At 40.7% G+C, this 144,179-nt stretch overlaps 1 protein-coding gene and 1 pseudogene across 5 annotated transcripts; one reads left to right on the top strand and one right to left on the bottom strand.

Annotated features, from left to right (window-relative positions):
- The first annotated feature begins 43,052 nt into the window (after positions 1-43,052).
- Positions 43,053-130,170, top strand: LOC148033668 (protein ARV 2-like). 5 transcript variants are annotated; one of them, XM_087681590.1, is made up of 11 exons: positions 43,053-43,204; positions 43,304-43,457; positions 87,173-87,220; positions 87,682-87,738; positions 87,868-87,957; positions 109,454-109,499; positions 109,590-109,672; positions 127,936-128,033; positions 129,354-129,420; positions 129,516-129,591; positions 129,687-130,170. In XM_087681590.1, the coding sequence occupies exons 2-11, from the start codon at positions 43,344-43,346 to the stop codon at positions 129,782-129,784; spliced, it is 777 nt and encodes a 258-aa protein (XP_087537716.1). In that variant the 5' UTR covers positions 43,053-43,204; positions 43,304-43,343; the 3' UTR covers positions 129,785-130,170. The 5 variants fall into 5 exon arrangements, with proteins under 5 accessions (XP_087537716.1, XP_087537718.1, XP_087537719.1 ...); XM_087681592.1 differs by lacking the exon at positions 87,682-87,738; XM_087681591.1 differs by lacking the exon at positions 43,053-43,204 and having other exon boundaries at positions 43,211-43,457.
- LOC148033669 (uncharacterized) lies at positions 112,413-122,671 on the bottom strand (annotated as a pseudogene).
- Positions 130,171-144,179: the final 14,009 nt, after the last annotated feature.

Raw genomic sequence — 144,179 nt, 5'->3', positions numbered from 1 at the left:
AAATAAGGACTAAACCATAGACTCTAACCATCACAATAAATATAGACAGATAAGATATTTGTCTCTGACCAAGAGAAATCCCAATCCCCATAAATCGTAAGGCATATGCCTATGGTGCGGTAAAGTAGGTGAGTGAAAACTACTTGACTCATTTTTATTAGATTAGATGATCAATTACTCACATGCCATTATTAAAATAATCAATTAATGCATGGTGAGTTGTATTTGGAACCCAACCCCTACTTATACTGACTTGATTGGAGCGGACTAGGGGTCTCTACATATGTAATTCATTTAAAAAAAATTATATGATATGTGGCACAAAGCACATGTATGTGCGACTTTGGGGGGTTCATTATTAATTACAAATTAAATGTGTGTATAGCGCATGTACGCGTGCACTTGTCAATGGATTTTTAATTACCAAATTAAGTGGATTATGGTGCTATGTGCTCGTGCAATGGCGGGGATCCTTTTATAAATCAACAGTTGGTTCTATTTAATTAAAAATTTAGAATATGCATTCCGTTTATTTTGTGGATGCAATGGTTGGTTGATTTTTAATTATAATTGCATGTATGTTACGGTGTATGTGAAGGAGCGAAAGAGAAAAACCTAGCGGCATGTGGACATCCACAAGGTCTGATGCGCAAAATCTGTCACTAAATTGATTGCTTATTACGCATTCTCTATTTAATAAATTCATGTCAATAAATTAATGACTCACTTTTCTCTAAGTGTTGATGATGATCTAGCATGGTCATGAGACCATTTAAAGACCAATATTCCTAGTACATCACTTAATGAGGTGATCAAAGCACTGTGACGAGGATATCTGGTACAGGTAGTACAAGTTATGAAGGGGGAAAGAAGTGACTGCCAAGTGTAAGAGTGTACACAAGAACCAAGGAGTTATACATAAATGAAGATGGATTGAGTTCTAAGAGGAGGAAGTGCATTAGCATTGTGTAAATGTATTTATGTGTGCATCCAGGGACGCCCAGAAATGTTTAATTGTGTGTAATGAGCATTGCATTCATTTGGGGTCATCCTCTCCCCTACAAGTCAAGGTTTAAGGTTTTTTCTTTCATTAAGAAAGACAAGAGATGTGATCCTCTGGAAGTGAGGAGAGAAGTGATTTTCTCTTTCTAAGGTCTAAAATGACACAAGCTTTTGTGTGGAATTCAATCTTAAGGTTGAGGCCCAAGGCAATCTAATGAACTCTCCTTATCTATGACTTAAGGTGGTTGCATGGACCACAAGTTAAGAGTACAGTTTAAAAAGTTTTTTTTTGAAAAATCCATTTTTAAAATATCTCGCAATAGAAAAACGATCTCTAAAACGGGCTATGTGGGTTACGAAAACAACGAGATCTAGAACTTTCATGTTGGACGTTTTTCCATCCAAACAACACACAAAGAGATATCTTGAAATTAGTGCTGCAAAATGGAACAACCACATCTTGCATAAAGATCAACTCAACTCTCTCTCAAAGAAGAGAATCTCTTGAAAGCCTATAAAAGAGGAGGCTCTCCTTGGGTGTAAGAGAAAGGTGAAGGAAGCATCACTTTGCATGTATCCAAGAGGAGAAGAGAAGGCGCAAGTGCTGCGAAAGCCCTGGTGAAATCAAGTGCTCCGGGAGCTCTGCTGAAATCAAGTGCTGCGAAAGCTTTGCTGAAATCAAGCTCCAAGAGGAGAGCCCTACACATATTGTGTAGGGGAGAAGGAGACTCAAGAAGGATCGAAAGGTGCCAACTTCCAAGTAAGAACTGGCTTATGTGTAACGGAGGAGCTTGCTCCTTGTCAATAATATAACTCCACAACGGGGGGGGGGGGGGGGACTGGCCCATCTTCCAATCCCTAGTGTATTGCCAATTTCTCTATCTTTCTCTCTACATCTTTCTTTTCTCTCATCTATTCTTCCTCTGTGCCAACATAATATTTGCCATATATATTTTAAGTATATAAGAAAATTGAGCATGTATCTTGGATTCTATAACAAAATCCCACTTCCAAACAATCCAAAAAAAGGGAAAATCCTGGTACGCAAAACAAAAAGACGACTAAGCAATAGTCGGCCTCCTATACGATACAAAAAACCAAATACTAATGTAAAAATCACGAGGACAAAGAAGGCTTTGCCACTTAGGTAATTATGTGTTGGGGTTTTTTTTGTTATTTAAAAAAATTAAAAGATTTATGGGTATATGTTTTAAGTTGGGTTTGGTTTTGTTTTCTTCTTTTTCTTTCTTTTTTTAGTTTGGTGTTTCTTTTTTTCTTGTGAATAAATAAATGAATGAATACATAAATGTGAGTATACACATGGCAACAAATATTAAGAATATGAAAAGATTTTTTTTGGAATTTTTAAGGCATTTGAACAACCATTTTTGCAAATTTTTACAATATCTCATTGGTGAAGTTGTTTTTTCTTCAAATATATCATTTCCAATATGTTTTCTAATTTTTACGTCATTTGAACTAGTCATAATCATGATGGAAATTTATTTGATTGTTTTTCAAAATTTTATTGAATTTTTATGACATATGAAATTTTTGTAAATTTTTGCTTTTTTTTATACTTGCAATATTTTTTGATGATATATTGGCATTTTTTCATTAAAAGAAAATACTCTAATTTTTCAAAAAATTGTAATTTTTTTGTAATTTTCATCATTTTATTTGAATTTTTACGGTTTATAGACACATTTTAAACATATTTATGTTTTTTTTTCAAAATTTAAAAAAGAGGGAAATATTGTACCCGGTCATGGACTATGTGGACCATGTGTGAACAACTGCAAGGTCTCCGCTAGGCAGACAAAACCACATGTGTGTCCTTGCGTGTGAACGACGACAATCACAAATGCACTCACGAGGTCCAAAACCCCGCACGCAAACAAGATCTTAGGAAATATCAACACGCATCGGAACAGTGGGTGGTCACGCGCAAAAAGAGGAAAGATGAAATAGGGGAAGGCGGGAAAAAAAGGAGGGGGTAAAGGTGATTGGTTTTGTGTTTTCCTTTTTTCTTTTGGTTTTCTTGCGTTAAATTTAAAAAAAAAAGGTGTGGGTGAGTTACACTTTGAAAAAAAACACACACGCATATGTGTGTGTGTGTGTGTGTGTATGTGGGTATGTGTGTTTTTTTTTCGTGTGGTTAACAATGTATATATTTATTTATTTATATATGGATATACAAGGATGGGGTGTTTTTTGTTTTTTTTTTAAAAAATAATTAAAATTTTAATTTTTGGAAAAAAAAGAGGGGGTTACCTTTTAGGGGGGGTGGGGTGGGCGAGGCACTCTGTGGGTGGGTTAGGAGAGAGTGGACGTGTTAGTAGGGAATAGGTGGTGGCCTTTGGGGGGGGGTAGGGCGCAAGGGTGGCGACTAGAGGAGGGCCACAGAAGGAGAATGGGACCGGAGGGAGTCGATGGTGGCCGCTGTGAGGGTCGTGTGTAGGAGGGGGTATAGACTATATCGGCTGTGGCGAGCACCTCCCAACGGTGAGTGTGGCGGTCGTTTGATGGGCGGGCGCCATCGCAGGGTAGGTGGGAGTTGGCATGGAGAGGAGGGTTGTAGGCGGTGACGGCCATTGGTGGGAGGAGGGCCACCAAAAGAGGAAGGGTAAGGGAGGAGGAAGGCAGAGAGAGGAGGAAGCAAAAGAAGAGGAGGGGGTGGAAGGAGGGAGGCGGGAGGAGATGTGGAGGAGAGAAAGGTAGGAGGACGCAGGTGGAGGGGAAGGGAGAGGGAGAGGGAGAAGGGCTGTCGGGGGGAAGGGAATTTTGGATTTGTTTACATTTAAATTTTTTGTTTAATATATTATTTCATTTTGTAAAAAACAGGATGGCTCCCCCCTGGTCTTGTGCACAAACAAGGCATACGTGTGAGGGAAGAACGTCGTCATTGACGCATCAACGCGTGAGCAATCATGAAAACATGATCGTTTGCGCGAAAACACGCAAAATGTCAAAACACAAATTGACAGGAAAATTTTCCTTGTGAGGAAAGCTCTCGACTTACCGAGTCCACCCAACCATAGGTCTAGATCCGTTGGGGATCCATCCTCATGCTTCCCTCGATATAGTATTTTTAATTACCTAATTAGCTGCCACCTTAGATTCAACATATAAAAATAGCTTCTTTGATTATCTCCTGATACAAATTCGTTACACGCCTTTATTTCATGACACAAAGACAGTGTAAAGCAATTCCTTCGCAATAGTTCCTTTAAGAGTAATATTTTTTACAATGTTTTCTATTCTAGCTAGATGTGATGTCAACTCAAAGCTATTATTCTCTCCAAGTTCAATTCCTAGACTAGTATTTGAACTTCCAGGATAATATCTGGAATTTGAAGGGTAATTGATAGTTTATAAGAGTCTAAGGAGTTTGTGACCAAAGCCCCCTATTATTCTCTCCTCCTCTTGCCAACTAGAGTTCCCTATGATAAGACTTTTCACACCTTGATTGGTATATACTCGCTAACATGAAAACAAAAGAAAAACGGTTGGAGTAGGTTTTATCCATGCTAGCATTGTCACATCCGTCATGATATTGTGACTAATGGACCTCCATCAATCAATGTGTCTGCTATAAAGCATCCTTCAATCCACATACCAATCTCTGGGGTACCAAGATCCAAGAAGGCATTAGCCACATCCACTTCTTTCACAGGCTCTGGGACTTTGTTGGACTTAATTGTTGTTGAAGGAGCAATCCTTAGGCCTCTTCTTCTTGTTAATATGCTTTTGAATTTCTTTTAATAGCTAGGAGACAACATCAACAACTGTCGAAATGTTAAGTTTGGTTTGAAGGTGTCTAGGTCTTTGACCAAGTCTTTAATAGGATCCACGGGCTTTTCCAACTAGTTAGAGAATGGGGCAACGCTCACTTTGAATACTTGCAGTTACTGTTCATTTAAAGCATTTAAGAGGTGCCCTACAAATATGGCTACACCTTAAAAATATTCCTATGAAGAGGGTTCCTTTGGAGGTGTAGATGCAGACCTTGGATCCAAACAAGTCCATGGTCATGAAGGATTGTATCAACGAACTTGAGTGACTCTATAGATGGAGATTCTCAATGTTAGATCAACAATCTCCTAAGAGGACATGATGATGACTTTGTTGCCACATCTTCCACCCCACTACAGTGATTTCTACTCTTCTTTGATCATTTCAAGGTGTGACAATACCATCAAGTGGAAATAGTTGGTTTCCATAATCTTGGACTACGAAGACATGCTTAAGGTTCAAAATCCTCCAAAAGAGGATTTGAAGGCTCTTATAGGTCAAAACTCAAATGACAAAGGATACCACTTGTCACAAATGTAGCAAGACTAGTCATTGGAAGAAGGATTGTCTAGAGAATGACAAGAAGGAAGACTAAGAAAAATCCAAGCCATCTAGATCATGTGTTTCTCCATTTGGAGGTGTTGGAGACACCTTCCTCATTAGACGTCATGTTGATGGCCCGTCATGCTTGTGAGTGGATTGTGGATAATGACACTTCCTACCACATGGCTCCCTCCAAAGATTTGTGTTTGATCCAAGGTCATGTCAACATTGGAGATAGCCCTTCCATCCATGTTCACAACATTGGTGAGATTCAGATTATCCCCAATGGTAGAGGTGGACCCTCTACTATTGAGGATCAAAGGCCTTGTATGTTCTAGGTCTTGACTACCATAGTTTCTACTCTCAATGAGAGAAATATATTTAAACTAGGCCTCATTGTTGAGTTTGATGATGAGTCCAGCATTTGAGATGGCCAAATATAGAAGGTGGTGTACCATGGAAGACGGAAACATGGTGTTCAAGTTTTGGGACATATTTTCTCTTACCTTCTATCTTCTTCCTTCTCAACCTTAAAACAAGCTATGGCATGCTTGGTTCAGTCACCTCACCCACAAGTACCTTCGAAAAGTCACTCATCATAGATGGTTCATGGCTTACCAAATGTTGGGGTGAGCCATCCTCCTTGTATGTCCCACATCAAAGGTAAACAACAATATGATGCATCCCAAACAACCCTTCCTAATGAGCCAAGGTCCCCTTGGAGCTTGTTTCACAAACTTATGTAGAATGATGCATCAAGGTTTGCTTAAGGAGAGCAAATACTTCATATTAAGCGCGGATGACTACATTAGGATGGCTTGGGCTGATATTTTGCATGTTAAGTCGTAGGCCTTCTTAAACTTTTGAGACTAGATAATCTTCGAGGAAAATAAGTTTGGGTGAAAGCTATCATGAAACTTTTTGACAATGAATGCATGCCATTTTGTGCTCTATATCGTACAAGCTGATAGATCCCTTGAATCCCTCCCTTACCAACCAAGTTGCATACATTGGCTCTGCTAGGTTTGTGGTTGGCATGCTAGTAATGTCCTCCACCACCTGGAAAAAAATACAATACGAGAGGGTATTGTGTGAAAAACAATTGCATCACACATCACATCTTAATATTATGAATTAATATTACCCCACAAAGGATCGCCACATGGATATCTGATATGCCACCAACTAAGCCAACAATCCATTGTTGGTATATTGCAATTTGCAACTTTATCTGAGGCCCACCAAGCTAGAATGAATCGATATTGCATTGTTGCATCATCTTCTATGGCTGCACACATTCACATGTGGCACAAGCGCTTATGCTCATCCTGGAAACTCTTGTGCACATATTGTGATGTGTGTATTTGGATACTTTGTTCCCAATGAAATAAGAAAGATCTCTCCCTTCCTTGCATTACGTTGTCTAGAATACCATTGAACACTGTGTAGATGGCCCTCCAGTTAGTGACTGCCTCGTCTGCCATGAATCCTCGAAAAGCAGTGCTTGAGTGGCCACACTTCTCTATCACTTCATTCATATTTGTCCAAAAAAGAGCTTGTGTATCTGTATCCTTTTCCTTCATCTAACATATTGCTAGAGTCATCAACTCTTGTACACTACAGAAACACAAGACAAGAATGGAAGAGTAAGGAGAACTATGTTCGTTAAGTTCGTGTTGTGATGGTAGAATCATGTAAGAGAAACTACCTTGGGTCATACACATGTGCTGCCATGGTGGTCCAATCATTAATGTGATGCACGTGGTCGAAGTATATCCAACTATTGCATAGGTCCCCAGTGCCATTTCTTTGCATGCGATTCACTAAGTCAACCCTTGAGGCAGGCACAATCATTGACATTTTGAATATGAAGCACCTGATATCATTGTCAACGGTTGCCCAGGAAATAGGCTACCATGGAAAAATCCGTATGCACAACATTGCTTTAACTTTAGAAGACAAGATTCCATCCCTTGATTGCTCTCAACATGTGTTGCACGAACCATGTGTTTGAACCTACATGCATGGAATATTGATCTTCATATGCATGGCTTTTAAATGATATTTTGGGATGTGTTGTGAATGGAATAATATGTTACCTATTCCTCTGAATGAGTGGTTGGATTTCCTCGAGCACCATCGAAAGTTCAGTGTCAAACGTGGGAACACCTTGCTTACGAACCAGGGCACTTGCCACTAGCCTTCTAGCCACATACATTTTCCAGGTGTCGAGGTCTGCACTAAAGTCTCTTACAATTTCCTCTACGTTCTTTTGCACCTCTTTCACATTAGCTTTGCATGTGTCTCTTTACACCTCATGGTTATGTGTATCTTGATGGATGAATAGTCTTGACATTGTACTTGCTAACATCACATAATACACTACACACTCGTACTTGGAGAGCAAGATGGGGGGGTTCTTACAACAGAAGCATCCAAGGCTTCCCAGATCATCAGCTGACATTCCAACAACTGATATGCTGGTATTAAGTTTACTTGCATGGCATGTATTGGGACTTGATTAGTATGATTTACTTGTAACAGGGTACTAGATACGAGTCACACTACTTTGCAATCGTTTTAATGATAGTGGAGTGAATGAAGAGTCTTGTACTTGTCCATGCCACCTAGTTTGGGGAGCCAAAAATTGATCGGCTAGCACAATTTCTATTTGGACACTCTAGTTCTCCGATTCATTTTCTTTGGCAAACAGTATCAGGGAATGCCATCGATGTTGATATGGGCTTTGTCGAGCAATGGCCATCATATTTTTCCTATGTACCCTCCATTGGATGCATATTGTCTGCTATTAGTGGAAGCTCATATACCACATTGCCATCATAGAAAACCGAGATCTCCTCTACTCTCTCTAATATAACACTCATATTTTTTTGAAACAAATCATGTAACGCCGCTCAGCCCCTCTGTTGAGGCAAACGCACCAACAGTCGGGACTTTGGACGGACTTCTATTCTTTCAGAAGCTGCAACTCACGTTGGCGACAATCTCTCACCTTGTCTCTCACGCTCCGCTCTAACTAACCAAGCATTCTCCTCTCCAACCCAAGGAAGCAAGAACACAAGATTAGCTCGAGTTGTAGTGAACTCACCTAACTTACCTTTCAAACTCGAAGATAGTTCCACGACCACGATCAACACGATCCGATGCCGTCGCTCCTTCGCATCCACCACCAAGCACACCAACGAGTCGAAGCGCTAGTAGAGACGACGAGAAAAGCAAGAAGACGACGAAGAGCTTCACCTTCCCTCAGTCCCTCGCTCAACACACCTCTCACTCTCTCCCTCTCAGTCACTCTCAACACAATGGAAGCAAGATGATAGAATAGAAAGATTGAATGGTTGCACTAACAGAGCTTCCGCAGCATGAATGTGCCAAAGGGGGTGCATACAACTGAGACCTCCCACCCTTATATAGACATAGAATTAGGGTTAGGGTTAGGGTTTGCGCCCCTTTTGCGTTTAGGGTTAGGGTTAGGGTTTGTGCCTCTTTTACGTTTAGGGTTTCCACAACTGTGAATTAGGGTTTGCACCCTCTTTGGGCATCCTACCCACATAGTGGACTTTAGGCCGGTCAATCCTTGAAACATTACAATGAAGCTCCACAAAATAGTAATCCACCAAAAAATAGTATCCAGCACTTGCGCTTTCTGCAGCCTTCTCAAAATACTGTTAACATTATTTCCCCCCTAGACGAGTGCCAGTCCCAGGGCACTCACGTCGTAGGTAGCATACTGTAGCTTGCACCGAAGACGCGGAATGCTGGGAACAGTCCTGATCAAGTAGTAGTCCTGATGGAGAAGAAATGGATGTGGCTGATGAAGAACGGTGGTTGTTGAATATGAGGATGTTGCCTGCTGCGGGTGGTACAAATGATGTTGCTCAAATTGTGGTAGATGGTGAGACTGATGGTGTTGCTGGTGACAAATCCTGTAAAAGTTGGCTATGTTGAAGATACACTTGACTGTTGATCCTTCTGATGAATAGAACTTGAATGGTCATTGGAAAATGGAATAGAGGTCGTAGAAGATGGGAGATGCAATGTTGATGTAGAAGTATGCCCATGATTCTCCACAACTCAAATACCTGCAAAGTAAAACCTCACGTGCAGTCACTCCCTAGGGGAAAAGTGCTAGTCTTCTGATCGTGCACAGGACATATGATGATGTTGGTTTGAGAGATGGGTCGAACTCCAGGCAAGCCTGAAGTGTTGTCCCACACTTGAGGACCCAAAACCGTGAATAGGTTATGGTGCAAATACTATAGTGTGTGCACGTGCATACATAGTCTAATACATAGGTAGAAGACTTCTTCATGGATGCTTCTGTTGATGATGATGCTCGATGATGAGGAAGCAAGGGAGCTTGATCTGATGAAGATGGAAAGAATGGTAGGTAGTGAGAGAAAAAAAAAGGTTGTTGTTGAAGATGCAAGGGAGACACCTAAGTGGGATAGATAAAGGAATTCTTGAAGCGCATGGTTCCCCACTGGATCAACCACATGTGGTAGGTGACCTGAGGTGATGTGGTGTTACTGAGATAAATGAAGTAGAAATGAAAAGTGCACGTGACTCAGGGTGATAGGTCTAACCTAGGCGAGCCGAGACTCCCTAGGTATGTCCTGACCTTGAAGTGCCCTAAGCAAATGTGTGGGGAAATGGAAAAAGGGCTAGGGGGTTAGAGACGGAGCCAGCCGACCAAAGCCACTGGACGCATCCAACTTGAGGACCCCTAGGTGCAGTGCAGTGCATGTGAGTGCATATATATATATTTTTTTTTTCTTTTTTGCTTTTTCTTTTTATTTTTTCTTTTTTTCCTTCTTCTTTTTTTCCATCATGTGATGCACAAGGGAGTCACTCCTTAGGAAGTGGCTGCAAGGTAAGTGAAAGACACCCTTTGCACAAAAGATATGGCTTAAGAAAGGTTCGGAGATAAATGGGTGATTCTGGATAAAAAGGATGGGTACACCGAGCAAATCTGCTATCCACCATATCCTCAAGCAAGGCTACGCAGTAAGAGGGGAATAATACAGCTCGAAGAAGAAGTCTTGCCATGGCAATGCGGTCAATCCCTGTGTTGATGTCGAAGAATAAGGGTGGCAGGCCATCCTCATAGGGAGTCGGTGGCTGCTGTAAGAGCTTGACTATGAGGCGGAGATAATTGCAAGTGACTATGAAGGTAGGATCGGGGCAATTTGAGTAGAGTTTAAGGAAACTGTCAAAAGAGGGTAGCAGATCACGCAACTAGAAGTGATAGATATCACTCTCATGCAGAGCATTGATATTGGGAATTTTGGGAAAGTTATGCCTGCCATGCTTCTCAGCATCATAGTTTCTGCCATACCTTCTCAGATAGGGGCAATGGAGTACATCTGTCTTCCGATTTGAGTAGCAAAAGGCGGAATGGGCCATTTCATCTGCTTCAAGGATAGGATATCGCCATTCTGGTTGAAGCTTCCACACCTCTCGTGGCTTCTCGGTGAGATACTCCCTCTTGTTCTTCTCCTTGGGAATCTTACAAGCTCCTTTCAAAGCCGACCTATCCTATTTCTTCAACCACTTCTTAGCAATCTTCTCTCCCACTTTAATAAGCTTTTGCACTGTACTGACTGGTAAGGGTGTTCTGAATTTGGCATCTCCATAGACATTGAAATAAAAAATGATGGTCTCTTCCCTCGTCTGCTTCTCATGATAGGTCTTAATGGGCTCATCTAGATCCTCTCTCTGTGCCTCGATGCCTTGCATGTCAATGGAATACTCTGGCACATCCTGAGGGGTAGCCCTAAGAACTTGAACCATCCTATCAAAGCGCTCTTGGACCTCAAGTTCCTTGTCCGACACTGTTGGGGGTACCTGTATTTCCTCAGTAGCTCCATCTTCCTGCTCAGCAAAATCTTGAGGATCCATATAATCCTCACAAGGAACCATATCTTCAAAAGGCTCTACTGCAATAGGGTCTTCAACAAGTGTCTCATATTGTAAGTCACATGGCTCAGTAGATGTTGGCTGCATCATTTCTACATCCCTCAATTCTTGATCATTATAGCCCATGTCATGCAAATGATCAATCATCTGGCTGCTAGTTGGGTCTGAGGTCAACAACATGAGTTCCTTACCCTGGTCAAAAGCGGCTAAGGCATCGGTAGCAATTCCCAACTGAGCTTTGAGTTCCTCCACATCATCGGTGCTTTTGGATGATAAAGTGCAAATGGCCTGAGGATAAAGCCCTTGCTGTAATGATAGTGCATGTTGATAGGCAGTTGCATGAAGCTTAAACTGGCGTTCCTTGTGAAGGGAATGAGCCAAGCCTGTGAGTAGCTATTCTAACATCTCCTCGTAAGCTCTGTTAGCTTTTTCCTCAACTTGATTGACAGCAGTAGTCAGACTCATTGCAATTGTATCTTGCAACCCTGTAAAGGCTATCTTCATCTGCATCTGAGTCCGATGTGCTTCTGACAACTCTCTGGTGAGAGTTGATGTCCTTGCCTTTTCCTCCTTTAACTGAACCACAAGATCTGCAACCTGAGCACAGAGAATTTCTTCCCTTTTCCTCAGGACCTCAACTTCTTGCAACTGTTCCCTTAGCCCCTCCATCTCCTTATTGTTCTCCACAATCTGAGTCTGTAAGTCATGTAACTGCTGGGCTGAGTGTTTCAAAAATTCTTGATGAGATGATCTCTCTGCCTCATACTTCTTTTGTAATTCCAATTTTTCCAGAATTGCTTGATCCTTGTCCTGTTTCAACTCTTCACATAAGAGCTCTAATGTGGTAAGGCCATCCAAATTCGCTGATGTCCTTCTTGTGCAAACTTTTGAACTAGTGGTAGTCTCATCCGGTCGCAATTTCTCTACACTAGAAGTGACTGTAATTTCTTCATTCTGTCTACCATGTTCCAACATGTTTATCTGGGCTTGCATGGTTTGTAAAGTGGTCATGACCATCTGAAAATCTCCTGGACCAATCACCGATTGTTTTCCTTGAGTCTTTCCCTTTCCTTTGTCAGAATCTCCAGGTTTCCTAGCAACGTCTTCTTCAACTTCCTGTGGAGCGGAGGCTTCCTTCCCTCTCATGTCCTTAATGGATGATTCCTGTATGGTTGTGGCTTGATTCTCCTTTTCCTTGTGGAGAGCTTCCCCTAAGTGTTGTGCATTCTCTAGCGACTCCTCGATCGCTACGTGGTGCTCTGTCTTAAATTTTCCTTTCTTACTCTTTTTTTGACCCATCTTCTTTAGTGAACTCTCAACACTTGGCTCTTGTTCCCCCCTTGGTCGTCTGTCCTTCAGTTGACCCATCTCAGCAATTGCGGGTGTCACCTGAAAGGGCTCGGAGAGTCCCAAGGCTGTGGTGATGACCTTACTGAGTGCACCACCGTAATTTATCATGCATATCTTGGCCTCAGTAGTGGTGAGTCTCCCTTCAGGAGTTTTAGGAAGAGTCTCATGTGCCTTGGCAAGGGATTCACAAATCTGATCCATCCAAAACTTATTTAAATCCTCATCAAGTATCCTGTCTGATAAGATATCTTCCATGAAGCCCTTGGGTATTCTCCCTGCACGAGTGCTGGTTTTGTTGTAGGTAAACAAATGGTGAAACACCTGTGCAGTGGCTCTAAGATCCAACTCCTCAATAGCAGAGAACAATAGACCACCAGTAGTAACATTAGGCTTACCCTCCCACCTTTGATCCACTAGATGAGTGTTACTAGCTTTACCATGCCCTCTTGACCCTTGACAAAGACCTAAGGCTTGTTCTATCAGCTTAGAAGTAAGTACTACCTCCCCAACTTTTTGTTCTTTTTCATCCCAGTAGCTCATCCTACTTGTTTTAGTCTTAGGATCATAGTTTTGAACAAAGTTGTAGCAATTGGCAAAGTGAATAGGCCCATTGGTTGCTCTAATATAGTCGGTTAGCCCACATTTAGCCACCAACTCCCCAATTTTAGGATACCTGTTGACAATATTCTCCAAGTTGGTAAGTTGACGAAACTTCAAGGCCCCAAAACTCCATATGCTGGTCTCTAGACCAAACTCCTTGCATTGCTCCATAGTGAATACTCCCCTGTCCTCATAATGATGATCCTTGACAGCCACCAATGTCGACATTGTAGACATTTCAAACTGTGAACCTGTCATCTGCTTAATCAAAAGATAAGACCACATGTTGAAAAATTTCTAGCTAACCATCACACAAAATATAAAAGTCAAACTATACCTTTGCCTTTTTATAAAAATAATGCCAAAATGGATTGCCAATTGCCCTCCTGCAACAAAAATACCTAGCAAGCTTCCTAGCGTGCAGGGGTAAGCGACAAAGGACGGAAAAGATGACAGGGCAACACAAAAAGGAAAAAGAAAAAGAAGATGAAGTATGGACAAAGAAAATGGAAAGACAACTAGGTGGACGGGGAAAATGAAGGAAGGATGGACATCCACCAAGCGTAAAAGTTGGGGTTATACTCCAATTCCGCAAATGTATCAAGGTCAAATGGGCGCATAGCCAAACCACACAAATAAGTGGTAATATCTGTGAGGAGACATGGACCAGCAAAGCGACTAGCCACATGGAGTTCTTCCACCGTTAGAATTTTATTAAACAGGGGATGGTGTTGCAAATTGGAAGGCACGTCTAGGTCACGAGCCAGAATGATGGCATGGAGTGAAACAGGAGAATGATATGTAGGATCAGACCGAAGGTTACTAATGGCGCGCCGTTGCTCGGCAGTGGTCATCAGACGACTGCCAGCCTGAGCAATCTCAAGCCGATGGTTATACCAGAGGCGTAAGAAAAGACTAGAAGTGGTTTGCTTGGTGGTAAGAGCTGCAAGCTCGGCAGAATCAACACATTTGGTCACTGGAGCATAAGAAGAGATTAATCGAGAGGACTGGAGATGCTTCTGAGGAAGAGTCTTGACGTACTCAGCGTGCACCAAGAGACTTTTGCGGAAGAGATGTTCATGCTCCTCCCACGTGGGATTCCATCAAGTAGCAAGTTCAAGTGCCTCATTGTCGGCAAGGCCGAGGTCAATCATAGCAAACAGTTTCGCAAAGGTGGTAAACATAGAATCGAATTGGAGTAACCAACTAGCGTCGGAGGAGTTGTCCTTCGTGGCCAAGTCCACAGCCATGCCACTAAGAGAGCGGCAAATGAGCAGAGGTTTTAGACCAGAAGGGGGATCAGGAGCGGTGGAACTAATCTGAAGATGAGGTGGAACCGGGTCCCCGCGTTCATGTTGGAGTTTAGCTTGGGTTGCCTGATCCAACTGGTGGACTGGCCGAGAGAGATTGGAAGAGGAGGATGCCTCAGAGGAAGCTGAGGGCCCAAGGGAAGGTGTGAGAAGAGGGTCAGGAGGGGGTTCCAAAGCGAAAGATGGAGATGAGGAGACAGAGGAAGGCAGTGGAAATGACTTCTTATTAGGAGGTGGTTGGTTAAGGGAAGTGAAATGGGGCGTAGACTCTGACTCATCATGAGACGGGGTGACTGGAGGTAGGAAGGAATGAGAAACCCACGGATAAGACATTCGGCGCTTCGAGCAGCCTGGAGGAACGGTGGACGAAGCCCAAGAAAAAGGGATAGATGAGAAGTTAGATCGTTTGGGAATCCAAATGTAGGTGTTACCCTAGTAATAGCCCTGAGCCTCCAAGAGAGCACGTGCCACCCAACACAAGGAAATTGTGGGCTTTGGAGGAGTTCGACGACGTTGACTCAGTTGCCAATGCAATGGCTTTGAGGGTGATGAAGGTGGAAATGGAGGTGGTGAGGGGAGGCGAGGTCGCCACTGGAAGTGAGGAAACTTCATAGGCGTGGGTTTTGAGGCGCGACTAACAGGAGTAGCATGGTGATGTTGGGCTTGCAGCAACTGATGAAATAAGGAACTACTGGACTGAGAAGGGGTGGGAAGAGGAAATGGCATTGGCCCCGCAGAAAGATCCCCTTTACTGAAAGCAGAAACTACATGGGCACCTGGAAATTGCAATGTAATGCGTTGATCAACATAGTTGATAGTGCATGGAACCTGATACTTGAAAGGTCGGCCCAAGAGAAGTTCCTTGCCCACATCTTCGCGGTTCGGAAGAACATAAAAAAGAAGAGGGATGCTCTCAGTTGCAATAGTAAGCAAAAGCTTACATTTACCCAAGAGCGAGTAAGGTTGGCCACCATAGGGGTTAAGCTTAGTGTGAGTGGGTGTCAAGGTGGGTTGGCCCAAATCCATCCAGAGGTTATATGGAAGGGTGTTGAAGTCAGAACCTTCATCAATGAGAGCGTCAGTAGTGACCTGCTTGGCAGCAGTCAACTGGATTCGAAGGAAAGCCGGGGGAATGACAAGGTCATCCTCAGGGTCAAGTAAAGAAATGGAAACAGCTCGTACATTAAAAAATGAAGAGGAATTCTGTGTGGTGCTAGATGAAGCCAACTTATGAGCATCTGCCTTCTACTCAAGTTGCTCATACCAGGTTTGTTCAACCACCATGACCGCACTAACAGGAACATCATCAGAGTCATAGTCTACATCAGAATCGGTATCACTTGCATACTCAGTCGGGTCATCTTCAAAGTCACCATCCTCTTCTGTGTCCGAGTCATCCAGAGGCATCATGGAGACAAAAAGGTTATTATGATAATTGAACAAAACTTGATGAAGTTCAGTCCAATGCCATACGAGACACGTTAAAAGCTCTTCAAAGATCAGTAGGTTAGCCTCAGCCACATTCTTGAAGGCTGGTCTCCATGAGAAGAGGAGTTTACAGAGCTCAAGGCGATCAGTAGGTACACGGAAACCTTTTGGCTTAAATGTGCATGATGGTCCAGCATGCATCATCAACAACGGCATAGAAGGAAGTTCATTAGGAATATCGAGCTTGTTTACAGGGGCTTCCTTAAGTCTATGTCGACTCAAACGTTTGTTAGCTTCTTTGTACTCTCCTTCTTCCCTGAAGGGCAACTCCAAGGTAGCAAGAATATGAAGCCAGTCCTGCTCATCTTCCAGACATGGAATATATTTGTTTAAGGGCTTCTGGGTTGGGGGACAGATGGTGTCACCATGCAATAGGCTGGAGATAGCATCTAGGTCGACTGAGGTAATCTTCCAGCTATCCATTTCAATGCGTACAGCCTCAGTACGATTTTCTAAAAAGACTAGACCATTGCCCCAATCTTCAATGAGTCGTGCATTACGCATCCAGGGTCGGCCAAGCAATAGGTCATAGTCAACGCCTTTCATGACTACAAATGTGACACAGAACTTAACACCAGCGATCTTCACCGGCCAATCCTTCAAAACGCCCAAGGGTCGGACCTTAGAACCATCGTCGACGGTGAGATTAAAGTGGACAGGCTCAATTGGAGGGTTGCCCCACATCTTAAGTACTGCTTGATTCACGATGCTGACACCAGCTCCAGTATCGATAATGCCTCTTCTCGTGGAATCACCAAGTGCTTCCACAGGGAGTATTGCATGTTGTTCAGCACCCTCCCAGAACGTAGCAACTCCAAGAGCTCCGAGGACAGGGGTAGGAGGGGAGCAAGGCAATGGATGTTGGGGATCGTCCTCAATAGGCTGGGTCTCGGTGCTTCCATCAATCCAAGTCTTGAATGTTGTCCAAATGGTAGGATTGTTCTTGAAGAGCATGCCCAATGGGATGGAAACACTGGTAGAGGCTAAGGCAGCTAGCAACCCAGGGCCTACTTCCTGATACTGTAACTTCCTTGGCTGACCTTGGGCAAGTGGTTGTGCACTAAGGTCGGTAGCAGGTCGTCCAAAGGTGTTAGGGCCAATTGTTGAGGCCAAGGGAAGTATGCTATTGATGCCATGTGGTTGCAAATTATCCTTGGCTTCTTCAGCCCTAATCTCAGCTTGAGCCTCTTCCACCCAATTCTTTACTTTGCTAATCAACTTAAGTTGATGCTCAGGATCGGGGTATTCACCTACTTTGGCTGAAGCAACCATTTCTGTGTGTGGAGCAAACGTGGCTTGCTCAGCACTCGAGGCAACTGCGGGAACTGAAGTCACCCCGTCACTCTTGAGTTTGAGAGTAGCACGCTTAGTTTTCTTCTTTGCATTCTTCTTTCCAATGATAGAGCCAATAGCTAGAGATGGGCCAGGGATACTGACGCCACCCTACTTAGCTTGTGCTCGGCTAATGGCATTAATCGGAATGGGAATCACATCCTCATCTTTCAGCATTTCTACTGCAAAGAGAGTCAAGGGAACGGTGGGAGCAAAAGCTTTGCTAGAGCTAGCTTTCCGCTTCGGGCAATCGGAATACATGTGAGTGATTCCACACTCAGGACACCTTTGATCAGATTCGTTCTCCTTTGATTGTTCTTGTTTTTGCGGGCAACGTGTGGAGATGTGACCAGGTTGGCCACAAGTCCAGCAGGCAAGAGTCTCGCGGGGTTGTATCAAGCCACGCCCTCGACCCCGTCCCAACATCATGATCGGGATTGGTCTATAGTCCATGAGCATCACATTTCCTTCTTCGTCATAAGAGACAAATGGGTTGGTATAATCATCGTCCTCAACGGGCTCTTCAACATAGTGGACAGGGGGATCACTAGGTGGGTGAGTTATGATAGGGGCAAGTGGTTGTGGGATGCCGGATGGGTTAATATCAGCTCGAGGAGCTACAGGTCTATGGTCAGGAGGAGCAGGAAGAGCCATCTGCTGAGGTCTGGGGTATGGAAACCCACGATTTGCGTAGGGTGCAGCATAGGGAAGCCGCCTAGGTGCTCTACAAGTAGAAGCTTCGTGACCAAACCGCCCACAATTTGTGCAGGTCCTACTCTGTCGAGAGCATTCGGATGGCAAGTGATCACCGCCGCAATGTATGCACTGCACGTTTTGTCGGTACGGTCAAGGCTGCCTGAATGAGTCGATCATTTTTAAGAGCTCTTGCTGTTATTTCATCACATCAGCCATGAGATGCTGAGTCTGGGTGTTTCCTATCTCAAGTTTGCCTCTACTAGATTGGGATTCAGATTCTAGGCTTTTTCCTTTCTTGTCGCGAGTTCTCTCCTTGTGTAGGTCTTCTATGCGGATTGCTTCATCTAAGACTCCATTGAGATTTGCTCGATCTAGCACAGAATTGCTAGCCAGTGCCTCATAGATCTTTTCATCACGGATACCCTTGATGAAAGCCTTCGTGACTGCTTTAGTAGTTGGTTTTTCAGCTAGTGGGATTCTCTTGTAGAGGCCTTGTAATCGAGACACATAGTCTCTCATGCTCTCTTCGTCGTGTTGTTCAATATTCATGAGTCAGACAATTAAATTGTCCCCGTAGCCTGCCTGCCCAGTCTGCATTTGAGTATCCAAACAATGTAGGCTTGATTCCTTTTTCATAAAACAAGCCAAATCCAGTTGTCTTCTTCACATACCTAAGAACTCTTCTCACTACATCCAAATGTGATTTGCATGGTTTCTGCATAAACTGACTTATCAATCCAATAGCATAACTCAAGTCTGGTCTTGTAATGGTCAAGTAGATAAGACTACCAACCATCTTTCTGAACATAATGACATCCTCAACATAAGATCCATCATCCATCAACTTAACATTTTGATCCAATTGTGTATCAACCGGTTTGTATCCTGTCATGCCATATTTTTCCAACATCTCCAATGCATATTGCCTTTGTATCAACCACATACCATGAGGTGTGTCAATAACCTCAATACCCAAGAAGTATCTCAACAAACCAAGGTCCTTTATATCAAACTCTTTATGTAACCCATGCTTGACTTCAGTAATCTCCTTCTCAAGTGTACCTGTAATAATGAGATCATCAACATAGATGACAACAACAACCATATCATCTTCTATATGCCTCACATAAAGTGAATAATCAGCTTTGCTCTGTTGAAATCCCATACTGCATAAGAATTTGTTGATTCTATCACATCATGCTCTTGGTGCTTGCTTCAGTCCATATAAAGCCTTCTTCAACTTGCATACATAATCTGGGTATTTTGAATCCACATAGCCCTCTGGTTGATCCATGTACACTTCCTCTTCTAAGTTGCCATCCAAAAATGCATTTTTCACATCCATTTGATAAAGCTTTCGACCATAGATAGAAGCCAAAGCAACTACCGATCTCACTGTCGTCATTTTAGCTATTGGATTGAATGTTTCTTCATAGTCCAAACCATAAGTTTGTGCATATCCTTTTGCAGCCAACTTTGCTTTATACCTCTCAAGAGAACCATCCAACTTACATTTGACCTTATAAACCCATTTACATCCAATGGATTTCTTGCCATGAGGTAATTTCACCAAATCCCAAGTCTTGTTTTTCCTTAGTGCATCCATCTCTTCATCCATTGCTTGTCTCCACTCTTTGCTCTCTACTGCTTCTTCAAAGCAAGTAGGCTCCACATGTTGTACATAAGAAACCATGTATGCATAATGCATCTTCATGAACCCATTATAAGTCAATCTATCAACAACTGGATACCTTACCCATTCTGACCTTCTCAATTGAGGTCCACTCCCATATGTCTCATCTGATCTAGCATGTGGTGGAACATACTTTCCTGCACTTCTAGTGCCAGGTGTTTTAACATGCAGAATGCCATACTTGTCATCTATAGATTCATCTTCTGAACTTTCAGCCATAGGTATCTTTCCTTTTGCAACTTCTACACTCCTTTGTGCATTTCTCAATCTACCACTCCATGGACTGTAGCTGCCACTGCTTTCCACATTCTGTTGAGGTCCTGAAGCATCTTCCACATGCTGATTTTCAGCCTTGTTGTTTGCTGAAATTTTCCTTCCATAGCCATCATCATCATTGCTTTCATAGGAATCAACATCCACTATAATTTTGGGCTTGTACCATGATTCATATTCATTGAATCTGACATCCCTGCTTATGTATACTTCCTTACTCACTGGATCATAGCATTTGTATCCCTTCTTCTCATCAGGATACCCAAGGAAAATGCATTTTGCAGCCTTTGGTTCCATCTTCTTTGTCAAATCATCCGGCATTGGAACATAACAAACACATCCAAAGACTCTAAGGTATGCAACAGTGGGTGTCCTGCCATACATTCTCTCATATGGTGACATATTATGAGTCAAGACTGTAGGTGTTCTATTCATAATGTGAACTGCAGTATGCACTGCTTCTGCCCAATATGACAATGGCATGTTCATTTGGTTCATCATTGCCATTGCAACCTCTGCAATAATCCGATTCTTCCTTTCAGCCACACCATTTTGCTGAGGTGTGTACCTGCATGTCAATTGCCTTTTGATACCATGATCTCTCAAGAAGTCAAAAAACTCATATGACATGTACTCTCCACCATTATCTGACCTCAAACATTTTATGTAGCATCCAAACTGATTTTCAACCATATATTTAAATTCCAAGAACTTTTTAAATGCTTCACTTTTATGCTGCATAAAGTACACCCAAGTCATTTTGCTAAAATCATCAATGAAAGTGATATAGAATCTACATCTTCCGCTCATGGAAACATTCTAACATGAGCCCCAAATATCTGAGTGTATTATTTCCAAAGGATAGCTGCTTATTCTCCCCCTCTTTGGAAATGGCAATCTGGACTGCTTGCCAAATTGACAAGCCTCACATACATGATCAAAATTCACATATCCAAAATGCAGTAGACCACGGACTATCTGTTTCGATTGCATTTGCTTCAATCTTTGCAAATTGATATGACCAATCCTTCTATGCCATAATTCCACATCCTTGTCTTGCCCATGTCCTCTTTGAACATGCATAGAGTTTTGAATCATTGGAGTACCTGCATCCAAAGCAAATAATCTCCCTTTCTTTCTACCATGAGCAATCACCCTGCCAGTTCTCCCATTATGGAACTCTTCAATGAAACATCCAAACTTATTGAATCTCACCTGCAATCCTTGATCTATCATTTGACCAACCGATGCTAAGTTCTTAGTTATTGTGGGCACATAAAGTACATCACCAAGGTTGTTCTCAATCCCATCTTTAGTAACAACTGGCACACTACCAATATGAGTAATTTTATGTAAAGTATCATCACCAATGGCAACATATTCCTCATTCTGCATTTGCTCCTTGCTATCAAACCACTCAACATGATGAGTCATGTCATTTGTAGCTCTTGAATCCAAAAAACCAGTCATTCTCACGAAGAGGGTGAGTCATGCTCCCAAGCGCATGCTCCATAGCAAATAGGTGACCTCTAGGCAATCCACCTCTAGGTCCATAACCTGTACCACCATAAGCGCCTGCATAGTGGCCATATTGGGTCCTTCCACGACCCCTAAACATGGCATTCTATTTCTAATAACAATCCCTCTCAAAGTGACCAAACTGCCCACAATAATGACAAGTGCCATCTCTCTGTGAAGAAGGACTAGACCATCCTCTACCTCTAGGGAAAGATTTTCCCCTGCCTCTATGCATGAAGTTACCACGACCAAAGTTACCTCTTCCATGAGCAAAAACATAATTACTATGACCAAGTGAAGAGCCTCTAGCTCTAGATGAGCTGCCACGACCTCTCTAGTGATAGAAAACACTGTCTCCACTTGCATTTTTGCCACTGCTAGATGCATTCAATCCCAACTTGATTTCTTCTATAAGTAGCAATCCAATAAGCTCCTCAAAGTCAGGCATAGAGCCTTCTCTAACTGAAATAGAGGTATCCAAATATTTGAAAGCTGGTCCAAGTCCATTTAGTGTCACTGACACTAAATCATCATCATCAACATGTGCATTAATGGATGCAAGGTCTTGTGCAATTTGCTTGATTTCTGCCACATAGTCAAACTGATACTGTGATTGCCTCTCCATGCACCATGTAATCTCTGCTTGAGTTGTATTTTACGAGCCTCTATACATGTTCCATACATTTTTTCTATGATTTCCCATGCCTCCTTACAAGTACTTGCCTTTTTTATATGAGGAATCAATGTTTCTGAAATACATATGGAGATCCAATGCAAAACTTTCATGTTCTTCCCTGTCCAATCCTTGTATGATTTCTTTTGCTCTTCGATTGGATATTCAGGAACTTCTGGACATTCATCATCACCTGTTATGAGGTCCCATAGACCTCTACCCATCAAAAAATTCTCCATCCTGTAAGACCAAACACTATAATTGTCTTTGGTCAATTTGTCTCCCACAATCTGAGTGTTCTGTGCCATGTCAGACATTATGGCTGCTGCAAATTTAGAAAAAAATAGCAATACAAACTATCCACAAATGATATTCAGTAGTATGCCCCAATCCAGAACATCAATGGTCCAATCTGAGACCAAAAAGCATAAAAAATAGTCCAAAAATGAATGTAAAAATAGCTTCCAGCAATATGATTGTCATACGTGTATCCAAAATCTGTCATATACATCCGTCCATGATGCCAACATGTCATACATTCAGTTCCCAATAAGAAACATCCAATTCGGATCCCAAACGATGTCCATATGACCCAAAATGCATCATGGCATCAGCAATGAGACAGTAGTCCCAAAGACTCAAGAAGGACAGCATTTTGCTACACCCACAATGAATGATTTACTTGTAATTGGACCCGGGGTCTTAGGAAGGCTAGTTGTAGGATTGTGGATGAAAGACTATCCCAGTTATTCTGTTGTTGGTGAAACAATTATCACAGCACATCATCATGAGCTACAGTCACTAGGAATATCCCCAGTTGTTAAAGGCAGCTTGTCTAGGGACCGGTTTTCTTATATAATATTTTATACACCTCCATCTGGAAGTTCAAACTATGCTTCAGAGCTCAAGCTAGCTGGAGAGCGATGGAATCAAGAGGGTGTATTTCTGTTCACCTCCAGTAGTGCTATGTATGACTGCAATGACTGTATTTGTGATGAGGACCAACCAACTGTTCCAATATGCCCCTTCTTATTCAGTTGAGAAAATGCATTCTTCTCAATTTTGGTACTGAGCGGCGCATGGAACTAATTTCTCAACACCATCATCTTCCAGGAAAATCCTTAACGTCAATAACTGATTGGAGATCTCTAGCATACAAAATGGAACATACAGGTCTTGACAAAGACAAATTCGTTTGTCAAATTCCACCCCAGTGCCCAGCTTCTTTGCTCAAGCAGTGTGTTCAATACTTTGAATATATACAAGAGCACCCATGTTTCCAAGTCGTCAACGAAAATTGCCTTGATTCTGCTAACAAGTAACAGAGGGCAAAATGTCTTCCCATGCCAGCTTGGTTTCAGCAAATTATTTCTTAGGCTAACGAGCAAGGGGAAGAATGTTGCGCAACGTTTTCTTCATCAAACACGCCGCTTTCTTTTTCATTTGCACTTCCTCCCAAAGAAGGCATGTGGGTTCTTCTGTTGGGGTGAATCAACCACTCAGAAATTATATCAACCCATGACTGCACAATCGCTCGTCGCTGTGCAGATCTCTTCCTCTTCATAGGTTGAATTCTCTCTCTCTCTCTCTCTCTCTCTCTCTATGTCATTCGGTAAAAATTCGACCAATCATGATAATGAGTCCTCTTCAATCCTCAAATTTTACTCTGATACCAAATGATAAACTGAAGTGGAGGGAGTCCATGAGATAGATCAGATCAGAGGTTAGGAGCTCCATGTTATCTTCTCCTCCATTATTCTTCTTCCATTCTCAGAGTCAACTACAACAAGTGGTATCCTCAAAAGATAGATACCCCCAACTTAAGGACACTTTACATATGCTTCTATTTTAGATACATACATCCATAGGGTATGGCTTAGGATATGTCATATTTATCAACAGGCTTGAGGAGAAATATCTCGAAGGTTTGACCAAGGAGATGTCGCATTTGACCAATGAACTAGAGATGAAGTGCCTGATGAAGCTTGATCACAAGCTGACAGCCATCACGCCTGCATACGTCCATGTGGACATTGGAAGGCCAACTTCAAAGCATACAAATCTCATAGCTCTGACTTGGGATGAGCAACAACATGTTTGCTCCCGCTATGTAGCTATCGTTGAAGAAGTCATAAAGGGCATCCCAAAGGCCACATCTAGAGAATTGCGCTTGATATCCTCACTCTATATTGTTCAATGTGAGACAAACAAGGAAAATCTCAAAGCAATCAAACGAAAAGGGAAAGGACAAGGCAACTTTGTGTAAAAATGGTACTCCAACCAGAGTTTGGCAGTCAAAATTGACCACTAACTAATGACACTCGCGCTGAACAGAGGAAAGCCCTTTGGACATCAATACAATATCCCAGGTACGTTGCCCCGACCTCATTAAGAGTGTTGGCAATGGTCCATGAGGTCCAGCTTTCTACCACTGTCCAAAAACATCCCCTGTACGATAAACTACTTCTAGAAGAAGATCTACACATGGCTAGCAAGCTAGGAGTAGGGAGCATGGTTCTTTATGTTAGTGCATATGTCTTTTGCCTCACTCAAGACTGTGCAATCCTAGATCTCTAAGCTTCTCCATCAATACAACCCTGATTTCTTCAGAGCTGGTTTTGTCCAAGCCCACATGACAAGAACCCTAAATTGTAGATCTAGAATCACTCAAACCTCCAGAGTAAGAGAAAAAAATCTCTAAACACAACACATGCTCTGATAAGAACCAATGGAGACATGTTCCAATGGGTAAGGACAAGAGTCTAGAGCAAATGTTTAACCAAGAGAAACTGCCAATGCAATCAGATGAGGAGCTAAATGCAAGGGAATTAATTGAAGAGCTAGACTCTCCAAAAAGAGAGGGAGTTGTACCCTCACAACCTAGTGCGACTGTCCAGCAAGCCGCGGCTATGTCCCACGAGGATACATCAGAAACAGATAATATTGAGGCCCGACCAAGCACATCAATAGCTAACCTAGTTCAAGGTCCCAAGTCTTCAAGAGATACACCTCAATTGCCCAAGAAAAAGAGGAAAAAACAACAAAAACAACAACGGCAGTCGCAAGTGGTGGTAGATGCCAAGAAGATTGAGACCAAGGGTGCCCAAGAATTGAGAAATGAAGCATCGAGTCCACCCACAAATGAACCCATTGCCATCTCTCCTAATAGCGGTGATGTTGTTCGGGGTATGGACTTAACCGGAACTAGCCAAGAAAACTCTATGATTGATAAAATTCTCACTGAGGAGGAGCTACGTGTTGCGAGTAGACTCGGACAAGGTACCATGCTACTCAATGTTGCAAAATATATGTTCTTATTGAGTAGGTTGCTACGAGTACAAGATGTGTGTGCCACACTCCAGTCCCGAGTTCTACAATTGGTTTTTATCCTTGTGAAGTGACATGGATTTATAAATGTGTATATAAATAAACAATGTGTTTTGTCACTGTGTATAGATAATACAAAAAAAAACAAGCAAAGCCAGCACACACACAAGCAATGATAATCAAGTGTAGGTGATATGCATAGAAGTCAACACTATGGGATTCAGATATGTGATGTATTTTTGAGTTGCACCTACTCATTATGATTGAAGCATACTTACATGTACTCTCATGAGTTGTCAAGTGAATGCAGGATGACATAGGTCTTTGTACGAAAGCATTCAATATCCAAGTCACCACAAGACCACCAACTCCACAAAGAGCCATTACAAAAAAAGCAACAAGACTACCAAGAACAAAGAGCCATGACAGAAGCCCTGTTGCTAAACGAGAAAATCACCCGTGCAAATAAAGCACATTTTGCATTTGAGCATGGCCCAAAGCATAGTCATTGGCTACTCTCTCTTTCTTGGCCAAACTCTACATCTGGCTCACTACAGTTGCCATCTCAATTGTACCGATGTCTCACACATTACAAAGAGGTTTGCGAAATCTCAAGTGTATCTCTCCATCTCAACAATTGTTCCTCTAGCAGTGAGGCTAGTAACACAATCATCCTTGTAATATCCATTTTTCACATCCTTTGGATCTCGACATTTCTCAGTCCAAATGAAAGGATGATCGCCTCAACGCATTGCATTGGTTGTATTCTTTTTTTTTTTTAAAGGAGAGCGAGGAAAAAAAGGGAAAAAAAAGAGAAAACAAAAAGAAAAGAAAAGAAAAAAGCACTCACGGTCACAGCACCTAGGGGTTCTCAAATTAGGTACATCTAGTGACCTTGGTCAGCTAGCTTTGTCCCTAATCCCTTGGCCCTTTACACATCCCTCACAATTGTTCAGGGCACATCAAGGAGGGCAGGACAACATACCTAGGGAGTTCTTCTCGGCTATGGTTAGCCATGTCACCCTCAACCATTTGCACAATTCTTTTTCACACTCCATCTCAGTGCCATTGCAATCAACAATGGTAAGTGAGGCATGGAAGACCATGGAAAGTACATTGTACTCTTCAACCACTACACATAGCCACTACCTACCAAAGCTAACTCATCAATGAGCTCAATTATGCTGCATCATATTGTCAAAATCACAAATGATGTCTCAAGAAGCATTCAAGTGTACTTCTCCTCAACATTGACAATTTTTCCCACCCCAATGAACCCTTGCTTCATCCACCCATTGCTATGAGGAACCACACCAGCAATCTTCTAACTATGTGATATCTAAGTATGCATGTGTACTTACATAATATCTACACCACAATCTATACACAGTTTGGATCCTCAAGTGTAGGACAATACTTTTGGCTTGCTTAGAGTTTGACCTATCTCCCAAACTAATCCAACTACATCTTGTGCACGATAAGAAGACTAGTACTAATCCCTAGGGAGAGACCATATGAGATGTTTTCAATTACAGGTATTGAAGACTCCAACAAAAGTACTGTCAGCTCTTCATCAATGCTCAACTCTAAAATCTTGTCCTTTATCATCAAGCAAGCCCCCAAAGAATCGTCATGCACAAAATTCCCAGAACACCAACACCTGTGCCAGCAAAGATTGCAACTCCTAACAAAGAACAACCCTATCACCAGCCAATCAGGCCAACGAATTGCCACTAGTGACCTTCATCTGCACCACCACCAAAACTCCTCCAAGGCAAACCACAGATGTCCCTTCCACCCACATCTTCGGTGCATGCCAAAGCATGCTACCTATGACAATGAGTGCCATGGGATTGGCACTCGTCTAGGAGGGAGTAATGTTAACCCTCAGATGAGCAAGGTGAAAAATCTAGAAAATCTAAAGTGAAAGACAGGGCCAAAGCAAAGTGAAACGAAAGACAAAGATACGCCAAGAAAAATATGGAAACACAAGAAGTGCTAAAAAGTCCTAAATCAAGGAGAAAGGCACACAAGAAAAAGCACAAGTCAATACTATTGTAAAAGAGCGCAAGATGCACCATGATTTATTTTAAGAGCGTCGGGCTCTCACCAATGCAAATTGTAAAAGTAGATGGGCAGTAGGAAGGAAGCTAAGAACATAAGAGAACAATGGGAAAAAGAGCCTAGGCCACAATCGGCCATGTAAAAAAGGGGATAAGGGGATGCCCGCCCAAAAGGGATTTAGGGCATTATATATAAAGTTGAAAAGTGAATGAGAAGCTTATTCTTATGAGTGGCCAAAAGTGGCTATCTTCTTCTTCTTCTTCTTCTTCTTCTTCTTCTTCTTGCTTGCTTGAGCTTGTGCTTGAGAGAGGGAGTGTGAGAGTGTGAGGGAGTGAGTGTGTGAGGGTGAGGGACTGTGGTGGAGAAGCTCTCCATCTTCTCCTCTCTTCTTCTCTTCTCTTCTCGTCTCTTGTCTTGCTCACAGCAATGGAGCTTGGAGCGTGGAGCTTGCTTGAAACTTGCACTTGGATCGTGGAGCTACCAGAGTGCTTGGGAGAGGAGGCAACTCGATCGGGCATGGAGGTAAGCTTACTACACTCAGAGATAGATAGTGCATCGGCTATGTGAGAGGTAGCCATTAGTGCTCAGCTTAGAACCCTTGAAACAATAAGCAGTCCGTGGGTCTTGGCGATTGATCGCCTCTACACTTGAGATGTCTGCATCTCGAAAGAACCTAGGATAAAGTTAAAAGGAGTAGAATATAGGATCAAGCATTGGTTGTGTGGCCCCTTTCACATCTACCATTTCCTCTTCCTCCTCTATTGATTAGAGTTCCTCTTCCATGAATTATAGGAGCATTCTAATATGAATGTCTAACATGGTTTAGACATTTGAATCCAAAGTGACACATCTCATTGCAATTGTAATACCTTGTATACATAATTCCTTCATGCCTAAGAGACTATCTTTACGTGGCACAAATCATTGCAATTATAGCATCATTGGTTGTCATGATTCTCTTGGGATAATGCTACCATGTAAGCACAACTATTTGGTGGGTCATGCCTTACATTGCAATAATTTCCTTAGGCTTTTCTTATAGCATAAGCATTCACACTAGCTTGGTGAATTTCTCTCTCTAAGGGCTTAGCGAGGACGAGGGCATCTCCTAGAGAGACTAGCCTAATTAATTCAAGGTGAGTATCAAGAAGAGAATAATTAAATCCTTGGTAAAACCTTGCAATCTATTGGGTAGAGGATATCTATAGGTGGTGCTTTCAAATAGTGATAAATTTCAAACAATACTCCTCAAAATTTAGGTAAACTTGTCAAAGATTAAACAACTCATTTGACAAAATGTGTCTTCCTCTTATAGTACCTTTTATCTCATCCGAAGTCCCCGACTTTTCTAACATTGTGACAAAACCATTATTTTCACCATAGTTTGACTTTACTAATGAGTTCTAGATGTGCTATAGTGGGCCTATTTGTTGCACAAGTCCTTACTACTAAGAAATAATCATCTATAGTCTTAATCCAAACTTTTATATCTACGTCAACTTGATTTCCCTCACTAATGAAATTTAGTGGTTTAGCATTATCTTGTTGCTTTAGAGGTACGAAACATGTCTCAACTTCATGAGACAATTATCAACAAAGTTATATCAAGATCAATAGTTTGTCTAGCTATCATGCTAGATGGATTCAAAATAATCACTAATCTCTCCCAAGCCCTATGTGCACCATGAACTTATGGCATGTTTGATGCCAGGAGGCATATTCCACGGTGGATTCCGTGAGCTTTTACGGTGGATTCCGTAAACTTAGATGACCGGGGCTCATACACAAAGAGGATTCTTTGTGCGAGAAGTTGATGGGGACGCCTGTCCTTTTCGGGCGTTTCATTAATTTAGTGTGTACATGGGTGATTCCATAGCGGGTGATTCCGCAAAATGCATATTAAATTAATAAACGTTTATGAGTTTAGAGTGCGCACTCGTAATAAATTAAGGTTAGGATTTATTTCTAACCAGTTGATTTATTTATGTAGCTGAAGACTGCTAGGTATTCACTTTTGTCGGTTTAATTGTGTTATTTTACTAACAATTGTGAATGCTTCAGTTGATGTGTAGAGATAGCAGCAGTTGCGGAGGAAAGCATTGGAGTCTAGCGGGTTTTCGACTCTTGGACTATATTTTGATAGGCGCCACGCCTATATTTTGTTATGTCTATTGAGACATCGATTATTTATTATTATTTTGTATGCGCTTATGCGCCTGGATATGTTATTTCTATTTGAACATTGAGATTGGGCATGCCAGACACTATGGGCACCGTCCATTAGCTTTATTTTACTATTTTTGTAGAAAGCAAACTCAAAAGCTAAAAGCTTGTCATATTTTTGTAATTGGGCTATTATTGAGCATGAAGATTGGAAATATACATAAAATACATGCTTTGTGAAGCGCTCACACAAGGCATGGGGGAGATTGAACCCAATTTGTCTCTTGCCTCTTGTCGTGCTTGCTTTTACATGGGTTTTTGTGCTAAAAAGTAGAGTACTTTGTTCTTGGGGACCTTCCGGGATTCACCACGTGAGCTATCTGCGACCGATCTGCGCACCAGTGGTATCAGAGCGGAGCAGAGATCAAGAGCTTCCAATCGCTACCAATCTCGGGCGAAGGCGGAGCTCCAGGAACAAACGGCCTCTACAGTCAACCTCGTCGCGAACCGTCGATACAGGCAGACTTCTGGCGATCAAGAACCCCTGTTTCCACTGTCAGATCGCGAAGGACCAAGCTCTGCAGGCGGAGGACCATGCATACATCTCCTTCATGAAGTCGTGGATATACAGTAAGAAGTACACCAAGTCAATCTCACCTACTAGTACCTTCTCTCTCACAAAGTGGTAGTGTACCTCAATATGTTTTGTCATGGCATGGAACACAGGGTTCCTAGCCAAGTGTATACTGCTCATGTTGTCACAATAAATGACAATTGGACCTTCCACCTGCACATCTAAATCAACCAATAACTTTTGTAGAGATACTACCTCACATGCTGCAACAGCAGCACCTCTATACTCAGCCTCTGTACTCGACAAAGCAACTGTAGATTGCTTTTTGCTGCTCCAAGCAACTGCTACACTACCAAGAGAGAACATGTATCCGCTAGTAGATCTTCTATCAGACATACTACCAGCCCAATCTGCATCTGTGTATCCAAACACTTGTACATCTGTACCTGCCTCATAGAAAAGTCCATAATGTAATGTGGACTTCACATATCTCAATATATGTCTGACTACATCCAAATGTGGCTTTCTAGGTACTTGCATAAACTGAGTCACAAGACCAACAACGTAGCTCAAGTCTGGCCTTATAATGGTCATGTAGATCAAACTCCCCACTATCCTCCTGAACATAGTAGGGTCTTCTATCTCATCCCCAACATCAGCACTCAACTTTACATTTTGATCCAACGGGACTGAAAGTGGTTTTCATGCTGTCATACCATACTTGGACAACATATCCAAGCCATACTGTCTTTGGGACAACCATATACTATCATCACATCATCTGATCACCTCAATGCCAAGGAAGTACCTTAGCTCACCTAAATACTTCATCTCAAACTTCTTCTTCAAAAAGTCCTTGACTTTAGCAATCCCACTATCACTATCACCTATAATAATCCAGTCATCCACATAGATGACTATGATGGCCAAACCTGCATCTCCCTTTCTCACATAAAGTGAGTGATCAACATCAGAAACATAAAAACCAATATTGACAAGATACTCTCTTATCTTGTCAGACCATGCTCTAGGTGCTTGCTTGAGCCCATAGAGCACCTTCTTCAACCTACACACATACGTGGGATGTTCTAAATCTTCATAACCTGCTGGTTGATCCATATACACTTCTTCTTGCAACTCACCATGCAAGAAGGCATTCTTCACATCCATTTGTTGTAACCTCCAACCTTTGGCTGCTGCCAAAGCAATCACACATCTGACAATTGTCATCCTAGCAACTGAACTGAAGGTTTCATCATAAACTATGCCATATGTTTGGGCATAGCCTTTTGTAACCAGCCTAGATTTGTACCTACTTATAGAACCATCTGCATTGTGCTTAATCTTATAAACCCACTTACATCCAATAGCTTTCTTGCCCTTCGGCAATGATACTAGATCCCAAGTCTTATTGGCCTCTAATGCAACCATCTCCTCATCCATTGTTGCATCCCAATGAGTATGACCAACAACATCCTCAAAATAAGTGGGCTCAATATCCTCAACTAGTTTCATCATATAAGCATAATGGTGAGCTGCATAACCTTCAAAACCAAATCTTTTAACAGGGTATCTGACCCTACTAGATCTGCGTACCACCGGATCACTCAATGGAGCCTTTACATTACTATGAGCTCTCTGTACACCTGGTGTCCTGGCAGAAGGAATGCTAAGCTCATCATCCAAGCTCTCTGAGCCACTGGAGTCTCTATCAAGAACTGCATCAATGCCATCTGACACTTTATTCTTTCCTTTGTCTTTACATGTAGTGCTACTAGATGCACCTGAAGATGTAGAGCTACTCCTTAGTCTCCCAGACCAAGGACTACCAAATGATGTCTCTGGTCCACTAAGAGTCCGTGATTCTTGCTTTTCAGCCTACACATGAGTGTCATGATCATCATCATTATCCAATGCATCACCACTAGATGCATACCAACTGCTCATTTCATCAAAGATGACATCCCTACTCACTCTGAACTTACATGTGGCACAACAATACACTTTTTGCTCTAAATAATATCCAATAAAGACACATTTTTCTGCCTTTGGATCAAGCTTCTTCCATAGCTCATCTGGCACATGAACATATTTAACACAACCAAATACCTTCAAGTGCGATACATCAGGCTTCTTGCCAGTAAAGCATTCTTCAGGAGTTATCCCATGAACTGCAGCTGTGGGAGTTCTTTTCATAATATAAACAGCAGTATGAACAGCCTCAGACCAAAAATGCTTAGGCATATTCTTTTCAGCCATCAAGGTGTGTGCAACTTCTGCAATATGCCTGTTTTTCCTTTCTGCAACCCCATTTTGCTATGGGGTATACCTGCATGTGAACTATCTCTTTATCCCATGAGACCTCAGAAAATCACTGAACTCATTCGAGAGGTACTCTCCCCCTCCATCTGACCTCAAGCACTTTACTTTCAAGCTTGTTTCTCTTTCAACTGCAGCCTTGAAAGTTCTAAAGTGCTCAAACGCTTCACTCTTTTCCTTCATAAAATATACCCACAGCTTTCTAGAACAATCATCAATGAATGTGACAAAGTATGAACTGCATCCAAGAGATACATTTTGTGTAGACCCCCAAATGTATTATGCACAACATCAAGGATATTTCTGCTTACATCTCTATCATGTGAAAAGGGTTGTCTTGCTTGCTTACCAAACTGACATGCTTCGCATACCTTATGAAATTTTATAACTCTAAATGTAGGCACACCTGTAACCAACCCTTTGGACTGCATTAATTTCAGCCTTTGTACATTTGCATGTTCACTGCATTTGTGTCAAATTTCAATATCTGCAACAATACCTTTTCCTTTAGCATACATAGCAGCATTCATAGTAGGAATTCTAGCATCCAAAGTAAACATACGTCCAACTCTACTTCCCTTTGCAACGAACCTGCACTTGTCATTGAAGTCTTCTACAAAACAACCCTTTGCATTAAATTTGACTTGCAGCCCTTGTTCTACCACCTGACTGACTGACACCAAGTTCTTTGTAATAGATGGCACATATAATACATCTGAAAGACTCTTTGTCTTACCATCATGCAAGGATAATGGAACTTTTTCAATGTGTGAAATTAGGTGGCATGAATCATCACCCGTCTACACATAACTTGCATTTTGCAAATCCTGCATCTCTCTAAACCATTCTGCATGGCTGGTCATATGATTGGATGCACTTGAATCAACATACCAAACATCATCATGTGTTCCCTTTCCTGTAACAGCATTCAGCATATGCTGCATAACAAACAGATGTTCATTTTTGTCTTCATTCTGTCGTGAAGACGATGCATAGTTTCCTTGCTACAACTTACCACTACGAATACCATCTTTCTTAGCATAACATTGGGCTGCAATACGACTTGTTTTACCACAGTAGTGACACATAATGCCAGAGTTGTTAAAACCTCTGTTCTGCCATCCACCTCTTCCTCTAAGGCTCCCTCTGCCTCTAAAGTTACCACGACCTCCTGAAACCTGCATATCGCCAAATTGCTGATTCAATCTGTTTTGTTGGTTGTCACTACCACGTCCTGTACCACGGCCTCTTGAAGAGAACTTGCCACATCCCCTTCTTGAAGTGAAGTAGAAAGCTTGGACCTGTTCACCACTTCTTTCAGATGTCTCACTCTGCATATTGATCTCTTTAGTGATCATAAGGGAGACCAACTCATCGAAATCTGAAAATGGCTTTCTGACATATATGAAAGTTACAAAAGACTTCCAAGCCTTTTCATTGTTAAGTCCACCCAAGGTAGACGACACCAAATCATCAACATCGGGCATTGCATCAATCGCTGCCAAGGCATCTGCAATGCTCCTTACCTTCAGTGCATACTCATTAATAGACATCTTCCCTTTCTTCCATGTATTCAACTCTTGCTTGAGTTGAATCTTTCATGCCTTTGTATTTACGGAAAATATACTTTCAAGTATGGTCCAAGCTGCATATGAATTCTCTGCATTTCTGATATGTCCCAGCATATTATTGTTAATTACTGCAGACAGCCAATACATGACCTTTTTGTCTTTTGCATTCCATTCCTTCCATGCCTTTGTCTCTTTTGTAGTTGGAGGATCACTCACCTCTGGCTCCTTTTCTTCACCTGACACAAACTTATAGAGACCTTTTCCAATAAGGAAGTTCGTGACACGGAACTTCCATGAAGGGTAGTTATTCTTGTCGAGCTTCTCAATGATGGGGTTTCCACTGTTCTCTACCATTATCACAAAACTAATACCAAACAGTAAGCAATACACCAGACAGCCTTTTTCACTGTCTGCTCAACAATACATGCAATCTGCAACCGGTTTGTAAATAAACCTTGTGTTTATTCGTTGGTAAACACCTTTGCAAGGTATCTCGAACTGCTGTCCGCAACCTTGCAGCTCTAAAACGGGGCTTGAAATGACCTCGGATGGCGAAAATAGCAGTGGGGCTTATCTGCAGAATACATAGCACTCTTTGCGCACACCAAATCTCACTGCAATCTGAGATTTTTGCTCTGCCCTACTTCTGGTGCCTCCACAGGCACTGTCCAAGAGAAAGAGTGGAAGAATGGGAGAGCTTCTTACCCATGGCTTGCTTGCTCAAACCTTGCTTTTTCTCCTTCACTTCAGCCTTCGAAATTAGCCTCTCTCAGTGGCACGGCTCTGATACCATGTCAAGAATCGCGTGGTGGGGGGACTTGCTCAAGATGCTACGCCGAACACACACAGAATGCAAAAGGAGAAGCTCACTCAAGAGACAAGAAGAGAGATGGAGGCCAAAACGTTTTCTTGTTGGTTTCTTATTCTTCTTCCACACACTTTACAATGTACACAAAGTATAGATAAGATACAACATAAAGGAAAGTGGCCTACTAAGTCAAACAATGCATAACCGATTACACTAGTCGAATGGCGCTATAACTATGCCAGCTGTAAATAGGTGTAACAACCTGAATATAATAAGTAATGAGTCAGTGGCCATGTGAGAGTCATAATGGCCACCGACGTGCTAAGTGTAGACGTGTGGACCCATCTAAATAGGCGGTCCATCATTAATGTCCGCATGTGTTGAGCTTGTCATCTCAACAACCTAGTCCCATCTATCCCTTCAGTAAAGTGTTGAGTATATTACAACATAAAATGGTACACTAACTAACAATAAGGGTGCCTATCCTATGCTATAATTATACCATGAAATTAAGGTCTAGGCTTACACTTTTGCACCATGGCATCTTGACAATGATAGCTTTGCGTTTTCTTCTTCATCAACATAGCAATTACTATTGTTGCAACTTGCATCTTGGAGTGCTTCACCTCCTCCACCAAGTTGGACATATTATAGACCCTAATCTTGCTCCTCTCTCTCTCTCTCTCTCTCTCTCTCATGAATGGAGAAATCAAATAAGAAAAATTCTTTTCCTCTCATTGGAGCTTCTGACCCTCCTCTCTCTAAAGAATTTTCTTCATCTTCTCATTCTCTACATGGTCTTGTTTGTTAATGTTTGGGAAGAGCTCTCATGCATCCAGAAATCAAATGCCCTCTTATTCTTATTAGGTTAAAGGCTAATGGCCAATAGTAGGGTGGGCACCCCTTGTATATGTACACATTGTATAGTCATATATGAGTGAAGATAATAAATAATAAGGGTACTATTCATTTTGTACTGACATAACTCTCTTATGTTCTTCTCTCTCTCAACCCTCTTACACCCCATAGCTTCTACCTCCCTTCCCAGCATTTCTTCCCTCTCAATTGGTAACAAAGAACCATTTAGTGATTGTGGGAGCTTGTGCTTGTAGCAAGGAGTAAAGCTTTGTTGCCAAGGTCAAGGATTCAAGCTTCTTCTTCAACATTGATGCTACTTCCCACACATTGATAAAGGTACTATTCTAATCATTAAGATCTAATCTAAGTAAAGTAGGTGTTTGATCAATTGAGGCTCAATTTGGGGATGTAGTAGCCTAGTTTGGCATTGACTTGGTAGCCATTTGTGGCTAGGTTTGGGGCAAACCAACTTGGCTTGGAATACACAAGAAGATATCTTATTAATGTTTTTAATGCATGCAAGCATGAGGGCTACTTAAGCACAATAGCAACTTGTTTTTCAGAAGCAAGGGATTAGCTTGGATATAGTAGGGATCTTGCTTAAGCATATGCTCTACTTGTTTTGAAGAAAAATATCTACTTGTGTTTGTAAAATGAAGAAATAGAGAGAGAGAGAGAGAGAGAGAGAGAGAGAGAGAGAGAGAGAGAGAGAGAGAGAGAGAGAGAGAGAGAGAGAGAGAGAGAGAGAGAGAGAGAGAGAGAGACTTAATGATTGCTAAGATAGTGATGTCTATGGACTATATTGTTGATCTAAATACTCCTAGAGATTATTTATGTTAAAAATGATATGTGTTGAAAGCTACATCTTTTCATTATCTAAAAGCTACAAGGCATCCATCTTATCATAGAAACCTTTTTGTAAGATTTAAATATTAGTTGATAGTGACTAGTTCACATTGAGAGGCTCTTAGATAACTCCTAGCTTTGGACTACACACAAATTTTGATGAATTTGTTATTTTGGAGGCTTTTCCATATGTTTATTACACACATTTTGCAAAGATTATGTGGGATCAATTTGATTTATGAAGGTAGTTTGTATGTACTTGGTCTTCAATGAAATTGTTTTAAGAAGATAGCCAAAATACTTGGGACAACTTGCAAAATATTCATATACCTTTGGAAGTGCTAAAATATTATTTTTACATGAAATCTATGCTAGTTTGATTTTGGATACTAGTTGCTTGGCTAGCACTCTCCTCACAATCCATTGGTATATTTTGAAGCTTGCAGTTGGGTACACCTTGCTATTTTTGGTGTGCAAACATGCTTTTGTCATTGTGGCTTCTTCATCAAGTTTCGAGAATGCATTGTTCAACATTGAAAAGCTTCATGGCCCAAACTTTTTCAAATTGAAAAGAGCAAATGTACAATGTATTGGTCCAAAAGAAGCTGATAAAGCTAATCAAATGTAGTGGGATTAAGCATGAGGTCATAGATACAAATGTATAGCATTCATAAGTGAAATAGGACTATGCAATCAAAGATTGTTTATTTGGAAAAGAATGCTACCTAGAAGTTAGTTCCTTGGCCTAAGGGCAAACATGCATTGCCATGTAAGTGGGTCTACAAGTTGAAGGTATCTCCATCAAATGCATTGCCTAAGTACAAGGCAAGATTAATGGGCAAAGGATTTAAGTAAGAGAAGGGGATTGACTTTGATGAGATCTTTTCACCAATAGTCAAGATGACCACCCTTCGGTTGTTAAGGATGATATGGAGTTGGTTTGGATGGATATAAAGACTACTTATATTATTTGGAATAGGCTCTTGAGGAATGGTATCATAAGTTTGAAGTCTTTATGTGATCTTAGGGGTACACTAGGAGTGACACCAAATATTGGTGAGTTTCAATATGGAGAGGGGAAAGGCTATTAATGTTCCATTACTGCCATATTTGAAGCTTAGCTAAGAGAACAGCCCCAAATCAAATGAGTAGAAAGCTGAAATGGCCACAATTCCATACGCATCCATCGTTGGTAGCTTAATGTACACCATGGTTACTACATGTCTAGACATTGCCTATGTAATGGGAATAGTTAGCAAATATATGGCAAACCCTAGTAAGAAGCATTGGGAGGCAATAAAGAGTATCATGAGATACTTGAATGGCATAGGTCTATGTGCATATGTTTTGAAAGAAAGGATGCATCTATTCTTGGAAATGTAGATGTTGATTTTGTATAGACTCTAAGAGGTCTACTATAGGTTTTGTCTTCACTTTCACAAGTGGTGCAATCTCTTCGATCTCTCGATTGCAACCATGTACAACTTTATCCACCATTGAGGTAGAGTATGTTGTAGCCACTAAGTCTTGCAAGGAAGCTATATGGCTTACTCATCTAGTGGGAGACTTGGGCATTGCAAAAGAGGTACCTACATTGCATTTTCATTGTTAGGAGTACCATTCAATTGGCATAAAACCCTATCTTTCATGCAAAGACAAAGCACATTGAGGTGAAATATCACTTCATTAGGGAGGTGCTTGAAGACAAGCACATTGAGCTTATCAAGATCCATATAGATGATAACCTTGCAAATCTTCTCACAAAGTTTACCTTCTGAGCACTTTGCACATTGTAAAGTCCTAAGGCGCATTGGATAGTATCTTCACTTTCTTCTTATACTCCCGTAAAGGTACACTAGCCTTTAAGTGGGAGGTTGTTAGGGTAAAGGCCAATGAGAAATAGCTGGGTAGGAACCCCTTATATATGTACACATTATACAATCATATACGAGTAAAGATAATAAAGAACAAGGGTACCATTCATTTTGTACTCATATGATTATCTTATGTTCTACGATCTCTCAACCCTCTTGGGCTCTATGACTTCTACCTCACATCCCACGATTACTTCTATCTCATTCCTCTTATTGAAGCTCTTAACCCTCCTATCTCTACACACTTCACCCCATCCTCTCATTCTCTACATTTCCCTCTTTGTTATTGTTTAACACAAATAAGGAGAAATTAATGATTCAATTGGATTTAAAGAAAGCTTTTGAAAATCTTGAATGGTCTTTTGTAGCCCTGAAGATGTGTTTTGGGACTAGAATATCTCATTTGATCTACACAATCAACGATGACTTTTCTTTGAGAATTATGCTCAATGGAGGTTTTACAAAGCTATTCCTCCTCTTTAGGTCTATTAGATAGGGATGCCCTCTAAGTCCTTTGTTAGCATTGTCCTTTAGGGCCTATGCTTATACATTGGTGTGATGGCAAGGTGGTGCTTTTCTTCAAAATTTACCTCTAGTTTACTTGAGTTGTGTGGCTCACCTTTAGAAATCTTGAGTTACAAAATGGATATTTATCATGTAAAATTAAAAGAAAATTTAAAAATGGTAAATTTTTCTAAAACAATGAAATTTTAGAAAATAGACATTTTCTTTTGCAAACGATGAGTTGGATCATTGCGATTCCTTCGTCTCTCTTTCTTGTGTATGCAACAACTTTTTTCCTCCTCCTCCTCCTCCCCCTCTTCCTCATTCCCCAAACCCTCTCCCCTCTCCCTTGCCCCCCTTCCTAGCCTTTAATCTCCTCTCTTGCAGGTATTGACATGCACATTCCTCTCCTTTGCCTCCTAATTCATAGTCACCTGCATGATTGGTGCCCCTCCTCCTATTGGCACATGACTTGTGTCCCTCCTCACATTGCATGTCATTATTTGGACAAGAACCCCATTGCAAGTTACAAATCGAAGTCCATATCTTCATCAAAGAAGGGATAGATTGATTTTTTCATTAGTCTTCCTTATTAGGAGGATTTTGAAGATTATGCATTCATGGGTGTTCCATGCTTGCACTTGGTTCTAAGGATATGGTGCTCGTGAGATGAGTTGAGGATTTGAGCATACAATTTCAGGACTAATGATTCGACACCCTCCTACCTCTATAAATAAGTTATTTCTAATTGTAACTAGAATTTATGTCCTATTAGCATAAGTAAGAACTATTGATTAATTTGAGTAACACTATCGTTACAAACATAGTTGAAGTATGTGATGACTGCTTTGATATGCCCTCCTTTGATTTGCACCAATCTCTATGACACATTGCTAGTGTTTTGTGCTCTATTTTTCAAGCAATCCTAAAATAGTTGGTGTATACTTTATCCTCTACTTCAACTAATGGGTTAGGCAGATCAATGACTTTTGATAGTGGGAATATATAAGATGAAAGTATAGAAAGCGTGATTGGTTATTATATGCATGAGAGAAATCTAGGCCTCCTAAAGGTAACATTTGACCTCCTAGACCTCCATTCAATATATAGCCTATAATGTCTCTGCATATTGATGAATATAGACATAAATCAAGCACTCTCCTTGCATCATGCTCCAACCTTGTAATTGGTTTCAATAATGATGTTTTCCTCATGAAAAATTTGTGAGATAATGCCCCATGGTTTCTGTATCACTTGTAGTGTCAACTACACCCATTAATAAGTATGTTTTGTGTTACAAATAAATTGACTTCTCATCATTTGTGTTGCATTGTATGCCTTTAATTGTAAGAAATTCAGGTTTTGCTTAAGTATGTGGTTGATGTGAAATGGCCTCCATTGGTAGGGATAATAATTATTTTGGTAGATCTAGATGTGTTTTTAATGTTCTACAAATTTTCTTAGACCTCATAACTTTGGCTTTGTGGTCAAGCTTCTAGTATGATTCAAGCAATGGTTACCATGGTTTTAATATTTAGATTAGTTGGCATCATTGGTGCTAGGTAGATGCTTATGAGATAACCATAAGTCAAAGATGCCATTTTTTTCTTTTGGAATGTCAACTTAATTAAATGTGGAATTATTTTGATCCATGGTTTCACATGTACTTAGATTGTATGGCTTTGAATGATTAACATAGTTTAATATATTGCTCTAAATTATTAACATAGTAAATTTTATATACAAAGAAAAATTTATGGACAAAGTAGCATTGGGAACAATTTTTATTGTTAAAATTTTTTCATAACCATGGCTAACTTTCTATATCTCCATGTAGTTGGCATTGGTCAAAACATTCTCATATCATTTTTCCATGAGGTGTCTCCCATCTTCCAAGTTGCACATGGGGAAGAATTAGCATGTTTGAGAGTGAGAGTTGATGGGACTTCCACCTTCCTATAGCTTCAAGAAGGATATGGCAATAACTTGGTTGGCTTGATGCCATGACATCCTATTTGTGCTTGGCTTGCTTGATGCCATGCCATCCTATTTGTGGTCTTACTAGACAAGTAGGCTAAGAGCTACACATTTGCATCCATGTCCAATCCCATTGCAAGGCCCAAGAGTTATCACCTTGCAATGCCATCCTATTTGTGCACTTACTAGCCAAGTAGGCTAAGAGTTACACATTTGCATCCATGTCCAATCCCATTGTAAGGCCCATATATGTATTGCTTTCCATGGGTCATTCTAGTATACCTCCCAGAGACACATTATATCTATTTCTAAATTAGGCCTACATCATATAGTATAGATGAGGGGATTTGACTTGACTTAGAGATCGTGTTCTTATAACAAACAACCAAGGGCCTCAAAAACATCTTCTTTTTGTTTGTTATGCTTTTGCATTTGTTGTACACATGTAGTTTAACATGGGATGTCATGCAAACCGAGTGGGAAAAACAATTATGGTTGTTCAGACAAATCTTGGACATATAGAATGTTTGGGTCGCACTTCAAGTGTATATTGATGTTCCAAAAGGATAAGATGTTACAAAAGGGAGGCCACTATTTGTCCATTGCAAACTTGTTGCATGCTAATGTAAAGATTAGGAGGGCATTTGTTTGAGTTGTGCTAATGAAAAGATTAGGATGGCATTTGTACAAGACATCAAAGCCCTATCTTATCAAAGACTATTTACTTGATTTACATTTTAATTAATTATGAAGACTTGCTTTCGATAATACTTACAATGAGTTGTCCTTTTTTATTGCACTCTCTCACATGAGTGAGCTATTGAGGATGGGAGAGTTCAAGGCCCATCAAAGCTTCACATGTATCTTGTGATGCTACTAGACCTCCATGAAACATGCAATGTGGCTACTAGATTCCCCAATATCCAACAAAGTCGTGTCATTTGACTTGTGTTGTTAATAGAGGAAGTACTTTTTTCCTTGAAAGAGAGCACCAAGACCACTCCATGTCCAATATGGCCAAACAAATCAAATCTTCACCAATATATATCCAACTTAACTTTTTGCCGTTGAATCTCGTTTAGAGAAGATTGTGAAACCAAATTCATCACGTGTATTAACATGAAATGCATTGCACCAATTCTTAATTTTGGCAATCAAAGTCATCACATGCATAATCATGAAATTGTATGCATTATATCCTAATTTTCTGCTTCATTAATAGCCTTGGAAAGGATTTATTTGTAATTATCAGCACGTACTTCACATGGCAAGACAAACACCCTGAAATCCCTTATTATTAGGGCATATTGTGGGCATTTTGCATCCTCCCCACCATTCAATTTTCATCAACACTCTCCACTGCTATTCGCACCCCTACATGGAAGACATCATGCAATGCTCTTGCAACACATATTGTCTGCATGGGCGATAGTGCACCCTTGTTCTTTGCTCTTGCAACACATATTGTCTTGAGATATTGATCTCATTTGGGTCAACGAATGGCGATGTGAAAGACTTCTCTCTGCCTTCTCAACAACAACTAGTCATCAAGCCTTGGCAAATGATATGTCTTAAAAGATGATAAGGACAACATTTGCAAAGCCATCATGGACTTATTGGACTTGTTTGCATATTTACACCACCAAATTAGATCTCATAAGCTGCATAAAATGGGACTTGCCTTAGGCTCATAATCTAGAGGTTTTGGGTTCAAGTCTTGCTAGTTAGATTACTCAAAGACTTGGTTTCTTCTTGGTAGGGTCACTTATGGGGGTAAGCAATGTGACATCTAGAGTATCACTTAGACACTCTCTCAGGAAGTTCTCCTCCTTGGTAGGGTCACTAGCGCCTCGGTATTCTATATCAAGAAACTTAAAAAAATTCAAAAATTGTGCATGCATAATTTTTTGAGGGGAAAAATGCTATTGGAAAAAAAAGAAGTGACGGGACTCTACTTGCCTCAAAATCCTTAACCCGAGAGGACTCCCTTAATTCCCCTCTGGGAGTCCCTTCATCGCCTCCAAATCCTCCAAAGCGAATAAATAACCCGCGTCCACGAATGACTTCGCAACACAGAGACGTACTTCCTCGTGTTCGTAGATCGGGGTGAGGATGACACAAGAAAATGTCCTCAAGATCACTAATGCTAACTTGAATTTGTTGCTGTTGTGTTCAGTACCGTACGCCTTCGTCTGTGCTGCGCAGGTGGGCAGCAGTTTGATTCACTCGGAGCCCATACAAGAAAATGGAAAGAAACAATACCTGCGCGAAGAGCCCGATGTGCTGCGTCCATTGTGGCACTGCCATCAATGAAGTGTATGTGCAGTACTCTCCTGGCAACATCCGACTCACCAAATGTGTAAGCTCTTCCCTGGCACCTCACTCGTTGACATCAGAATATTGATGACATCAGTAGAAACCAACAGACAGTAATATGATGGCATCAGAATAATTGATTTTACTTTCAATAGTACGGCGCCATCAAACAAACACTATCAATCCTCATATCTTATGCCATTATACTGGCACCTACATCCAGTTTGGGAGCAGAAGACGGTCAGTTGTCAAAGTTTGTGACTCGAGAACATTGGTATAAGAATTAGAAGTCCCAACTGAGCGCTAATGATTATCTTCACGACCATGTGCATGATTGGAACGTTAACACGATTACTTCCACGACTACATGTGTGATTGGAATGCCAAACGTAGGGATTGTTATGTGCATGACCATATGCATCATTGCAATGCCAACATGACTTTTGATACGCTTAGGAATGTCGACATAAGGATTGTTATGTACATGACTGTATGCATCATGGCAGATGTAAAGATGACGGAGTGTCAGAACAGGCAGCCTACTCCTATGCCATCTTTTCTCCCTCTCTTTCTGAGAAAATCCCCCATCTTTCTCTCATGGAATCATTCCTACAGGTGGCCATTCACAAGTTTACCTTTCACTGATTGAGATGGAATTGGATTGAAAAATGATACGTATTTAGTGTGTCCTCCTCTAATTGGGGGATCCAGCCCAATATGTGGCTTTGATGGTCCTGCAAGTCATATTTGGCCCAAGTAATTTGATATGCCCTGTATTGTCCATGGTTATCTGTCGAATCTCCTTTTGTTAAATGTTCTGTTGAAGATAGTTGAGACTTGAGAATACCACTCTTGTTTGGCTCTCAACATGGATTGTGAAGGAGATTGCTTTTGTGATGCAGTGGATGAAGACATCTTCCACTCTCTGTTCTTACTTCTCTTCGATATCAAGCTTTCAAATCAAGGCTTAGGTATCTTTAGAGTGTATCTAGTTCTAATACCATGCGAAGAAATCCTCAAACAACTAAGATAAACTCGAAGTGTATGGAAATAACACAATGAAAACAATAGAATACTCAAAGGTGAAGAGTAAGTGTGAGAGAGTGTAAATGAATGAACAAACACACTATGCTATGTGAAAATAGTGACCTCAAATCTCTATGTCTCAGCTGGCATGGGGCAGAGATGAGTTAAAGGGTGTGTTGTACTTTGAACAAATCTTGAAACATAGCAGGTAGCATTTGGAAGTGATCAGCCACTGTAAATGTAGAGAGAGAAGTTTGGATAGGTTGAAATTGGTAGTAGCAGCAGGGCAGCTTGTATAGTGCAGAAAACGTAGGGCTGAAGCTAGAGAACTTTGATCTGCTGCACGTAGCTGTCCTAGGCTGGACAACAACTCCTAAAAGGTGGCAGATGGCTGAGTGACAACTGGTGACTGAAAATGCCCCTTAAGTAGAACGTGTTATGTGTATTTTGGGGATTTTTCTTTCTTGTATTAGGGACCGGTAGTCAAGGCATGAAGTCCCAGGATCAGGCTAGGTACATTTGGGAAGGTTTGAGCAATTGTTCGTCTCTTGCGAAGACATTGATGGGCATATAGAGTTTTATCTTTGAGGGTAGCCCGAGTGACCTTGTCCTACTAGCTTGCTAGAGAGATGGATCTAGGAATACCTATTAGTTGTGAGGTAGCTAGGGAAGCTTGTTAAATAAATGAGAAAAATGATAACTATGTTTGAAATATATATAATATGGAGATGTATAAAAAGGGGTTCTAACCCTTGAAATAAGAAAATAAAGAGAATGAAAATAAAATAAAATCAAAAGAGCGGATGTTCATCGCCTTGCGAAGGTCTCGTAGGTTCCTAGAGCCAAACTCCTCATGGAATTGTAGGATTGGAAGCACCATTGTTGATGAGGCAAGGTCTCTCTGTAGAGGAGACAACTAAAGAAGAAGAATCTCCAACTCATGAATGCGAAGAAACCCAAACTCATAATAAGTAACAAGTGGGGAAAGGTTAGAGGAAGGCTCAAATGATGTAGCTCTATCCTTCACTCCTAGATTAAGGTGAGGCCCTTTTTTTCCAACATTTTTCTTGGGGATGGGTGGCTTTTCCATAGTGTGGGCATATCGACTTTCCTTTGAAGTTGTATCATAGTCTAGAGTCTCTAAGTTCTTAACCTACTTCTCTTTCTTATTCTTGGCCTTATTGTCCTTTTTGTTGCCTCCTCTGAACTTGCAATAAAAGCTTTCATGGATACAAACCCATTAGTCTATCAAAATACATGAAATGATTGATAGAGAACATATTAGAGCTCCTAATTGAAGGGAGTGAGCCCACAGTGGAAGCACGCGAGCGAAAGCAAGAGCTATGGTGAGAGAGAGAGAGAGAGAGAGAGAGAGAGAGAGAGAGAGAGAGGGGGGTGGGAACTCCAAAAGTCACAATGTGTGACCGGCCTTTCCTTTATTCAAATGTAACTGAAAGAATAAAGAATGAAGTGACAGTGATGGGCTTCCGCCACCTGCAGTGTATAGGTGTGCGGGTATTGTCAGTGTAGTAATACCTGAATGGCTAGGACATGGCAGGCTGCTGGATGCTACAGATAGGCTAGGTGGCAATTGTATAGATTGAAGCAGCTGTTGGTGAAGGGTAGAAGCTCTGAAACTCAATCAGATATTAGGGCGATAGCAGCAAACAGGATATGCCTCGGCCGATGAAAGTTGGACAATACTTCATGAATTGTGATGATCTCCATACGACATGTGGACAATAGTTAAAATAGGGGGCTAGCTCATGGAGAGGGTATGAAGATATGTTAGGGTTTATACAGAGAAAACATAGAATGTATGAACACGACTAAAATACAATAACTCGGAAGATATGTTAGGGTTTATATAGAGAAAACACAGAATGTATGAACATGACTAAAACACAATAACTCAGACAATAACACAATAAACTCAAACCCTAAATACAAAACGCAAAACACAAAACACAAAAACACAAACACAACTAGAGAAGAAAGAGAACTCTGAAGTGAATGAATCTATATTGTAAATGAATGAGAGAATGTGAGTGCTTATTAAGGGCAGAGTTATCCAACAATGGGTGGCTCTCATGGAATTGGGATGAGGGAGGTTTCGATGTGTGCCATCCATCAGAGATGGATCCGGAGTGCAGTAACCACTAGTTGGAGCAGAGACTAATGAAGAAAAGTGCTGAATACCCAAAAATGACATGTTGTAGATGCAAATGTAAATCAAGCCAATGTTAGAAATAGAAAGGCAATAGGCTAGAAACTAGAAAGTTAGAAACAACCATCTCTAGGGGTTGTGGAAGTGGTAAATGCAACAATATAACCACTTGAAGATGATGGCAGCTAATCACTGGCAATAGTAGGAGATTGAATGATAGCTGTAGACCATGTAGCAGTAGTTGTTGGGGACTGGACAGCTAGTGGGAGAGGGCTGATGGTCGAAACTTGTAAGACAAGGATTGGTTGAATGGTGGGTAGCCTGTGTAGCTTATTGGAACTTTTGGTAATTTACATGTTTGGGGGTTGTTTTAAAGAGCTAATTAGTTTGTAATGCATTTTTAGCTCAACTCCCCTTCTCAAGTCCAAAAGTGGAACTAAGAAGGGAGTGGAAAAAAAGCTCAAGCCCATTTCTACCCTAAGGCATCCCACCCTAGAGGAACGAGGGCGTTGGACAAAGGGTGCATGTTGACTACTCAATGGCCTGCCAAGATTACAGAGGCGATGGTTATCTTACCAAGGAAGTGCAAGTTATTACCCTAGAGAGGCCAAGGCAGTAGACAAAGGGTGCTCATCGGCTACCTAGGGCCTACCAGGACTTGCAAAGATGCAGATAATTTGTGCTCTTCCATGAATGAAGATTCTCTTGCTGCTGCTCCTTTTTTTTGCAATGATTGTTGTTGTTGTTGTTGTTGCCTTGCTACCAATTCTTGTAATTTTGTGGAATCCATTGCCTCAAGATTTACATGATATTTGAATATTTACATGAAACAAGGTCGTTTTTGCTGGAAATGTAAATAAAAAATATAGGAAAGCATGATTCTATTATCCACTTGATAGAAATGCATCTTCTTGCTTCAGGAAAGGTTTCATTGCTTCAGGTTTTATAGAAAATTTAGATATTTGTCCAAAACTAGGGTTGTTTTTAATGGAGCTTTTAAAAGAGAGATACAAGAAAGGATAATTGCATCATTCTGCTTCAACTAATATACCATTGCTTCAGGTTTTGCAAGAAAATTCAGATTTCTGCCATAAAAGAGAGTCTTTTTTGGTTATGTTTTAAACCAGAGGCTCAGGAAAGCAATGGTAGGGTATAGACACAAAAAACCCTTTGAATTGGTTACTGCATATAGGAAACTTGGTTTTCTTCCATAAAACAAAGTTGTTCTTAACAAAGCTTTAAACTAGAGGTTCAGGATGACAATGGCAAGATCACCAAAGTGTTATAGCTCCTAATCTATGTGGAATGCATAATAGGACTGCAATGCCTCATACAGAAATATAGCACACTGCTGTAGGCATTGCGAAAAATACCTCATACCATATCAAACAATCAACCAGAAACTAAAAGATTGATACAGCACTATGAGGATACATTCTACAACACTCGTAACAGCAAAAGAAAGAGAGAAATCAGAGAATATGTTGAGAATATATTAGAAGCACAGATATGGAACATGGCGCTAACTATCAGATCTCATAGATAATTAGAAACTTCCATCATACATCAAATTGTGATCATAAACAATGACACATGAAAGATACCTCTTTAGGTCATACCTGAAATGGCATACATAACCATACTTTATTAGGCATCTAAAGTCTACTCACATATGAAAATACTAAAGACTAAGGTAATGAACCATGCTAAGGGTAAATATCATGTGTCAAGCCATGGTTAACAGTGGGCACAAACGGAAAATTGGGAGTGTGGAGCTCAGCCAATTGGTGCTGCATTTCTTTAATTTGAGCTTGGAGAATCGTTACGATGGACAAATCTCCTTCAGATTTGAAAGAAGAAGAGGCTTTGGGATGCCGCCTATGCATGTGTTTAGGAGAAGCCGGATGGGTATCCTCCATGTGTTGAAGTTCAGTAGAAGTAGACGCATCAAAGGGAGATACATCGTGAGAAGACATGGTATTGACAAGAGGAGAGTTTTTGGGAGAGAGAGAGAGAGGTGACGATTTGGAGCTCGAGTGTGAGAGAGAAGGGCGGAAGAAGTAGAAACAATCTGCATTTGATGAGAACTAGATCCATTTAAAAAAAAAAGACTCTCTCTCTCTCTCTCTCTCTCTCTCTCCCTCTCTCTCCCTCTCTTAAACAAAAAAATTCTCCCTCTTTTCTCACTCCACGACTATTTCCTAGTCGTTCCCTCTCGTCATAATTACAATTATCTTCTTACTCCATGATCAGTCATTCTCTCTCCCTGCCCATCAATCGTTCATAATTATTCTCTCCATCTGCCATTAATCACTCTCTGTCACGGGGCCGTGAAATTCGAGATGCTTTAGTCTTGCTAATAACATTTGATTTAATTATTAATCAAATATGAAACGCTGTTTAAGCACATGTGATGTGCATGGCAGATATTCCACAGTAACAGGCAAAGGACCCCAAGGATGCAGTGGGTGTTAAAGGCAAAAGTTGTGATAAGTTATGCCAGCTGGGCATTGGGGGTCAGTTATTGGTGTCGGTTTTGACCCTAGGACAATTATTTGGCGAATAAGTATTGGTGGTCACTTTAGGGACTAACATTAATTAATTAATTAATACCAGTCTAAGGGTCAACAGAGGTTGGGCACCACTCCAGATTGCAAATGGCCTAGTCAATTTAAATATGGATGGACATATTTATTTCTGGGCAAAGTTTGAAGGGTTGAAATTAATTTTCAAGATTATTTAATTTTGAAAATTTATTAAATGGCTTGATAATGCTGAAAAATGGATTTAGAAGATTGCTACTTAGCAAAAATGCCCATGCAGATTGAGAAAACATTTTCCGAGGTTGGGTCTTAGCCATTCAGTTAGTTTACAGCTTGGGTTTTCTGATTAGGGAACAACAATTTTTTATTGTAGAAGATAGCCGTCTGGGCGGCTTAGCAGACAGGGGACAAGGAGGAGTCACCTTACCGGGGTTGGCAACAGCATTGTTGATCGGGTGACAACATGTTGGAGGTACTTGGCAGTAGAGGTGACTGCATTAGATGCAGACTAGAGCAGGCAACAAGTAAAATTTAGGGTTTTCTTGTGAAGAAAATCAGATTTCTCTCTTATCTTGGCTTTCTCTCACTTTCTCTAACCCATTCTTAGGAGATCTTAGCATTTCTTAGTCATTTTGACCAGATCTCAGCCAAATTTGGTTGAAAGCAGAGAGATCTCTAATGTAAACCCTAATTTTTTTGCAAAAATTAGGGTTTGGTAGTCACTTCAGGACCCTTGCCAATTGGTGAAGGCATTGTATATTGAATTTGACACCTGAAATTTGTATAGTTGTTAGGGAATTCAGATTCCAATCCATTCATTGTAATTTGGGCAGCATTTGGCCAGTTGGTGGTTCCATTTGTGTAAGTCTTGGGTGAAAAATCAAGGGGCAATTGGCTTGAATTGATTGTTGATTGTTGTTGTAGCAAAGAGGCTTTTGGAACAACAAAGGAGATTGTAAATCTTAGCTTGTACTCATTCCATTAGCAATCAAGTTTAAAGAAATACCGAAAGAGGCGTCAATTTTGGGAACCAACAAGGTGTCCAATGTCTGAGATTATTAAGGTAATTTGTACATTTTAAGCTATGTTCATTTGTTGATTGTTGTAATTAAGTGTTTAATCAGGAAATTACCACTCTTTCCAAAAAGGAAGGTTTGTTTCATGATTCCATTGTTGGGATACCACTCAATCTCTTGATTTGGTGGGTCCGAGGCACCTGATTGCAAGCCCAAGCTTTGTGCTAGTGTTGATTTTTTCTCTCATGTGAGAAATTACAGCAGTATATCTTCATACAGTGAGATGCAATTAAGTAGTGATGATGCCTTTTAGTATGAATATTCACATGGGAATGATGGAAATGCAATGCCTAATCTTGGAGAAGGCTCAAACCATGGATAACAAGCTGAAAATGTTGCTGTTGGAAAAGATGCAGGGCCTTCAAGGCATAATGAGGTTGATGACCAGCAAAGTGAAGAGGAATTTGATGACGAGTTTAAGAATCAGCTGAGGACAACAGCTAAACTGTCTATGCAATTGGTAAATGATCCTCAGTTCATGTGCTTTTTGAACCCTTTAAAGGAGGGCAACAAAGGCATGAAGAGGAGATCGTCTTTAAGAACTTCGGGACAGCAAGATGCACCGAAGGAAGAGTCAATACAACAGCATGATGTTCCAAATGTGGGTAGTGAGTATAAGCAAATGATGATAGTGGGGCAATTGATGCATATGCAAGGCCAACTTGGAAATGCCAATCCAATGGTTTTTGGACAACAGAGGGCTTGCACGCAATCATGGGTAGCCATGATACTTTGGTGGTGGTACTAGTTTCCATGCTATGGTGGGCTTGGGACCGCATGTGGGGATGTATGACACAACTCCTTATGGCATGCAACAATCAATGCGTGGTGTGTAAGGCCCAATGTATCTGGGTATGGTTGGTTATATACATAAACCCATGTATAGAAACGTTGGCATGATGTTGGGGTACAAAGTGGCAAGTTTGGCAATGCATATATGCAGCCCATTATGTTTGGGACTCATGGTATTAATGCTGGTTATGTAAATGCTCCGTATAGTGTTGGTCATGAGGAAAAATGTTGCTAGTAATGCATGCAATGTATGGGAAAATATATCTTGGTATGGTGGTGGTCGGCAAATTCACATGCACAATCACATTGCAATGGTCCAAAGTAAGTAAAAAAAAAAGTTTCCCATGGCAATGCTTAAGGAGAAGAAAGGCTTACAACCTAGTGGAGGTTTTGAGGCAAGTGAAGTTATAGGTAAAGTTTCCATATACTTCTTGGTGAAGTTTAGTCATTCTTTCACCAATAGATGCAAAGTGGATGGAAGAGGATGACTTGGCAGATCCTCCTCAGTTGTTGCAGCTTTATCTAGTTCCATTTCAATTAGATCCAACTTTAGTTCTCGGATTCAATCAAGTTTTGTAGAGGAGGGGTCCAAAGTATTGCTTGATGCTCAAGGGGGAGGTAGCACTTCCACTCCGCCAGTTGTATGCAACTCTCGTATGTGGTGGATCTTGGATGTATTTACCATACATCCAAGGTATTGTGCTAACAGTATGTTTGCTATGAGGTCACTACTGAGTATACTAGTCACTGTGAGGTGTATGCAGGTGAGTATGAGTTTTACTTGGGCATTGAAACTATAATTTTGAATCAGCTTACGATCAGTTTGACATGAATTTAGCCTCAATTTTGAGACAAAAATTATGATCAGTTTGAGCATTAGTTTTCGATCAGTTTTTGTAATGAGTTTGTGATTAGTTTGGGATGACATTTGCAATCAGTTAGTGATAAGATCTCAGATCAAAAAGTGATTAGTTTATGATCATTTGATACTTAGTTTTCAATGGTTTACAACTAGTTCCATGGATAACAGCATGTTAGTAAATGACATTGATAGTTTTAGCCATGGTGTATGTTGAGAATATGGTATGCTTTACTGTGGTTTTGAAGTTAGAATAGTTGAGAAACATGAGTTATGGATGCATCCGATCGGCTTCTAACAACATTTCTAGGCTAATTCTTAGTACTATTTGATGTTTATGCAGGCTGGGAATTTTTAGTAAGCTTTGGGGCATATAGCATCATTAGACAACAATGGCCAATGTTGTGATTGTGATGCCTTATTGAAATTCCAGTGCAGTATGCTTTTTCTTCGGCACAATGCAGTGCAATCGGGGACGATTGTAGGGATTTTAAGGGTGAGGTCTGTCACAGCCCAAGGGGATGTGAAATTTTGAGATGCTTGAATCTTGCTGTAATGAGGACATGTATTTTTGAAACCTCACTTAACATGTGGATTAATTTTTAATCACATGATTAAGTAAATGTTGCACATGTGAGGTGCAACTAGGGTTAGGGTAAATTTACGAGCTCGGGACTCGAAAAAATCATGGGATGTCAAAGGCAAAAGTTGCTATAAGCTATGTTGCATAGGTACTTGGTGGTATCTGGTGTCAATTGTTGGCCTAGGTCATTTATTTGGCCATAAGTGTCAGTTGGTGACACTAGAGATATGGCGTTTAATGCTACCTAACACCGATCTAGTAGTCAAAGATGGCACAGAGAGACTCTAGAGTGGAAGATGCCTAGCCAATTTAATTATTGGCCAGTCAGATTATTTTTATGGACACGGAAATAATTTTAGATTATTTTTCAGTAATTAAAGGTTGAAAATTAATATTTAATGATGGATAATGTTGGAAAAACCATTTGGGAAGGCTGCCACTTGGCAAACTTGCCCATACAGGCCGGTAAAAGGCTGAAGAAGAGGAAAAACGAGATCGAGTGAGTTTTGAGGAGGCGATTGCAGTTTCAGACTCTCCACAGCTCGCCAATTGCATCTAGGTACAAGGTGACAGCTAATTTGGATGTCTCAGCTATAGGCGATAGCATTTAATGCTGTTGTGGTAGAGCAGTAGCTGTATTTTACTAAATTTTCAGTCATTCTTCACGACAAAACTCTGAATTTCTCTCTTTACAACTTTCTCTCCCATCTCTTAGCCATTTGACAACCTTGCTCTAAAGATCTCAGCATTTGGAGAAATTGCAAATTTCTATGCTATAAACCCTAATTTACAACAAAAATTAGGGTTTAGCAGCAACCTCGGGAAACGTGCTAGAAATTTAAAGTTCCAATACTTGGATTTTTCAAGGCTGAAGGTGAATTTCAGCTAAATTCAGGTGGAGGACTAGCTAGCCATGAATTTAGGGCATTTCCATCGTCTATGAAGTGGGTGAAGGCCATTAAAGACTTGCTGGTCATTTTTGATAGCAAGGGCAGTTGGAATACTGTAACCGGGATATGACTCACATAAAGTGGTAGTTCTTCAATTAATACCTGGTCTTTTCTCTCACACATACAAATAGAGACCTCACTCCCTTGCTCAACACCAGATTGGCCTGGAAGACTGGCGCCCCTCTCGGTATTTCTTTATCAATTAAAAGATGGAAAGTTACAAAAATGAAATGTTCCAAAATACATAACTTGTGAATAGTTGGTTTTCATCTTTTCTGAGTAAATCCCAGTTGCATAAGGACAGTATAACATGATCAGAACAACATCCTTTTAGGAAAGCATTTTTTGTGACCATAACTCAATGGTTCATGTGCAGAACTGCAGTCTGTAGAACTCTGTATTCGCTGTTCTTATTGTCTAGCATATCCAGAACAACATCCCTTTTAGGAAAGCGATCATAACTCAATGATTCATGTGCAGAATTGCAGTCTGCAGAACTCTGTATTTACTGTTCTTACTGTTCAACGTATCCAGGGCAGCATCCCTTTTACCTTGGCATCATTTTAGCAGTAAAACAGTCCCATAAACAGCTCTAAATCAGAGCTGAAAAACTGAAACCAGCCTTCTTTCTTGGATAGGGTGGTTTAACCTGATTAAGCACTTAATTACAGCAATTAGCAAATGAACATAAACTGAAATGCTCACTTTACCTTCATAAACTTGGACAGTGGACACCTTGTTGGCCCCAAAACTGGCGTCCCTTTTGGTATTTCTTTAATTTCAATTGTTGATGGATAAATTACAAGCTGAGATTTCACAATCTCCTTGGCTGATTCAAAAGCCCCTTGCTGTTCCAATAATCAGCAAAGCATTCGGGGAAATTGCCCCTTGATTTTCATCCAGGACTTGCTCTAATGGAACCCCAACTGGTCAAATGCTGCCCCAAATTCACAATAGATGGCTTGGCATCCGAAATCCTCACAATTCCATGAATTTCCAGTGCTGATTTCAGTGTACGCCTTTGACTGATGGCATGGGTCCCAAGGTGACTGCTAAACCCTAATTATTGCTGTAATTTAGGGTTTACAGCAGTAAACTCTCTGCTGTCCATTGAATTTGGTTGTACTCTGCTACCCATGGCTGAGAATTGCTGAGAATACTTGAGCATAGACTGGAGGAGATGAGAGAACGCTGTAGAAAGAGAGAAAATCAGCTGAAATGTATCGTTTGATTCGTAGCTCTGGTGACAAATCTGATGGTACCAAACAGCTTCAAAGGGGGGGGGGGGTAAAACACTTGTACATTGCTTCAAAAAGCATTCTAAGTCATTGTAGATTCCATTAAGAAAGCTTCTCGGTAAAGTTGCAATAACTGAGGCGAATCTGCCAATTCAGCCTCTTCCATCCATTTGGCATCCATTGGTGAATAGTTCTTGAACTTCACAAAAAATATTCTTATAACTCTACCTTTTACTTTCCATTATGTGCCAGGATTTGCTCAGGAACTAGAATCTCATCTAATTCCTCTACTTCAGGTTGTTCCTCTTGAACCATATCTTCTGGCACTTCACCGATAAAAGGCCTCAATAGGCTCACATGGAATGCATTATGAATTTTCCAATTCTCGGGCAATTTCAACCTATATGCCACGTCATTGATCTTCTTTGAGACCTGAAAAGGGCCATAGTAATGCATACTCAGCTTTGGAAACAAATGTTCCTTGCCCTTTTGTTTTCTCAAATGTGCCTTTTCAAAATGCAATAAGACCCAATCATCCTTTTTGAACAAGAGTTCCCGACGATGACTATCAGCAGCTCTTTTCTGTTTAGCTTGTGACTTTTCTAAGGTATACTTGACCTTTTTATATGCTTCTTCCCAATCTTTTACATAACGATTTGCTTCAAAAATGTTATCTTTTGTTTGCAAAATTGGAGGTAGTTTCTTTCCACCTTTCACAATCTCAAAAGGTGCTTTGCCAGTAGATGAGTGCACTGTATTACTATATGCATACTCAACCAATGGCAAGTAGTGTTCCCAAAAAGTATTATGATTTGAAACATAACACTTTAGTAGATCTAAAACAATCGAATTTTCTTCTTCAGACTGTCCATCAGTTTGTGGATGGAAAGAAGATGAAATTTCAGCGTTGTGCCCATGTTTTCAAACAATGCTTTCCAAAACAAACTAGTCATTCTTGGGTCTCTATCATTGACAATTGACCGTGGCATTCCATGGTACTTGAAGATATTATGCATAAATATCTTTACCATGTGTTATGACTTAACCTTTTTTCTTTCAGGAATGAAATGTGCCTGTTTGTTGAATCTGCAAATGATAGTCCAGATTCCATCATTCCTTGAAGAAGTTCTTGGAAGATAAAAAATGAAATCCATGGCAATACTTTCCCATGACCTTTCTGGAATAGGCAGTGGTTGCAATAACTGTGGTGCCTTTTGTCTATCAAACTTGACCTTTTGGCATACAAGGCAAGATCTGACATATGCATTAACATTAGATCTCAAGGCTGGCCAATAGAAGAAAGTCTCTACTGTTTTGATTGTAGCATCTATACCACGATGTCCTGCATACGGTGGAGCATGACTTTCTAATAAAACTTTTGGCCTTAGCTGTTTTGTAACGCATAGTCTTCCATGCATCATGATAAAGCCTTCTTTGAACACATAATGATCATGATGTTGGCCATTGATCAACTGTTCATAGATTTCAGAGGAATCTTTGTCATGAGCATACCGCTCTTTCATATCATCCAATTCATGGTGATAAGAAATTGGAATAGCTGACACCTGTGGTTTGCGAGATAAAGCATCTGCAACTACATTATTCTTGCCTTCCACATGCACTATCTGAAAATGAAACATAGATAGGAAATTGTCCAATGCATGTGTTTCTCTGACAATTTAGCTTGTGTGAGAAAGTATCTAAGTGTTTGATGATCCGTTTGCACTACAAAATCAGCACTAAGCAAATAGTGCTTCCAACTAGAGAGTGCATGGATCACAGTCAATAATTCTTTCTCATAAATTTGGTAAGTCCTTTCAATGACAAAAAGTACTCTACTCTCGTATGCCACAACTCGGCCATTCTGCATTAATACAGCACCAATGCTATTTCCACATGCATCACACTGCACTACGAATGGCTTAGACAGATCTGGCAAAATAAGTACTGGATTTGTAGTCATTTTCCCCTTCAAACATCTAAATGCTGATTTCTCTTTGTGAGTCCATTGCCATTTGACATCCTTATTTTCAAGCGTATGTAAAGGAGAAGCAATCTCTGCAAGGTGTCTTACAAATCTTCTGTAGTAAGAGAGCATAGGCCAAGGAAATTGCGGATATCATGAACGGTTTTGAAGTCTGGCCAAGAGACAATTGCTTCTATCTTTGCAGGATCCATCTTCACACCATCTTTAGAAACTATGTGCCCAAGGAAGTGAATCTCTTCCAAAAAGAATTCACTCTTTTTGCCATTAATGAGCAATGTGTTATGCTTAAGCTCATTAAAGACTGTAACTAAGTGTTTTCTATGCTCCTCTTTATTCTTTGAAAAGATAATCATATCATCAAGGAATGTGCCAACGAAACTTCAATAAGGGCGAAAAATTCTATCCATCATCCTGTTAAATGTAGTAGGAGCATTAGTCAGTCCAAACGGCATGACTAAAAATTTATAGAGACCAAATGTCATTCTAAAAGTAGTCTTATGGATATCCTCTCGCTTGATTCTGATCTGGTGGTACCCACTTTTCAAATCTATCCTGCTAAACATTCCTGCTCTCTGTAATCGATCAAGAATGTCATCTGTTCTTGAAATTGGAAACCTATTCTTGATCGTGTTCTTATTCATGGCTCTGTAGTCAATACACATTCGCCCAGAGCCGTCCTTTTTTTGAACTAGCAACACAGGTGAACAAAACGGAGAACTACTGGGTTGAATTAGTCCCTTCTCTAAAAGCTCATTAACCTGTGTCATAATCTCTTTTTGCACTGACCCTATACGGTGGCCTATTGGCCGGACTAGTCCCTGGAATAAGATCTATGGTATGATCTTCAGGCCTCTCAGGGGGTAACTCTCCTGGTAATGAATCTGAGAAACAATCACTGAATTTATCCAAGAAAGCCCTTCTACTTTTATCTAGTACAGACACATTATTGTCAACTTCATTAACTTGCTTTTCAATAACCAAGTATGTAGAAATATGATTTTTCATTATAGAAGTAATTGTAGAAGCAGAAACAACTAGGACAGACTCTCCTTTAAGCTTCACGTCTAATACATGAGTCTTGCCCCTATGTACAAGAGTAATTGTTCTATTGTAAGTATCCAAGATAGCATGCTTCCAGTGCACCATGGAATACCCAACAGAACATCACAGCCCTCTAAAGGCATAATATGGAACTCCTCTGTGTCCACATAGCTTTGAATGTGCATACAGAGTGGGCATGCCAAATCATCCTGTCCAACTGGTCCCATTTCCTTGGGACATATACCCAGCTTAGCTACCAATGCCGGTGAGATAAAGTTTGCACGAGCTCCAGGATCAAAGAAAATAAGCACAGTGGAATCTCTGATCTTTCCCCAAGCTCTGCACAATTATGTAGCATCATCAGTTGATTGATCTCCTACCATATCAGGCACTAAGCCAATGCTGGGCTTCTTTTTACTTTGCGTATCTTTATCCTCGGCATCTTTACAAGATTGCTGTGGGCACTTAGAAGCAATATGGCCTTTTTATTCACATATAAAGCATTTCCTAGCCATCATTAAAGCCTTTCTTTCTTCAAATGATTTGCCAAAAAGCGGCCTCTTTTGTCCTTTGCCCCATTTAAAAGAACTCTGAGGTTGCTATTGAAATCTTTTCTTCCAAAAAGACTTCTTTGTAAAGCTGGTCCTTTTTGGAAATTGCTTCTTTTTGTGGCTAGGATCCAGCTTAAATTGAGAATCCTTCTTTTCAGTACCTATAAAGTTGTTAGCTTTTCCTTTCAACAATGCATTCGCCACACCAACATTTTCAATTAACTGTACCATATTTGTAACCTTGGTCTTGGTACAATAATCCCTGATGGCTTTGGGCAAACCGCAACAGTACTTTTCAATTTGTTCTGACAAGGGCACTGTCCTGTAAGAACTCACAGGTAAAAGTGCTTCCCAAAATTTCTTATTGTACTCTTCTATATTTGCACAATTTTCCGCGTCCAATTTATGCCATGCAGTCATGACATCTACTTCAAACGTGTTAGTTAACCATGAGGCTGCAAACAACTGTTTGAAATGGACCCAAGTGGTAGGTGCATATCCTTGCATCAACAATATGTTCCACCACTGCAAAGCATTACCTTTCAAAAAAGGTTCAGCCTTCCGCACCTTAGAAGTCTCAGTAAAATTCTCTCCAGTGTAAGCTGCATCAAATTGCTGTATAAATGTCAAAGCTTTCAGCTTATCTTGCATACTACTGAAGGTTTCAAACTTTTATGCTTGACCACCCTCTTTATAGTCTTTAGGCTTTGCACTTTTTGATGCCAGGTTGTCATAGATAGGTGGCTGTAAAAAGGGGAGTCCCTTAGGCGCATTATCAACATTCATTTCACCTGTCTTAGCTGCCATATGCCCACTAGGCTGAAAAAAACCAGCCGCTGCATTTTGTACTCCAGGTATCAAATAAGGACTCTGCAAAGTTTGATAACCGGGCTGTAGACCAATATTAGCATAAAGTGGGCTCATTGCCTCAATAGGCATCATTCCTGGTGGCCCTCTAGGCAAGTATCCCTGATAACCGGTGGATAATCCAGCCATTGCTTTGAAAAACTGACCCACCACCAAAGTAACCAGGATAAGTAGCAAATGAAGGAGGAATAGCCTGCTATGCCACTTGTGCATAACTGCCTTGGCCATTCACTCCCTGATCCTGTGCTTGTGCTTCTTGTTGCACTGGACTTGTCTCTATGTTTGGTGTCTTTTTCACATGCTCATGCACATTAGAGGTTTGCCTTTTTGAGCGCTCCATGGTATGATGTGATGACTTAGCTTGAGAATCCTCATTATGTGACTTCAAAACTTTTTGCATTCGAGGATTCTTTACCAGCTGTTCGAAAGAGCCAACCATACTGAGGAGTTGTGCCATAAACAAGTCCTCCTTTTCTTGCTCCTCATCCTGTGGTTCAATGTCGGTTCTAGAAGGTGCTGACACCTGTGCACCAATGCTCTTTCTTCGGTGTCTATTTGCCTTTGTCCATGTTTGCCATCTCTCTAGTCCTATAATCTCTGTAAAACCTGTGTGTATGGCCTTTTTACCCAAAACTGTCCGAGCTTAAATTCTTACAGAAAATAATCAAAATCCCAAGGATGGAACCATGTAACCGGTCTATGACTCACATAAAGCGGTAGTTCCTTCAATTAATACTTGGTCTTTTCTCACACACACACACACAAATGGAGACCTCACTCCCTCGCTCAACATCAGATTGGCCCCGAAGACTGGCGCCCCTCTCGGTATTTCTTTATCAATTAAAAGATGGAAAGTTACAAAAATGAAATGTTCCAAAATACATAACTTGTGAACAGTTGGTTTTCATCTCTTCTGAGTAAATCCCAGTTGCATAAGGACAGTACAACATGACCAGAACAACATCCCTTTTAGGAAAGCATTTTCTGTGACCATAACTCAATGATTCATGTGCAGAATTGCAGTCTGTAAAACTTTGTATTCACTGTTCTTACTGTCTAGCATATCCAGAACAACATTCCTTTTAGGAAAGCATTTTCTGTGACTATAGCTCAATGATTCATGTGCAGAATTGCAGTCTGCAGAACTCTGTATTTACTGTTCTTACTGTTCAGCATATCCAGAGCAACATCCCTTTTACCTTGGCATCATTCCAGTAGTAAAACAATCCCACAAACAGCACTAGATCAAAGCTAATAAACCCTGTTCCTGTGTAGCATGGTTATCACTTTCTTTAGTTCCTACATTGGAGAAGCCAACAACTGCTCTTGAACCTGGACAGTGAGGCCCTTGCCTCAGCAGAAGTGCAAAGAAAACACAAAACTGTACCTTCGATGGAATTAGCCCATCATGCAGAGCATTTCCTCTGAGAATAGAGAGAGAGTTGACCAGAGGGAGCAAGCTCTACCTCCGTACATGAGTCAGAGACGAAGAAGTACTCTCCATAGTTGATGTACTTGCTGCAATCTGCCCTCAGCTCCTCAAAACTTTACTCTCAGATCTGCCCCTCCTGTCTATTACGTTTTTAAAAAAAATGCTATCTCTCTCTCTTTTGGAAATTTGTGCCACATGGCATATATGTAACAATTTTTCCATTTAAGCCTTTCTGTCTAAAATTCTCCATGATCGGTGCAAAATTTGACCTCTGCACAAACTCGAGAATTAATCCTTGTGCAAAAACAAAGATAATGACGCGAACTGATTCTGGAGTTCAAAAATAGTAAATCTCTAAATTTTAGGGATGGTGACCCTTGCATTCCTCAAGTTGTTCTGAGCAACTTTTATCATTGCAACCACATCAAAAAGTGTAATGTGGCTCAGTTATGATGACTTTTATTCCTTGAGCATTATCACATGTGCATCTTCTATCTTGGCTAGGCTCATTGTCCTACACCATCTCCAGTGGCTAAGCACGCAGTCCCAAACCATTGGCATTCTATTCTTCAGTGCCCATTCAATATGAAACTGGTCTTAAGGCTCAAACAAACCATTAGTCCAATTTGTCCCAATGGTTGCCTCTTCTGGCCATGCAAAGATTCCGGCTTAATCCAAGAGAACTCTGGGGGTAAAAAGCAACAACTAAAAAAAAAGAAAAAAGTATTTATATAAGTAAATAAGGAAAGCAACTGCAAAAAGTATCACCCCCTGGTGACAAATTCTGAAAGGGATTGGGAGAATCCCATTGTACATCAACTTCTTTTTCAATTAAGTTAAATAAATACCGAAAGGGGCGCCAATTTTGGGGCCAATAGGATGTCCAATGTCCAAGATTATACGGTAAAGTGTACTTTTCAGTTTTGTGAATTGTTAATTGTTGTCAATAGTGTTTAATCAGGTTATGAAACCAGGCTTTCTTCCGTGGATGGGTAGTAAATCCTTGATTACAACTTAATTACAGCAGCAAACAATAAATGCAAATCTGAAAATACAAATTTACCTACTGATCTTGGACAATGCACACCTTGTTGGCTCCAAAACTGGCACATCTTTTGGTATTTATTTAACTTAATTGAAGAAGAAGTTGATGTACAATGGGATTCTCCCAATCCCTTTCGGTATTCCAACTACCCTTGCTATAAAAAATGACCAGCAAGTCTTCAATCTAATTTGCTCCTTGATTCAGGCACTTAATTGACATTCACCCACTTCATAGACGATATAAATGCCCTAAATTCAATGGCTAGCTAGTCCTCCACCTGAATTTAGCTGAAATTCACCTTCAGCCCTGAAAAATCCAAGTCTTGGAGCTTTTAATTTTTGGCATGCTTCTCGAGGCTGTTGCTAAACCCTAATTTCTGCTGTAAATTAGGGTTTATAGCAAAGAAATTTGCAATTTCTCAGCCTCCAAGGGTCCAAATGGTGAGATCTTTAGAGCAAGGTTGTCAAATGGTTGGGAGATGAGAGAGAAAGCTGTAAAGAGAGAAAATTCAAAGTTTTGTCGTAAAGAATGATTGAAAAATCAGTAAAATACAGCTGTTTCCGTGCCACAATAGCATTAAATGCTGTCGCCTACAGTTGAGACATCAAATCAGTTGTCACCTTGTACCTGGATACAATTGGCCAGTTGTGGAGTGGCCAAAACTGCAATTGCCTCCTCAAAACTCACTTGTGGCACTGGTTGCAATGGCTGAAAATAGGCTGGCCATGGCTGCTCATAGCTCTCCCACATTTGCTATAGCACGAATGATCTCGTTTTTCCTCTTCTTCATCCTTTTACCAACCTGTATGGTCAAGTTTGCCAAGTGGCAGTCTTTCCAAATGGTTTTTCCAACATTATCCATCATTAAATATTAATTTTCAGCCTTTAATTACTGAAATTTAATCTAATAATTATTTCGGTGCCGAGAAAAATAATCTGACAAGCCAATAATTAAATTGGCTAGGCATCTTCCACTCTTGAGTCTTTGACCATTAGATTGGCGTTAGGTAGCATTAAACGCCACATCTCTAGTGTTAGCAATTGACACTTATGGCCAAATGAATGACCTAGGCCAACAATGGATACCAGATACCACTAAGTACTTGTGCAACATAACTTATAGCAACTTTTACCTTTGACATTCCATGATTTTCTTAGGTCTCAAGCTCGTAAATTTACTCTAACCCAGTTGCATCTCACATGTGCAACATTTACTTAATCATGTGATTAAAAATTAATCCACATGTTAAGTGAGGTTTCAAAAATACATGTCCTCATGACCACCCTCCCCCTTCGAATCCGTGCAATCATCCTCGATTGCATTGCCAAATGCATGAAAAGCAAAGTACTACATTGGAATTTCCATAGGGATCATAGTCAACACAACATTGCGCATTGCTATTCAACCCTTCCATATGCCCAACATATGCTGAAAATTACTAGCCAACATAACATAACATAAGACTCACAAAGAATCTCAAAAACATTGCCAGATTATCATGTGACATGTCCATTTCTCATGAGCTCAACTCATCTGGGAAAACCAAACCATAGCATAGCAACTAAGAAATGCGTTTCTTTGAATTTGAAACTTACGAAATGTTTTTTAAAGTACGAAACGTTTTTGAGAGTTAAAAACGTGGGCATTTTTATTTTATTTTATTTTTTTGGTGAGTTGGAACCCAAAATATGGGTTTTTTGGACAAAAACTATTGGGCAATGTTAAACATGATGATGATGATGTGTAATGACTCATGAGGGCTTAAGATTTTGGATGAGAGATTGATTTTTTTGTGATTTTGTTTAGTTATTAGACTTTGTCAATCTAGTATCTATTATTGTCTTGAGATTTGAATATTATATGACTTTAGTCTCATTTATGAGTTATTTATGATATATTACGATTCATTCTCGATTTTGACATTTTGCCAATTTGTTTTGAAATGAGAATCACGATGGTGCAACTTGACTCAGTCCATATTATAGATAGGCTATTTACATTCTAATTTCAATTTTCTTTGTATGATATGTATAAATCATAATGTTTGAGTTCTAAACCATAGGATAGCTTGTCCAAAGACTAACTTTGACATAAGTGACAGGTCAATAATGGATCATGGATATGTAACGTATAATGTGTTATTCTCAATTGACTCTATTATCACTCAATCTCAATTAGCCATTCTTTGTTTAAGATAGAGTCCCATAGAGGTTTAGAACCTCTTTTCCCAATCAAAACTATTAAAAATCCCTATATAAAAAAACCCATGTTTCTTATTTTACCCCCTCTTGAAAGAAACGTACGAAACATGTTTATGATGTTTTGTTTCTAAAGGTTTCTAACGTTTCTGGTTGCTATGAACCATAGTATAGCGAAAACCAAGCATAAACCATGGTTGAAACATCAATGGCATCATAAGACATGTTGCTGTTCACAAAACTAGCTGAATACCATTGAATATTAATGATCATATGCCGAAAACCGACATTCGATAATCAGCCCCTGATGATTATTAATTGATGCTACACCAAGCATAACGAATGCCATACCAAGCATAATTGATTACACATGGTTGCATACCAAACATAGTGAGTAGTACACTGAATAGTGATCTCGTGGCAAACATACTGTTCAGCTACAGTACCCTGAATGTATGCTAAATACATTCGAGATCCACTACTTCTAGAGCTATCCATTACTGAGAGGCGGAGATGCTAGCTCCCTCACAAGCATCAGGCAATACTCTGGACCTTTGCTCTGCTAAACTTGATTGAGCCCGAACTAAAGTCGGCTCTAACTGAAAAGCATCAAGGTAAAGTTGCAACAATTGAGGATGGTCTGCCAAGTCATCCTCCTCCATCCATTTGGCATCCATTAGTGAATAATTCTGAAACTTCACCAAGTACCTTTTGGAACCCTTACCCTTGATCTTCCTCTCTTTGTGTGCCAAAATCTGCTCTGGTACCAGTATTTCATTGAGCTCTTCAACCTCCGATTGAATTTCTGCAGATACATTCTCCGGCACATCTCCATGAAAAGGTCTAAGCAAGCTCACATGAAAGGCATTGTGTATCCGCTAGTGTGGAGGAAATTTCAGCCTATAGCATGCATCATTGGTCCTCTCCAATAGTTGAAATGGCCCATAGTATTTCATAGACAGCTTTGGATACAATCGCTCTTTGCCCTTCATCTTTTTCAGATGTGCCTTTTTGAAATCGTAGGAATACATAATCGCCCTTTGCAAAGTGCAAAGTACGCCTATGAGGATTAGCCGCTCTCTTTTGCTTATCCTGTGATCCTTGAAGTGCATACTTAACCTTTTGATAAGCTGCATCCATGCTTTCCACATAGCGATCAGCCTCAAAGATCTTATCTTTTGTGCGCAATATTTTCTTACCACCCTTTACCACCTCAAAAGGAGCCTTAGCAGTGGAACTATACACTGTGTTGTTGTATGCAAATTCAACCAACGGCAAATACTGTTCCCACTGTACTTTGTGGTCTGATACATAGCACTCCAAAAGATCTAACACTGTGGAATTTGCCTCCTCAAATTGACCATCAATTTGTGGATGGAAGGATGAAGAGAATTTCAGCATTGTGCCCATGCTCTCAAACAATCCTTTCCAAAACAAACTTGTCATCCGTGGGTCACGATCACTAATGATCGACTTTGGCAAACCATGATACTTAAACACATGCTGCATAAAAAGTCATGCCATATGATCAGCATGTTCACAAATATAGCATTTATTTGTAGTCATCAGCTCCTTACATTTGTGCATCTTTTTTCCCACTCTTTCTCTACGATCTGTTCCTCTTTCTAGCCCTATTTTCAGATCTGCCCTGATTTTCAGCTTTATTTTCAGATTTACCGTTTTTCTCAGCCTTGGCCTCTTTGACATGTGACTTGGCATCACCATCGTGGAATCCTGCATCCTTTCCCCGCAGCAATGTGTCGGCTGTAGTAGCAGTTTCTATAAGTTGAGACATGCTGGAAAGAGTGGACTTAATGCTAAAATCTCGAACACCCTTTGGCAAACCACAAATATACTTCTCCACTTGCTCATGGAGGGGTACTGTGGGATAAGAAGTAACTGGCAGCAATGCATCCCAAAACTTCTTATTATACTGATCCACTTGCAGCCTTTGGAATTCAATTGATTCCAAGCTGTCATAATGTCTACTTCAAAGGTACTTGTCAACCAATTTGAAGCAAACATTTGCTTGAACTGGATCCAAGTGGTAGGTGACTTCCCTTGAATAAGAAGTGTAGACCACCACTGCAATGCATTTTCCTTTAGAAATGTGGCTGCCTTGCATATCTTAGATGCCTTTGTGAAGTTGCCTCCAGAATAGGTTGCATCAAACTGTTGAATAAAAACAAGTGCTTTCAGCCTATCTTGTTCACCACTGAAAGGCTCAAACTTCATGTTTTTGCCACCTTCATCATAGTCCTTCGGTGGACCTATGGGAGTCAAGTTATCATAAATGGGTTGCTGCAAGAAGGGTGCATTGGCTGTATTTGCATAAAAACCAGCACTATCTGAAGCACCTACATGACTAGCACCAAATCCTTGTGCTCTAAAAGTCCCTGGGGGTGCCGATATATATCCATATGGCCCGCTTTGTGCCCCAAGCATCATGACTATGTTGCCATACATGGGATTAGGCATTCCACTTGCATTACCCGGATACAATGTGTGTTGCGAGCCATGCATTGGTTGCTGCATACCATAGGGATTTGTGCCATACATTCCCTTATGTGGTGCTTGTCCAATCATAGCATGAAAAATGGTACCACTACCAAAGTATCCTTGCTGCCCATGTTTCCATGGATTGGCACTACCAAGTTGGCCAGGCATTTGCACTTGCTGCCCCACGGATACCAACTGCTTGTGCTGATTAGGCTTTTTGGGCTATTCTAAAGAAGGCTTAGGCGTTTCCTTCGGTTCTTGTGGCTGCCCCGAAGCTGTAGAAGGTGTCTTCTTCTCTTTGCCTTTGCTATCCTTCTTTGGGGCATTCAAGAATCGAGTAAATTGGGGATCCTTTGCCAATTCAGCAAAAAGATTTGCTGCTGTACGAATTCGATCCTTGAAGCTATCATCAAATCCTCTGAATTGGTGGGCCCGTGGTACTTGATTGCAACTTGGGACTATTGCATTATTACTGAAATTGTTCTCAGTAGTGAATTACAACAAGCATGTCTTCACATGGTGATATGGGATCAAGTGGAGAGGATGCATCATTCCTTGGTCAATCATGTGGTGAAGGGAGAAATGCAATGATTGACATTGGGCATGGTTCTTAGCATGGACAGCATGCTGAAAATGTGGGAAATGACCCAAATGTTGGCACTTCAATGCATAAAGAGGCTGATGACCAGCAAGGGGCTAAAGAATTTGGATGCATGACGTAAGGAGCTGATGGCTGTAAATAAATGCTATATTTGTGAATAGGAAGGGCATATGGCACGTAGCTGTCCTAATAAACAGCAAGCTGAAAAGGATGATAATAAGGGAAAGAAAGGAAAAACCAGTGCTGGTTTAGTGCTTGATGTAGTGGTAGATCAGCCTAATCAAGATAGTATTGAACTTTGTAGGACGTGGGGCAAAATTAAAGATCAACATGCATTGATTTTTCTTGATCGAGGTGCATGGTCAAATTTAATCTCTCTTGATATGGCAGCCCATGTAAGTATCAGAGAGGATGAGATGGGGCCCATGGGTGAGATTGATATGGCATGGAAGGGACATGTAGAGCTGGTCACTCCTATCATTGGAAAGCTTCGTTTGCACATTCAAAGTCATGTGGACAGCGAAGAGTTCTTTATTGCTCCATTGGAAGGATGTGATGTCTTGCTTGGTATGCCTTGGTGTCATCGTGTGCATGTAGTGATTGATACTCATGATAAGATTGTGACCCTCTTCCATAGAGGCAAAGTTCATACTTTGGATGTAAAATTGAAAGGGGAATCTGTCCGTGTTGTATTTGCTTCTGCTATTTCCAAAGTAATGAAAAATCATCTTTTAGTTTACTTAGTTTTCACTGAGGATAAAGGTGATAATGGAAATGTCTATGATCAGCTTTGCAATGGCTAGAGGCTTTTTCATTTCGTTCTTCTAGAGGGCTTTCTGATGATGCATGGACGATTGTGTGTCACAAAGCAGTTGAGTTCCAAGGTGATGACTGAGAGTCATGCTTCTCCTTATGCAGGTCATAGGGGTATTATTGCCACAGTTAAGGGAGTTGAGCACTTCTTTTATTGGCCAGCTTTGAGGCATTATGTTGAGCAATTTGTCAAGACATGCATAGTATGCCAGGAAGTTAAGTATGATAGGCAAAAGATGCCGGGTTTATTGCAGCCCTTGCCTATTCTCGATAGGCCTTGGTAGAGCATTGCTATGGATTTTATCTTTGAGCTTCCACGCACATCTACAGGGAATGATGGGATATGGACTATCATATGCAGGTTCAGTAAGCAGATTATTTTTCTGGGCACTGAAATAATTATTAGATTAATTTTCAGTAATTAAAGGCTGAAAATTAATATTTAATGATGGATAATGTTGGAAAAACCATTTGGGAAGGCTTCCACTTGGCAAACTTGCCCATACAGGCTGGTAAACGGCTAAAGAAGAGGAAAAACGAGATCATTCTTGCTATGACAAAGGTGGGAGAGCTGTGAGTAGCCATGGCCAGCCTATTTTCAGCCATTGCAGCCAGCCACGAGTGAGTTTTGAGGAGGCGATTGCAATTTCGAACCCTCCATACTTGGGCGATTGCATCCAGGTACAAGGTGACAGCTGATTTGGATGTCTCAGTTGTAGGCAACAACATTTAATGCTGTTGTGGCAGGGCAGCAGCTGCATTTGATTGATTTTCAGTCATTCTTCGCAACAAAACTCTGAACTCTCTCTTTACAGCTTTCTCTCTTATCTCCCAGCCATTTTACAGCCTTTCTCCGAAGATCTCGGCATTTGGACCCTTGGAGATTGAGAAATTGCAAATTTCTTTGTTGTAAACCCTAATTTACAGCAAAACTTAGGGTTTAGCAACAGCCTCGAGAAGCGCGCAAGAAATGGGAAGCTTCGAGACTTGGATTTTTTAGGGCAGGTGAATTTTAGCTAAATTTAGGTGGAGGACTAGCCGGCCATTGAATTTGGGGCATTTCATTGTCTATGATGTGGGTGAATGCCAATTAAGTGTCTGAATCAAGGGGCAAATTAGATTGAAGACTTGTTGGTCACTTTGGAGAGCAAGGGGAGTTTGGATTGCGAAGGGGATTGGGAGAATCCCATTGTAAATCAACTTCTTTTTCAATAAAGCTAAAGAAATATCGAAAGGGGCGCTAATTTTGGGGCCAATCGGGTGTGCATTGCCCAAGATCAGTAGGTAAATTGTATTTTCAGATTTGCATTTATTGTTTGCTGTTATAATTAAGTTGTAATCATGGATTTATCATCTATCCACGAAAGGAAGATTGGTTTCACTTGTTGATAACATTTGATTAAATTATTAATCAAATGTGCAAGATTATTTAAGCATATGTGATGCACATGGCAAATATTTCATCATAATAGGCAAAGGACCTTGAGGATGCAGTAGGTGTCAAAGGCAAAAGTTGTGATAAGTTATACCAGTTGGGCTTTGGGGGTTAGTTGTTGGTGTTAGTTTTGACCCTAGGACAATTATTTGGCCAATAAGTATTGGTGGTGACACTAGGGACTAGCATTGGTTAATTAATTAATGCCAGTCTAAGGTCAATTGAGGTTGGGGATTACTCCAAGTTGCAAATGGCCTAGTCAATTTAATTATGGATGGGCACATTTAATTTTGGGTAAGGTCGGAAGGATTGAAATTAATTTTCAAGACTATTTAATTCTGAAAATGAATCAAATGATTGGATAATGCTGAAAAATGGATTTAGAAGATTGCCACTTGGCAAAAATGCCCATGCAAACTGAGAAAACGTTTTTGGGGTTGAGTCTCAGCCATCAGTTAGTTTACAGCTTGAGAGAGAGAGAGAGAGAGAGAGAGAGAGAGAGAGAGAGAGAGAGAGCTGCTGGTCCATTTTTTGATTAGAGAATAGCAATTTGCTGCAGAAGATGGCCATCTGGGGGCCTTAGCAGGTAGGGGATAGCAAGGAGTTACCTTCCAAGGGTTATTAACAGCATTGTTGATTAGGTGACAGCATTTTGGAGGTGCTTGGTAGTAGGTGACTGCAGGTTGGAGCAAGTAGTAGGCAGAATTTAGGGTTTTCTTGCGAAAAAAATCAGATTTCTCTCTCATCTTGGCTTTCTCTCACCTTCTCCAACCCATTCTCAGGAGATCTTAACATTTCTTAGCCATTTTGACCAGATCTCAGCCAAATTTGATGGAAAGCAAAGAGGTCTTTGTTGTAAACCCTAAATTTTTTGCAAAAATCAGGGTTTAATAGCCACTTCAGGACCTGGGTCAATTGGTGAAGGCATTGTAGACTGAATTCCACACCTGAAAGTTGTGTAATTGTTGAGGAATCCAAATGCCAGCCCATTCATTGCAATTTGGGATAATATTTGGCCAGTTGGTGGTTCCATTTGTGCAAGTCCTAGGTGAAAAATCAAGGGGCAATTGGCTTGAATTGATTGTTGTTGATTGTTGCTACAGCAAAGAGGCTTTTTAAACAGCAAAGGAGATTGTAAATCTTAGCTTGTACTCATGCCATTAGCAATCAAGTTTAAAGAGATACCGAAAGGGGTGCCAATTTCGAGGCCAATAGAATGTCCAATGTTCGAGATTATTAAGGTAATTTGTGCATTTTCAGTTATGTTCATGTGCTGATTGCTGTAATTAAGTGCTTAATTAGGGAATTACCACCCTTTCCAAGTAGGAAGGTTGCTTTCACTCTCTCTCAAGCATAAAGTCATTCTCTCTCCTTGATTGCCACATTCATTACAATACTAGCGTAACATTTAATCTTAGTGTTAAAATTAAATGCAATGCTAACGTTACATGTTAAAACAACATCAACATTTAATGTTACACCAACAGTAACATTATTAATGTTATTAACATTAAATGCTATATCATTAACATTAAATATTAAATCAATAGAAATTAATTTCAATTAAAACTTTGATGCCTATTTGGGCTATAAGATTCGGCCTTTGATAACAATCTGCCATAGCCTTGGAGTGATAGCCCCTTGAACTCTAGTCATCAAAACCATTGAAAAATCTTGTGCATATACATTCCCTCAACATGAAATGTGAGCATGGGTATGAAAGAAAAAATATACCTTGCTCTTGTATCCACCACCCACAACATGTGTCCCCCATGCTTGCCGCTTTCGACAAGTGTCCCATAGTACTGTTAACGAGATAAAGGTGTGCGTGCCAGGTGAACCATCGTGGTTTTGTGAGCAAAAGTGGTTTTGTGCATGTCACTGGATCTCGTGTCTAATTGCAGGTTGATACTTTGATACCAATGAAAGGTTCCACTAAGATCCAACTTGTACACGAGACACGTGAGGCACGACACAAGCCAAGCCTACCATAGAAGGGATTGGACATTAGACTCACCTCCCCGCCGTAGAGCAAACGGGTGTTGGGCTAAAAGTGCATTAGCTTCACTTAAATAGCCCCAAAACATACTTAATTAAGGAAGAAACCTTGTTTATTTAAAAAGAAATGCGTTTCTAGAGAGTGTCTGTATCCCATAAGAACAAACCCACTTGGGAGGGTCCAAACTTTCTATAAATAGGTATGCTATTCTCCATTCAGCCTTAATCTCGTTTTTGTAGATTTTAGGCATTTCAGCTTGCTGTCTACACCTCGGACGTGGAGAACATTGTAGTCCAAGCTGGCCATTGCTGTCTATAACAGTTTGGTGCTTGTTTCCAACCTACCACACACTATTTGGAGTTGATTTCAGCATGTTGACTGTTGTTGCTGGTTTTCCCTACGTTTTTAGTCTCTCTCTCCTGCAGCGTGCGTTTGCTTTTTTCTCTCTCTTGCAGCCTGTGTTTTTAGTATTTTTCTCTCCTCACCTGCATTTTTAGTTTCTCTCCTTACGTGTGTTTTTAGTCTCTCTCTCTCTCTCTCTCTCTCTCTCTCTCTCTCTCCTGCATTGCTATTTGCATTAGATTCAACTTTCCTTGGCTACATTTGCTGGTGTTCGGCTTCCGAAGGTTGCGTTGTTGCGATTTGGGATCCGTTCAGAGTATGACACACTCTCTAGCTCATTACCCTTGCCTCGATCCTTGAGATACAAGAGTTCGAGGTAGTGAGGCTGGAACTTCCGCGAACCAAACATCACGGCTTATGTAGACATCTCGCTTAACAGGATCATACAATCAGTAACCTTGAGACTGCGAGTTGTAGCCGACAAACACAAACACATGTCTTTTGGAAGCTGCGTGAAATTCATCAATGATGTGAATATAGGCATTACACCCAAAAACCTTGAAATAAAAAACATCTAACTTAGACCCAAAGTACGCCTCATAAGGGTTCATACCAATAACAACGGAAGTAGGGGATCAATTAAGAATGTGAATTGTACTAGCCACAGCCTCAGCCCATAGACGCTGAGGTGTTTGTCGATGCTCCATCATGGTACGGCCCATCTCGATCACACTGTGAGTCTTCCGCTCCAAGATGCCATTCTCCGGAGGGGTGTTTGTGTTGGCAAACTCCTGGTGGATACCATGGTGTACAAAAGTGAGCAAGCTCATTAGAAACAAATTTTTCGCCCTTATCCGATCATAAGGTCTTTACTTTTCAGCCAAATTGGTTCTCCTCAAAGAGCAACCAATCCGTAAAGTGGGAGAAAGCCTCTGACTTCAGCTTCAAGAAATAAGCCCATGTCATCCTGCTGTAATCATCCACAGGTAGCATGAAATACAGGCTCGCTCTAAGGACTACGTCCTCATAAAAAACAAGCTTCAAGGGTGTTGAAGTTTGCCTTGAAGCCCTGCTGGAAATAGCATCACGAGTTTGCTTCCTATGAATACACGATACCCAAGGTTGTTGGCTCACCACAATATCTGGCAAACCTTGAACAAGTTGTCCCTTAAAAGCATTCCGAAGGTACTCATAGTTGAGGTTGCTTAACCAAGTATGCCAAAGCTTGGATTGAGTTTGAGAGGTAAGAAGAAGAGAAGTCAAGGCAGAAGAAGACTGCAATTTATAGACTCCATTCTCCTCATAACTTAAAGCAAGGACTTGTCTCAATCCACGATCAAGAATCTGAAAAGAATTCACATCAAACTTGACCAAGAGGAATCTTGTGCATCGAAAGTAGATGGTATCCCAAGGTTGGCACATAAAGCACCTTAGATGTATAGGCACCATCTCGCTCATCTGGAATAAGACGCATGTCCCCCATCCTTGAATAGGAATAGATTTTGGCCATGCGAAGGCCACAAATGAGCAACACTGATTGAAGGAGTCATGTGCCGTGAGACACCATTGTCAACAATCCACTTCCTAGTGTATGGGGCCATCAACGTAGCATCAGAGGCCTTTAGGGTCGATGCCTCAACCACCTCTAAGTGGAGGAAAGCAGCTGATGAGGGAGCAGCCACTGCTCTGGAATCCTTTGAAAATTTATCCTTCTTCTTTTCCTTCTTCTCCTTGTTGGGCAATCCTTCTTCCGGTGACCTTTCTTGCCACAAATGTGATAAATAGACTCCTTTTCCTTGTCCTTCTTTGATTTATCCTCCTTCTTCTTCTTTTGGTCCTTCCGCTTCTTTTGAGAGGATTAACCAACCAAGGCCTCAAATTTAGAAGCATTGGTCCCTTTCAACTGCCCTCTTGGTCCAAGACCATAGGAACCAACTCCTCCCACCAAAGAGTCTCAGATCGCCCTGAAGCAATCAAGGCGGAATAAAACCCATTGAAATGGGGCGGTAACTGCGAAAGAAGAGTTATCGCCATGTCTTTAGAAGTGATCACCTTCCTTACATTTTGTACTTACATTTGAAGTTGCCACAACTTGTTAATATGCTTCCGCATAGAAGATGACTTGTTGACACTCATAGTCTGCATCTGCACTTCCAAAGAAACTCGTTTTATGACTGTCATATGATTATACATCTGATCAAGCTCTAGCCATATCTCCAAGGCAATTGTCAAATGCTCTATATGAGAGATCATAGTTGTAGTGTATGAGAGAGATAAAAACGAGCGGATGCGAGCATTGAGTTTGTTCCAATGTGCCCGAGTCTTTGCCAACTCTATCTTATTACTTGAAGAGAGTTTGGACTCGTCTCGCAAAGAAGGATAATGAATAGCCTCCATATTAGTTTCGCCAAATCATAGGACTAAAAAATGGCAAGCATCTTAACCCGCCAGATGCGGTAGTTCTCACCATCGAGCTTTTGATCAGATGGAAGAGCTAGTAATACGGGCACCTTCCAGTCCATAATTGCGTGAAGCTCTGTCTTGGCCTTAGAAGACATCTTCACCTACAATGCGTGCACAAAACACAAAAAGCAGCCCCCTCTGACTGTGTGAAAGCAGCCTGCTAGGGCTCTTCGCCGCTTATCCCACTCCTCCTTCACTCGCCGCCAGAGGCGATAAAAATGTAAAATCTTCAATTGAAGACCCAAAATGTAGCCTTCTTCCTTCTCTAACAGCGAAAATCTGCATCAACAGCAAATCTGCTCCTTTCTTGCATGCCCAGGCTCGCAACCTTGTTCTGATGCATAGCCCTCTTGCTCGCCCTTGAACGCTGAAAATGCAGCCTTGTGTCACGCTAAAATCTCCTTTTCAGGTAAGTCCACCACCCTTGGTTAGTCCTTCAATGCTCTGATATCGTGTCAGAGTGGAGCAGTGCGGAAGCGTATGACCAAGATAAAGAGTGAATAGAGAGAGAAGAGAGAGAGAGAGAGAGAGTGAAACCCCACACCGGCTCAGTTGCATATGAAGGTCTTGTTTCACTTTCTTAGATAGTGGGGCTGTTGGCACAATTGGACCATTCGGAATGCTTTTCTTTTTGACTCAGCCTATAATGTTCAGGGACATATTGCTAGGCTTAAAGGCCTTTTGCATTGGCAGATAGATCTCATTCGGCACTTTGGCTTACTCCCTCGGGAGGACTTACTTCCCTGGCATATGGCAATTTCCTCTGCGTCTTTGCCATGACTTTTTGTAACCCTTTTGTCGTTTACTACTTTAGAGAGAGAGAGAGATTTTACACATGATGGCTTAGAGCCATTGTGTATCTTGTAATCATGTAAACTTGTAATACAATTACCTTTTACGAAAAAAAAGAGAGAGAGAGTGAAACCAACCTTCCGTGGATGGGTGGTAAATCCTTGATTACAACTTAATTAAAACAGCAAACAATAAATGCAAATCTGAAAATACAAATTTACCTATTGATCTTGGACAATGCACACCCCTTTCTATATTTCTTTAGCTTTATTGAAGAAGTTGATTTATAATGCGATTCTCCCGATCCCCTTCGCAATCCAAACTCCCCTTGCTGTCCAAAGTGACTAACAAATCTTCAATTTGATTAGCCCCTTGATTCGGGCACTTAATTGGCCTTCACCCACTTCATAGACGATGGAAATGCCCCAAATTCAATGGCTGGCTAGTCCTCCACCTAAATTTAGGTGAAATTCACCTTCAGCCCTGAAAAATCCAATTCTTGGAGCTTCCAATTTTTGGCACGCTTCTTGAGGCTACTGCTAAACCCTAATTTCTGTTGTAAATTAGGGTTTATAATAAGGAAATTTGCAATTTCTCAGCCTCCAAGGGTCTAAATGCTGAGATCTTCAGAGCAAGGCTGTGAAATGGCTGGGAGATGAGAGAGAAAGCTGTAGAGAGAGAAAATTCAGAGTTTTGTCGCGAAGAATGACTGAAAATCAGTCAAATGCAGTTGCTGCCCTGCCACAACAGCATTAAATACTGTCGCCTACAGCTAAGACATCCAAATCAGCTGTCATCTTGTATCTGAATGCAATTGCCCAGGTGTGGAGGGTCCAAAACTACAATCGCCTCCTCAAAACTCACTCGTGGCTGGCTGTGAGGGCTGAAAATAGGGTCTTGGCCATGGCTGCTCACAGCTCTCCCACCTTTGCTGTAGCAAGAATGATCTCGTTTTTCCTCTTCTTTAGCCTTTTACCAGCATGTATGGGCAAGTTTGCTAAGTGGCAGCCTTCCCAAATGGTTTTTCTAACATTATCCACCATTAAAAATTAATTTTCAGCCTTTAATCACTGAAAATTAATCTAATAATTATTTTGGTTCCCAGAAAAATAATATGATAGGCCAATAATTAAATTGGCTAGGCATCTTCCACTCCCGAGTCTCTGGCCATTAGATCGGCGTTAGGTAGCATTAAACGCCATATCTCTAGTGTCAGCAATTGATACTTATGGCCAAATGAATGACCTAGGCGAACAATTGACACCAGATACCACCAAGTACTTGTGCAACATAACTTATAGCAACTTTTGCCTTTGACATCCCGTGATTTTCTCGGGTCCCAAGCTCGTAAATTTACTCTAAACCCAGCTGCACCTCACATGTGTAACATTTACTTAATCATGTAATTAAAAACTAATCCACATGTTAAGTGAGATTTGAGAAGTATATGTCCTTATGACACACACACACACACACACACACACACACACACACACACACACACAGATGGTTGGCGGGTGATGATTGGGGGTCTCCCTCTTGCCTCGGCCCTTTCTAAGCGTCGAATCTCGAACGACAATTGTTTCTTCTGTACCACTACTGTGGAATCGGCCCGACATAGATTTATTTCTTGCCCGCTCGCCAAGAATATCTGGTCACTCTTGTCACAGGTTTGGCGCGCAGTGGTGGGATCCTCACTAACCCCTTTCGATTGGGTTTTTGTGCGCCCAAAATACCCCACACCGCCACAATTGCATATGAAGATCTTATTTCACTTCTTCAAATACTGGGGATGCTAGCACATTTGGACCACTCGGAATCCCTTTCTTTTTGATTCGGCATCTAATGTACCGAGACACATTGCCCGGCTTAAAGGTCTCTTGCATTGGCAGATAGATCTCATTCGGCACTCGGACTTGCTCCCTCGGGAGGACTTGCTTCCTTGGCATATGGCAATTTCCTCTGGGTCTTTGCCATGACTTGTGTAACTTTTTCGTGGCCTAGTACTGGGATTTTACACACTTTGGCTTAGGGCCCTCGTGTATCTTGTAATCATGTAAACTTGTACCCCTTTTTTCGTAATTAATACAATTACCTTTTACGGAAAAAAAGAGAGAGAGAGAGAGATGGTGAGCGTGAGAGAGAGAGGGTTGCGCCTTCCTGCCGGTGGACAGACGTGATGCCCTGTGTTACGACGTTTTGTTCCTGCCTTGCGCGCCGCCTGTTTCCCTGGCTCTGACTAGCGCAGGGTCTCGTTATGACCTGCTTGTCACTTCGTCTCGTGAAACCGGTCTATGACTCACCTAAAAAGGTAGTTCCTTCAATTAACACCTGGTCTTTTCACACACACACAAAAACAGAGATCTCACTCCCTCGGTCAATACCAGATTGGCCCCGAAGACCGGCGCCCCTCTCAGTATTTCTTTATCAATTAAAAGATGGAAAGTTACAAAAATGAAATGTTGCGAAATACGTAACTTGAGAATCGTTGGTTTTCATCTTTTCTGAGTAAATCCCAGCTGCATAAGGACAATACAACATGACCAGGACAACATCCCTTTTAGAAAAGCATTTTCTGTAACCAAAACTCAATGATTCATGTGCAGAATTACAGTCTGTAGATCTCTGAATTCACTATTCTTATTGTCCAGTATGTCCAACATTTTCTTTGACCAATACTCAATGATTCATGTGCAGAATTGGAGTCTGCAGATCTCTAAATTCACTGTTTCTATTGTCCAGCATGTCTAGCATGTCCAGCATTAAAACAGTCCCACAAACAACACTAAAATTAGAGCTGAAAAACCTTGTTCTTTCGATGGAATCAGCCCATCATGCAAAGCATTTCCTTTGAGAATAGAGAGAGAGTTGATCAGAGGGAGCAAGCTCTACCTCCGTACATGAGTCAGAGACGAAGAAGTACTCTCCATGGCTGATGAAACTGTAGCAATTTGCCCTAAGCTCCTCCAAAACTTCATTCTCCAATCTGCCCCTTATGCCTATTACGTTTTTCTAATGCTCTCTCTCTCTCTCTCTTTTGGGGAATTTGTGCCACATGGCATACATGTAACAATTTTCCCGTTTAAACCTTCCGGTCTAAACTTCTCTATGATTGGTGCAAAATTTGACCTCGGCACACAAGAGAATTAATCCTCGTGCAAAAACGAAGATACTGACGCGAAGAGATTCTGGGGTCTAAAAATAGTAACTCTCTAAATTTTAGGGATAGTGACCCCTTCATTCCCCGAGTTGTTCTGAGCAACTTTTATCATTGCAACCACATTAAAAAGTATAATGTGGCTGAGTTACAGTGACTTTTATTCCATGAGCATTCTCATATGTGCATCTTCTGTCTTAGCCAGGATCATTGTCCTGCACCATCTCCAGTGGGTAAGCACACAGTCCCAAACCACTGGCATTCTATTCTTCAGTGTCCATTCAATTTGGTCCAAGGCTCAGACAAACCATTAGTCGAATTTGTCCCAATGGTTGCCTCTTCTGACCATGCAAAGATCCCGGCTTAATCCAAGAGAACTCTGGGGGTAAAAAGCAACACCAACTAAAGAAAAAAAAATAAAATATTTATATAAGTAAATAGAGAAAGCAACTGCAATAAGTATCACCACCTGGTGACATCTCCTGCCCTTGACTTCCAGACACCCGTCTTCTGCCTGCTTGAGCTAAGTCCGTCTTGTGCCTGCTCATCGAGCTAAGTCTTCTACCCAGCACGCGCTTTGTTTCAGCATGACTGTTAATCATCGTTGACCTAATTTGACACTCGTGTGGCGCCCTGCTCTATGTTTGATAGCGAGGGTGTGACGACCTGCTCTAATCCTGGGTAAGACATACTGTGAGTGACAGAGATTGTAAAAGGTCTGTCTAAACTGAACAGCAGAGTATAGATTGGCGCAGAGGTCTTGAGGTACATCGGCCTATAGAAAGAGACAGATTTAGTTTTGTTTTGTGAGATAGACAGCCGGGGTTGGAATAATTTGTGTAATCAGCATAAACCTTCGAAATGGTGAAGTTGCAGGAATCTAATGGTATTGATATGGCCTTTCTAGACTAGCATATTGGAAATGGGGACGATAAAGACTCGGCGGAATCAAATGGCGATTCGTCAGCTAAAGATTCTGGGCAGTTAACGGAAGGGGATGAGATGGGTAAATGCCACAAGATGTTGGTCAAAGAACCGGACTTGTGTGCCCTGAATTTGCCTCAGCAAAATGTTCATGCTTTGTGTTCTCAAACTAATGAGTTTTTTTAGTTTATGCTGGCCTTTGCCAATCATTTGATGTCGGAATATGCTCAAGCTAATGAGGGTAAAGCGAGTTCTTTACCACAAGGGGAACATGTAGTCGTTGCTATGGGTGCTGATCTGGTTCTACAGCAGATTGCTGCCTTCCATGAGAGGGCAGCCATCTTTTACTTTACGGGATGGACTCCATTGATCACTAGAATCCGTGCATGGTTGCTAGCCATGCTTGCCAATGTGGAGATGTGTCAGGATGATGCTTTAGGCCAAGGGCAGGCTTCCCTTGTGGAAGAGATTTATGATGGCCTGAGGGGTTTTTTTGAGGTCCTCTTCCGCTCCCCGGAAGTGCGTGCTCATATTATGCAATGTATCCCATTGTTCATGGATGGTCAGTTAGTTCATATGGTTCCTTGGAGGCCTATGGCGGAGTTTTAGGAGGTACTTAGGCAGGCATGTTCAATTTGGGTCGAGGTGGTTGATTTTCTTGCCCATCTTTGGTGACTTCTTCCCTTGGTTTTGAGATCTCTTGGTGAGGTGTTGGTGGAGCCTCGGTTGGCCTCCCGTAACAGGAATAGGGCATGTATGCTTTGGGATACAGGGAAATCTCGCCCGACCAAAGTTTGTTTTGAGGTTCCGGGGTTGCAAACTTTGGTTTATAAGCTGAAATGGGGCACATTTGCTGGACACTGTTTCAGATGTGGACAATTGGGACATTTCATTTTAGAATGTGATAGAAGCCAGGAGGTAATGCAGCCGTCTATGGATTGTGATTTGGATATGCATGATCATCTTCTCCAGCAGATGGTTCAGTAGCTTGAAGCTGTTCTTGAGCAGATTGTCTAGCAGGGACAAGTAGATGGAAAGAAGGTTGCTTCTCAAGCTGGTATTCAGCATGCATTGCTTTCGATGGGCCACAACTTGTCTCCTCAGGATAATTCCTGGGTTACAATGGTTTGCTGTAATGCTAGACAAGAGCTTTGGTCTACTCTTGTTCACTGAGCTCCCCAGACTATCACTTAGGACGTTTCAATGCCGAGGTAGGGGATTCTATATGAAACCTCAATTTGCAGTTGGTGCGAATGAAAAAAGGGTTTTTGATACTGCTCTGCACTTTGATTCGTGAGGGAGGATGGTGCCTCCTCGGGAAGTTTTCCGTGCCCACCAACAACAATTTTCTTCTCGTACATTGATTGCTAGTTTGCAAAGGGCAGATCTGGTTGATGTGATTCAAAGTGAGATGGAAAGATTTCAGGTAGCCAAAGCAGTTGATGTAAAAGGGAAAGGGAAAGTGGGGACTTAGTAGCTTCCTTTTTTGTGATCCATCATGAGAATTGCTTTATGGAATGTTAAAGGTATCTCTTCGGGCAATAAGTAGTATCGGTTGTGGAAAGTTGTGTTAGCTGGCAATTGGGATGTTCTTTGTGTTGTGGAGCATAAACAGTATGCTTTGGTAGGATTATCTTATGTATATAAGGACTATTCTGTCTTCTTTAGTGGTCGTGTTCCACATAAATTTGGAGTAATGTTGGCCGTCAGATCTTCATTCCAACTATCCTTGATGTCTCAGGACCATCGAGGCAGATTTATGATTTTGGAAATCCAATATGAGGGAGAGGTTTTATGGGTGGTGGGTGTGTTACATTACTAAATGTAACTTATGGGAGACAGGCGCGAGGGATGACCGTCCGGGGGGGGCCTTGGGCACCCGAACGGGGTCAAGGGGAGTCTAGAGAGTGAGTCTAAGATTAGTAGGACTCACCTGAAGTGGACGGCTGGCAGACAGAACTAGGGAGAGGAGCCATCACTCTTCTAAGCGAGGTTGGGAGGTGAAAAATAACGTCACTCTTACCATTTGAATTCATGAACAGATGGGCCATCGTCAGAAGTTTGGCTACTAGCTGCGCCCTTGATGGGCCATCGTTAGAAGTTTGGCTACTAGCTGCGCCATTGATGGGCTGTAGCCAGAAGTTTGGCTACAGAAAGGGATAAAAATAAGCTAGAAACCTCGGATATTCCATCTTCACCGAAAGATTTAGATGTGACTATACGAGATCCTAGGGAACCCCACCAAAAGCTGAGGGATAACCCAGTGTTAAAAGATATGAAACCCCCTCAGTTTCACGGGGAGGAAAAAGACAGAAATAAAGACACTATCTTTAATTTTCTCCAAAAATGGGAGGATTTGCACAAACTTAAAAATACTCCACCACATCTCCAAGCGCTGGAGGTCAGTTTAACTTTGGGACCAAAGGCATATAAAAGGAGGTAAATAAAATACCTGAAACTTAGGCTCAATTTGAATCGGTCTTTTTGAAAGAATTCCTTCCTGAAAATGAAATGGAAAGAAATTGGGAAGATTGGGATTATGTCAGACAAAAGGGAACACCCTTGCTGACATATCTGGAGGAATATCGTGAGATAATCCTCAAATTGGAAAGAATAGATGAATTTCAAAAGATAAGAGGATTCATTAGGGGACTCGATAAGGCCTGTAAAAAGGAAGTGAAAAGGAGTTCACCTAAGGCGTTTGAAGAGGCAATTAAATTTGCATTAATCAATGAAGATAGTACGCGCCCAGGTATACTCACTAGTCTCACTGATACGGAGCCCAAGACTAAGGAATTTGAAACCTCAAAATTTGTAGGCAAATTTAAAAGGAAAATGCCATTTCTTAAGGGCAAGAAACAACCCTTTGAAAAGAAACAATATGTAAGGCCAAAGTTAAGTCAAGGTGATTTTGATAAGGCCAAAAAAGAAAGGCTGCGTTTCAATTGCCTATCCCCTAACCATGCTGCTTGGAATTGCCCTCAAAGGAAAAAGGGGGAAGATAAAGGAAAGGATAAGGACAAAGGCAAGGGAAAAGAAAAACAAATCCATGTAGTGCAGACCCTGTAATTAAAGGGGCATGAAAAGTATAAATCTTTAGAGGTCTTGCACAAGGATGTACAACACAGGTGTTATATGTCAACTTCTATGTGACAGCCTACCTTTGGGCCACATGATTTAGTTAGAGTGCATGGATTGATAGCTGGAAAGAGGGTTAAAGTCACGATTGATGACTCTGCTACCCACAATTTCATAAACTATGCACTTGTCAAAAAATTGAAACTTTCCCAACAAAAGAGTGGGCATCAATATGTTGTTCGTATGATGCAAGGTCAGGATAATAAAATATGGGATACAATGGTATCCAATTTGGAAGTTGAGATCCAAGGATATAAAGATAAACTTGATTTCCAAATTATGAATATGGAAAGAGCTGATATTGCTTTAGGGAGGGAGTGGCTATGGGGATTGGAACCATCCTTAAAACGTAGTTATCATCATAATACATTGGAATTTGAAAGGGATAGTAAGACTTTTGTGATTCAAGGTGAACATGAAGTATCTGATAACCCTTTGTTGTGTTCCACTAAAGTTCAGAAGCTGATAAAGAAGAAAGCTTGTGAGGTATATATGTTATGGTCTCTTCCTCTACAAAACACTTTTACTTTCTGTAATATAAAGCAACAATTTTCTTATGTTTGTTAGTTGAATGTAAGTAATGAATTAAGTGGTTTGTTAGATGAATTTAAAGATGTGTTTCCTTTTGATTTACCAAGTGGCCTTCCACCAAATAGGGGTGATGTAAATCACCCAATTAACACAGATAGAGATACACACCCTATTTCTAAACCACCTTATAAGTTAAGTGAAACACAGTACCAAGAAATTGAAAGACAAATTAAGGATTACCTTGATAAAGGGTTTATACAACCCAGCAATTCACCTTGGGCTTCGCTAATTTTATTGGTAAAGAAAAAAGACGGTTCTATACGACTTTGTGTTGATTATAGAGCACTTAATAAGATAACAATGAAGAATAAATTTCCTATGCCCAGAATGGAAGATCTTTTTGATCAATTACAAGGGGCAAAATTCTTCACAAAAATAGGCTTAAGATCAGGCTATCACCAAGTAAGAATTAAGGCACAGGATGTTCCTAAGACAGCATTTCGTACTAGATATGGGCATTATGATTTTTTGGTGATGCCTTTTGGCCTCACTAATGTACCAGCTACTTTTATGAAGCTGATGAATAGTGTGTTACGGCCCTATCTAGGACATTTTGTAGTAGTCTTCTTGGATGATATCTTGATAAAGTAAATCAAAAGAAGAACATTTGGAACACTTACGATTAGTATTCCAATTGTTAAGAACACATTTCCTTTATGCGAAGAAAACTAAATGTGAATTCTTCGCACAAGAGGTCAAATATTATTATCTCGAAAGAGGGAATCAAGATGGATCCAGAAAAAGTAAGGGCAATTATTGAATGGCTATCTCCAAGGAACCTGGAAGAGCTGCAGATCTTCCTAAGTTTATTTGGATTTTATCGTAGATTCATTCGAGATTATGCCAAAATAGCTGTTCCAATGACAGACCAACTTAAAGGGAAAGGGAAGAGCTTTAATTGGGGAACAGACCAAAATGAAAGTTTTCAAAAACTTAAGGTTGCCAGTGATAAAGCGATAGGCGCGGTCTTATTACAAGAAGGTCGACCAGTTGCTTTTGAAAGCAAGAAATTAGACTACATGAAAAGCCCTAAATGTCGGAGATAAAATGCCACAAATCCTTGCAATTTTTGAGACAAATATCAGTGTTGTGTCTTACTCGCATCAAATTTGGACAAATCCCCAAATTTCTGGCACAAATTTGCCCAAAATCTTGAACTGTGCTTACACGCACGAACGTCTGCCAAGAGTAAGTGATGGCTGAAAGGATTTAGAGGGAGATTTGATTTTTTATCAAAGGAAAAAAAAATCTTTGCGTGACTTGACGTGGGTCTGTTGACCTGTCAGGTTCATGATGACCCGTTGAAGCCTGTCCGGTCTGTCTCGCGCTGTCTCATCTAGTCGCAGCCCGTCAAATCCAGTTTGCCGTGTTGCCTGGAGCGTGTTGTCTGCAGCCCGTTAGTCGCGTGGCCTCCGTATCTTGTCGGCCACCACCTGGCCTTCGTTAGTCCTGTCGTTTGTCGCGCTAGGTGCAGGTCTCGTCCAGCTAACCACCGTCTAATGCCTGCCTGTGCTACCTGTTAGCCACTTGGGCCTGACTACTATCGCTGCCCATAACTAGTGCTTGTGCACCGACTGTGACTGTCGACTGCAGTTGATGACTACTACCTATGACTGTCAATGTTGCGGCTACCTGCGTGGACCATCAGCTCTGATACCAGTTTGTTATGACAGAGAGCGCGAGGATTGAGACACGCAATGCTTTCTCACGAGAGAGAGAGAGAGAGAGAGAGAGAGAGAGAGAGAGAGAGAGAGAGAGAGCACGACATATTTTTGGGTACAACGACGAGTGTACCTCTTTAGGTTTATATATATATATATAGAGAGAGAGAGAGAGAGAGAGCACGACATATTTTTGGGTACAACGACGAGTGTACCTCTTTAGGTTTATATATATATATATATATGAAAGTACAGATGTGCTAGGGTTGTGTTTACACCCGTGCACATATAAAAGGCACCATGGCCCTTTATTCCCAACAGCTTCTAGAGCCTATGGAGACTCAGGTGAACAGGTACATTGCGTAGAAGGATTGAAGTTGCTGTTTTTTGTAGGTCCTTGCTGTTGGTGGAGGAGGAAAGGCTCCATTTTCAGCCTTGTTGTAGATTTTGAGTTTTCATCACCTCCGGGGGGTGAAACTCTTTGACGACGAGCAGAAGAAGCCCTACTAGGCATCAGCACCGTGAACGGAGTCAAAGGGGGATGTCCTTGTTTTTGTGCAGGTCATTCCATTTACTATGTTGATTGAAATTGACGCGGAGTCTCAGGCTATTATGGACCACAAGGTCCTTGTGTTGCCGGCTCTTCCTTCAAATCAAAAGCTTGATGGGGAGAATTACCGAATTTGGCGCTCGTAATGATGCTTGCCATCTTGGGATCTTATGATTTGGCAGAGCTTGTGATTGAGGCAATAGATTGTCCTACAGTCCGTGATGCCTCCAAGCTTTCTGTAAATGACAAAGCTGAGTTGATGAAGGTATATGCACATTGGACAAATTGAATGCCCGCATTTGTTCTTTCCTCTTTCTCTCTTGCACTCCAATCATCATTGCTCATATCGAGCAATGACGATTGGACAAATTGAATGCCCGCATTTGTTCTTTCCTCTTTTTCTCTTGCACTCCAATTGTCATTGCTCATATCGAGCACTTGATCGTGGATTGTGAGATATAGGTGGAGCTAGATCAAATGTAAGATTGGATGACCATGATGAAGTGGGTGTCACTGGAGGTTTAGATGAGAAATTTGAGTCCTACTAAGTCTGTTCTCCCTGTTCTCTGGCCATGTGGATAGCTCCATTTACAAATCTCATCAGTTGTCTAGTTGTTGTACTGCTCTTGGAGGTCATAGTTTGTCGGAGGCACTCCTACAACGTGTGTTATTGCGGTATGCCCACTCCTACAGCTTTGACTGGTGGTTACAATACATTGGGACCATCTCCAATGGACATCACGCTCCAACACCTCCCTCAGCCTGCTCATGAGAGTGATTGGTTGTTAGACAGCTTTGCCTTTCAGCATTTTGTAGAGCACATTCATTCATTCAGTTCCTTTCAGAGTTCCTTCTTCTCTGTTTTGTGTTCTTGCATTTTTGTATTTTTGTTTGGGTTATTATTTTTTAGTGGTGTTTATATATTTTGTGTTTTCTCAGTGCAAATGCTAGCATGTCTTCACATTGAGCATTGTGTTTTGCTCCCATATTTCTGTCCATCATGATTGGGTGTCTTCTTTCACACCCTCCTTGCTCGTAGGATTGCATTTTACTCTCTCCATAGAGCATTCTCCTTCTAGGTATAGTGGTCTACTTAGTTTGGACAGTGCAGTCATCTCCAAGCCTTGATTGGTCTCATTGAATGGACTCTCCTCTCCTTAGTACCAGTTCTAGAGACAAGGAAACTTGAGGCTCCATTGTATCATCGTTGTACATGATTCATCATTTCTTCGCATCCACAACCATCCAACAACACTGATGCATGCATGCAAACCCTAATCCTTGTTTGGTTGCTGACTTGGGATCAACAACACATTAGGTCCAAATTTTGAGGCTTGGACTTTGGGAGCTCTGCCATTGTTACAGTTTGCCAGTCATTCTTGCGTTCCAATCTTTTTCGTTTCAGCCTCATTAGGTGGAGATTAGAGTTTCTTCTCCATTTCATCCACCAACTCACTTAAGCTGTTTACGGTGCACATTGATCTTAGTGGAGTGTATTTGCCACTTATGCCATGTGGGCAGGTGGGCATTTTTCTGTAGCCTAAAGTCAGCCCATTTTGAGCTGGTTGGACGTCCTCATTTGGTATTGCAGCAGGTTGGAGTGTTCTTGGTCATTTTCCTACCCCACTCTATGCACCCACATATCCTTGATTCCAGCCATCATCGTTCTCACTCATCTTCCCTAGTCAGATCTTTTGCCATCAGCCTTGTGTTCTCACTGATGCACTCTGCAGGGTGCAGGGGCTGATTGTGTGTAGCCTTGTATTAGTGTTCAGGGCAGTTTCACATTAGTGTTCCTTCTTTTCTCTTTTGCAAATTTGTATGGTTTTCTCTTCTTTGCTTTCGTTATGCACTCTCACATAGTAAGGGATTGGAGTGGCAATGATAGCGATTCCTTTTCGTAGAACTTTTTGAGCCAGTTGTCCTGACAAAATTCTAGAATATGTGGTCACAGTCGGCTGTCCAGCCTTTAGAACCTTATGGAGTGTGAACCTCATCACCCCTTGCTTCAGATTACAGCTAGATCTGTGTTTTTGCTGTCATCATCAGCTATCATTATCTTCAGACATTGTGGACTGCTGCAGCTTTGTTTTGGGATCCATTTGAGTACGATACACTCTTGACACCTCCTCCAAACACCTCTGCCCCAGTCCTAGAGACAGGTTTGAGGCCCCCTGTTGTATCATCTACATTATCATTCAGCATTTACAGATTGTGTTTTCTGCATTGTCATACACTTTGTTTTCTATGTTTACCATACCATTTCTTGCAAAACATAGTTGATTATGTTTGTGGTTGTTTTGCGTCTTTCAGTTATTTCTATGATATAGTTTAGTGTTTCAATCTTCCAAAACCACAACATCATGCTAAGCCCAGAAGCAATATTTTTATGTAAGGCGGCAGTTAACAGAAAATTGGTTTTTCATTGGATTTGCAGGCAAAATGCAAGTGTGTAGCTGATGAATACGTGGAGTGTGAAATGATGGTATTGAAGTCTGTTTTGGAAAATCTGTGGATGATTATCATTAATTCTGTTACTGTATGCTTTCACCAAACTTACAGCAAGCTGATCTAAACTTGAAATTGTGATTAATGATGCCCAAGAATATTAACAATGTTGACAAGAGAACATAAGTTGCTGCTCAATTGGCCTTAGTATTTTACTGCTGTATATTGAGTACCAAAACATAAAAGAAACCGGCAAGTACTTTTTTCCCCTGAAAGAAAAGAAGGTAGTTTAATGACACCTCGTCAAGATCAGACAAAAGGATGTACGAACACAATCAAAAGCAAGTATCCTTGATATGTTACGAATGTAGAAGATAACAAATTTGGCATTGAATTCCTTAAATGTTCTTGGAGGCTAAAATTCTCACATGGTTATAAGTAATACACTAGATCTTATTACTGTCACATTACATCTAATATTGATTTATATGTACATAGCCTTACTCCAAAATAGAAAGGATGCTTATAGCAACTATTGAGAAGCCAATATTAGAGGCAAGAAGTCACTGCCAGTCATTTGCATGTCTTTCCTTCAATCTCACTTGGTCCTTTTAAAAGCAGCAACTAGTGTGATATGCAACCACTTTTGGAATTGTTTTGTTGATGGCTTGTTTTTTTATGTAGATTGTTCTGATTGACTTGATACTCCACAAATCAGAAGCCTATCGGCACTTGTTTTTTAATTATCCTAACTTACAACAGCTGAACATGAAGGTTTGTACATTTGTTAATTTAGTATGAATGCTTACAACTGTTGCTTCCTTGAAATACTAAGTTTGCCATATTTTGCATACAAATTGTAGGACTTAACAAGTTGAAGTAAGTAACCTAAGCATTATGCATCTTTACCTTAGAAGGATTAGTGACTTCAAATGTAATACAGACGATTTAGCATTGTTATTAGATATTATGGAATGACAAGTGCAAGTCTGTTATATGTATATCTGTGATACCACCTTAGGCTTGAAAAGTACCCATACTTCAGATATATCATTTTATGCAAGTTGCATAATTGCATAGCTGTTTTGAAACTGAGCGTTCTCATGTTTGAATGGATTGGAAAAGAACCTTTACTGCAAGCACTAGATGTGGGCAAACTTACCAGTCTCTTTGAACACAAAACTGCATGGATCTAAGTGACCATCCTAGAGTTCTAAGAAAATGTTCATGTTCATACTTCATTGAGAACCAAATCATATGAAACCCAGTGTCTATGCACATAGCAAGGCCTGAAACAAGATGAGGGGTGACAAACTTCTCATGATGTGATATAGAGACACTCTGGTTCAGTTTTGTTTGAACAAGGCATGGAAATCATGGTATGCCTTTCATCAACTTAAGCATTTGTTTGAACAAGGCATGGAAATCATTGTATGCCTTTCATCAACTTAAGCAGCCAATCATTGTGGTATCTTTCCTCATTGATACTGAAATATGGTCTTAGATGCAGCATAAGAGCTGAAGTGATTAAAGAGATAATACACACATAAGGACCTCGCTTAAGGAAAATATAACAAAGTACTAGACCTCATTATTTGTTTATTATCACCGTTGATTGATTGAATGAATTGAGCAGAGGTGCAGACTATAATCCTTGGGTCAGTTTCCCTGGATGTAGACTTATTATGCATTTATAACCCAAAATTTGATTACCCTTTGGAAAAGGTAAAGCATGACCATCAAACGATTGGCCTTCTATTGAGCAAGTGAAAGGACCTGCTCCAACGAATGCTTCTGAGCACATGCATTTCCTTGTGGTTTTTTTGCCAGACAATGTGACAACAGCCAATACTTTATCCCAGTTTTTGACAAGTCTCACAGCATATGGGCATCCCCTAATGTTTCTCCACCAGTTACCATGTTGTAGTTTCGATAATCTACTAACCTTGTGTCACAAGCTGGAGAGTATTTATTGCTGACTTCACAGCTTAACAGAATCAGACGCATAACTGGAAATCAGACTGAAACAGAGACAAGGTGGCCCAGAAGGCTTGAATGGAATCAGACTAATATATGAGCATGGAGATTAGTTTCAGCAGGACTTCACTAGATTGACCCAGCCGCAGTTGAAGAGAAGTGGATGCAGCCACTTCTCTTCAACCAGGTACTTAAGACAGAGAGGCTGCACCATTGGAGAGAGGTGTCAATATATACCAGGGTTGCATGGAGAGAACACAGAATATATGAACACCACTAAAACACAATAACTCATGCAAAAACGCTAAAACGCAAACAGGCAAGAAAGATAACTCGGAAGTAAATGAATGAATGCTGTAAATGAATGAATGAGCGTACAAGATGCTCAAAGGCAGAGCTGTCTAACAGCTGATGACTCTCATGGGAGTAGGCTGAAGGAGCAGTTGGAGGGTGATGTCCACTGGAGATGGATCCTCAGGGCTGTAACTGTTGGTTAGAGCTGAGATGGGCTGACGGAGACCTCCAAGAACTATAGGCGGCAGCAGAAGAAGCTTATCTAAATCAAAATGCAGCCATGTTTGCCCCAAATCTGGTTAGGGTGGCTGCTGGAAAGGCCAAATTAGTTGTTGCAGCAGTTGTGAAGTCTGTCTGAGTCGAAGGAGGTGTGCAGCAACCTGTCACCTAGCAGTAGGAGGTGTAAACACAGGAATAAGTGGTAGAGGCAGTCAGCAGTTAGAGGGGTGGTGATGACGTGGCAGCAGTTGGGAAGGGCTGGACATCCACTAGATGGAGAGGGCTGATACACTTAGTCTGGCAATCAGATTATCACACACACATGCATTGCACCTACAAGCTACATGCAAGGATGTGCCTTTGGTTCACCATTGCCCAACATAGCACTTGCATATATGTAGGAAAATTGAATAGCTGCTGGACTCTCCATCACTTTTCTTGTAGTTGCCCCATGGAACATGCGTTTGCATTATCAGGAGATCTAAAAATAGAGGATCGTTTGTATTCTAATCCAATGCAATTCACTCTTTAGACGTATCCTGTTTCACTAGCCAAGTGCTGATATTTAAAAGAAACAAGAGCAATGTTGCATTCAACTCAGCTCCTTAGGGATAAGGAAATTTGTCATTCTGCAAAATCTGTTTAATGTTTTACTACACACCTAAAGTATTAGAATACTTACCATGTGTGCATGATGCAGACTTGTTATATGAATGCACAAGCTGCTCTTTAGAGCAGCCATCTCTAAGGCTTACGAGTCAGCCAAAATACATTTAAAAGAAAATGTAACAAGCACACACAATTCAAAAAGTAAAATCAACATAATTATATGAGTGTAGGCTTGATGATGCTTTGTTGGGATTGTGTTTCTTTGGGCAGTTTTTGCCAACTTTCAACAACACATTCTATCATAGCCACATGTGTGGAGATATGCTAGGGTTTGCAATGAGAAAACACAAAATGTATGAACATGACTAAAACACAATAACTTAGGCAATAAGGCAATAAACGCAAAAAAAACACACACACACACACACAAAACGCAAAAATACAAGCACTACAACGGAGAAGAAAGAGAATAGTCAAGAGAACAAGTCAATGTTGTAAATGACAAAAAGAGTATACAAGATGCTCAAAGGCAAAGCAATGAGAGTAGTCAGAGTGTGACGTCCACGAGAGGAGAATGGAAGGGCAGTAGGCGGATAACCAAAAGGGAATAGTTTGGAGATTGGATTTGGTAAAATGTAGGAGTGCACCTTCCGAATGTGCTGAAAATTGATCATTGGTTGTTGGAAACAATTAGGACACAAGTGACAACTGGGAAAGGGTGTGGTGATGTAGGGTGGCTTGCATAGGCTGTAAATACAGGCTGTTGATGAGGGAACAGGGTGGCAACTTGCAAGACAAGGATAGGTTGAATGGTGGGTAGCTTCTCTATTTTTAGATGTAGAAGGATCCTTCCAAGTTAGGGTTTTGCTTATGGGACACAAAAACTCTTTAGGAACACACTTCTTTTTTAATGAAAGTTTTGGTAATAACTTGTTTTGGGGTTGTCTAAAAGAGAGCTAATCACTTTGTAATAATGCATTTTAAGCTCAACACCCCCTCATAGGTTTAAAATTGCAACAAGAAAGGGACTAAAAGAAAAGCTGAAGCCTATTTTTACCCCAAGGCATCCCACTCCAAAATAGTCAGAGCATTGGACGAAGAGTGCATGTTGGCTGCCTAATGGCCTACCAAGACTATAGAGTCGATGGTTATCTTACAAGGGAGTTCAAATAATCACCCCAGAGAGGCCAATGCATTGGATAAAGGGTGTTTGTTGGTTGCCTAGTGGCCTGCTAGGATTTGCAAAGGCGGATGGAACCACATTGAACTTTTTTGTTTTTGTTTTTGTTTTTTTTTTTTGGTTGATTGTTTTAAATAGAGTTTTCGTTCTATTAGGTAACCATGCATGAGAGGGAGAATAAAAGGGTTGTTAGATCCACATCACAAAAGAGACAAGCTATCTTGATCATTTGTGTGTGTTTGGATGAAGGAATAGGGAGAAGAGGTAAAGAAGTATGGAGGTGTGGTGGGAAGGTGGTAAAATAATTGCTAGTGGAAACAACTCAGGATTTGCTCAGAGATGCTTTGCCCAAGGAGATGCATAGAGTAATGCTACACGATAAGAATACACATACATCAAGGTGCCACTTGGACGATCTCATGGGAACATTGTTTACTTGTCCAAGTGTCATTTTACAAAGATGATGATGATCATGCAATGCCAAGGTAGGTGCAATAGGGAAGGGAGATTGATGTTAAGGACAAATGTTGAAACATGTAGAATACTAAGAAAGGATAGGAACCCTCTCTCAAGCATGGATATCGATGTTGAAGGAGGAAGAAGAATCAGATGTCAGGCTTTGTGTCGTGCCGAGAACCATGAGGAAGATGTGGATGAAGCACCCTAGCTAGAGGAGTTAGGGAGAAGCTACTATAAAGAAATACCCTAATACAGAAACACAAATACGAGTGTATAACAAACTGAACAAAACACAGTTAGGGTTAGGGTAACTCAGAGAAAATGAACATAGTCAAGATCATAAATGAACGAATTTGTATAATGCAATGCTCATGTAGCAAACACACTATGCAGTGAAGGATACTATACCTTGAACTCATGTCTCTAGGATTGAGATAGAGGTAATGAGCTAGAGAGCGCGTTGTACTCTTGATGGATTTGTGAAACGCAGCAAGGCAGGCTCTAAGATGTTAGATAGCAGCAAACATAGCGAAGGTGATGCTGGATTAGTGTCAGATGTGTAGAGAAGAGAGAAAAGTGCAAAATGCAGCTTGAGGAAGGAGTTGACAGCCTGGGTGGCAGTTGGGAGTAGAAAACACAACTTTTTGGTTGACATGGGCAGCAAAGTGGCAGTTGTAGATGCAAACACAACAGAGGAAGATGGTTGCCTGGCAGTTTAGATAACAAATGCAGTAGTGGATGATGTGGACTATGTGGTGGAGGTTAGAAATAGGTAGGCCAGATTGAGATGTCCTCCACGAATGGGGTGTGGGCAATGAAGCTATATCACTTGAAATTTGCAAAAACGAGATTGGCTAAGTGGGAGGGAAGGTTGTCTATTTATAGAAAGTTTAGGGCCTCCTAAATTAGGGTTTACATTTGGGACACTGAAACTCTCTCGAACCGCTCCCGGCTTAAAAGAATAATTAATATTGTGAAACTAGAAAGGGATCACAAACAAGCCTAAATTCTTTTTCTTTTTTGTTCCCCAAGGTGTCCCACCCCAAAGCAGCCAGGGCAATCTGGCAAAGGGTGCATGTTGACTGTTGTCTAGTGACCTACCAAGACTACATAGGTAATCATTAATGGTTATCTTACCAAGGGAGCCCACATGTTCATCCAAGAGAGGATAGAGTATTGGTTACAGGGTGCTTGTCGATTGCCGAGTAGCCTACTAAGTTCTACAAAGGCAGATGGAAAAACAACGGACCTTTTTTTTGGGAGGGCTTTTTGTTTTGGTTTTCAAAAGATTTCTCATTAAGTGAGGGTTTCAAATAAATTTTTGGCCGATTAAGTAAGAACGCCCCGAGGGGAGATAGGGATGGTCAGCCCCAAGTCCTTCACAAAATAAACAAACCTATTCCAACCACTATTGGGTATCAATGATGAACGAAAGAGGCTAAGTGTGGAGATTATCTATTGGGGGATATGTGGAGGGGTAAAAAAGAAGTATGGAAAGGAAGCTAGGCAAGCTAAACAAGCGAGGGAGATTACTTGAAACTGCCATGTGTAATATGGTGGATCTAAAGTCTACCAATCCAAAGATTGAAGTGGGATAAATATGCACATATGTATGTTTACAAAATAGAATGCCAATGCACTGGAGTTATGCAAAGGGCAATCTAAGTATGATAATGTTTATGCAAAATGCTTTGCAACAGTGCTACTTGGATAGTGCCCTTACAAGGAAATTGTTCACTTGCCAAAGCACCCCTTGCCTATGGTTGGTCCAAGAGATGGGAGCCATGCCCAAGGTAAAGAGGTAGCCACCATGGAAACACTGGGTGTTAGAATCTCTTGCTCCATCAGAATCTATGTATCCCTACAAACATAAACGAGAATCATAAGTCAAGCTATAAGAATAGGTACATCTCAAATATCTCAAAACACGAAGATATGCAATCTAATGTAACATCCTAGGTGTAGTTAAATACTAATTGAGCAAACTAACTGAGTAGGCTAAATCTGGCCTAGTATGAATTAACCAAAGCAATTTCCATACTACAGATCTATACGTGTGCTCATCGAAGGCTTGACTCAGGGTATCCTTAAACAAGTGGATAATGGGATCATTTGGTATGGCTACAGGCCTTGTCTGATCCTGGCAATATTGTTCCACCAACTGAAGAGCATACTTTTGCTGTGACACAAAAAGACTTTCCCCATATTGAACTACCTTCATCCCTAGAAAATAAGACAATAAACCATAAAGTAAATTTAACCTAGGCTTAGGAGCTAGACACATTAATTAAGGTTAGCTATAAATAGTGGAGTATGGCTAAATGTGGGGACCTTTTGATCATTTTGAAATACAACTCCTTGTGGAGCTCTTGAGGTCATATCCTCCCACCATTCATGGAGGTGCATATCTATGTCAACCCTACTTGGAGGTGAGTATCCTTGTCCACCATTGTAGAAGGTGAGTATTCTACAGTAGCTTATCATCACTTGATTCTCAGCATACCATCTATTTCCCCATTTGTACATCTCATATGGAACATGGATCTTGGCTATGGCAGTAGCATTTCTTGTTATTGTCAGCATTAGATGTTAGATCTTGTGTATTTTCTTGTATGAGATGTCAGCTTTATTACATTGGTATCAGGGCATGGATTTTGATCCATAGGAAGGGTCATTTTCATGGTGAATTTTAGTTACAGACTTGGTACAGGATAACTGGGAGGACAAGATTTGGTCATAGGCTTAGTTACAGCTCAAACTGTGACTAGCCATGGCTATCTGTATCAAGTCATCACTATTTTGGAGGTTCTATGGTGAAAATAACAGCTCGTGGTCAATTCATAGGTCATTTTGGAGGGAGATTGGACTAATTGGAATTAAACAGGGATTAGGGAGGAGTAAACATGGTTACTTTTTGTTAACCAAGGGTTTTTTCTTCTCTTTCCTCTTTCTCTCAAGCTTCCCTACAAACTGCCATGGAGATCTTTGTTCATATCTTCCTCCCATGGCTTCTATCCATCAAATGGCTTGGTAGGAATTTTCTTTGGGTTATAAGCTTGCCATAGAGTACCTATATGATACACTTCTCATCAATTTGCTCATGATGGTAAAGGAGTATGTGATCAGCAATTTTGTGCTAATTTTCAGCATGTCTACTTACCACATGATCAAAACGATTTGATGCTTCAAGTCTTGAGCACTATGGCATGGCTATTTGGAGCATTATCTTGAAGATCTTGGCCTCAAACATCTTCTTCTTCACTAATATTGGAGTTCTTGAAGCTCACATGAAACCCTAGCTATGGAGTTTGTGGACAACCTGAAGACTTTCTCCATTTCTTGAAGATTTGGCTTCTTCTTGGTGCCTTTTAGCTTCCAAAGGTCAAACGCAAGCATCTACAACTGACATTGAAGCATCCTTGGACTTGAAGCGTCAAAGAGAGTTGGCTATGGAGTCAAAACAGGGCAGCAAGCTATAGGCTTCAAATTTTTGGTCTATTCTCTTCTATTTCATGGGGCTTTGGTCTTAAATGACTTCAGGGACCTTCCTACTACTCCAAATACTCAAGATTTTGAAGGCTTTAAGCAATGGATTCAAGATTGAAGGCCAATCTTCTCTTGGACTTCAAGCATGACAGGGATTGAAGAATTTCTTGGAAAGCTCAGTCAAAGAGGCTCCAATTACAAAGGATCTTCCATTCATTTGGCTTCTTGGAGTTGAAGACTCACTCAAGGCATCATCCTTGGATCATACTTGGAGCTATTGTATGGAATTATGGAGTATTACTTTCTCTTGATCAATTGGAGGACTTATGAAGATGGGCTATCACTCTTTATGGCTGAGGTTTGAGACAAGCAACATCTTCTTCTCCAAGCATTGAAAGAGGTACTTCTAATACTCTTTTTAATCTCTCCAATCATTAATCCACTTGTTGACTGCATCTCCTATTGTTGAAGGAGAGATTAAGAGAGTAATCTAAGCAATGACTTGCTTCATAGACTTTACCTTCAGCATTGATTGATAATAAATCATCAAATTTCATACAATGAGCCTTCAATTTGGATTGTCAAGCATTGATTGAGTATCTACTCAGTCATTCAGCCATTCATTGATTGAGTTTTGATCATCCCATTGATCTATTGCATTTGATTGATTGAAGACTTCAAAATTCATCATATAATCCTTCATATTTTGATTGAGATTTACCTAACCCTAACCCATGAGTTTGTGTTGACCCAATCTTTGAGAATTTCCCAAAATAAATTTGTAAATGTGAGGATAGTATACAGTGAGTCAGTGATACTATTGGTAAGCCTATCTCAGCTCATTTTCATTCATGATACCTTTTCAATTCATGCATATCATGAAAGGATCAATGTCTTGATTTGGTCTTGCATATCATACCTTGTTTGTTAGAATACTAGCTCTGGCATGTTCAATACCGACTGAGGAAAAAGGTCGAAGTCGGATGAGATAGTAAGAAGATAGTGAGGTGGCCCTCCCTTGCTATTGATGACTCTGTAAGGGTGCACAACCTGGCCCGGAAGGAACTTTGCACATCTTCCGGAGTTTTAATTTTGCGATCTTCAGTTTTGTCTTCAGCTTCATCTTCATCTTCATCTTCAGCTTTGTCTTCAACTTCATTTTTTTCCTCTTCTTCTTCTTCATGCAGTGAATGACCTTGTTGTCCATGTTCTCTTGAGATAGGAAATTTAGGCCTGCCTCTACTCCATGAATTAGCACGTGGCTGAGCGGTTTCATTGACTCTAGAAGGACCTCGATGTTCATAAGTCGATGGTATATGTTGATGAGCTGTAGTAGATCTCACATTCCCATGAGTAAGTGACACTTCTTCAACATGGGGTGGTGGTTTACTTTGGAATCTATCTCCCAAATTGTTGAATATAGTGATCAACTGATCAAACTTGGTATCCAATCTACTACTTTGTTGCTCTATATGAGAAATAATCTTGCTAAATTTATCATCCATGGAGTGGGTAAGCTGAAGTAAACCATCATTCATGTTGCCAAGTTGCTTAGACATTTGTTGGAAGTCGTTAGAATCACGTGAGATGTTTACTTCATTCCCATGATCTATGACATGAGGGTTCTTTGGCCATTGCACTTCGTCATTGGTAGTACTAACTCCCATGAATTCTTGCCTCTGATTTGTGGCTCTATTATTGTCATTTGTCTCAGCATGATACTCCTCCAAGCCTTCCTCAATGTGGTCTAACATTTGCTCTTTCTTCTTGTTCCTTGCCATGTTGTAATTTCAGCACTGTCAGTCAAAGATTGGTATATATCTTGAGCTATGCTTCCCTGGTCCAAGTGCTTTATAGCTCCAAACGGAGCTTACAATATGTATATATACCAGATTTACTGAAATAAGCACTTTGGAAAATGTATATAATGGTTCCAGACCAAAACAGTGTGTCTCTGCCTGCCTGTCAAAGTGCAGTATACAGTGACCACCTGTCACAAAATGGGCTATAACTTGAGCTCCGCTACTCCAAATGAGGCGTGCTATAGCTAGGATCGAAGAGGAATTCGAGCTCTACGTACTGAGCACAAGAACCCTTATCGCAGAATTAAAAATGCCTTTCTTGTAATAGGTTCTTTATGACTGTCCAGAATGGGACTGCACCCTGTAAAACCCTGTAAAAGCACTGTTTGAGCACTGTTTCATCCCATATGCATATAGACCATGGTAAAACTCATGTGGGCACTGAAGGGCAAACTGTAGGCTATAATCACCACCTGGAATCAAATCTGTAGCACCTGTAGACCTGTCAAATTGTTCAAAACTGTGACCAAACTGCCATGTTTTTTCCCTATTTGTACCAAGTGTCTTCAAATCTTTTCCACTCTCATCCTGAGTGGTCTTCCGTGGTCCACCACTTGTGGTGAGGGATAAAACGGAAGACAAGCATCTAAATGGGCTCTGAAACTCCGGAAGGTGTGCAAAGTTTCTTCCAGGCCAGGTTGTGCACCCTTACAGAGTCATCAATAGCAAGGGAGGATCACCTCACTATCTTCTTGCTATCTCGTCTGACTTCGATATTTTTCCTCAGTCGGTATTGAACATGGCAGAGCTAGTATTTTAACAAACAAGGTATGATATGCAAGACCGAATCAAGACATTGATCCTTTCATGATATGTATGAATTGGAAAGGTATCATGAATGAAAATGGGCTGAGATAGGCTTATCAATAGTATCAGTGACTCACTGCATACTATGCTCACCTTTACAAATTTATTTTGGGAAATTCTCAAAGATTGGGTCAACATAAACTCATGGGTTAGGGTTAGGTAAATCTCAATCAAAATATGAAGGATTATATGATGAATTTTGAAGTCTTCAATCAATTAAATGCAATAGATCAATGGGATGATAAAAAATCAATCAATGAATGGTTGAATGACTGAGTAGATACTCAATCAATGCTTGACAATCCAAATTGAAGGCTCATTGTATGAAATTTGATGATTCATTATCAATCAATGTTGAAGGTAAAGTCTATGAAGCAAGTCATTGCTTAGATTACTCTCTTAATCTCTCCTTCAACAATAGGAGATGCAGTCAACAAGTGGATTAATGATTGGAGAGATTAAAAAGAGTATTAGAAGTACCTCTTTCAATGCTTGGAGAAGAAGATGTTGCTTGTCTCAAACCTCAGCCATAAAGAGTGATAGCCCATCTTCATAAGTCCTCCAATTGATCAAGAGAAAGTAATACTCCATAATTCCATACAATAGCTCCAAGTATGATCCAAGGATGATGCCTTGAGTGAGTCTTCAACTCCAAGAAGCCAAATGAATGGAAGATCCTTTGTAATTGGAGCCTCTTTGACTGAGCTTTCCAAGAAATTCTTCAATCCCTGTCATGCTTGAAGTCCAAGAGAAGATTGGCCTTCAATCTTGAATCCGTTGGTTAAAGTCTTAAAAATCTCGAGTGTTTGGAGTAGTAGGAACCCTGAAGTAATTTAAGACCAAAGCCCTATGAAATAGAAGAGAATAGACCTAAAATTTGAAGCCTATAGCTTGCTGCCCTGTTTTGACTCCATAGCCAACTCTCTTTGACGCTTCAAGTCCAAGGATGCTTCAATGTCGGTTGTAGATGCTTGCGTTTGACCTTTGGAAGCTAAAAGGCACCAAGAAGAAGCCAAATCTTCAAGAAATGGAGAAAGTCTTCAGGTTGTCCACAAACTCCATAGCTAGGGTTTCATGTGAGCTTCAAGAACTCCAATATTAGTGAAGAAGAAGATGTTTGAGGCCAAGATCTTCAAGATAATGCTCCAAATAGCCATGCCATAGTGCTCAAGACTTGAAGCATCAAATCGTTTTGATCATGTGGTAAGTAGACATGCTGAAAATTAGCACAAAATTGCTGATCACATACTCCTTTACCATCATGAGCAAATTGATGAGAAGTGTATCATATAGGTACTCTATGGCAAGCTTATAACCCAAAGAAAATTCCTACCAAGCCATTTGATGGATAGAAGCCATGGGAGGAAGATATGAACAAAGATCTCCATGGCAGTTTGTAGGGAAGCTTGAGAGAAAGAGGAAAGAGAAGAAAAAACCCTTGGTTAACAAAAAGTAACCATGTTTACTCCTCCCTAATCCCTGTTTAACTCCAATTAGTCCAATCTCCCTCCAAAATGACCTATGAATTGACCACGAGCTGTTATTTTCACCATAGAACCTCCAAGAACCTCCAAAATAGTGACGACTTGATGCAGATAGCCATGGCTAGTCACAGTTTGAACTGTAACTAAGCCTGTGACCAAATCTTGTCCTCCCAGTTATCCTGTACCAAGTCTGTGACTAAAATTTACCATGAAAATGACCCTTCCCATGGATCAAAATCCATGCTCTGATACCAATGTAATAAAGCTGACATCTCATACAAGAAAATACACAAGATCTAACATCTAATGCTGACAATAACAAGAAATGCTAATACCATAGCCAAGATCGATGTTCTCTATGAGATGTACAAATGGGAAAATAGATGGTATGCTGAGAATCAAGTGATGATAAGCTGTTGTAGAATACTCACCTTCTACAATGGTGGACAAGGATACTCACCTCCAAGTAGGGTGGACATGGATATGCACCTCCATGAATGGTGGGAGGATGTGACCTTAAGAGCTCCACAAAGAGTTGTATTTCAAAATGATCAAAAGGTCCCCACATTTGGCCATACTCCACTATTTATAGCTAACCCTAATTAATGTGTCTAGCTCCTAAGCCTAGGTTAAATTTGCTTTATTACATATACATATAGTAAGATATAGGTAAACCACTATGAAGTGATTTGGACATATAAGTTCAGATCATAAGGGGGAGAATGATATCCATGAGTTTGAAAGAACTGATCCATCCTTTGGAACTAAGAATGTAGTGCTTGCTTTAGCCCATAAAGAGCTTTCCGCAAGTGAAAGCCCTTATCTTTTCGGGCAATAGAAGAGAACCCGGGTGGTTGCTCCACATAGACTTTCTCCTCTGGATGATCACTCAGAAAGGCACTTTTGATGTGCATTTGATGGATCAACCAACCTTTGTTAGTGGCTAGCGCAACCAAGAAACAGAAATATATCAACTGCGCAGCTGAAGCAAAGGTCTCTTAATAGTCAATGCCTTGCTTTTGTTGAAACCCTTGCACTACAAGGTGAGCTTTGTATTCGTGTAAAGTCCCATCAGCCTTTAGCTTGGTCCTAAATATCCACTTCGTCCCGATGACTTTTTTGTGACTCGGATGATCCATGAAAGTCCAAGTCTGATTTTGGTCAATAGTCTCTAGCTCCTTCTCCATGACCTTGCACCATTGGGGTGTTGAAGAGCCTCTTGCCACCTATCCAACTCAAAATGTGCTATGTAATTAGCTATAAATTACAATGCAAATGAAGCCTAAGGTGCAAGCCGGGCAAATCTTCTAGGGCCCTTTGGAGTAGTAGGCCTTGAATTTTGAGCACTCTTCCTAGGGTGGCTGGTAAACCCTAGTTTTTGCTATATTTTTCTTGAATTTCATTGCTAAATTTGGTTAAAATTTAATGTTGGACTATTGTGAATGATTGATTTACAGCCCACCATCAATAGGGGCCCCACATGTAGGTGCCGGTCCTTATGGGCCCCAAAATTGTTGTCACCTCCTTGTAGAAAGTCTATAGGGGTTGTCACCTACCTCCAATGGCCTCTTGATCAGCTAGGGGCAACACTTTGACAACCTCAAATGGCTGGGTTGATCTCACCAAGGGCAGGAAAAATGCAGTAGCAGCTCTCTCCCCTCCTCTCCCAATTTTCACAATGTTGGAGTGAGGCTCCAACAACCTCTAATAACCTTTCCCTCACTTGCATGGGCAAGCTTTGCTAAGTGGCAGCCTTGTAAATGTACTTTTCAGCAATTTTCAGCCCAATTAAATTAATTTTCAGAAGCAATATTTTGAAAAGTAATTTAATTATTAATTTTTGCTCAAAAAATAAATGTGCCAAGATACACTTAAATTGGTTGGGCCAATTTGTCATCCAAGTGTTGGAGCCCTTGGACCAGCATTAATAAATTAATTAATACCTAGTTTCTAATGTCACCACTAGCATTAATGGCTAATAAAATCTTCTAGGCCAAAATCTATCACCAAGTACCACCTAGTACTTGACTAACGTAATTTGTTACTACTTTTGCCTTTGATACCCACAGATATCTCAAGGTCCATGGCCCATTATTGTAAAATAGCTAACTTGCACATCACATATGGTACATTGATTGCATTTCCCTCATTGGGTCCTTGCATTCCCATGGTTGAAGCATTACTAGCCATTGCTTGGAAGATTGAACTACCACCAAAGTACTTTGGGTGCCCCCCATTTGCATGCATGCCTTGCTTTCCATTTCCCAATGGATTGGCACTATCAAGTTAGTCTTCCATATGCATCAATTGTCCCACTGGATCATTTGATTATGCTCATTACCCACATTTGAAACATTATGTTGTTGCATTGGCTCTTCCTTTGATGCATCTTGTTGTTTGAAGCTCTTGAAGACAATTTGCTCTTCTTGCCTTTGCTACCCTCCCTTGGGGAGTTCAAAAAGTGCATAATCGGGAAACATTTGCCAATTGCACAAACATTTCAGTTTCTATCCTTAGCTGATCCTTAAATTGGTCATCAAATTCCTCTTCCTCTTGCCGGTCCTTAGCTTCAAGGGGCCTAGAAGGACCCACATTTTGGTCAAAACTAAAATTAATTGCTTATTGCCCATGCTGAGTGCCTTGTCCAAGATTAGACATTGCATTTCCCCTACATTTTGTGAATTTTCAGACCGAGAGGTATTATCTCTACTTGGTCCCATCTCGTTATATGAAGTCATTCTTGTTGTAATGCTTAGTTGATTACAATTTTGGCACTATAGCAATGCTTTTGACTTCCAATTAGGTGCTATAGGCCCACAAATTCTAGAGAGTTCATGGCATCTCGGCAAATAGAATTGTGAAACCAATCTTCCTTCTTGGATAGGATGGTAAAAAACCCAATTAAGCACTAATTACAATGAGAATAAAATTCACATAAGCCGAAAATGCAAATGTTACCACCTAATCTTGGAATGGACTTTTGGCCCCAAACTTTGCGCCCCTTGTAGTACTTCTTTCATTTGTATTGCTAAAGGTTGAAGTACATTGAGATCCAACCTGATCTCCTTTGGTCTTTAATAGATCTTGCTATCCATAGCAACTAGCGACCCTTCAATGGTTTGCTTGGGGATTGGCCTTTAATTTTTCCCCTTGGATGACAAATTCTACCCTAAACTTAATGTTGATTAGTTGGCTTCTTAAAATTCTCTAAAATCCCCAAATTTCAGTTGTTGAATTTCAAGCATTAGGCCCCAAGTTTTGAGCATTCTTTCTAAGGTGGTCAGTAAACCCTAGTTTTTGCTGTAAATTAGGGTCTACTAGTAGAAATTTCTCAAATTTTCAATGGCATCCTCTTGGGATTGAATTTGGTTGAGATCTCTTGAGTGAAGCTGTGAATTGGCTGAGAGAATAGAGAGGAAGCTAGAGAGAGAGAAACTTCAGAGTTTCATAACCAAATTAGGCGGAAATTTAATGCTCCCCTCCTGTGTATGGCTTATTGACTACAGTTCACCATCGATAGGAGCCCCACATGCATTTGCTTGCCCTTGTGGGCCTCAAAATTGCTATCACTTACTTCTAGATAGCCTAGAAGATTTGTCACTTGCCTCCAATGGCCTCATGATCAGCTACTAGGGGCAGCCCTTTGACAGCCTAGGATGGCCTCTTGATTAGCTACTGGGGACCTCCCTTTGATAGCCTCCGATAGTTGGACTGATTATCAATGGCTAGAACCTGGAAAATTGCAGCAATAGCTCTCTCTTCTTCTCTCCCAATCTCCACAATGCTGGAATGAGGCTCCAATAGCCTCTAATAGTCTTTGCCTCACTTGCATGGGCAAGTGTTGCTAAGTGGCAGCCTTCTAAATGCATTTTCAATAATTTTCAATCCAATTAAAGTATTTTTTAGAATATTAATTTAATTATTAATTCTTGCTTAGAAAGATAGCTGTACCAAGATACATTTAAACTGGCTAGGCCAATTTGTCATCTAAGTATTCTTGAGCATTAATTGGCCCTTGAAATGACATTAATTAATTAATTAGTGACTATTTCCTAATGTCACCATTGACATTAATAGCCAATAAATCCTTCTAGGCCAAAATCTGTTACTAGGCTCCACCTAGTACCTGACTAACATAACTTGTTACAACTTTTTTCTTTGACATCTATTGATATCTTGGTGTCCTTGGCCCATCATTGTGAAATAACTAACTTGCACGTCTCATATGCGCCTCACATTTGCACGTTTGATTAAGAACTTAATCAAATGCTAAGCAAAGCATCAAAATCTCATATCCTCTTGATAAAAATCTTGGACTTCCAACCCTAAGTTTTACCCTAAAACAAGTCGCTTGCTGCAATGATTGTTGCTTGAAAAGACAAGGGATAAGATAATAAATTCTACTAATAAGACTCATCATGACAAAATATTCCAAGGCAAAATGTAAAAATAAAGAAACTTTATAGGGGATTTCCATCCTTAAAAAATTATGTAATAAGGGGAAGTTTGCTACAAAGCTTGAATGAATAACGAGTCCAGAGGTAGATAATGCTAGACCATATGGGTTTGAAAAAGGAACAAAGTCCTAGAATCTCATGTCTCGAGAAAACATCTCTCCTCCTCCTCATAGTATTTGTAGTGGAGAGTATGCATACTCTCTAACTAGATCTTAGAGAGAGTCATAGCTGTCAAGTACGAAAGGTACGATAAAATACGGTACTAATTGGTATCTTATGATTTTATAAGGTACGGTACGATATTATTACGAAAAAAAATTTAAGATGATTTTTTAAATAGTAAAAATCATAAAACATTAAATGATAGATCATAGAATACATGTTTAAAGTGGAACTAGCCATTTCATTACAAAATAAGATGAATACATGAGGATGACCATTGCGGTTACATGGGCTATGCAAAACATGCGATACAACTACAGTCTACAATCTAGTATATTTGATACAAAAAAAAAGAGAGACCTATGTCATATGAATCTATGATGAGGCATCACTATCATCATCATCATAATCATCATCATTATCAAAACCATCTGAGTGCTCATCAAGAGAGTTTGAAGATGACTCCTCGGCATTCGATGATGAGACATACTCATACTCATCCTCACTGATGAAGTTACCATCATCATCAAATGATGGCTCCCTAGGTGGCAGCTGTGTAGGCAAGGGGGGGATGTCATCATGAGGCACAGGATGTGAGCTACTAGAGCCCCGCCTTACATATGTCTGCAAGCCACTCGAACCACCCCTTCTCGATGATGGAGGGCGTCGAATGACCATGCCCTTGCTACCACCTACTCGAACTCCTCGCCCACGAGCACGCTGACTGCTAGTGTCACGAGTATCTGCTGCTATAAGCTCTCTATAGAGCTCTGCAAAAATCATCTCCTCTTCGTCCACCTTCTTATGTATACTCGGAAGAGTGTCGCTCGTCAACTTAAATGTATCAACATTCACCTACACAATGCAGTGATGCATGTAAGATTGATCATTGTAAATGCTAAAGTCTAAATTGTAAAGAATAAAGTTTAAACTTCAAAGTTTAAAAGTTAAAACAACAAATTTTAAATGTTATGGTTAAGTGTTTAAACTTTACCTGCTTTGGACTACCCATGCTCATCATAGCCCTTATTATGCGTAAGTTAGTGCAGCAATAGACTAGCCGCTCTAACTGTCGTGTGCTAAGCCGATTACGAATCTTTGTGTGAATGAGAGAATAGGCACTCCAGTTTCTCTCACATGCATCCGAAGAGCAATCTTGGGCAAGGACCCTCATAGCTAAGGGCTGAAGGGTCTCTAGTGCGTATCCAAAGTTTTGCCACCAAAATAAAGGCTTCACAAGTGACTCTCTCCCCCAACAAGTGGGAGAAGCAAAAACCACATGTCCTCTCTAATCTGCATAGCATCCTAGCTCCTCTAGCACTGCATTGTGATTATCCACAGGGACCACACGAGTTAAATAAGCAAGCTGGTTTGAACGCAACTCTCTATCATCCATGACCGCCAGTGACTTGTAGGCCGGATGTACCAATGCAGCAAAACCATGGATGGGCTTATGCATCCATGCCCATCTCCTCTCTGCTATCTCTAAAACATATGTACGCTGTGTCTCTGTGATCACTGTACAAGCACATGCCTTTTTAAATGTTATGGTTAAGTGTTTAAACTTTACCTGCTTTGGACTACCCATGCTCATCATAGCCCTTATTATGCGTAAGTTAGTGCAGCAATAGACTAGCCGCTCTAACTGTCGTGTGCTAAGCCGATTACGAATCTTTGTGTGAATGAGAGAATAGGCACTCCAGTTTCTCTCACATGCATCCGAAGAGCAATCTTGGGCAAGGACCCTCATAGCTAAGGGCTGAAGGGTCTCTAGTGCGTATCCAAAGTTTTGCCACCAAAATAAAGGCTTCACAAGTGACTCTCTCCCCCAACAAGTGGGAGAAGCAAAAACCACATGTCCTCTCTAATCTGCATAGCATCCTAGCTCCTCTAGCACTGCATTGTGATTATCCACAGGGACCACACGAGTTAAATAAGCAAGCTGGTCTGAACGCAACTCTCTATCATCCATGACCGCCAGTGACTTGTAGGCCGGATGTACCAATGCAGCAAAACCATGGATGGGCTTATGCATCCATGCCCATCTCCTCTCTGCTATCTCTAAAACATATGTACGCTGTGTCTCTGTGATCACTGTACAAGCACATGCCTCTGCCAATGCTGCTCTAAAGAAGTGAATGAGAAGGTCTATGGTGGACCCCTCACAATCACTCATACATAACACCCTATAAAAGGGAGTCACGACAATGACAACGGCACGGACTTTTTGCCAAAACTGCTCATTAAGGCACAAGCGTTGCATGGCTTTGGCCTCCTCTGTCTCATGCTCATCCCACTCATTCCATAGAGTGGACACCACTGTCTGGTGCAAGGCGGACCACACCTCATAAAGGTGCTCTAGCAATAACCACATGTAAGCAAAGCGAGTTGAAGAAGGCTTCTTCAACTCCAGTGTGCTATGCTCACGATACGTCGCAAGCACCTTTACCTTTACCGTGAAGAATGTGACAATTGATGTAGCTTTGCAGACCATCCTTTTCACCCACTTGAGCTTCCCAATGTCCTCCATGAGCAAGTCCAAACAATGACTTGCACATGGAGTCCACACAATCGTAGGGAACTCGGCCTCAAGCAAATGGCCCATGTGCGGACAATTCGATGCATTGTCGGTAACAACTTGCATCACATTTGAGGGGCCCACCTACAACCGCAATTTACAAATTACAAGTTATGTATAAATCAAATTTCAATTATGAATCATGATATTATCATAATGAAAGAAAGTGAAACAAATTTAAAACGCAAATTGCGATGTATACCTCAATGATAGCTTGTTGAATGTGGCGGTAGATGAATGCGCCCGTCATTTTTCTCCCCCTCTTGCCGGTATCTATGGCCCGCAAAAAGTTAAGTGCTGAGTGGACATGAGACGAGTATGTTGATGATGCCCCGTTTCTTACGATCACTCCATCCGTCGGTGAGAATGGAGCAACCATATTTTATCCATGCGGCCCGAATAGAATCAAGGGCTCTATCAATCCTCACCTTCTCTTCATCAATCTTTCTTGTCCTCATGTGGTTGTATGTGACACCGGTTCATCCTTTACATGGATCCACATTGGCAATGGATTTTACCATCTTCTTCCATTGCTCTTGCTTTAGGACATTGAATGCAAGATTGCACTCAATCACCGTGTGTGCAATTTCAATGCCCGTAAGTCGTTGCCTTTCTCTAAGAAGGGCAACCGATCCATGCACATGACCGGGAGCTTGAGAGAGAGACGATTGTCTCTCCGGCATCGCATGAGCCTCCACTCTGTCTTTTACCGAAGCCGGATGCAGATGTGGAGAGTGCATTTTGAGTGGGATCTGCATGATCACAAGCAGCTTTGCACACTTCACATGGGCTCTAGCTCATGGCCTTTCTCATTTGCAAATGTGCAATATCTACACACTGCATTTTCTGAAAGATGATTACTGTGTCCGTGAGATAGTTGCTCTTCTAATTGTGTCATAATTCACCAACTTCTGTGGGATCTTCCTGCAATGAACTGGAGGGTGCATCTCCAAGCTATTCCTGGTACAAACTGACAGCTTTAGTTCTTTGGTAGTTCTGTCTCAGGGAAGATTATTTCATAGCTTTTGCTTGTCAGATCCATTCACTTCTGCTTCATGGGGGTGCTGTATGCCAAGTCTCTATAAAACCTTCTGTACAACTCACACTTCAGTAATATCAAAGTCTTGGTGTTGAGTTTATCCCAAAGGAGGTAAAAAGAGTATTCACCACTTAAAAAATGGTCAAACACACAGGCAATATTGTCTGTGATTGATGTCCAAGGGGTGAATCCACATTATATCAATCATGCATGCATGCATTTTTGTTTGGGAGTCTTGTCACTAGCGTCCTTGAAGCTAGCTGTACACCGCAAACATTAATTTGATAGTTGGAATCATACTCCTTTGGTTGGTTGAGTTATGCTTTTCATACTTTGGACATTGCATACGAATGATATGGGGCAATTATACTCTGTAATATTTTGGCATTAAACAACGTGGGTCTATGGCAAAAAAGGTTAGATTAAAAGATGTCTGTTGCATAGCTTCATTATTGATCATTCTTGCAAATTCATGTCATGCCACAAGTCACAAGTAACTATGACCAACAAGTCCATTGCAAGGCAAGGTTGATGTTCAGTTTGCATGCCAAAGTACAAACCACGCCATAAAGGAGCATGATCAATGATCACAAGCTCAATATCTAGCCACATCTTACAAGGAAAGATGCCATACTGGCAAGCAGCATTATAAAGTATGTAACTTCGATCATAAGGATCAGTCTCTAAACGCAAACTGTCGCACATCCAAACAGTAACATTTGTGTAACGTAGCCCGGTATCACTTAAAAATATTATGATGAAATGTGAATCCTTATCCTGCATACTGTTTGTGCATGTGTGTATGCAACATCTCCAGTAACTTTTCCTAGTCCACACTTAACTATGCAAGTTGTGTATGGTACTGCATCAGACAATGAATTGTTACTGGAATCACCACACAAGAATGCATTTTTAAGCCCTGGGTAGGTACTTACTTTTCTCCACATTTCAGCTCCCTCAGCTGAGTTGCAAAGCATACACTGAACCAAATTCAAAAATTTCCCCATTTACCCAACATTGCGCCATTATCCACCTGCAGGGGTCATTGTACACAAGATTTGGTTGCAATTTATGTTTAATTAATGTCACTGTCCCCGAACATTGTATGTAGCTGCACAGAGATATAATAACCAGCTAGCTGATCATTTTTTTACGCAACAACATGTTCTGATTATGCTCTTGTAACATAATACATGAAGTTGCATTGAAGAATGTAATGCCTAAGCAGAAACCATTCAGTTTTCTGGCTTATGCTTGCACATCAAAGGCATATATCTGAGTGGTAAACCCTGATTCAGCACGAGTTTAGATGCCCTGCGTGGGCTCTGGTTCATGGCCTTCCTCTTGCATATTATCAATATTGTCTGCAGTGTCACCATCCTGTTCACCACACTATATAATTACCACACTTCTACTTAAATGTAAATGTATGCCTAGCCCAAGTAGGCCTGACCTGGAATCTGGTTAGTGGACTTGCCAAAATAATATCTTTAATTGTTGAATGAGATAGGATGGATACTACGTTACACTGATTGGTGTATTCTAGCGGTAATACAGAACTACAAAATAAGTCATTATTTGTGTTCAAGACGTAAATTTAGTGAACTTCTATGTACTGCAAAGCTGAGTAATCTTGTCTGTTTGTTTTTTGCTGCAGGACTTGATCTGGAAAGCAAGTCTACTGTTTATTTTCTTAGATTCATGTATCCAAATTGCAAGCATGACCAATTTAGATGCTAGCATTGAATTTGATTAATCAGTCAAAAATTCTCAAGCAGCCTTTACTGCGATAGGCAGACACTCCTTGATTGGTGCAGGCAAGGTTGATACTGTAAAGTGGGATAGTCTTTCAGTATTTTTGTCCACAGCTGGAAAGGTAATGTTATGTTTGTCATGTTCTGACTGCATAGAGGAATGATTTCAATGTCAGCTAACAAGGTCCTTCCTGTTTGTGTGCACTATGGCTTAAAGTGTTTTTCTCTGAAGGTGATGTCCACTTTGAGAGGCAGAAAAGAAATTTGGAAACTTATGTGCTAGTATAGGTTTATTTGTTTAGTCAAATTTATGCTTTAGCAATCTAGTGAATTCCATTAAAGATAGCTGAACAGTCTTGAGCAACAGATTTTAGTTGTTGAGGATGGCCCTATATGTTGAAGATCCACAATTTATAAATTCTTCATCTTGGTACGTAAGTGTGTGTTTCTCTTCTTTTTCGATAATTCTTCCTTCAAGTAAAACAGTCTGAGAGTCTATTCCAGGTCCTAGAATCATTGACAAAGGTGGATCACAAGTACAAAAGAACTGTGCGCTTTTCTGTAGGGAGGATTTACTCTATGCTTGATGGGGAACTTTATCCCGTACTCCCACAGGATATGGTGTCAAGCGCAATATTAACAAAGTTCTACTTCGAATTTCTCTAAGCACGTCTTCTTGGAGCTGAATGGCAAAATCTGGACAGTGGTTTTGGTGAAATGATTGGGAATAATTGAGATGCCTCTTGACACAGTCTGCCAGATTTTGGTAGATCTCTTACAAGGCACATCCAAATGGCCCTTCTGCGCTTGGCTAATTGAGGGCTTTATCTTTTTCCTCACCCAAGAACTGGGTTGGAATTGATTGAGAGTATCAGTCCTTGTTATTATTACTGCGACCACATGCATGTGCGGGTAGTGCTCTAGAGTGCCCTGCCAGAGGTTGCTCAGCTTAAGTCTGTTTCAAAAAAAATTAACCTTCATATAACACTCATTAACTAGTGGAAGGAAGAATAAGAACATGAGCATCCTAGGTGCAATCTTCTAAATCACTGGTATCTTAGTTATCGACCTTCAATTTGGCAGCAGCATATATCTGACATTAGGCTTAAGCCCCTTTATCCAAGACCGCTTAATCATTTTATGCATATTGTCAAAAATTTGTAAACAAGATTCAAGGGTTAACTCATACCACTCAGACTATATGGAAATGCTTAAAAACAATTTTACATATTCGGATTCTTCCACAGTAAAGTACTGATCCATGCCTTCAGTTTCTTGTCCATTTAATATTGGAATGACATCAGCTTATTATATGAATCAAAGTGGATATGCAACACCTCCTTAGGGTTGCCAAAATCTGCTTGAACTCCAGATGCTTTTCCTCAAGCTAGACTTTGAGAAGAACTCATGGACTATCCATTTGTTCAATCCAGTAATATGCCTTATTTTTGAATTACTGTGCCTCATCTCTCTGCAACACACATTTTGGATACGTGTTTGGACCTGCATTAAAGGCATAATCTCAGTGTTTCTCTGATTCTTGTACAACCAGTTTGTTTATATCAAAATTTCCTCTTTCTTCACCCATATATGCCTGGATGTTTTATCAATTAATTTTAGTTTATATGCAATTTGATACCTGGCAGATCAAAGGTCTCCCTCATTTTTGTCTCAAGATTCTCATCATATCAAGAATTATCTCTTTGTATGAGTTATGCACAACCTTTGTGCTAGCAAAGGACCATTCACATAGGATGGACTGGAGTCATGTGTTAGTCAGACTGGTTCAGGTAGGAGTAATGGCCAAATTCTTTATGGCAACAGTATCCTACTTGACCCATTTTTGATTCCAATATGGATGTATACCTAGAACCATGCAGTTGTGTGTTGCAATCAAGTGAGGAATTTCTCAATATGATCCTACTTGCTCCTTCCCTTCTTACTTAGCTTTTAGGTGATGTGTTTATGTTTGACCAAAACATCCTTTTGCACCAATTTTTGTCTTCATTTTTATTGCTCGCTTTGTTTCTCATTTGTCTTAACTATGCTTTGGCAAAATGCAGTATGACATAAAAACAACCAATAATCTACTAGCAAAATCTTTCAAAACCTGATTGATGCGCAATAAGCAATCAGTTTATGATTAAAATTACTGGAATATTGTGAAGTAGTCAAAGTAGATGCTTCGAGCTAGTTTGACTTTCTACTAGATGCTTCACATCTCTTCCCTTCTGTTCATTGCAGCTACTCATCTCCTTCTCCCTCCTTTCATGCACTCAGCCTCTCCCTACCTTTCTGTATATCCTTTGTGAGGAAACACTAGGGCTGCAGAGAAAACACTGTGTGTATGACAACTCATCAAATGAGCTTGTTGAAAATAGGGTTGAGAGTGTAGAAGAACCCAGGAACTCAGATAAACAAACTGATGTTGAGAGTGACTGCAGTACAATTGGTGAGCGCAAGGAGCAAAAGGCTGTCCAAAACCCATTGTCTTTGGGAGCGGGGGGTTGAGGGGTGCTGAGGAGACTATCCTCTATCCAACCGATCCCGAGTGCATCAGAGTATTATCTCTATGTGCCAAGGGTAAGGTTCTTGAGCTAAAAATGCATTAGCTTCTTTAAAACAGCCCCAAAACATGCTTAATTAATGAAATTTACCAAACTTTATGAAAAGAAACATTTCCCGCATGGAAACTGTAATTTGGGAGGCCCCAAACTTTCTATAAATAGACAAGTTGCCCTGTATTCAGTTCAATCTCGTTTTTGTAGCTTGCAGGTGCCAAAGCTTCGCTCTCCACACCCCATACGTGGAGAATATCTCAGCGGGAGCTGTCCCAGACTGTTGTCCACCTATTGGTGCTTGCTATCCAGCCTCTCTTTGCTGTTGGCAACTGTTTTCTGCCCTGAAATCACTGCTGCATATCAGGTGATTGCTGCTGCCATCTTTCTCAGTTGTTGCCCACTGTTTTCTGCACCCAGAAAGACTGTGTTTGGTGCTGATTACCCCTGACCAGCTTTTCTGCACCCAGAAAGGCTGCGTTCGGTGTTGATTACCCCTGACCAGCTTGCGCTGATTGCTGATTTTCTGTGTCATCCATTGGCAACCCATCTTTAGGCTGCATTTTCAGCAAACAGCTGCCGCCTACTGTCTTCTACATCAGCATCCATTTATGTTTCAGTTTTTTCTTACCTCGCTGTGCATCTGACATTAATCCGGCATCCACTGCTGCGTTTGCTACTACTAGAAACCTTTGGAAGCTGTCTTGCTGCGTTTCAGGATCCGTTGGTGTACGACACACTCTCTAACTCATACTCTCTATCCTGATTCTCGGGACACAAGGGTTTGGGGTCAGTATTCATTCATGGCATAGTGTGTTTGTTGCGTTGAGCATCATAATTTATTCAAATTCATTCATTTCATTATTCTTTGTGTTCATTGTCTCTAAGTTACCCTAACCCTAACTGTATTCTATTATTAGTTTGTGCTTTGTTGTATGATTGTATTTGAGTTTCTGTGTTAGGGTATTTCTTTACAAGGTATCAGAGCTAGGTACTCTCTCAAGAAACTTAGACCTTGATTTGAAAGCTCTTCTCAAAAGCTAAGAGCCAAAGTAGAATAGATGACATTGAATAATTTTGCACCTACTCAATCCCCAAAGAAGCCTATGCCGAGAATTGAGCAAGAGTGGTATCTTGCCCATTGCAAACTTTGCAACATTCTAACATAGCCAGAGATTCTCCAGACTACGTTGAAGACATGCATCACTATTCCATTACATATGAGAAGCTACATGTGATCTTAACTCACACAGTCAAGAGGATCCAAAAGCTTTGTTGATAAGCCTTTAAATAAAAGTTACATGAAGAATATATACTTGATTCTTTCTCATTAGATATAGTGCACAAGTTTGATGATGTTGTAGGACCGTCGAGACTTTCATTAGGGATGGGGTTTCCTCTTGGAGAAAGAGATTCAAAGTATGTTCCCTATTTTCAAGCCATTTCTCCTACTTTGGTGTAAGGTACTCAAGTTTGTACTTTTGTTCCTTTGTCCGTTTGTTTTTCTTCACTGCCTTTGTAGCATGTTGGTAAAGATAAAGTTGAAGCTAGAGTGCCATAAGTTGATCATGACAAATTTCCCATTGAAGATCCAATCATGTATTTTGATACAAAAAGGAGTGATTATAATTTATAAGAAAAAGACTGGTATTTCTTTTTATTCCTTTCCTTCTTTCAATTGATTCTTAAATTTAGAATGAGTTTTATATTTGATATTCATTGTGTTCTACATCTTTAGCTTCATTTCAATTTCCATCACTTAATCAAAATCAATTGAATGCATCTATATCATCATTTTCACAATATTTTCAAAATCCACCCTTACCACCTACTTTTTCCGCTACATCACCATTACCTTTTACGCCCTTCATCTTTGCATAATAGACACCACATGACATTGCATACACCACATTGGGGGGTCCTTCAAACAAAGGCATAACCTTTAGGACCTCTACATCTTTAGTTCTAGGTACTACTCATGTATCTCTGGGGAGGGTTAGCCTCCATTCTATACACCTTTGGGTTACATCTAGCATGAGATTCTTATCCTTGCTTACCTAGGTATGGACTAGGTGGTACCAAAATTTGTCTCCATGGCTTTACCTAGTGGACCTATTGGTCATTCTGTTGTGCTCCGGTTGACATTTGGACAAGGTTTCCATGTTTCAGTGCCTCCATCTTCATCGGTACCTTATTGAAATATTCATATTCCAATGTCTCCATCCTTGGCACCATATGGACACTCGCAACCTATTTCTGCCTATCCACTTCCTATTCCTTTTTATCCCCCTTGCTCTTACCTACCTTATCCTTTTTACCCATCTTATCCGACACCTCATGGTTAATCTTCCTCATCAGCTAATCATGCTATATTTGTTAAGACACATTTCAATGAGTCTAACTACACCACTTGGTCAAATTTGATGAGACATGTTTTTGACTCTTAGAACCTATGGGACCTTGTTCAACCCGATTCCACATATGAGGTTGTCTGCTTATGGAAGGCTAGGAATATCTTTGTCATAGTCGAGTTGATGCAAGGTTTTCTCCTTGAGTTTTACTCCCAGCTACAACACTTTGATCTCGTATCTAAGTGATGTGCACACTTGATTGGCTGCTTCGCAGCTCGAGATAGGACTTGTGATACCACACTTGATCATGATATTCAAAAACTTCAAAATCACTAACGAGGATTACCTTAAGTTGGTTGATTATTGGCAACTTTTTGCAGAATTCTCTACCATGGGGGACTCCTAGGTTCTCTCATGACAAGGCCACGTTGTTTCTAAATAAGGTACTAAGGAAATATTTCCATTTTACGCAACATGGGATCTCATAAGCTACCATGCTCACTTTCTATGAATTTGAGTGATAGCTATTGCATTACGCTCAACTGCTTACTCAATTTCGTAGTCCATCTGTACAAGGGGTCCTCATTGCATCTTTTGTTGAGTGCATGCTAGTGGAAGTGTGAAGATTTGCAGCAGAGGAAGTGTGCAGGTGAGTGAGAGTGACAGAGAGAGAGTACGATTTGATTTGGGTGTACCAACAATGTGTTGGTACACAAAGAATAAAATGTATTTATACTTCGGGCTTGTAAGGGTGCATTCACATGTACAACATAATAATAGACTTGTACAATATAGAGAGGTGAATAAAGGACCTTTACATCCCAACAACCTCTCACTTAAAGGTACGAAGTGAACTTTTAACCAACTCCCACTAGTCGTATGCAATGCTCATGTTGAGCCTTGCTTAAACTTTTAGTGAGAACATCTGCAGGGTTATCCTTTGTTTTGATCTTGAGCAAAATTCCAACAAATTTGGCAAAATCCCCAATTTAATTGAGGTCAACATGCACAATGTCTGCAATTTCTGACACAAATGTCATTGTCAAGCATAAACAATATCAAATCTGGGAAAAGCCCCAAATTTTCCGAAGCAGATTTGCAGAGATTTGTGTTCTATGCTTACACGCACGAACACCCGGAAGAGTAGGAAATAAGAAAGATTGAAAAATTTCTGGTTTATCAAAAAAAGAAGAAGAGGGGGCCGTTGACCTGCCCTTCGCGTCGTGTCAATCCGTCATGGATGTGACTTGTCGCCTGCCCGTTGGCGCTGGTTCATCACATGTGCCTCTGTCGCCTGCCCGTCGGTCCTTGTCACGTGGTTGCGAGCTTCACTTGCCCATTGGACCCCATTGCCCGGTCGCGAGCAGTGTTCGCCTGCCCGTTGGTCCCTGCTTGGCTGCTTACTGGCGCCGGTGGTCTTCAATACGACCTGTGCTGCATAGGTCGTTTGCACGTGGCTAATTCTGCCTCTTGTATCGAGTGCTATTTGTAGACTGTTGTTAGTCCTGTGACCTGATACTCTTGGGAAATGCGAACACTGTAACTCAGCTCTGATACCAGTTGTTGAGTACGTGCTAGTGAAAGTGTGAAGATTTGCAGGAGACGAAGTATACAAGTGAGTGAGAGTGACAAAGAGAGAGTACGATCTGATTTGGGTGTACCAACAATGTGTTGGTACACAAAGAATAAAATGTATTTATACTTGGGGCTCGTAAAGGTGCATTCACATCTACAACATAATAATACACACATAATACACGGAGGTGAATAAAGGACCTTTACATCCCAAGATCTTCTTAGAAGGGACAAGTTACAAGAAGTGAATAGTAAACAAAATCAAAACCATAACCAAAATGAAAATAGAAAACAAAATCAAAATCAAAATCACACTAGTGAGTCACAAGGAACCTCCCATTTTTCTCTAAAATGTGGGTGTGGCAGAATGCACCTAAGAAAAATAGGTATTATTAACATTGTCAAAATGTTGGCCATTATGAGGACGAATATCGATCAAAGGCAAGAGGCACATAGCCAAAATCAAAGACTTAGAACCATGCCTCTCAGTCGGGCAATTCCTAGCACAGACCTACACTGCCATCGGTCAATCATCATAGTCGACTTCATTCTCAACACCAAAGGGCTTGTCTGACTAGTTTGTCGAGGCTCACCTTGTCTCTTTAGAGACATTCGAGTATGCAAGTCTCATCCACCTATGCAAGTTATATCTTGGTGAGGTGATTGCAGAGGCCTACTCTTCGTAGCTTAGCACTTCTTTTTCTATTTGGATTGTGGATAGTGGAGCTACACATCACACAACACCCATATAGGACATTTTTCTTATCTGAGCCCTTGTAGCTAGGCATGCCCGAGTTGGGAATAACTCCTCGGTCAAGATTTAGGCTCATGATCATGTTAGTTTTGCTATTGACGAGGTTTGGATCTCACTACGTTGGATGATGTCTATTAAGTCCCCCAACGTGGGAGGAACTTGTTATTCGTTTAACAACTTTGCTAGTTGGGACAAGTGGTCTTCTTTACAGTGGCCACAGTTGAGGTCCTTGACTCTCAGACTTGTTTGGTGATTGCTCGTGGCGAGGCACAGGCTACAGCTTGGTGGCCTTTACTACATGACCTAGTTTCTTTCTAAGCTAATAGCTGAGGCTCAGAGTTCCACTACTTCCAAGCATTAGCTTCTTTAAAAGAGCCCTAAAACATGCTTGATTAATGAAATTTACCAAACTTTATTGAAAGAAACACAATCCTAGAGAGTTTATGTGTCCTACATACAAACCGTAATTTGGGAGGCCTAACTTTCTATAAATAGATAGACTACCCTTCATTCAACTCAATCTCGTTTTTGCAGCTTGCAGGTGCCAAAACTTCTTTGTCCACACCCTGTACGTGGAGGATATCTCAATCGGAGCTGTCCTAGACTGCTGTCCACCCATGGCGCCTGCTGTCCAGCCTCTCCTTAATGTTGGTGATTGCTTTCTGCCCCAAGATCACTGTTGCACATCAAGCGATTGTTTCTACCATCTTTCCCAATCATTGCCCATTGTTTTTTGCACTCAAAAAAGTTGTGTTTGGTGTTGATTATGCCTAACTAGCTTGCATTTATGGCTGACCTGCTGACATCATGTGCGGGTGACCCATCTTCAGGTTGTTTTTTCAAGAAATAGCTTCCGCCTACTATCTTCTGCATTAGCTGCCATTTGTGTTTGTAGTTTTCTCTCATCACTGATTATCTGACATTGATGTGGCATCCATTGTTGCGTTTGCTGGTGCTAGACACCATTGGAGGCTACCTTGCTATGTTTCGAGATACATCAGAGTATGACACTTTCTAGCTCATACTGTTTGCCTCGATCCTCAAGACACTAGAGTTTAGGAGTTTGTATTGATTCATTGCATAGTGCATTTGTTGCATTGAGCATCATAATTTATTTATTTCAGTATTCTTTGTGTTCATTGTCTTTGAGTTACCTTGACCCTAATTGTGTTCTATTATCAGTTTGTGCTTTATTGTACGATTGTATTTGAGTTTCTATATTAGGACATTTCTATACAAGGGGATAATGTCTAAGGATGAGTGAGTGCAATAAACCAGAATGTTTAAGGATGAGGGAGCATAGTAAAGTAGGAATCACAACAGTCCTTTCGAGGTAGGAGCCAAAATATAGTAGATCTGGCAACTCTGATTGTGGCCATGACCACGAGGAGAGGCAAGACTACCGAACACAAGTATCTGGTGCATGTGTGTGGGTCCTCTCTATGGAAAGTCAATCTTTGCCAACATCCAATGGAGCCAAATTGCCTCCATAGCTATAGAACAAAGGGCACAGTACTCTGGCTTTATAGAAGAAAGTGCCATAGACACTTGTAATGGGTAGCATTTGTTAGGGGATCTCCAGTAGCGATAACTTGGACTCTAACTCTATGGGGCAAGAAATAGGTCAACACTTGGCCATGCCAAACTTCGAAACTAACTTGGAAATGTACTTGTGCTGGGATATGAAAATGCCTTGTGCCATTTGATAAATCTCCAAGCCAAGGAAGTAGTGTAGGATCCCAAGATCCATCATGTTGAACCCTCGGTACAATATCTTCCGAGTTCGATCAACCCCTTGTGATAATAAGGTCATCAATGTACAAAATGACCAAGACAAACTTGCCACCCTTAACCTTGCAATAAAGGTTGGGGTCATGATTTGATTGATGGAAGCCATTCTGTAAGAAGAATCGATCAATCCTTTGGTACCTACTACCAAGCCCTAGGAGCTTGCTTCAGGCCATAGAGAGCCTTCTCTACAATTTGTAAACATGGTCCTCCTTTCTCTACATAAGAAAAAGAAGAGGCTAGAAGACATAAATCTCCTCCTCAAGGACGACATTCAAAAAGGAAGACTTTATGTCCATTTGAAAAACAAGGCAATGGTGATGAGCTAAAAGAACCAAGATAGCTTGAATAGTGGACATCTAAGCAGTAGGTGTCAAGGTCTTTGAGTAATCCAACCCAAGGTTGTCACGTCCGATGATGTTCGATTAGTACAGTTCGATGCTAGTATGGTACTAGTCGGACTAATAAATCTTGGACCTACGTCCGATGTTACGTTCGATAAAAGGGGGGGGGGAAAAAAAGTCTGTGCTTAATGTTTGGACTTGTAAGTGAAAACATAAACTTATAGATTCAAGTCAAAAGTGCAAAAGAGTTGAAACAAGACTCGAGAGTGTACTATGTAGCATGAATAATGAAACCAACAACTTTATTATGAACCAGATGTGCAATCTCATACAAAAAGTGTACAAAAATGGATTGAGATAAAAGCCATAATCCATGGCTCAATTCGAATCAAGATACATGATTACTCTAGGTGTTCATATCACTCTCGGCATCGAAGGTAGAAGCATCCTCATCACTGCTTGAGGAGCCATCTCCCTTCTCAACAAAATCACCCTCACTAATAACATTTTCCTCGTCATCATACTCGAGCTCTCTAAGCTCTAGGTGAGATTCAGTGATAGGTATGTCCTCTTGGGCCGAACTAAGAGTACTTCTCAAGCCACTCCCACGCCTCGTGTAGCATCTAAGGGCCCCATAAGCATCACGGGTAGTCGATGTGGATGCCGAAGTGGAAGTTCCATTGCTACCGGCTCGAGGGCGAATAACAACACGGGCACACCGTGTATGAGTGCGAGAGACCTGCCGCTCTTATCTTCTCGAGCTCCAAGTAAAGCTCCCTAAAGATTTGCTGCTCCTCCAAGTCTCTCTTGTGAGTCACACTTTTAAGTGTACGAGCGGAGAGCTTGAGTGAATCCACATTTATCTATACATTTAAATAATGAAAAACTTAGATGAAACAAATGAAACTTCTTTAAATATATTTCATAATCTATGAATTAAGTTATGAACTAAAAAGTATAAAAATTAGGTATACGATACCTGTCTTGCCATAGACATCTCATGCATATTGCGTAGCATGCATAAATTGGAGTGACAATAAATTAGTCCCTCAAATTGTCGTGTGCTTTGCTTGTTACGAATTTTGGTGTGCACGAGGGAATAGGCGGACCAATTCCTCTCGCATGCCCTCGACAAACAATCCTAAACCATGCGAAGAAAAAGTAGGTTTAACTAGAATTAAATGAAAAAAGAGAAGAGATTTTCAAACCTGTGCAAGAATACATAAGGCTACTCTTTGGAGGTGAGGTAATTGATAGCCAAATGACTCCCACAAAAAAAGAGTCTTCACCAACGATTCCCGCTTCCAACAAATGGTGGATGCGAAAGCGGTGCCCCTTTGAAAACTATAATTAATGAGCTCTTGGAGGAAGGCACCATGGTACTCTTCCGTCAAAGCCTTTGGAAGAAAGGCATCACGATCAGCAAGGACATTGGCATCCATGAAGAGAGAGGGTTTTTTGAAGGCGGGATATAAGAGTGCGGCAAATCCATGTATGGGTCGCTTTATCCACTCCCATCTTTTCTTTGTCAAAAAGAGAATATCATCTCTTTTAGGGGTAGTATCCAAGATATCACTATAGTAGGTGTAAGATAATAGAGATTTAGAGGGAGATTTAGAGGTGAAATTTGAAAAGAAAGTGTGAGACAGTATGAAATATAGATTCTAAAACTAAAAAGAAGCATGAATCATTAAAAAAATAAAAATAAAAACAATACCATGAAGAAGAGGCCTCCCCATCAAAGATAGTTGATGATTGTATCTCCTCCATCGCATCCACCATAAGATGATAGAGAAGGCCAATAGTAGCCCCCTCCATGTTCGTCATGTGAAGCACCTTGTAGATGGGAGTGACAGCAATGATAATGTCCCTCATAGCCATCCAAAATTCCTCCTTTAAGCAAAGCCTTTGAACGGCCTTTGGTTCCACTTGGCTTGATGTGGACTCCCCTTCAAGCCATTCCTTAAACTCATCTCACACAACAGTTTTTTGTAGCTTGTTGCAAACGTTATAGAGACGCTCGAGAAGAAGCCACATGGCCACAAACCGAGTCTTCGAGAGCTTCTTCAACTCCAAGTCCGAGTATGAGCGATATATCGCAAGAACTCGGACCTTGGAGTTGATAAAGCCAACGATTGTGCAAGCATCGTTGACAATCCTCGCCACCCACTCCAACTTGCCTATATCTTCCATAAGAAAATCTAAACAATGTGTAGTGCATGGTGTCTATACTATGTACGAAAACTCGGCCTCAAGTTTCTGCCTCATAGATGTACAATTCGAGGCATTGTCCGTGACAACTTGCATCACATTTTGCGGCCCAACCTACAAGATTATACACGATGAAATTAGAATAAATTTGGGAGGTTAAAAGAAGATATTGCAAAATAATGGATTTAGAAGCATTACCTCAATGATGGCTTGCCATATGTGCCGATACATAAACGAGCCTGTGGTTCTCCTTCCCCTTGTGCCTGCATCCACTGCTCCTAGGAAGTATGTGCCAAGTGGGCAAGAGACGAGGATGTTGATGATCCCCTTTTTTTTTCAATCACTCCATCCATCAAATAGGATAGAGCATCCGTACTTCACCCAACTGGCACGCACGGGCTCAAGGGACTTATTAATCCTCTCTCTCTCTCTTCATAGAGTTTCTTGGTACGCATGTCATTGTACGTGACACCGTATCATCCCTCCCATGGACCAACGGCGGCAATGGCCTTCACCATCAGCTTCCATTGATCCACTTTGAGAATATGGAAAGAGAGATTGCACTCAATTATGATGCATACAATCTCTATTTCCACTTGCCTTTGCCTCTCCTTGAGAAAGGAGAGAGGACCGGAAACTTGCCCCGTTGCTTGGGCAAGAGTGGCTTGTCTCTTGGGCATAGGTGCACCACTCAAACAACTTTTTCTAGATGGGATAGAAGAGGCCCCTCCAATGGAGGAAACTGAGACAGTTGGAGAGGGATCATTTTTCGCATCCGAGACGTCATGATTGGGAGAGATCACCTTCTCACTTGCCCTTGAAAGGCCTTTGCATCGCTTCAATGGCAAGTATTTTCGATGACAATCTTCATGGACATCGTCAGGAATACCAGGGCATGGTGTGGCTTCCCCTCCTAATTTGCAAAGGTGGATGAGAAGGTGAGTGATGGATGAGATTTGGAGCTTTGGGCAATACTTGCATTGCCACTTGCAAGTGTTGGATTTCTCCTTCACTCGTTCGAAGTAGGCACAATGTAAGCGAAAAGCCTCATGGAGAGGGGGTGCCATTGATGATGTATAGAGAGAGCCTAGAGGGTCACGGGTAGAGGGTGAGATGATTGAAGAAAGGAGTGGAAAGAGTAGAGAGATTGAAGGAGTAGAGAGCTTGAGGGAGTAGAGAGAGGCTATAGCTTGATGGAGGAGGAGGTTGGAAGGGTTTAGAGGTTAAGGGAGGACTCTAGGAGAGAGCTTGAGAGAGTAGAAAGGATGGAGAGCTTGAAAGGAGTAGGAGGGGTGGAGAACTTGAAAGGAATGAGATGGTGGAGGAGGGGAGATTTCATAGAAAGGGAGAGTGCTTTAGCCTTTGGGGTCGAGGGTTGGCCCTTTGGGGGGGGGGGGCAAAGAGAGAGAGAGAGAGAGAGAGAGAGAGAGAGAGAGATTTCAAATTCTGAAATTTGAATTATGGCCCATCATCCATGGGAGAGGTTAGTTTAAAACTTTAATCTTTAATCTTTTCTCTTGAGTCTTTGTGAGAAAGAAAGAAAAGATAGAGAGAAATAAAAGAAAGAAAGAAAAGAATAGAGAGAAAGAAAAAAATAATAGAGAAGATTCAAGAAAGAAAAGAAAGGTAAGAAAGAAAATAAGAAAAGAAACGTAAGAAAGAAAGAAGAAAATAAAGGTAAGAAAGAGAAAAAAAAAACGGGCCTAAAAACGGTCAAAGAAGTGACCGTTCAAAACTTTATTGGCCGCAAGACCTAGGGGTATGGGAGTTGGGACCGCATGCGGCGTAACGGTCACGGCAGGGCGCAGTCGTGGACGGGATCACAGCGAGCAGGCCAGACGGGCCCGGATGGGACCGGACGCAGCGGCTAGGACATGACGGGTTGACCCGTCCGTCGGACGCGGACAACCTTGATCCAACCCTATGCATTGGGAAAATCCCTTGGCAACAAGCCGTGCCTTATGCTTATTAAAGGATCCATTTGCAAGATACTTGGTCTTAAAGACCCACTTCACACCAATCATCTTCCACTTCTGGAGGTGTGGAACCAACTTCCAAGTCTGGTTTTGCTCAATAGAATCGAGCTCACTCTGTATAGTATTGTGCCAAACCTCGTGTGTAAGAGCCTCATTAATTGTAGTAGGCTTATAATACTGAAGACTTTGGGTGATAATAGCATAATTCACACAGAGTGAACTATCCCGTTGGGCGTGTGTCATGGCTGATTTGCATGGGCCAATATGTGTCTTAGAGAAATGAGTAATCCTTAACTCCTATATGAGCCATCGATACCACCTAGGAATGGTAATAGACTCATCTTGCTATGAAGGAGATTGAGTAGCCTCTAGTACGTGCAATGCACCTGTTTGTAGAAGGGACTCCCTCTCACTAATAAGGGAAGGTAGATTTCCCTTTATTCGAAGAAGAAGGCTCTCTCTCTAACAACTCAATTTTCCTAAAAGAAACTTGAGGAGATGGGAAAGGGGTAGGAATACTTAATGACAAGGTAGACGATGAAGTAGCCTTGAAGGGTCGAAGAGTAGAAGAAGAGGGAGATGGGGTAGTCAAAGCCATTGAACTGGTTGTAAGACCTCTTCAACACATGGAATCATCCACAAAAATTTGCCTTTTGCTGTGGATGGCTTTGGTGAAATCAACTACACCTGCATGAAGGAAAGATTGTAGATGTCCCGTGTGAGTTGTATGGATTTGTCACCTGCAGAAAATTTGCGTTGGCAGCAAGGAGCAGATCGCTGAAAATCTGTGTTTTCAGCTTGGGGGGTCTCCTCCTGATGGGGTAACTCTCATTTCGACGATGATACCATGTGAGAGTGTGCAGTGGAAGAGGAACATAAACACGGAGAGAAAGGAAAAGGGAGAGACAATATAAGAGAAGAGAGAGTGAAGTGATAATCTGCATTGAATTGAAAGGAATGCTGAATACAAAAGGAGAGAGAAAATGGATTTATCAGTTCCTGCACGCAGATTAGGCTGAAGACAATGGCAGCACCGGAGACGGGGAGTATACCAAAGACGGAGTGTGCTCAGCAACCTGCAGAAGAGAGAAATGATCCACCACAGCCAAGTGATCAGCTATAAATAGCTGTAGCCAACTGCTGCCAAAATGCCTGACCTGATTTGGCTGATAGCAATAAAATAATGTAAAAATGCTGACATGGCCACTCTGGGGAAAATCACAGCATCTTGGAGCAAAATCGCTAATTGGCAGGGCAGCATTGATTGGCGTCTGACAGACAAATGTAAGAAATGCACAGTGCACACACATTGTGCATAGGGGAAAGTAATGAAATGCACACAAAACTGGAAGAAAACATAGTCAGAGCTTCAATGTCTTTGTTAGACTCTAACAAAGCTCACAACTATGCTATGACAAACTGGCATACATAAAATAGACAAGCTAACATGGAGAAGCTGGTAGGGGGAGATGGTGGGACCAGTACAGTGGGTGGCGGAGGCTATGATAGCATAAGCAGGTGGCGAGGTTGGTAGTGGATAGTTAGAGATGCAGTGGCAAGCAGCACAATGAAGGAGGGAGCTAAATGGTCATTGCAAAGTTCTAAGCAAGGTGAATAATCATGTTATAGTGCTAGTGGGGAATATGTCCCTATTTATATACCTCCATTATGGAGACATAATGCACCTTTCATTCAAGACTTAATGCAGCATTTAGCTTGACAATGAGACGCACCTTGTTGGGCTAGCAAAATGACGAGAAAGAGGTTATTTGGAAGAACTAGAACAACATTGATTGTTGATGGTCAGAGTGATGCACTCGAGATCCACTCATCTATTGGTTGGGACAGAAGAGTGTAGATGTACAATACTTTGTTAACATTATTGAGAGGCATTTTCCTCCCCACTAAGTTTGGTGTTTTTTCCTTTGTTATTGAGTGAGAGTGAGACGGTGTTGGCTGTTTTGGAGACATTGTGGTCAATGTTGTTCTATGAGGAAAGCTAGAAATTGTGGGCCTTGGATTAGATCAATAGGGTGAATGTTGTTCTGAGGAAAGGTAGAAGTTGTGGCTTTGGATTAGGATGACAGTTCAATGGTAGTCAGTTAAGTTGCTGGTATTTTGGTACTTGTGTTTGTAGCTTTGTTGGTCCATTAAGGCAATGCTTTATAGATAGTGACCAACAGGGGCCAGGTAACACTTTAAATTACTAGGACTTAACTTTCTTGAACTGGCATGTGGTGTTAGTTTTCTAGGTTGCTGGTTTTGGTATAATTGTTATGCAATTTTTGTCGACTTGGTTCAGACCTCTATGGTTGTCAAGTACAAAAGGTACGGTACAGTATGGTACGATAAAATACGGTACTAATTGATACCTCATGATTTTATAAGGTACGGTACAATATTAGTACGGGAAAAAAAACAAAAACTTGGCTATTTTGGATTATAGATAATAGAACACATGTTTAGAGCTAAAATAGCAATGTCACTTGAGTTAATAGGATGAATACATGAGGATAACAAGGAGAAACCTCATGCACAACATGCGCAATGCGCTACTATAGAAGATAGATGGGAGTGTATATGTAATACATCAAAGAACAAAGCAAAGTTTAGGGTGGATGGACAAACAGGCTCTTCATTCTTTTGTCTGTGTGTGTGTGGGACGAGAGAGAGAGAGAGAGAGAGAGAGAGAGAGAGAGAGAGAGAGAGAGAGAGAATGAGAGAGACTTGGAATTATGTTAATAAACATTAGGCTTAGGAGTTGGAAGATATTGTATCGTCTAGTCTTCAGAGGCCAAAAATAGCCTGTTTTTTGGTAGGAAATGGTACGGATACCTACCGTAGGGTACGGTACGAACTAGTCCGTACATAGTACGAATGCAACTATGTAGACCTCATAGAGCGTTTTGTTTGTCTCAAATCATTTTTTGATAGATCTCATCTACAGTCATCTCCAAGATTGACACAATCATCGCTGCATTCTCTTTAAGTCACTACATCTGCCAGCTGAGGTGTTGGATCATGTGGCTGTGCTGGACTTGGCAACCGAGGTGAGAGCTTCAATAGTGATGTATATATCTAGTGTGTGACAATTGAGCAGCAATAGTGACTGCATTTTATGAAATACATTAGGCTAGAGATCAATTTTATGTCATTCAGACAGTGCTGTATTAGAAGATAATGATGTGGCAAGTATATTAATTATTAAATATCCTAACACTACTTTCTGTGCACACGTCAGCTTGTACATTCACATGATATCGTACAACAAAATTTGCAATCTTGTGCCACAGAAGAAAGCCATCCCCAAAAGGGCAATGCCCATGCTCAGTAGTAAGCTGTTGTTGTGAATTCAAATTGTGTCATTGAAGGTGGACAGCAACGGTATTTGCTGTCTTAGCCGTCTTGAAGACCATGCCCATTAATTGAAGACCCAATGATCAGAGCAACAGCTGTGAATGAAGAATTTGCAGCTGCTCTTAAGGGTTTGCCCATCCCCATTTAATTGTATCCACATGCGAGAGCTTGAAGAGCAGTTTGTGCCCAATTGGAAGCTTGATCGAGGGGCAAGTTCATTTTCAAGAGCTGTTGGTCATTTGTGACAGCCCATTGTATGAAGTTTGAAGCGAGATCAGCTTGTATCTCCAATGTACTTTAAATTGGAGCAATACAAGTGAAAGAAATATGGCAAGGGACACCAGTTGTTGGGGCCGATCGGGTGTCGGCTGTCAAAGATTAAGTGGGCAAAGTTTTATTTTCAGTTTTGTGCATTTATAGCTTGCTGTAATTAAAGTTAAATCGGGTAATCTACTACCCTATCTGAGAAGGCTGGTTTTACTATTCCAACAAAATTTTTGGCTAGGTAATCAGTATTTTTCATGATGGCAGTTAATAAAGGGAGTTCTCAGCTCTTTCCGCTATGCAAAGTATTGATTGTTCTTTAGAAAGTGTGTAGGCATAGTGGGGGAGATCAGCAATAGTTGGTTTTGGCAGTCAAGGCGAGGTGTTCCACATCTTCTAGGAGGTGGGACTTCATTGTTCACCTCATTAGGAGGTTTCCAATGGTTCTTGACAACATGTATTGCTGGACTGGAGATGCTTTTAGAAACTGTGTCAGGCATAGACTGGTATCTTCATAGTCCTCATACCTTTGAAAGGCTTGGTTGGTTTGCTTCTTGTATTCATCTTGTGGATGAAAGTTTCAGCTTTCACAGTGGCCTTAGATGGGGGTGTGACTTAGTCTCTGTTTCCAGCATCAGAGTTCAACTGTGGAGGGATTGTATGACTTGGTTGGTTTGCTTGCCGTATTCATCTTGATGATGACAATTTCAGCAATACTGGATCTTGGATTTTCTGGTAGGCAAAACTGAATGGAATTGCAACACTGAAAATTGGCCACGATGATGAGCACACTCACGCACAATCTTGCAAGCAAAGCAATGCAGCCACAGAATTTAGAAAGAACATGCGCTGAGTGAAGTGAAAACACACGTACACATTCACCGAACACACATACTTCAAACACATGTAGGAATACAGAAAAGAGTTGTCATATAGTAATCTTGAGTTTGATTGTACCTATGATTTTGTGGTACAGTGCCTATTGGTCATTGTTTTCTGCAACGTTTTTTCCCAAAAAAGAGATTTCTATTAGATAAGGAGAACTGAAAAGAGTCTAGACGGTGGAATAGATAACAACAATTGGCTTCTGGAGCAAATGTGTTTGCAGCCTGAAAACTTGAACCCTGCTGTGTTTTGAAAAGTTTCTCTATGAACTGCAACCGCTTTCTTAGTGAAGAAAATTCTTGAGAAATTTTTTTATTTGCAGCTAATTGCCCTGGTGATGGTACAAAATCTTATCTTTCTAGCAACCACGTCGATAGCTTCTTCATGCTTGATGCGAAGTGGATCTTGTTGGAGGATAAGGTACGCAGTAAAGTGGCAAGTTTAATTCAAAGTTCCATTTTTCTCTCTTATAACATTAGTTTGTCACATGAGGGTCATCCAAGCATACCATAGAATTGAGGGATCCAGTTTTCTCACTAAAGAATCATTCAGTCAACAAAAATTTTCGGATGCCCCTAACATATCAACTACCGTGGATCATAGCCAAAGCCTCAAGGGTCTGTACTGCTGTATATGAATGGTCATCTCTTGAGTTGGTCTTTGTGCAGCCTGGTGTATGAGCACCAAAGCACATGCACTAATAAAGTCTTTCCACCATTACGTTGGGGTTACAATTTGTTGTCAATTGGTGATGGGCAGATCTTAATCTATGCCTTCAGTTGCATCATAGCATCCTGTCAATTACCTTGCCCTTTTGAAGCAAAGGTGTACTGTCATTTAACCACACGATTTGCATTATTAATTGTTAACAGGCAGACCTTCATCCTTGTCTTCAGTTGAATTATACCCTTCTGTTAACTATCTTGCCCTTTCTAGCAAATGCATACTGTCAATTAACCACTTGCCATACCCTTGCTGGTTGTACTGTTACTGGACTGTAAAATCTCATAAGAAGTGACTCCTCTACCAAATCTTTTTGGAAATCAATTTGATTGCGGTGATTTAGATAGGCATGTTAGATATGCTCAATGCCCGACCCTCATACATTGCCACCAATGATCCATGGTGCTTAAAATTGTAATGCCCCCATTATGAGAAGCCATATGTGAAGCGTGGGACATTCGTTGGGTCGTGATGTGTATGTCAGATGAGGTCTATGTTATTGGATGGTAAGAAAGGTGACCTGTGTGGGTCTAGCCTATGGATTAGATGTAGTAGTTAAGTTGGAAGATATGGATCCGATGGTAAAGGAAAAATTCCTTGGAAGATTCCCTAGCTGACTAGGGAAGGTTAGTAATATGGTATGCCGGTTAGGCTAACCTGACCTCCTTTGCGGGCTATGACACTCTTAGAGCCATGATTATCTATCCTATTGCCTAGTCAATCCAGCTAAAATTTTAAGCTCTTCACCTAGAATCTATCTAGATTGCTATTTAAGCTTCGTTGTGGAAGTGCATGAGTGGACAGAGCCATCATCGTATCACTTTGTTTGCAATTAAAGAAATGTCAGTTCTCTAATTTCCTATGTACTCTCTACGCTTTGCTCATTTTTACTCTTCATTGTGCTGTGTAATTTTTACAAGGCATTCATTATTTAACAATATGGAAAGGGGCTAAATAGATTAAATTGATAAGCTGTGCCATGTCAAGATATTTGTGATTTTGTCTGAAAACCAACAGGTGGGCGGACTTCTTGCTTGCATTGCTTCTCTCCAGCTATTTCAAGTTCTTTACTTTTGCAATGATGGTATGTGAAATTTTAATTTTTCCATTCAGTAATTGTAGAGAGCCAGTTACAAGTATATCAGTGTGACTTATTGATAGCTTATAATCATGTCCCAGGTATGGGATTTCTCCCCCTTTATGGTGCATATAATCGAGATGTTTGTTTTATCATCAAACACAATAGCACTAAAAGGTAACCATACATTTTCTAGTTAGAGAACCTGTGGTCTATTCGAATTTTGTCAGGACTGACCAATATTTCATGCATTATTTAATTGTGCATTACAGTGATGCTGAATACAACAACTCCCATTGCTGCTGCAGTTGTTTCTGCTGGTGCATTAGCAAGATTTTTCATTGGCACTGTCTTGTGGTTTTATAGATAATGCCTCGCAAACAAAATTTTTCGTCTTATGCACAAACAGGCATCAAGGTTGGTAGCATAGAAGCCAGCGCAATCCTGTCAGAGAGCAGATCATGAATAGATATTATTCACCTTCATTTTGGTGACATGAAAAGTTCTCTGATTCTCTTCTAGGATTTAGAGGGGCTGTGATATTCAGTGGAAATCTGATCTTAATCTCTACCCCGAATAGAGGTATAGTAATTTTTTAAGCTAGACAAGAATTTCCTCCTGCCTCAAGAGAGAGAATGGGGAATGCTGTTGAAGGATCAATCTGCAGGAAGATCTATGAGAGTATTATTTATTGATTAGAGAACAGTTGGGAACATTTGATAAGATTATTATTTATTGATAAGGAAGCATTCATAACATCAATGAATGAATTACACACTCCCCTCACATTATTGATAAGGAAGCACTCATAACATCAATGAATGAATTACACTCTCCCCTCCCATCCATGCCCCCTCTCACAACAACCCTCCCCTCGGGGGGCGCTTGTGGCGCAGCCAACCCATGGGCCTCAACCCACCCCTCGCCTATATGCAATGCACACATGCAAATGCACATGTGCATACACATGCATGTGCGCGTGCACGCACGCACACACAAAGTAATGAACATGTGTTATTCTTGGGCAGCCTCGTCTTTATTCTTTTTGGCACATTTGTCGGTACTCTTGGATGCCTCGTGGCTATTACTACATTTGGTCGTCCTTACAGGAGCATCTTTTGAGATACTATGCATTGCTTGCTTTATAGCTCTCGTCTCCTTGGTGGGATTGGATATTTGTGCTACCTGATGATTTCGAGAATAGGTCAGCCAATCAAATCTATCATCAAATGGTCAAGGTCAAGAGATGGGTCACTAGAAAGGCCAATAAAATATGGCATATTTAGGTCAACAAAAAGAAGTGGCAAGAAAGATTCCTCCAACTCTGGAAGTCTAAGATTCCTTATCAGGGGTAGTTTTCGTATGGAGGCTGCTTATTGGGGGTCTTCCAACTAGGGATGTGTTGCATGTTCGCAAGATCTCCTGTGGTCGTTGTGTATTTTGCATTACATGATGTGATAAGACATTGATTCATCTCTTGGTCTCTTGCTCTACTACTCAACATATTCGAAGTTTTGTTTCCTGTGTGTGGTCCTCAATGACTCAGTAGTAGATATTACCTCGTTTGTGGATTATGGGAAGGATGCCTTCTATGTTCACCCTGCAATCGGATCATTCTTGCCTTTTCATTTTCTTAGATGGATAGCTTTGTGGCATATTTGGTGTACTCAGAATGCCTTCATTTTTTATTTTGCCTGGAGTATCCATGGTCATGTGATCCGTGTTTGAGGTTTTTTGGTATGGCATATCTCTTTTATGGTTTCAGCTGACTTGGTATTTCCTGACATTGATGCTCCTTGGTATTTCCTGACATTGATGCTCCTTGGTTGGATATTGTTTGCTTCAATCTGGCTGTCATTTCTGTGTGATATTTGTGTGTTATGGACTTAGAGGTCTTTTGGCTTGATTTGTGTTTGTTCTATTTTTCTTAGTTGACCTTCTAGTCTAATAGTGCAATAGAATTGTCCAAGAATCAAAGCTTAAATGCTTTTAAAAAATCCCTCTTGAAATTATCATGGGTGATGAAGGCATTGAGATGCTAATAGTTTGGGTTACGAAATATGCATGGATATACATACAAAGTATACAAATCATCCTAAGAAAGCCCTCATTGGTGGTTCTAGCCTAAATGTCATCCCATCTAGAGAAGAATTTTGAAGGCTTAGCTCAAGCTTGAGTGACAATCTCATTTATTGTGCAATGCATGTATCTTTGGCACATGGGTCAAGCTTTAGGAAGCTTGGAATAGCCAAGATAGAGTGCTCTATCAAGCATTATCATTCATGTAGTATGTAGATAGGGGTTGTGGTGGGGCCTTGATATTTTAATATGCAAGTTGAGGATGCTATGAAGTCACATTGGAAATCATGAAAAAGCATGTAAGGTGTCTATGCATAAGCCCTCCAATATATTGGTACTTTGCTCTGAGGGCTCTCTCTAAGGTATTATATCTCAAGGAGACCTAGATATCACTAATTACTTTAATTCACGATTCTCCATAGTGGCTGAAGAAAATGAAACCATCCTCGAATCTCATATGTTGGACAAGGACAAATGTAAAACTCGTTTGGTTGTAGTCAATAGATTTGACATGTGCACTCGTTAGGATATTTGGATCTACATCTATCAATCTCAATCTCTGACGAACGTGAAGGAATGTGTAGTTGACCTACCTCTCCATTAGTAGCACCATCCAAATTCCGTAAGATGTATGAAATTCGCTAGTTGGGTGGTCTTTAAGTTTTCTTTGTAGTGAAACATTAAGGCATCAACCCAAAAGTATCAAACTCGAACTTCTAAAGTCAAAGGTGATTGTAGCCTATAAAAACATTAAGGCATCAACCCAAGAGATCAAACTCGAACTTTTAAAGTCATGGATGATTGTAGCCTATACAAACATTATACCCTTTATGTTAGTTGGCATTCTATAATGGCAACCCATTTTACACTTCATTCGAAGGGAACAAAGGCTTTTTTTAATTGAGCAAGCACAGTTACCGTTCGCCCGATCCCTTATAATAGAATGGTTAAGTTTTTATTAGAGTATATGATAGTTTAGTAATGGGACATAGATGGCTCTTATTCTTTAAAGAGTTTAAATCCGGAATGGCTCAAGTTATTTCTCATATCGTTGATGGCTTGTACTCGTGTTTCGAATAATCTACGCTCTCCTCTAACTTGTGAAAGCAAGAAAACAAGGTGGGTATCCATTTATCTTGGATGAATAATAAAGCCATCATGTAGAGTGTATAGATGTGCGCTTGATAGAAAGTCATTTACATGCCCAATCCAAGCATTGGTGCTAGCTATGTCCTCTTAGTAGTGGGATGAATAAGGTCTCATCTAATGATCATTCCAATCTCTATTTAGTTTTTGTGTGTGTGTGTGTGTGTATGAGAGAGAGGGAGAGAGAGAGAGAGAGAGAGAGAGAGAGAGAGAGAGAGTGTGTGTGTGTGTATGTGTGTGTGTGCGCATTAAGGGAATATTGAAAGGGTTATAGTTGTCCATGTGAAAGCCATGTAAATCAAATGAGGATGACATCTTAGCATACTAACATGGAGTATCTTCCCATTTGGCAAGCTTTTGTAAGGACTGAAGAACCACTTGTGTGGGCATATCTTTGTTTGAATAACTTGTACGCGTTATGTTTAAATGATACTAATTTTCATGAGGATCTTTGCTATAATTAGTGTAGCCCTACTCTACTTTGACAAGTTTGTGAGGTAGAGTATTAAAGTTGATCTTAATACCAAGAGTGATTGTGTTGATCTTCATCCATCGTATGTGCGGCCCAATTGGCTAGGATAGACCTCCATATGTATACTCGTCACAATTTTACTATATTAATTTTATTGTGATCAATGTATTATAATAGCCATCACTTAGTGTGGGGCTCCTAGAATTGCACTTGTAAGCATATCATTTCTAGACCACCCAATGTTGCGTATTGCTGCACCAATCTAGGCTTTGCTCTCTTTTGTACAAAATGTGGAACTTGTGAATGAGACTTAGATATGCATAAGAATCAATACAACTAACCTTCTCTTGCCCATCAGTAAACATGTGCGTTGATCTCATAACCCACTATGATGTGTTAAGACACCATAAACTTGTTTTCTTGAAAGCCCATGATGTCACATAAGTTAAAGTATTAATTAAACAATGTCATATTTATCGAAAAACATTTCAAGGAGTTTTGATTGTGTATGTCTTACAGAATATATATGTGGGGTTAAAGAGGGTGCAACTAACATCATGTGTAAGTAACATGTGTGACCAAGGGCTTAGATGTTTAAAGGACTGAGCTCCAACTTTTTAATGTGTGCACATAAGGGTTAAGAGTAAAATGGGTGGTGTGACATAAATTGCATACTTGCTAAGGATTGATACAATTATTCACCAAGAGTGGTCATGCCAATGTTCTCAACACCCAAGATGAATTGTGCAACTTGTATACTTTGGTCTTTTCTATTTTGTTAAGTTGTTGAAACCCTAATTTGTAGATCAAACTAGGAAGTACCTTAGACTTATTTATCACTAGTATTAAGCATAAAGTGAATGAAGATTAAGAAAAAGTGATTGATTTATGCTCTAAATATCCAAACATGTAAAAACAACTATAGGAAAAAGTTGGCAACTATTGGAAATGACTAGTTGGCTATATTAAATACTATGCTTGTTTCACTACTTGCCACATGGACACTAGTGGCAGTCTTCTTATGATTGCATATGTTGCAAAAATGATTGTTCTAGCCACATTAACAAACAATCATGATTGCATTTATTGTTGCATACAAGCACAAAACCATAGCAAACAATTGTGATTGTGCAATAAATTGGCATGTGGCACAATAAAGGAATATAACTTGTATTTGCATCCACAATTGGAAATTATTTGTCATCATCACAATTCATAGGTGCTACTTGTAACAACACAAACAACGAGCTATAGCAAATCAAAGTGTGCATGCAATTCAAGGCAAGTTGTAAACAACTAAAATTGTAGTAGGCAATTGAATTGGCCAAGGCAAGATGTCAATTGCAATTGCTTCAAGTTTCACTAGACATCTATAGAATATGTTAATGGTGCATTAGAAGGCAAGTTGCAAGCAAGTAAAACATAGTAGCTAATTGAATTGGTCAAGGAGAGACGAGGATTTTGATCCCTTCAAGCTTGAAGGGGTTGTTGAAAATATGGAAGATAGTTACTTTGTGCAAACAACACACAAATTTAATGTCTCAGGTAGATGGCATAGAAATGCAATTGTGATTATTCGTGGAAATTATTTAATACCATGAGATTGCATTAGTAGAGTAAAGAAGGGCAAGGGCAAATAAAAAGAAATGTAGGACATTAGACCCACGCTTATAGACCCTCACACACATTTGACATCAAAGGAGGTCAGCAATGCAAGTAGGGGCCCTAGCATTATGTCCACTAATGTACACTAAAGAGAGTAGCCATTAAAGGCGAGATATACTTTTGTCCTTTAAGATATGAAGCCTCCACAATTCAATGGGAAAGTAAAATATAAGAATAATATAATATTCTTTTCTCCAAAGATGGTAAGATTTGCAAATATTTAAAATCATGTCATATGAGTATCAAGTGGTTGAGGTTACTTGTTATTAACACCAAAAGCATATAAGTGGTGGTTCTTTTCTCAAGATGATACTAGGGAATGTTTGCTGCCTAATGTTGATGAGGAACGTTGGGGGGAGGGTCGAAAAGGGCATGTGGGGGAAAGAGTAGGATGAAGTGATGTCCACACATCACCTTGATGGTTTTGATGGAGGACAACCTGTGGGATAGGTGCTTCGCCTCAATGAAGAGGTGGTCTAGAAGTACATGGGCCTGGGCAATATGGGTATCAAAAGGAGAGAAGAAAAGAGAGGCTACCTTCTTGGAGACGCTGAATGTCCAAGACAATTGAAGCCTAGGCATGATAAGAAGTCTCTCATGGAGATGGCACAGGTGATAGTGCAACTAACTAATGAACTAGAAATGAAGTTTCTCATGATGCTAGATAGCAAGCTAATATTAGTCATACATGTGTATACATACATGTTGGCCATGGAAATGTGATTGAAGAGCAAACAAAGCTCTTCAAAGCTAGTGATATGGGATGAGAAGCAACACATCTACTCTTATTACATGGCCCTAGTCGAGAAATTCATGAAGGTATACCAAAAGTAAATCTAATTTATCCTTAATTCCCTCATTCTACACTGACCACTATGTGACAAACAAGGAAAAACCAAAAGCACTCGAACAAAAAGGAAAAGAACTAGGTGTTTTTGAGCAAAGATGGTTTTCCAACAGAAGTTTGGCATGCTAAAGTTGGCAACCAACTAATGACTATTGTAGACCAAAGAAAGGCTCTCTAGACCTCAATGGATGATCCCATGTATGCGACCCCTACCTCCTTGAGAGTGCTATCAAATGTCCATGGTGTTGAGCCTTCTACACCTACACACAGCAACATCCCTTGTATGCGACCCCTACCCCCCTGAGAGCACTATCAACTATCCATGGTGTTGAGCCTTCTACACCTACCCAACAACATCCCACCTATGCGGCCCCTACCTCCCTAAGAGCGCTATCAGCTATCCATGGTGGCTAGCAGGTTAGGACAAGGAAACATGGTACTTGATGTCAATACCTATGCTTTACGTCTCACCCAAGACCTAGAAGTTCTGAATAGCTATGCTTCACTTCAGTATAACCTGACTTCTTCAAGTGTTTTAATCCATTGTTGAGTGACATGAAACCTAATTGGTCTTCTAATTCTACTCTTGCACAACCACTTCATCATCCAATGATGTAGGGTAGAGTGAATTTCCCAAAACCTCTCCTAATGAGAATGTAGAAGAGAAGAGTGATAGGCCACAACTTTTCGAACATAAGTTGGCATCTCTTGATATATTTGCTAGAATTCATCTTAAAGGCAATGGGAAAAGGCCCTTGAATGCACATCTATAAGAGACTGAACACACTGACCAGACCACATGAACCTCTAAAGGTTAGATGTACTTGCAAACAAACCAAGGATCCAATCTAATAGTTTCATGCAATAGCTACCAAGTCAAATCCACTGATGTGATAATACTACTTTCCATCTAGATGTGGAAATACAATGGTCACACTTCCTAGTTGTGACTAAGCCTACCAACTCTATGAAGGAATATGTCCCTCATGATCAAATAAAGAAAGATACTAGCACTAAAACAATGAGCACAAGCGAATCAATAGCTTTCAAGTCACGCTCAACTCTATCAAAGCCTAGATCCATCTCAATTGAAACCTAACTTGAAGGTTAGGAATTTGAAGGAGATGATAGCCAAAACCACTTAGAAAAAAAGTGACCATGAATGCATGCCTTAAAGAATTGAATGATAAGCTCATATTACTTGCTTGCATTTATGCACAAGCTAATGTTGGAATCCTAACTAAAGGATATAGGGAATTCCTAGAATGGCCACTATCATGGGAAGAGCAAGAACACCTCAACAAGCAATACATTGAAGACTTAAATGACCTCCTAAGACTCATTCCCAACAAACAAGCTGAGGAACGTTATTCGATTTCCACATTTCATAATGCATTATACCACAACACCGTTGAGAAATTATTAGCACTAAAATAGAAGGGAGAGGGCCAATGCCTATTTGAGAGAGTCTGCTATACTATGCAAACCTCAATTGTTAAAATGAGAAGTTAGTTAATGATTATTTTAGAGTAAAGATAAGCTATATGGAAGTTCGAGATTGACCAAACGTATGTAGCTTCGACTTCTCTTCGAGTACTCACCACTATATGAGGCATAAAGCTAGCAACACCAGTATTGGACATTCCCTTGCTTGACAAAATCCTCATAGAAGAAGAGCTCCATGTCGTGAGTTAATCGGATTAAGGTGGTGTCATACTCAATATTGTAGGATACTTGACCTTACTAGCAAAGTTCTCGACACCTATGTTGAACTTCAATATAATCTTGACTTCTACCAATGGCTCAGCCTCAACAAAGTATGATTGTATCATAGTTTACTAACTTGTATATACCAATTATGTCATTTCAATTGTGTATATAATAAAGGTTATTAAAATAAACTTTAAGAAAACCATGTATGCTAGTAGTAGATAAGCATCCCTATAATGTTTGGAAGCATCACAACATTTTTCATTTAGGAAGGGAGCAATAATTGACCACTACGCTAATAAACCAATAAATTGATAAGTTATGAAAATCTAAGGAATTTTTTTGGATTTTCAAAATCTCAATTTTATTGAACTCAATTGCATGTGCTTTCAATTTTTTTCAAGTCAATGCAAGCAAAGTAAGTGATGAGTGGTACGCACAAGGCAACAACATCAAAATGTCAAGTCGACAAGTATTGAAGAACTAGAAGACTGAAGACGAGAATAAATAGATCCTTAATCGACCTCAAGGACACATGAAAAGGCATTTGATACTAGGAAGTTGACTTTATCTAGCAAAACTCAATTATCACCCCAATCTCTCTACTATTATAGTAAGAAGTTGTAGTTCTTCACTCATCAACAATAGGTTTTACAACATTGAGGCTTACAGATTACAAAGTACTATCTAAAAAATCATATCCCTTTTGTAGCGCTGAAAACCTCATTGTATGGAATTTTTATATTTTAAAAAAGGAGAAATAAGAATATAATACAAGATAAAAATACATGCACAATCACTACATCACATTTAGGGGTTCTCAATTTAGGTACTCCGATGGCCTTTGTCAGCCAACTCTGTCCCTAATCCCCTAGCCCTCCTTCATATTCCCCCACTCTTGCTTAAGGCACATCAAGGGTAGGACATACCTAGAGAGCCTATCTCGCCTATGGTTAGACTTATCACCCTTAGTCACTTGTACTTCCTTTTCTTAATTTCACTTCAATGCCATCACAACTATGACAAAAGCAAGGTGGATAGGCCCTAAAGGAAAAACAATTCCCTTCAATCACTTCAAGCAACTACAAGTATTGCAAACCTTTTTTCTCAAGCTATTTAACTATGATGCATCTTATCCAATATAATGATGGTGTCTTTAGGATCCCCTTCAAATGCATTTTCCCTCAACATCAGTCATTTTTCCCACCTATTGTACCCCCTTGCTTCCTCAACAATGCTATGATGAGGAACCAAAATAGTTGTCTTCTAACTAACATACTATTTAAGCATGCATATGCATGCACACGATATATGGGTTTTTTTTGGGATGTACAACAAATGAAGGTTCATGAATCCACTAGTCATAAAAATCTAGGTTGTACTCAAATTCTGTCAAGGCATCTAAGGCATTGTGTTGAATCAGCAACTCATAGAGATAAGACATGATATCATCAAGGAGTAACGGGCCATTAAACCAACTCATGACATGGAGCTCTTCTTCATTGAGTTGTTTGTCGATCAATGGATGATGCAGTAGTTGTTTGGGGGGTGTTAGCATACAGGTCTTGATGATAGCATTAAATTCTATGCACAATTTGGAGCCTCAAGTGCAAGACAATACTCTAGGCTAACTTGGAGTTTAACTCGTCTCCAAAACCACCAATTGATGTCATATGCACACAAAGAAGACTAGTACTTCCCCTTAGGAAGAGATTGCACAAGAATTTTTCAATTACAAGTACAGAAGATTCCAAGGAACCATGCACCCTCAGCTCTTCTTCAATGCTTCTTCGACTTTTGACCCACTAAGTGAATCCCATGAATTCTCTAAACCTCAATAGACATATCAATATACCACCACTTCAACCACAACTTACCTTGTACTAAGAAGCTTCAATAATCAACAAACTAAAGGACTCCTCCATGGATAACACAATTGTTCTTAGCATTCATGTCTTCAATGCAAGCTCGATCATTCCACCTACGACAGTGTATGCCATTTGACTGGCACTCATGTAGGAGGGAGTAATGTTGACCACAAGAAGCAAAGCTAGATCATAATATATTGGCACAAGTGGAGCATACTTTTTGGATTGTGTCATGACAATTCAAAGATCATTATTGCAAAGTCCACAAAGCAGTCGCACAATTAAGTCACCAAACAATTGTGTTAGTTGCCATGTAAATTTGCAAGAAGCCAGGCTCAATCCTGTGTAATTTGTAATATTAGCATAGACTCCCAAGGCAATTCTAAAAATATTCTAGTCTATTCTCACCATGCAATAAGAGATGACCGATCATTGGACCAAAAAGAGGACCAAATGCCTAAGAGAGAGGGTAGAAACCTTAACCCTAAAATGTTGTACTTAAAGGATGATATTGAATAGAGCTATTCATGTGTGTGCCAACTTGGTATGCTTGCCTTCTTTTTTTCATTATGATCAAGAGAGAGTGAGAGATTAAGAGGGAGAGTTGAGACTAAGAGTGAGGGACCAAGCAAGTGAAGCTCTTCATCTCCTCCACACACACTCTCTTGCCAAATCTATGCTTCTCTCATTCATGTGGAGACCATAGAGGATTATGGATTGAAGGACATGAGTGCATATCATGGAGTTTGTCATTTGCAATTGCCATGACTCGATGGAGTGTCTTGCAAGCTCACTACAAGTGAGTCGTTGTACTCTTAGATAGTGTGACATGCTAGGTGAGAGATAGATGTTGTATTTTGTGGATCAAACCTCTTAAACAAATAAGAGGGTATTCAATGTCCCATCATTGAGCTCGTGAAGTGCAACAATGATGATCTCTTTTATGATAAGGAGAAAGGCCTTGATCCCATACACCATTATAAGCATAACATTATGAGTTAGTGTGTGAATGCAAATGAATGTTTGTGACTAGGAGTGTTGCTACTTGAGAATTGAGTCAGACAACCACAAGGTGTTGAACTAAGGTGTTATGCTAGGGTTAACCCTATAATTGGCTATGTGATTCATCTCCAAGTATAAGAGTCTAGAATATAAGTCTATTATGAAAGCCTGCCTATATGTGGGTTTCAATGTCCTAAGAGTAGTGTGAAAGTGAACCTTACTTGAGTGAGGCGAGGTATGTGTAGCCTGAGTAAGAGATGTGCATATTGTGTGTGCCTAACCCTAAAGTGAGTAGGATGTGCCTAACCTAAAAGAGAAGTGTGTGATTGTGATTATGAGTAGTGAATAGGGTACGTAAGAGTGAGATATATCATGAGCATGGTAGTCAAGGGTATGGTGTGAGTGCAAATGTGTCTATGAGTTGTGGGCAAGGTGGTTGTGTGGTGATATGAGTGTATGATGTGGGTGGTCTAGTGTCTAAGTGGCCATGAGTTAGTGCATGTGTGTCTAGACCTATGTATCCACAAGTGACTAAGTCCCATGAGTATGAGTGGTCAATGGGTAAGTTTGTACGTGATTATGTAGGTGATTAAGGTGGTGATAGTGTTGGCTTGAACACAGAGTACTCAAGAGGAAGTCACCATGAGTATGTGCTTAGATATAAGTAGTGATTAGTGGGCATGTGAGTCTTTTGAGTGTTGTTGTAAGGGCAAACACTCGAGTGGTCCTATCTTGGATAGGTGCAATTGTGAGGGCAATGTGCCATTTGAGTATAGTTGTGAGGGCAAACACTTGAGTGGACCTATAGTGGGTAGGTGAACTAACCTTACGAGTTTCTGGATCATGGATATGATCTGCACATGTGGTGAATAGTGGATGTGCTTATGAGTGGTATCTTTCAATGAATGTGTACTCACAAATCTTTAGTGGTGAGTTGTGGAGGTGGTACCACGCCCATGAGTAGTATCTTGTGCCTACAAGTGACAAGGGTAGTGATACTAGTATCAAGATTAGGGAGGTTCCATGAGTATGTACTCATGGTGATGCTACAAAGATTGTGTGCTAAGGTGAGCCTATGAATGACTTCATGAAGGTGGCGACTACAAATCTGATCATGTTGGGGGACTCATGAGTGGGGTGATTATCACTCACAACTAAGTGAAATTGAGTGGCCACATGATTGTATGACAAGCCCATGATTGGCTATGTGATGATGACACAAGTGGAAAGAGAGATGAGCTCAAGTAGTGGAGAAGAGATTAGAATACGATCATAAAGGTGATGATGAACATGACCAGACAACTACATTTATTGAGGTGGAGTCTAGACATGTTTGCTCTCATTGTTGGTAGCAATGATTTAGGATTGCACTTAGTGAACGGCTAGGGTAAGGGCCAATAGAGTGTCATCTAACAATCCTCCATTATAATTTTTTTTCCAAGTAAGCTCTATAAATATTTTTAATAGTTAAACTATTTGTATCATATGGACCTCAAAGAAAAAACATTGGGATGTTTTGATATTTTTACCAAGTACTCCTGGTTATAAATGAAGGGTTCATAAAAGAGTGACAATAAGGAGCCAATAGAGTAACACTCAAGGATGTGTTGCATTAAGGTTTTACAAAATCCAAAATATAAAAAAAGTAACATGGCTCAATTATTTGACTCATATTAAGCTCATCTGTATTTTTTTAAAAAGTTATATCATAATGCTAAGTAGTTAAAAAGGTTGCATATTTTTTGCAAACTTGTCACTCAATTGGGATGGGATGTATTTTCATTTTGGGGGGCATCACTTTATTGGCCCCTTTACTCTAGTTTGTTTGGGTCACTTTGAGCTTCCTCAATGAATAGGTTCTTCACCTCAACACTCACAAACTCATTCATATGCACATTTATTTCCGTTCACTTGTTTACACACACTATTCATAAGATACTCAAACACCCATTCACAATGCACATGCAAACACACAATTCACACAGAAAAAACTCATATCACACACACACACACACACACACACACACACATAAAAGTACATTCACACACACAAAAACTCATATCATGCACAACCACTCATGCACCCATTCACAAGCACACACACAAACATACATTCATGCTCTGCATATACAACCCACCCACAAAGGCACAATCCACACACAAAAATATCTACACCCCTTCCCTACACCACACACAAACCTTAAACATGTAAATCTCCCACACAACACGAGCCCCCCTAGACCTCATGCACTAACACACTTCACACGCATGCACACATCAAACACACACCACTATGCACATTAAATGCACTTAAACATGTAGATTGAAAATTTTACACACTGCAACCCACAAACACTCAATATGCCCTAGCCCATGCACACTACTATCCCACTTATATAGGACACACATCCTCAATCCCACACTATCCCAATTGCACACTATACACTTCCTCACTAGTTCTCCCACACTATCCTATCCCACTCGCACACTAGCACTTGCACACTAGGACTCTCACACTAGCACACTACCCCCACTTCCACACTAGCACTCCAACACTAGCTCACAATACCCTACTCCCACACTAGAAATCGCACACTATATCCTTGTATTCTTGCACTAGCACCCCACACCCCACACATCCATTTCCATACACATACCATGCCATCATTGCATACCACTAGAGAATTTCCACTTCACTTCGACAACTACTCATCACACAGTTTGAAATTGAACCTCTTGATTGAGGACCGTACATCAATTTCTCTACTCTTGCTTTCAAGAGTACTCCATCCAAGAAAGCACCCACACTCACATCTAATTGCATCTAGGAGTCCAATCTTTTCATTGCATAAGGTTAGTCTTGAAACATTGATATATTTGTGTGTATTGTGATACTTGACCCAGCACTACAACATCAACTTTGAAATCCCCTCTTGTCTCACAGGCTCAATTCTAGAGACCACTCCTTTCACGGATCTCATTGATTAAGTAATTGACCTAGTCAACAAAGAAACTTCGAACCACAAGCCTAGTACAATTGATGGGGTAGCACTTCTAGCCTCACTTCTGAGATATATCTAAGAGTCAGCAAAGAGCTACCAACAAGTTGCACACTTTGACTATGCTAGACTCTCAAATGCAAACCTGTAAATGACACTCCTAGCTCTTAAGGACTAGGGGACTAATACATTTAGCAAGATCCTCTATGACTTCAGAGGGGACTCCTATTTCTCAAGTTTCAAAGGGGGTCACCAACCACCGCTCAGTCCTTCGCACACCCTAGTAGAGGCCTTTTGCCTTCTTCTTCTTCTACCCTTGGATGGGGTGGCTTCCTTCTAGTGGTCATCTCACCTATTGATACCCAAGATCTCAAGGAACTACCTAGATCAGCACCTTGGAGGATGACGAGGCCTTCCTATTCCTTCTCACATGGATGCATAGAGCTAGTGGCTTCTCTCCCGAGGTTGGATTTTAGGTTCTCCACTTCACTCTATCTATTGTTCTTTACTTTACGTTGCCATTTAGGTGTAAATCTTGGATCATAGGGATCCTCTACATCTTCTTCCTCCTCTTCTTCTTGCCTTGGTTGCTTGATAAGCATGGAATGAACTCTTGAGATCGAGTACAAGCATATCCTTATGGTTCTCGGCACCACACAAAGTGTGACATTCCTCCTATGCATTGCATGATTTCATCATCTTTGTACTAGGGCACTTGGGCAAGTGAGCAATTTCCCCAAGAGGGACATTGTCCAAGTGGCACCTACTACATGAGCATTCTTCAGCCTGTAGGATTGCATCTCCACCTCACTCTTCTCTTGTCCCCTTTTGGGCCTGAGAGGGGGTGTTCAGAAACCCTTCATTTGCAGTTTGCATTTTGTGTTTTGTTTTTAGGTTTTCACAGTGGATAGCCCCAAAAAGGGGCAAGGTGCCCACAATGGGCCACCACCCTCAACAGCCAGCACTCTCCCTCTGAG

This window comes from Lygodium microphyllum, chromosome 7 (assembly GCF_053477565.2).
Source record: "Lygodium microphyllum isolate KBCC chromosome 7, Lygodium_microphyllum_v1.1.10, whole genome shotgun sequence".
Classification (NCBI taxonomy): Eukaryota; Viridiplantae; Streptophyta; class Polypodiopsida; order Schizaeales; family Lygodiaceae; genus Lygodium; species Lygodium microphyllum.
This window is presented reverse-complemented; position numbering and strand designations above follow the sequence as displayed.

What these genes read in the sequence shown, in the direction of transcription:
- LOC148033668 (XM_087681590.1), top strand. Translation starts at nt 43,344, where the DNA reads ATGGAAAGAAACAATACCTGCGCGAAGAGCCCGATGTGCTGCGTCCAT. An exon ending in TTTTGTCCACAGCTGGAAAG is followed by an intron (nt 109,673 to 127,935) that starts GTAATGTTATGT and finishes TTTTATTTGCAG; the next exon opens with CTAATTGCCCTGGTGATGGT. An exon ending in GGATCTTGTTGGAGGATAAG is followed by an intron (nt 128,034 to 129,353) that starts GTACGCAGTAAA and finishes GAAAACCAACAG; the next exon opens with GTGGGCGGACTTCTTGCTTG.